Source organism: Heterocephalus glaber, unplaced genomic scaffold (assembly GCF_053883595.1).
Source record: "Heterocephalus glaber isolate CG9 unplaced genomic scaffold, H.glaber_assembly_v1.0 deba00001481, whole genome shotgun sequence".
Lineage (NCBI taxonomy): Eukaryota > Metazoa > Chordata > Mammalia > Rodentia > Bathyergidae > Heterocephalus > Heterocephalus glaber.
Window position 1 is genome coordinate 55,801,659 of NW_028258317.1, and position 144,179 is coordinate 55,945,837.

Below are 144,179 nucleotides of genomic sequence, written 5' to 3' on the forward strand. Positions count from 1 at the left end.
AGTCCTCATTTCTGGAGACCAAACTATTATTAGCAACCCACACATACTCTGCTGCTGGGATCTTCAATTAGTGTTCTCCTAGGAAGATCTTAACCTCTCACTTAAAAGTGCTGTTGATAAGGCAATATATAATCATTTCTAGGTCAGCAAAACATATCTGGATACTAAAGGATTTTTAGTTTGAATTTAGAGTCAAATAGGACTCTAAATCGAAGCATAAAACTACATATTGGAATAATAACAAACTGAGATGATTTTGTAATTTTTAACACTGAATTGGTTAAGATGTTTATACATAGGAAAAAATGTAAAAGGATAGGCATAAATCAGGAAAGATGCTTCAACACACATACATATATGTGTGTAAGTGGTAATTAGGCAAAGAAACTATAATGTAAGAGACTAAGAACATTTTCAGATATTGATTGGCACAAGAAAAACCTCAAAATATGCAGAAAATAAAAATAAATAAATAATAATTAGCTAGTTTTTTAATCAACCAACTTTTTAAAAAAATGACTGCTCTTTCTTTTCTGATTGAATGAATAACTTCCATTTCACTCAGGATAGCAGGCCACATTATGTGAGAATTCTACTAAAGCTCAACTGAACATGCAAGCTAAAAACATCATAAATAGTGTGAAATGCATACTTGGTTCAAAAAGAGAGGAAGAAAAATCAAAAGGCAAATGAACAGGAAGGAAAATAAAAGTTGGGACATAAACAACTGCTCTTGCCCTCCCCAGTGTTTACTCTTGATAGACAAAGGGTTTAATAGCTGAGAAGGAAGCACAGTTTAGATTATGTGATGAGCAGGTAGGAACTGAGACCTTATGTGATGGAATGATATCTTTATTAAGCTATGTAATAGGAATGTATTTTTTGAATGACTGGATGACAACATGGTCATTGGTCTTTACCGTAGACTATGGGTGTAAAAAAGTCATCCTTTTCTGAGATTTCATTAGCAAAGGTGAATACCTATTGTGAGTGTTAAATTCCACTTCAGTTTTAACATTTACTTTCTAGTCAAGCACAGATTCTCCCAACACAAAGTCAAGTTTTTCCAAAACATTAAAACCCCAGAATGGCATAAGAATGAATTTGATAAAATTATAGGCACCAAAAATTTAGAGATGTGTCCACTGCTGGGTTATGGAAGAGCAGATTGATCCAACCCTGCCTAGGGCAACACAGAGGAGTTGAGGGGTGGGGCATGCAGCACAACAAGAGAAAGTCAGCTTCACTGTCTGCATGGAGGATTTGGAAATGAGAAAATGTGAGAAATTAGCTACAAGAAACACTCAGACTACTGTCAGAAAAATACCAGAGACTGAAAGATCTTTAAACCACAGAAATTCCTTTCCCACAGTTCTCGAGACTTTAAGGTCAGGGTCTATGAGGGCCCTCATCAGGGTCAAAGTTGGCTGACTTTTTGTTTCTCCACATGGCAAAAATGGCCAAGAGACCTCTCCAGGGTTCACTTTTTAAGGAAACTAATCCTATTCCTGAAGGTTCTGCATTCATCTAATTATCTCCCAAAGGCCTCACTTCTCAAATCCATGGCTCTGAAGGTTAGAATATCTACATACTCATTGTGAGGGCATGGAGACATTGAGTTCATGGGTGACGCTATTTTTATTTCAGCATGAAATTAAACTTCAGTAGCAATTGTGAATTTAAAAAAAAATTTCAGTTACTCATGCTAGGAGGTTTGTGTCCTTTGATCTTGTCAGAGACTGAGGTTTGAAGTGTGTTCCGTAGAGCCCTTCTGTGAAAAGAGAGAGCAGTTTCAGTGATAGCAGAAGTATGTTTCTGTTTTATAAGGACAGCTTTCACAGGGACTTGGAAAAAGGCACATATTAGAGATAAATGTTGTATTTCTTATTTCTGATTTAATTTTTCCCTAAGAAGGGAATGGAGATTAAATAACCCTTGCTAAGGATCCCAAGTTAAAGGGCCAGCCCTTTCCCTTGCTGATTAAGCCTCTCATACAATAAAAATCCACAAACCTGGGCCCAGTCTTGAGGTTTGCCTCCATGGCCTCCCGGTTCTCACTTAAGCATTTTTTTCTCCGCAAGGAGAGGAAGAGAAGAAAAAGGCTTTCACCCATGTAACCATTCCCAGAAAAACAACAGTATTCTAGAAAATAATGCCTGAGCCATGCAATGCTTCACCCAGAAACATAGATCTCAAGCCTTGTGGTTTCTAGGCAGAAAATGAAATTAGGTGCCCAAGTGAAATTAAGTTTGAAGAATTACTGATGCATAAATGATGCTTACTCAATATTTGTTGAAGTTAAATGAGTAGGTGTGGTAACCTGTCTCCAAAGTTGCTGCTTTTACCTACACTCAGTAATGCCTGTTGTTGTTTCTGTTTGTTCCTTTCTTTGTTTTGTTTCCTTTGTCTTGTTTTGATTATTTTGTTCTTTGAGACAGGGTCTTTCTATGCAGTTCAAGCTGGCCTTGAACTCACTATGTAGCCCAAGCTGGCCTGGACCTCAGGGTGATCCTCCTGCTCCTCCTCCCTTTTGCTGGAATTACAGGTGTGCATCCCCATGCCCCACTCGGTAATGCCTATTATAGAGAGACTATTCTTATGAAATTGTCCAGCAGCAAAACAAACAAAAATGTGCTCATCCAAAGAATGAGATGACATGCCAAATGAGTTATGAAGCCTGGTATTTTCACTGCCTGGACCTCAGATAAACCAGTGTTTGAATCTACAAACAACTGTGAAGCCGAGGGCAGAAAAAAGCAGCAAAACACAGCTGCTTGGGCCTGGCTGCAGCACCCCCTGCATGTTACATAACAGACATTGCGTAATTGTGCATTTAACTCAAAACACATTTATGAAAGAGAAAACAGTTATACTTATCAGAAGAAAAGCCTTGAGAGAGAAAAGGAGAAATGTTGAAAGGACACAGAAAGGTCTATCTGTTCATCAAGTAGGAGGTTCAGGGTAGTCTAGGACTTTGGAATGGAATGGAATTGCCTTAGAATCTAGAGGACTGGCCTATGCCACAAAAATGTCTCCTGCCTTCCACCTTTTTGTAAACAAAATTTTATTGAAAAATGTCTGCACTCATTAATTTAGCTACTGTCTACATTTTCTTTTAAACAAAGTAGAGGAAGTTATAGCAGAAATCCTCTGGCCCAGGAACCTACAGGTATTTATGATCTGTCCCATAACACAAAAAGGTGTGCCAGTTCCCGCCTTAGATGAATAAAAAGTTAGGCTTAAGCGCCTGTGTGGGTGACTATGCACAGGGAGCAGCACAGCTGCTGATTCTTGAACCTATCTGGGAATCTTCTTATGGGTGACGTGAAGTGGGGTGGGGGTCAGGGCCAGACCCGGGCTTTGGGGAGAGACAGGCCTGAGATGACACTGAAATGTTGGCCTTGTGCTTATTAGATCTGTGATTATCAGTAAGCCACTCACTCTTTCTAGGTCTACAGAATGGGGATACCAAATGAAGATGGAAAGAAAACTGAGATTCCTATTTCTATTTTGAGAAAACTAATCAATAATAGCTTTCCCATCTCAATCCATATTCAGGGAAGTTAGCAGTTTCACTGGAAGGAAATTCTTTCTGTTAATTCATAATAATCAGAGCATCCAAAACATTTATCTTGTTCTTATTAGAATTTTTGCTGGGAGCTTCAATGCAATAAAACAGGGTACTTAACATGAGACTAGGTCACTTTTAAATGGTGCTTATTGCAAGTTTCCAGCTTGAACACCAAGAATTTGAATTACTTAGGAGTCTTGTTTCAAATTTTTGTATGCTTGTCTATAGCAGTGATTGACAAAGGCAAACACCTTTCAAAGCCAGAATTTCCTTTAGTTTTAAATGGATTTTCACAAATGACTTTGTCACTTTGCTGATTGTGGGGACTCTGTACTGTATGCCTGCTGACTTTTCTGTTTCTGCACAGAAAATATATATAATTTAGGTCTTCTGAAATCACAGTAGGTATACTCACCCAGCACTGAAAATATCCCTGAACAATTAGGTTTAAAAAGCTGGCTTAGGGTAGAGCCTAAAGGGCCTTTGTTCCCCTCCAACCCCTGGTTCTCTGGAAGATGGCTGCTTTGCTGCAGGCCTTGTCCTGAGACTCCTGGTGAAGGGTTTTCCTCCCATCTTCTACTGAGAGCAACTGACCTTTTGGACTCTTTCAGTTCCCAGATTCTCTGATTCCAAGTCTATCAGAGAGTGGAAAGTTACACAGTAGCATAAAAAATTATGAAAATCCAATAATAATAATAATAACTCTGTTTACTGGCACGAGCAGCTTTGCTGCATATCCTTATCACAAGTTTCCAGTTTGTAAATTAATTCATCTGCAAATAGTGCCCTGTCTCCTGGTGCTATTTCAGTGTTGCAGTGCTGATTTCTCAAGGATTTAGGTTCAAAGTCAAAAGTTTTTTGGCCTAGATGTTACAAATAAGTAGTGTACTTTCTCTTTTGCTCCCAGTCTGTTCATCCAATCATATCCCAACATGCAAATAAACTTTAGGCAGTACAGATAAAAAGGAACAAATAAAGCCGAGTGCTGTATCAGAATCAAATTGCTGAGCCTGTCACCTGTGTTCCAGGAGCTGAACCAGAAATGTCTTCAGCAAAACCAGCCATACCTGCCCCACTGACTGATTTGAAGATTCAGTATACTAAGGTTAGTACAGCTTGTATGTGCTGCTTTGCCTTGGGTTTCCATAAGGTATGTCGGTTTGAAGCATAAAAGTTCAATTTAACTAAATTTGTGTAACGAGCCCTTTACAAATACAAAATAAAGCCTTGTTTAAAATGAAAGTTTGGGTTTGGTGGTCTAATCATATAATAAAGTCTAAATTTCATAAGACAATGTTTCATTAATTTATTTCTTTTCTTTTTTTTTGGTACTGGGGATCAGACTCAGGACCTTGCACCTTTGAGGCAGGCAGCGGCGCCACTGAGCTAAATCCCCAGACCCTCATTAATTTATTTCTTAGAATATTTCCAAGTGAAAGGAATTCCCTTCTTTGTGAAAGATTCTTGTAGCAGAGATTAGTGGACTTTAGTAAGCAGCGCCTTGTATTTAAGCAGGCCCGTACCAGAGAGCCATGAAGCCCCTTTGGAGGAGAGGATTACAGCCACATTGAGAGGAGTAAAATCAGTAAGATCCTTTGTAAAGGTTGGTTCAGAGGCTGTCAGATCCAGAAGGAACACTGTTGTCACAGTTCCAAAACAGGCTGGCCAGCTCTTGGTGATTACGTCCAGTTTCCAGCTCAAATTTCCTATCAGCTACTGTGTAGGCCCTCGGTCTTGGGTGGTTTTATTTTTCTTAGAAACACATAAGTTAAAGTATTGTCCTATAGGGAGACTTAATGTAGGAGTGAGTAGATGTGCTTGTTTGAGTTTTTTAAAATCCTGTGAGAGCTTGGTTCCCATATTAAAATACAAGTATTATATTTTTAAGAATTTTTTGATAACTGATAAACGGGTTTTGCTATCTCACCAAAACCTGGAATCTAGAAATGCCAAAGGCCTGTGATGTCCCCAGATCCCCTGAATTGTTTTAAAGTTTTCAAAAAGGTAAAGGAGTAATGGGTTTAATACCCTCTTTTCGTGACCTTTAAATTTCCATGGAGAGAATTAGACCAAGGTGTTCTACAGAGGAGCTACAAAGTTGTGTGTTAGATCAAGAAACTTTGTATTCTCTCTTGGGTAAAAGGGTTAATAGGGTTGGGTGCCCTGGTCTGATGGTTTCTCAGAAGGGGCACATAAGAGGATGTCATCCACATGTGTAGGACTTTAGATAGAAGGGGATTTGTCCAAATAAGTGAGGGCTGTCTCTAAACCCTTGGGGCAACAAGATACTGAGATAAACTGAGTATCCTGATCAGAGGGGTCTTTAAATGTACAAAGAAATTGTGAGTCAGGGTAAAGGAGTATACAGAAAACATTTGTTTTAAATCTAAAATGGTAAACCATGCAGTATCTTCAGGACTCTGGGACAAAATGGTGTACAGGTTAGGAACCATAAGAAGTAAAGGAACTACTGCCGAATTTACTAGTCAAAGAACTTGAAATAGTCTCCACTCTCCACTGGGTTCTTGAATGTGCCAGGGCTATGACAAGGCTTAAGGAGGCCTTCCACTTTTGTTGATTATGGGCTGTAATCCCTTTTTAGCCCTCAAGTCGCAAAAGATTGTCTTTGGTGAGGAAAAGTAGTAGTATCCTTTAAATGAATAAGTACAGGTAATGCTCTATTGCACATTTCATTTTTTTAATTTTTTGACTAGCCCAGACTTTTGGAATAACCTCTGTCTCTACTAGGAGAAGGCAGAGCCCTAATCGTGGGTGCATATACACAGTGATATTTAGAAGAGATCAGATATCTATCTCATCCTAGCAGAGAGGATGGGCTTTTTGGCCTAATTAGAAAGGCATGAGAAAACAGAAAATCGTGCCAACTGTAGCTAAAGGGCAATGAAAAATATGTGGCTTTTCATTTCATGATTGTTCCTCTTGAAGCAGGAAACACTGAGGACCCTCAAGAGATAACTCTTTAATAAAAACATAGCAGCAAAATGTAGCTTTTAATGATGCCAGCGGCTCACCAAGTGACTCCTGTCAGTCTGAAGAGCCCTGAACAGAACTTTGTGCTTCCTTATATACCTCTTTTTACATCTATGGAGCTAAATTCCATTGGAATTTTCCTGGGAATATAGCAAGCAGGATTTACACAAAGCACAGCAGTGCAGAGGGGGAGAGGAAGGAGTTCTGGCAGGACTTTCTGAGTCGGTTTTCCTCCTTTGGTGACAGATCACAGAAGTTGGCATGGCTACTCAAGTACATTCCACAAAGAGCATAGTTACAAGTTAACCCATAGTTGCCTAACAACACAGTTAACCCATAGTTGCACAGTTCCATGTGGAGGGGTGATCTCTCTCACTTTGATGGTCATATTGACTGAGGAAGGCAGGCTGGAATTAGTGGGAAACAAAGAACAAGCCTCCAGTATCAAGAAGGAGTTTAATCTCCCTCCCTCTTGGAATTAGAATTACCTGGGCTCATGGAGAGAGACGACAGTGTGATGTATAGGAGCCTGTGATGGATGCTCTGGGACCACTCAGTCTTATTGCTGAACTAACTGAAAGGAAAATTTTTTTTTAAAACTTAATTTTATTGGTACATTTTAGGTATACAGTATAATGACATTCATCATCAGAAATTTGCACCTTTACATAGTCTCTCTTGGTTCTTATATTTCCCTCTTCCACTGCCTCCCTTCAACCCTTCCATCCCTCCCTATTTACAATGACTTTGATTCCATTTTTCCATTTTCTCATATTAATTCCATTCCCTTCTTGCCTTTTCCCTACCCCTCCCACTTCCCCTTCCCCTTTGCCCTTTTTCTTCCTATTTCACATTATCTATTATACCTTTTAGTCCTTATTTACACTTTCAGTTTTTCACAGTAGAGAAACTACTCAGTATTTACACATGTGTCCTATTTATTTCACTTAAGAGTGTTGCCTCAATGTGCATCCATTTAGCTGTAAACACCTCTAATTTCTCATTTTTTATGGCTGAGTAGTACTCCATTTCATTAAAAAAAAAACCCCACATTATCTTTATCCAGTCTCCAGTTGATGGGCATTTGAGCTGTTTCCAAGTTTTAGCTATTAGAAACTATGCTGCTATGAACATGGGTGCATACATATCACTGTGGTATGGTACTTTTAATTCTATGGGGAAGATACCCAGCAGGGGAATAGCTAGGTGAAATAGGACTTCCAGTCCCATTTGTTTTTTGAGGCATCTCCATACAGATTTCCACAGGGGTTGCACCAGTGTATTCTCCCATCAGTGAAGTAGTGTTCCTCTTTCCCCATGCCCCACTAGCATTTCCTATTGGTTGATTTCATGATAGCAGCCATTCTTTCTGGGATGAAGTGGAATCTCAGCATTGTTTTCATTTGCATCTCTCAAATAACCAGTGATGTTGAACATTTTTTTCATATGTTTATTTGCTATTTCTACTTCTTTCTCTGAGAAGGGTCTGTTCATTTCAAATGCCAATTTTTGGATTGGGTCTTTAAATTTGGGAGGTCTCATTTTTTTTTAAGTTCTTTCTAGATTCTAGGTAGTAGACCTTTGTCTGAGGAACATCAGGTGAAAATTTTTTTCCCTTGTGTGTTGTCTCTTCACACTGTTGGTGGTTTCTCTTGCTCTGCAGAAGCTTTTTAATAAAAAGAGATCCCATGGGCTGGGGATTTAGCTCAGTGGTTCTGCAACCTGCCTTGCAAGCGCAAGGACCTGAGTTCGATCCCTGGTACCAAAAAAAAAAAAAATTAATAAGAAGAGATCCCATTTGTTGATTGTGCTAGTTCATTGGCAACTGAAGTTTTGTTCATAAAATCTTTTCCTACACCAATGTCTTCAAGAGTTCTACCTAACCTATGTTCCAGTCAGTTCAGTGTTTCTGTTTTAATATTTAGATTTTTAATCCATTTCAATTTTAGTTTAGTGCATGGTGAGAGATATAGATCTAGTTTTACTCTTTGGCAAGTTGAAGCCTAGTTTTTCCAGCACCATTTATTAAAGAGGCTATTTTTCTTCTAGTGAGTATGTTTGGCTCCTTCGTCTAAGTGTGTCTGGAGTTGTTTCTGCATCTTCTAATCTGTTCCACTGGTCCTCAGGTCTGTTTCTTTGCCAGTACCATGTTGTTTTTATCACAGTAGCTTTGTAGTATAGTTTCAAGTTGGGGATTGTGATACTCCCACCATATCTCTGTTGCCTAGAAATGTTTTTGATATTCTAGTTCTCTTCTGGTTATAAATGAATTTTTGGATTGTTTTCTATACTTCTGTGAAATATATTGTTGGAATTACAATTGGCATTGCATTAAATCTATATAGCAGTTTTGGAAGTATGGCCATTTTCACTCTATTGGTTCTTCCTACCCAGGAGCAAGGGATGTCTTTCCATATTCTTACATCCTCTTCAATCTCTTTTTTCAGAGTGCTGTAGTTTTCAGTGTAGAGGTCTTTTGCTTCCTTTGTTAGATTGATTCCTAGATATTTCATTTTGGGGGATGCTATTGTAAAAGGAATCATTTCCCGAATTTCTCTCTCAGTGAGTCTGTTATTTGTGTACAAGAAAGCTATGATTTTTGAGTGTCGACCTTGTATCCAATGACACTACTGAATCTGTCAATTAAGTCTAGATGTCCTTGGGTGGAGTTTTTTGTGTCTTTTATGTAAAGTATCATATCATCAGCAAATAAGAGCAGTTTCACTTCTTCTTGTCCTATCTTTATTCCTTTCATTTCTTTCTCTTTTCTCATTGCTCTGGCTAATGTTTCCAGAACTAAATTGAACAGGAGTGGTGATAGTGGGCATCCTTGTCTTGTTCCTGATTTCAGCATAAGAGTTTTCAGTTTTTGACCATTTAGTATGATGTTGGCTGTTGGTTTTTCATAGAAGGCTCAATCAGGTTGATATAAAGACTTTCTATTCCAATTTTCTGTAGAGTTGTTATCATGAATAGGTGTTGGATTTTTTCAAATTCTTTTTCTGCGTCTATGGAGATGATCATATGGTTTTTGTCCTTGACTCTGTTAATATAGTGTATTGCATTTCTTGATTTACTTATGTTGAACCATCCTTGCATCCCTGGGACAAATCTGACTTGGTCAGGGTGAATGATCTTCTTTAATACCCTCTATATCCTGTTTTCTAGTATCTTTTTGAGGATTTTTGCATCTATGTTCATTGGGGAGATTGGCCTATAGCTCTCTTTTTTGGTTGGGTCTTTCCCTGGTTTTGGAATCAAAGTAACACTTGCTTCCAGGAATGAATGTGAAAGTATTGCTTCCCTTTCAATTTCATTGATGAGTTTAAAGAGTAGTGGCTATAGTCTTTAAATGTTTTGTAGAATTCATCAGTGAAGCCATCAGAACCTGGGCTTTTCTTTGTTGGTAAATTTTTTATTACATTTTCAATTTCACTCATTGTAATCGGGGTGTTTAGAATTTCTATATCTTCTTCATTTAGCTTTGGCAATTCGTATGTATCTAGGAATCTGTCCACTTCTTCTGTATTTTCCATTTTATTAGAGTACAGGTTCTTGAACTAGGTTTAGATGATCCTCTGGATTTCTGCTGGATCTGTTGTGACGTCACATTTTTCTTTCTTAATTGCATGGATTTGAGCCTTTTCTTTCCTTTTTCTGATAAGGTTGGCTAAAGATTTATCAATTTTATTCATTCTTTTGAAAAACCAACTGTGATTCATTGATTTTTTTGTGTCACTCTCTTAGTCTCCATTGCATTGATTTCTGCTCTGATCTTTAAAATTTCCTCTCTTGTATGAGCTTTGGGTTTGTCATGCTCTTATTTTTCTAGGAGCTTGAGGTTCCATATTAGGCTATTTATTTGAGTTCTCTCTGTGTTCCTAATATGGACATTCACTGCTACGTATTACCTTCCTAGAACTGCTTTCATTGTGTCCCATAGATTCCTGTATGTTGCAGTGTCATTTTCATTTACTTGTAGAAACTGTCTAATTTCTTCTTTAATTTCCTCTGTGACCCATTCATTGTTCAGGAGAGTGTTATTCAATTTCCATGTGTTTGTGGGGTATTTGTAGTTTCTTATGTATTGATCTGCAATTTTATTGCACTATGATCTGATAATATACAGGGGGTAACTTCAATTCTTTTGCATGACTTAGACATGTCCTATGAGCTAGCATGTGGTCTATTTTGGAGAATGACCCAGGTGAAGCTGAAAAGAATGTATATTCTGATTTTGTGGGGTGGAACACTCTGTAAACATCTATTAAGTCCATTTGTTCAATAGCTTGATTCAGTTCTAGAATTTCATTGTTGATTTTTTGTCTAGATGATCTGTCTATTTGTGATAGTGGGGTACTGAGATCCCCAACAACAATTGCATTAGTGCTTATTTGGTTTTCATATCCGTTAATATTTGTTTTGTATAGTTAGGGGTATTTGTATTTGGTGTATATATATTTAGGATTGTCATCTCTTCCTCTTGGATTGTTCCCTGCACAAGGATGTAGTGACCATCTTTGTCTCTTTTAATTAGTTTTGGTTTCAAATCTACTTTGTCTGCAAATAAGATTGCTACCCCTGCTTTTTTCCAGATTCCTGTTGCATGGAGAACTGTTTTCCATCCTTTTACTTTCAGTCTATGAATTTCTTTTTGACTTAGGTGTGTTTCTTGAATACATCATATTGCTAGATTTGGGTTATTAATCCATTCTGGCAGTCTATTTCTTTTGATGGATGAGTTGAGTCATTAACATTGATGGTTATAATTGATACTGACTCATCCTTATCATGATGTTTTACTGTTGTTGGCTCTTTTATTTTTTATTTTCCCCCCTTTCCCTTTAGTTTCTTGCCTTGCCTGGTGGCTTCCCTCTTTTGGGCCTCATGGAGTTGTGACTTTCATTGTCTTTTTCTAGAATATTGTTTAGAATTATCTGGAGTGCTGGTTTGATGTTCATGAAATTACTCAGGTAGTCTTTGTCATTGAAGTATCTAATTTCCTCTTTGATTTTGAAAGATAATTTTGTAGGATACAACAGTCTAGGTTAGAAGTTATTGTCTTTTAGGGCTTGAAACACTTCACTCCAGGCTCTTCTTGGCTTGAGGGTTTGTGCCGAGAAGTCAGATGGGATTCTAATGGGCTTTCACTTGTAGGTTATTTGTTTCTTTTCTCTAACTGCTTGTAGGATTTTGTTCTACTGTTGGATTTCTGGGAACTTGACTATTATATGTCTAGGTGTAGATTTTTTTGTGATCACGGCTAATTGGAGTTCTATATGCCTCACTTATCTGTGTGTTCAATTCTCTACCTTTGTCTGGAAAGTTTTGTACTACTACTTCTGTGTGTGAACAGTTTTTATGTCAATTGTACTTTCTCCTGCTTTTTCATGGACTCCTGTCAGGCTTATGTTATTCTTCTTTGCATCATCTAGCAGCTTCTGGATTGATTTCTCATGGTCCCTTACTATTTTGAAGAAATCTCTGTTTTCATGGTCAGTAACCACAATCCTGTCTTCTATATCTGATATTCTATCTTCACTTTCCCTTAATCTGCTGTGAATACTTTCAATGGAGTTTTTAATCTCCTGGATATCTGTTTGAATCTGTTTCATGCATTTCATTTCTTTCTTATTTTGGGAGATTGTGGTTTCCATTTCTTTCTTATGCTGGGCATTCATAGCTTCCAGCATGTTTCTGAGCTCATCTTTTTTTTTTTTTTATCTGTTTGTGTTCTAGAGCCTCTAATCATGTCTTTCACTCTGCTCCCCATCTCTGTAGTTATCTGGGAATTTATTTCTGTTTTGAATTTTTCTAGAGCCTCATTCATCTGTTTTGTTACTTCCTGTGCTATCAGTTCATGGGGTCCAGGTTGTTGATTATCATACTTTTCCACCTTGTTTCCCCCAGAATTTGCCTTTAGTGAGATGGAAGTCTGACTTTGTGCCTTGCTTAAATGTCTTCTCATTTTTGTTTTTGGTACTGTCCTTGGTTTAATTCCTGGGTTGATACTTCAAAATTGCTTATTGTAAGTATCTTTGTTGCTTGTATTTAGAATCTTTATGGAATGATTGCTTCTCAGAGGTGTCTTCCAAATATAGCTGGCCTTTAGGTTTTTAGTCTCTAATGACTCTGTGGCTCTCTCATTTTCATTAAACCAGGAAAGGCAACTGATTAGAGCAATCAAAACACCTTAGCCCAAGTGGTACAATCAACAAAACTGTAGCATGAAGCACAGCTTAGAAAATGACAATTTGTGGTAGTTATTAATCTATCACCTTTAGTTGTGTGGATTAAAGCAAAATCAAGGACCAGCCCAACATATGTTTACAGTGAATAAACTCTCCAATATAGCAACTTTACCTATCAGCATGGGGAGTTAGAAGGAGTTGGGGAGGGAGGGATAGATAGGTAGAGGAATAGGGAAAGGTTAACAGTGAGGCCAGAGGACACAGGAAGATTATGAAAACTCTAAGAAATTGTTGAAGACAAGAGGAAAAGACAGAATGAAAGAACAAAGAGGAGAACAGAACAACCTAACAGCAATAGGAAGGCTAGAAAGTGTATTTACTTTCCTTTAAAACTGATGACAATTGGGCCAGGGATTTAGCTCAATGGCACCATGACTGCTTTGCAAGTGCAAGGTCCTGGGTTCAATCCCCAGTACTGCAAAAAAGAAAAAAAAAGAAAAAAAGAAACTGATGACAATCAAGAGAAGGAAAAAGAGAAGAAAAGAAAAAGAAGAAATCTGAATTAGTTCCAGAAGAGGGACAAAAACGGAGATGGAGAACAACATGGGACAGCGAGAGAATGAGTGAAAGAGAGAGGGAAAGAAAAGTGAAAAGAAAGTAGAAAAGAAGAGAAAAATAAAAATTTGAAGAGTAGAAAAAATTAAAATTAAAATAAGGGCAAAAAATTTTTTTTGAAAATATCAAATAAAAAATAAAAATGAAGGGTCTCCTTCAGGGTATGTCAATGCTGTCACAATAGAAAAAGTGGGCAGCAGTGTGCAGATATAAGTCAATTAGTCTCAGAAAGATAGTAGCAGACCCATGAGATTCAGGAAGATTTCTGGCTGCAAGTAAGAAGTTGAACTCCCTGTCCTCCTGCAGGGTTGAACACTGCAAGTTTCTATTGTAGGTTCCAGCTGCCCTTCCACTGAAGATAGTCCAGTTTCTGATGGGAGGTGATGATCCCTCCAACTTACCCAGTATGGTGATCTGGTGTGCCCTTTTGGCAGAAATTCACTCTTCCAGTGTGCTTTAGTTTGCATCAAGCAGCTCGAGAGAGGCCCTCTTTCTGTTCACTTCTGCTCTATCTTCTGGAGCTCAGGACAATGGCCTTTATGATCCCCTGTGCCTCTGTAGTGTGGAACCAGGTAGCCACACAGCCAGGAGCCCAGAGGTGGGTGGGGCTGCAGGCTAAGCTGGTGGCTGGGTGACAGGGTATGAGGACGAGCAGGGCTCCACACAGCCCAGGTCCTCATCATCTGCCGGCTGACAAATACTGTTAATATTTGCAGGCACAGTGAGTATATGGCTCTAAGGAAAGGTAGCATCTTTTCTCTTTCCCTGGCTAGCCTGAAAAAGCTGAAGGATAATTTAAATACAGAGCAGAGAGTATACACTCATTTTACTGAACTCAGATTATAATACAAAGGAGAAATGAAGGGAAAATTGTGTTTCTCATATTTTGTTTTAGTCATGCTCTCATTTTTTATTTTATCCCTCTGAATACAGTTAAATATTTTTCTTCCCTCTGTTTTCTCCTCTTCAATTTCCTTTTACATTTTTCTTCTTTAAAAAGTAGAAATGTTTTCTGATCAACATTTTGCTTTGGTGCATCAGGGTTTGAACTTGAGGTTGATGCCAGAGATCTACCTTGGATGCTTTTACATGTTTAACAAACCTCCTATATTCCACATACCCTTATTGTTTATTCATCCTTTTCTTTCATCTGTTTCTTTCCCCTCTTGTCCTCCCCCTGCCCCAGCCTTTGGTACTCCTTTAGGTTCCTAAAGTTGAGAAAATATTTACAACACACATTACTACTCCCTGCATGTTTACATGAATATTCATCATCCTCTTTGCGTCGACATAGCTTTCAGGGTTGGAAATCTACACAGGAAAAGTTATACGGGGACTCTGATTATCTTCTCCCTCCTTTGGAATATCTTAATAGAATTCTTTTGTTCACTGAAAATGGGACCTGTTCAAAGCTCTCTGACACCGGGAAAGTATTAGTTTCCCTTATAAGACCACAGAGATGCTTGCCTACTGGGCTCTGTAGTAGTGCTGAAGTGGTAAGTTGAATTTACAGGACATTGTTAGAGGGAATCAGGCTCCAAACAGACTCCAAAATCTCTTATTAGCAGATAAGGGTAATAGGTCTTTCTTTCACCCCTTAGTAAAATACCACTTGATCTAAGGCAGAAATGTTTGGAGGACATTGTTTTTTTTAAAAAAATGTATAGGTTTATACCAAACGTAGTAAGACATAATAAATGTTACTCTGAAAAGACAAAGTTTTTTTAAAAAAATATGACCAAAACAATAAACTGCATCAAGGAAATGGGTAGTTGCTTAACAAAGATAGTATGATGCATCTCTTTAAGTCTAGCATATCCAAAATTAAGAGTAGAAATCAATTTATAAATTGTCTTGACATTCCCATTGATTGTTTCTCCAAAGAAAATAAAACACTTGAATTCCAAGAGTATGCATAGACACCCATAATTCTAATCAATACTGTGAAGTTACAGTTGATGTTCATTGTACATATATATTACTCCAACTATCCCAAGTCTAAAATTCATAATTACAATTCATAAAAAATTATAAAGGTTTAATAGGACCCATGAATATTTTGCTTTTATAGCATCATTCCTTTTCCACTAACCTTGCTGAAGGCAGACAGGAAATTAAAGAATCAGGTTGTTTCCAATATACATCATTGCACCAGACTTAAAACAGATTTTATAGCTATTATAATAAACATTCATTAGCCTAGACTACTCTATATAACCACTTGTTATACAGGATTGTGATTATGCAAACACATACGGTCACACAGGAAGCTAGAAGGCAAATACAAATGTAGAACCAAGGAAATTAAAATATTAAAAAGGTAATTAAGGTAGTTCCTAAATTCTCCATCATCCGGGGACTAAAAATAATGGTGAAATACCTGACCTTTACAGCTACTTCAGTAATCATATTATCTGTACTGTGTTCTCTCTTATTCCTAAAAGGTTTACTTGTGGGAGAATGTAAATAATTCCTAACTCAAAGGCTACTACTGTCTACTGCTCTAGAGTCTTCTGATCTCATATTTGGCTTACTAAAATAGACACTGGGCTAATTTCATAGACTGTGGTTTCTTTACTTCAAAGAATTTTTGGTACTTTAAAATTAGTATTTCAAAAGCATCCATTTGATTCAGAATATAGTTCAAGCCTCTTACTTGGGGAATCAAAATTCACCCCAAACCAATTTCAATTTCCTTGTCAGGCCTTACTATGACTTGATTCAACAGGAGCTCTCAGTGTGGGGCACTTTCTTTACTCTGTTGTAAAAATCATAAGATTGGTCCTTCTCTTTGCACATTATTTTTCTTTTTTCCCACCGATTCCACCTCATTCTATCCTTCAAAATGGGTTCATTCAGCCCATCTTCTCTCCCATGAGTCTCACTATATAATGTATTGATGAAAGCACTTCTTTAGCTATTTGTACAGTCTAACTTTACTGGCTGATTTCCAGATAATTACATGCTCCTCTTAGATCAGTGGTGGTGAACATATGGCATACATGTGTTTGTTTTTCTTTTAAGACAAAAGATGTTAGTGTATGAGTTGTTTTTTCTAAAATAAAACCTCAATATTCAGATAATTGGAGTGTTGGGACATTGAGATAAATTAGTGGGTTTGGGGTTATAGTTTGGGCACTCGTCTCTACAAGTTTTGCCATCACTGTCTTAGATTGTACACGCCTGGAGGCAGGGCCATGACTGAGTCATCTCACATTTTCCTCCTGTATCTTCCAAAGTACATCTCCAGTATTTGCTCATTATTTGATGAACACTTTCCTGATGAAACAGAGCGTCACCATTCAGGATTATGGTAATACAAGCACAAGTTCAAACACCCTTGGATTCACAATGTTCTCCTGTATTGGAGGTTAGAAATACATAATTCAGTGCTGTGGCTGGTGATTTGGAAATATCTGCAGATTACTGCCTCAGTCGCATGAAGGATGCTACATAAACTGTCTTTTTACTTTAAATTAATATTCATTTTCACAAACATTAACTGACTTTAATCTGAAGAAGGAAATTTATGTACAGTTTATGTTGTAACGATTTTTTCACCCAAAGTGATTAGATGAAGGGAGTAAAACAAAACTAAAAGGTATTCAGCTCATATTATTCAGAATTTGAAACCAAAATTTAGCACAGACCTAAAAATAAAAGGACTCAAACAAGAACTGGAAAGTCTCACCAAAAGGCTAACAAAACAAAATCAATTCTGTATGTTTTCTTTTTATTCTGTTTAGTAAAACTGAATTGTAAAGTGGTAGAATTCTGAGTATATTTCTTACAAAATGAGACTTACAAATTCCCTTAGTTTAGAGAGATAAAGTCTAAAGAGATACAGAATTATGTCTTTGAGGGCAAGGGGAAGGCATTATTAGCAAGTTTTTAAAAGTTGATTTAAAAATCTAAGGCAAGTATAATGAAGTCTTTTGTTTTACATTGGAAATTTCATGGGCTGATATGTGGATATTTAACAAAGAAGCAGAATAAATAAATAAGTAATTATTGTTAAATAGTAGCACATAGTTTTAGAAAGAAAGAGTAGATACAATTGGAGAAACTAGTGAAATCTTCATGAGAAGATGATGTATTAATCCAGACATTCAAATACAAGAAGAATATAGCAAACTCCCATCTGAAGAACCTAATTAATAAAGATGTGGAGTAAAGAAGGGCATGGCATTTGAAACAGTGACAGCAGGACTACAGGTTGGAAAAGGATATTGGGGCCAAATCGTAAACAACTTTAAGTGTCATGCTAAGGAGCTTAAGGAGGGAGCACTGATGTGCTCTGAGGAGGCATTTAGACAAAAGTGAACTTGGTTAGGTGAGGAAGATTCTAGTAATGAGGTAAAAATTAAATTTTAATGAGGCAGACATCGGGCAGGGAGAGGCTAAAAAAGTACTAAGGAAAAATGTGGTATGAAAAATGAGTAGGGATGTAGGGATTATGTGTGTTCTTGAAAGAGAGAGAGAGAGAGAGAGAGAGAGAGAGAGAGAGAGAGAGAGAGAGAGAGAGAGAGAGAGAGATCAGGGGCTTCAATAGAGGGATAAAGCAGCCAAAGCCTAAAGATGACAGTGGGCTGAGTTTGAGGCACACTGACTAAAGTGTTTCCCACCCATCCCTGGGGAAGAGAAACACTAAGTGATAAGGGCTAAGGGTGCATAAAAGAAAATACAATTTAAGAGTAATTATGGGATTCTACAAAGTGTTTCTGATAGCTTATGCACTGCTTCACTCTGATAGGTGCTGCACCAGTTGGGGCTTTAAATTTATATTCCTTCAAGTTGAAAACAGATGCCAACATTTATTGTTTTTGAAGGATAATAGGGCAAGTTTTGTGTGCTTCGTCTCTATTCAGTTACACTGTCTGTGAATTGAGAATTTGATGGTGCTCTTTCTTAGACCCTAATAAGTGTGTCTTTCTCCATCTGATCTCTTCATCAGAACTATTTGGGACTCCATCCTTTATTTATTCATGCATGCATCCTTTCCTGTCAGTTCTATCCTGGCACTACCATTCTTTTGAATTCTTCGACAAATATAGGATGATGTTGCTTTTTGTGTGAATAACTGAATTGGTGTGAACAGGCAAATAGAAAGGTTTGTCCTCCAGCCCATTGTGTAGCAAATCACTAATATAGTGTACTCATGTGCAGAATGTATAATTTTGATAGACATCACTGGGAAGTTTTTAGTTTTCAGTGACTTGCTGCTAGCATAAAACTAACTTAAAACTTGGGGAATGGTGTTTTGATACATTCAGGATTGAACTATGGATGCATATCTTTATTTTTATATTTATTTATTTATTTATTTATTTATTTATTTATTTATTTGGTACCTGGGATCGAACTCAGGTCCTTGTGTTTGAACAGCAGGTGGTGAAACCACTGAGCTAAATCCCCAGCCCCTGATATGTATCTTTAAATATCAAGTAAGGATGGATATCTGAAATAAGATATATTTTATAAGCCCAGTGCATAAGGCAACATTCTTTTAGAAATGCACTTATCAAATATCTGATTCAAAACTAAATGAATTAATTCTAGTGGTCAAAAAGCTGTACTATATATTACCCAATAGTTACTTATGACTGCTTCATGTATCAATAATGACAAAATAAATAAATTAGAAATAAAGGGGTGAAAAAAATGAAAAAACTCTAGCATTTGTCAGAAACAGAATATAGCCTTATTCATCACATAACAGTATTCTTTAGTTTGGTTTTATCAGTTATTTTTATCCAATAAAAGGTAAATGAACATCAAATTGGTTTTTCAATGAAATAAAATTCAGAGGTGCAAAAGTTGAAACCGAAACATTATAAATGACACACTGATGGTTTTTTAAACTTCTGTTGTGATATAGTGCACATAGAATAATATTCTAAATTTTCGGCATGCATGTCATTGGTATGACTAAGAAATCTAGTACCTGTTCTCCTTTGAAGACAAATAAATTAGGAAATGCTTTTATGAAAACAGCATTTATAAAATTGTTTTCTACAGTCTGTATTTTCAAGCATTGAGAAAACCGTATATATTCATGAAACAAAAAAATCAGTTTATTGTGCAAACATGCGTGTGTATACGTATGTGTGTTCCTATGAAAAATGCCAGTTACAATCAAAACATTAATTTAGTTGGGAAAAATTTTTAGGCCATGTGTGGTGCTTCAGCTTAAATTCATAAAATCTTCCAAAAATTGGTAACTGTTTAAATGCTTTTTAATTTACTTTGTCTGTATCCCTACAGATCTTCATAAACAATGAATGGAATAATTCAGTGAGTGGCAAGAAATTTTCTGTCATTAACCCAGCAACTGAAGAGATAATTTGTCAGGTAGAAGAAGGGGATAAGGTGAGTTACTGAATTCTAGCTCTGTTTTATATCAGGTTCCTTTGATTCTCATCATTCTGAGCTCCCAAACCCCACTGAAAATTCAATAAATGCCTTAAACACATGTTTCTGGGCCAGACTTAACTCATGAAGGGCACTTGGTCATCAGGTAATGATGATGACTGTTATGGCCAAGATATTGTAGTTATTCCTTTTCTTATAGTTTTCCTTGTTTTTCAATGGAATAATGTGTAATAGATTTGTTATATGAAAAGATTCTACAGTAAATGATAATCACAAGTTTGAAAGAGGAAAGAAATCTTTTATTAGTATAAAATCATTGTTTTTCACTTGCTATATGAATTTTAAAAATTAATGTATGATTTTTAGATACTCTATTTTAGGTAATACATTGTCAAGTTATTTTATTAAAAATCATGAAATTAATATTAATGAATACCTTTAAAATGACAGGTTGAATGACTAGCTAAAAGTATAGTTACATTCTAACCAAATTAAGAAGGCAATTCTTATTTCTAAGTGCAGTATTAATTTAATACTTACAGAAACCTTAAGAGGAAGATACTATTTTTAGCTGTATTTCAAAATGATGATAAAATAGCAGAACAGAAAGGTTGAATACTTTACTCAAGATTGTATTGCTGGGCCAGGGATGTAACTCAGTGGCACTGTACCTACCTGGCAAGTGGAAGGTCCTGAGTTTGACTCCTGTAGCAGGAAAAAAAAAAAGATCTTACTGCTAATAAGATCTTTAAAAGTGTCAGGACCTAAAGCCTCAGTCATTATGGGGCTTTATACTTCTTTGAAGCCTTCTCAAATCTTTCCAGAAAGAACTGTTTTTTTCTATGTGGTTACAGAACATTGTATTTGTCTATAGCCCTTGTGTTATAAGTATATGGGTACTGGATCTTGTAATTTACCCAGTTACAATAAACCTAATATTCTGGAACTGACTCTTTAAATAATGAGCCAAAAGCTTTAGGGATTTAATGTAAGTAGAATGGGACTAACAATGGGCTCTCAGTGGTATCAAAATGAAAAGGGAAAGGACAAGAACAAATGGAATTTATAGAACAAAGCACAAATGTAGGTGGGAACCATTTTCACTTCAGTGGTTCTTTCAGGCTGTGGTGACTAATCCTGAAAACTGCTTCTACAACATGACTTAACAATAATTGGTAGGGATAAAAACAAATGTACATTAAAATGAGTGTTTATGACAAGTGTAAAAGTAAAACCTCATCTCATAACTATTTTCTTCATCTCTGAATAAATTTAATATGTAAATGTATGATCTGGGAGTAGCTGAAGGGTTCAGTCTTTCCTTACCATTGCCTAGGAGGAATTTGAGAGCTTATTATCTTTCAAATTGTGTACATACTCAGCTTGTGGGTCTTTACTTAAAAAAATTGTAAATGTCGCAGGCAATCATGTTACCCACCATGGTGATGTTGTTGCTGGCATGAACTATGAATTAAGCCTACCCAAGAGGTGTCTGTACTAAATGTGTACAAATATTTTTTTCTCATCATTATACTTGAAACATTATAGCATGACAGCTCTTTGCACAGCATTTATGGTATAGTAGGTATAATAAGCAATATAGAGATAATTGAAAATATATGTAGGTTATATGAAAATACCAAGTCCATTTAAATAAGAGATTTTACCATCTGTGGATTTAGGTTGTTGGTAAGGTGGTCTATGGAATCAGTTCCTTAGACACTGAGGGTTAATTGTTATTCGTGGAATATATGATAGTGGAGTGATGATTTGGCTGTATGTGCCTCCCATTTGATTGACTATGTCAAAAGGTCAGTCTCTTTAGTGAAGTGTTCTATCATTAGCAGACCAATGAGAAGAATGCTACGGGTGGATTGTGTATGAAATCTTTACATGGATGGACGGATGGACGGATGGAGGGATCAATATGGATGGCTGGATGCCTCCAAAATGACCAAACCAATGGAATTTGAATATAAACCTGGATTATGTTGTTCCAAACATATAAATTAGCTACCATGACTCTACTTATGTTCCTATAAAATTAAATATCAGAAGTAAGAGAAAGATATAATTCACAAGACACAAGAACAAGAATATCTTTACTTTTAGCAGCATTCTCTAAGGATGTCGTTTTCAGATGGCAGAGTAATTTGTCTTGCAGCCAGTTCCTTCTTATCCCTTTGAGGGGCCAGGAAACCTCTGATAGCCTATACTTGGCTGAAACCAGTGACAGAACAATGAGTGGAAGGACTGAAATGAAAGCTGTGTCACACAGATCTGTTTAAACACAGAGCTGCGTATATTTTATAAGCTGTGGTGTTCACAGATCATGCTGGCAACTCAGTTCCTTATGGTTTGCTTCTCTGTCTCTTTTACTAAACAGTGCTTTCTGCATTTAATTGGAAAAGAGTAGAACTTATGACAAAAGTATTGTCCAACCATAAATAATATGATTAATTGAATGCTCAAAATATAAACTATGTATGTATTTCTCAGGATGCCAAGCAATAAAGCCAGATATTTTATTGTATATATTCATCATTCCCCTAAGTTTTATAGTGAGATAAACTACTCTAATGGATTACTGTGAAAAATATTTCCTTGTAGCTGATTATACTTTAAAAAATCTCTCTTATTCCAAATAATCCTAGTTTGGTTATAAATACAGATGATCCACAATTTACATAGTTTCAACTTCACATTTTTAGCTTAAGTAAGATGCAAGTGCAATACACACTCAGTAGAAACAATACTTGGAATTTTAAATTTTGATTATTTCCCCCAGGCTAGCAATACTAAGCAGAACAATATCCTCTTTCCACTCTGAGCAGCAACAGTAAACCAGAGCTCCCAGTCAGCTACACAATCTATTTCTACACTGCCATTACTGCACAGCATTAAATGAACTAAACAGGCATCCAACATTTTACTATAAAATAATCTTTAAGGACTCTGAGCACACTTAAGGCAAGCTAAGCTAAACCATGGCATGCATTAGATCAGGAGGATGAAATATATTTTTGACTTACTGTATTTGCAACTTACCATGTGTTTATGGGAATGCAACCTGATCAAAAATCAAGGAGCATATGTATTTAAAACTACTTTTATTTATCTGCGCTTTAATTTTCAGACTTGTAAGTTTTAAGCTTCTTAACTGAATGCAGGCTAATGTGGGGACATATTAATTAGAGGTCCGGAACTCTCCAAGAGGGACCCTTCATTGTTAAATAAGATTCAGCTTAATTGTGAGCAACTTAAAAAGAGAATCATTTCCTCCTGCTCATCCTAATTCTCAAACAGAATTACAGCTTCTGAAAAAAGTTGCAACCTAATGGCCTGTGGTGTGGTCCTAATTTGTGAATTTCCACACAGTAGTCAGTCCCATGCAAAAAAAAAGGGAAGATGAGAAGAATGTTGGAATTTAATGTATTGGCAATTTATTTGGGGGAAAACAAACATATGAAGTAGTAATGTAAGGATGGTGATATGGATTGTAGGTATATTTTGTGGGACATGAGAAAGGGTCTGCACAAGGACCCATAAGGGAATGGAATAACCAGGGATGATTAGGAAAGAACTAGAGGGGTACAGCTGGTTTAGAAAAACACAACAGAGAAAATCACGAGGGAAGGCAACTTGAGTGCAGGCAATGAGGCAAATTACAAAAGGAGTAGAAAGTATGGTAAAGAGCAAGGGATCCATTGCTAGACCACCTTCATTCAAACTCAGTTCATCCAATTTTAGTTCCTGACCTTGAACAAATATTTCTTCTCTGTTTCTTCATCTGTAAAATGGAGAACATATTTGTCCCATGAGATTCTTGAAAATCAAATTAGTTAACACATGTAAAGTTCTTAAAACATTAACTAAAATATGGTCAACACTCAGATATTAGTAAACTACTAAAATATCGTTAACTTTTATAATGTAAGAAATCAAGCATGTGTGAGGTGTGAGGAGCTCATCATTCGAAAGAATATCAGCAGGTGGCAGTCCTACGTACTGTAGTTGAATACATAGAATGTGCTAGACTTGCAGATAATGGAGAACCACCGTCTGTTTATGAGTAGGTCCAGTCTGTTTGAAAGGGTTATTCCCATTGGATTTGCTCTGCCAATATGCTGAGTGTATTGAATTGAATTCTGTCTGACTTACAGGCAGATGTTGACAAAGCAGTGAAGGCTGCAAGGCAGGCCTTTCAGATTGGCTCTCCATGGCGTACTATGGATGCTTCAGAGAGGGGACGCCTCCTCTACAAGCTGGCTGACTTAATTGAAAGAGATCAACTGCTGCTGGCAGTGAGTATAACCAAACAGGATGCATAGGGAGAGCTCTCCAAAGCATTCACTGTTTGAATTGACAACTTGAGTGGTTGTAGTGAGCACTACTTGCACTCTACGAAAAAAGGAAAAGACTTCTTATCCAGCTAACCTACAGGTCTGTTGGCCCTGGGGGTTTTTCTCAAGTAGTCCTCTGGGTGATGTGAACTTCTGCTCCCATAACTGACTGTACAGGATAGGTTTTGGCGAGTTCTCAATTAGGCCAAATAAAAGAAATTTCTTTCTTTTATGCTAGAATTTTAACAAGCCTTTAACATGGTAGCACACAGAGCCTCCAACAAGGTAACATGCTGTGTGAATCTTCCAGAATATTGTACTAGGTTTCCCAAACTTTCTTGATCCAGAACTCTTACTGGAATTCTTACCTGACTTTGATGAAGGTACCCGACATGTCACTAAAATAAATTTTATTTCTTTTCAGTTCCATAATTGAAAGTTCTGCTGAAGAAAATTCATAGGTGAAAGAACCAGATGTTTTGCTTATGTAAATAGATTGGTTATATTCATATGGAATCCAAAAATTAAAAGTCATTTTTTGAAGACAGACTCTTGTTGTCTTGAATTCACTATGTGGTCCTCGAACTTGTAGTGATCCTCCTGCCTCAGCCTCTAGAGTGTCAAAAATGATTATTAAAACATCATTAAAAATCACTAACAGTAAATTGTCTCCATGGAGAAATCTTGTTTCAATTTAGATCTGATCAAGGAGACTCCACACTTCTCTCACTGGGGACATGTATTCAATTGTGACCAACTTCAAATGTTGGTTAGCACAGAACACTCAGGATGAGACAGAAAGGGAACTCAGGTTTAGCAGCTGGAATCTCCTACCCATTTTACCTAGCTCATGCAATATGACCACATATACATGTTATTTTAACTCTTTTTGAGTCTGTCTTTTTTAAAGAGAAACTTAATCAAGGTCATTTAAAATTTCTTCTGTGTCCAAAATTCTCTGGTGCATATTCAACATCTTGGCCACATATATTTTGATCTAAAATTTTTGTGGAATTTTAAATTTGGAAATCAATCTTTTTCAGACAATGGAGGCGATAAATTCTGGAAAAGTATTTTCTAATACATATCTGATGGAAGTAGAACAGTCTATAAATACATTACGCTACTGTGCAGGCTGGGCTGACAAGATCCAGGGCCGTACCATTCCTGTCGGTAAGGAGCATTGGGAAAACTCCAGGGTGGGGTCAGGTATGCAGCAATTACTACAGAGCTGAATAATTTCAAACTCTCCCTCTTGAAGAGGCCAGCCAAACACAGCAAAATTATTCTCCCCTGACATTCAGCCAACCCAGTTCTAAACTTGCAAATTCTATGAAGATTCAACAAATGGTTTTTAACGTTGTTTTAGCATAATCAGGCAGAAGATTCAAATCATGAATATTTTAGAAACTGTTAAAATAGAAACATTCTTAAGGCTACAATTGCTGATTGGAGGCAGGTATCTAAGGGCCCACACTTTGTAAGGCTTTCCTCTGACATTAATTATTTTGGGTTTCATTTTCATAGTGACATTTATACCTTTTCCAAAATGTAATTATTTAAGCCTTATTGCATGTTCCATTATAAGCCAGCTCTGGTTATCTGTGCCTGTTCAAACTCAGTACAGTTAGACCAGAATAATTAAACTAACTAATTCATATGATTTGTTTCAAATAGCTTCAAAATGACCCGTGGCTATGCTTATAGCCTGACATAAGAATTTGTGTATATAAATGTGCATGTGTGTGTTATTTCTGTGATGTATGCACATAAAAAATAGAAATATGAAAAATATTGTATATGAAGAAGCATCAATAGGGGAAACAGTAAGGGGTGAAATTTAACTCATAGACATGTGTTAACTTTAGCAATAAACCGCACTCCCAGGACTGCCCCTGATGTGCATTTCTAATCTCATTGGAACATCTGAGAGGTTGGGAGGAAGTTAAAAGAGGAGAATGAGACCACAGTGGTTCCAAGAAATGTGGCTAGTTTTGTGACCATCTTTGCCTTCAGCCCACATGGGAAAAGACATTTAAAGTACAGGTGGAACTTCAGAAAGCCAGGCCTTGCTTGTTGTCGAAATACAATAAGCAATGATACTCTCACGACGACCACATCAAACTCTGAATCATGTTAATCAGTCAACTCTCTACAGAAAAAGAGTTGTATTTTATACTGGCCATTTTTTACATAGATTAAAAGAGCTTGCTTTTGGTTTAGTAAGGAAAGGAAAAGAACATTTCAGAGCAAGTTGATAGAAAGGCTTATTCCTTCTAGAAAGACAGTTTTAATTTTACTGTTTTTTAAATTATATGACTTTTCAAAAGGATTAAATGATTGGTAAATCTTTGAGCTGCTGAAAATACATTTGAATATGGTTCTTCTTTCAGCTAGATATGATCCTACCTCCTTTCTCTTACTTTTCCTATAAAACTTTGAGAATAACAATAACATGGAGAACATCTCTCTTTGATAATGAAGAGCAGAATTAATTATCTTCCAGATACTTCCTAATTTTGCATTTTTGCTTTTTATTTAACTCAGTTTTATGGCTTCTATCATTCCAAATTCCTATTTGAGTGCTCAAATTTCTTTTTTTGTAAGTTGTTTAAGAAATGGATTCTTTTTCATTTTTTAATTACTATTTTACTCTTCCTCAGCCATCAGTTTCAATCCTCTATTCTGCAAATGTCAAGTACCTCAGTTCTCTATAGGGCTGGGTGTGTGCTTTATTTTCCAGATGGAGACTTTTTCACTTACACAAGACGCGAACCTATTGGAGTATGTGGCCAAATCATTCCTGTAAGTTACTCTCCTGCACGATTAAAAAAGAAAACCTAACTCTCTTTAATTTGGTGACAAAGATTTCTCCATCACAAATGGATGCTTGCTTACTGGCCAAATGTGATATGAATTTCAACAAGCAGGACCTATTGAAAAGAGTCTTCCTGTGACTGAATTTCTGGGATATAATTTAGGAAATACTGAAATCTTGCTATACCCTGACATACCTCTTCAGTGTGCTTCAGTATTCCTGCATCAAAGCCCCAGCCTTTTCCTCTAAGAGTTATTTTCAAAAACTTGCATTATGCACTCTTGTTAGAAGCCATGCTTTGTGAGATGTGTCAGAGGGAGGACTGGGCTCCTCTGCTGTGGGACAGCCCTTCCGGGGACTGTGCTCCACTGACCACTCCACCACTCTGTCCCCTCTGACGTCTCTTCACAGACTCAGAAGCAATAAAAGTGTTCAGTTCCTGACAGACATTTTCTTTCCTATTGGTACGCGTTGGCAGAACACAATGATTACATTCCCTGTGGTAGGTGGCTACATATGCATAACACACTTAATTCTTTGATCCCCTACTCCTCCTCTCCTGCCCCCACTGCCTCCATCACTTGGTCTCCATCCTTTTGTAAAAGATATATTTGTTTCCTGTAATCTATCTTTTATTTCACTTTAATTTATTTATATCTTGAGTTTCTCATATAAGAGAAGCCATGAGATGTTCAAACGCGTGTGTCTGATTTATTACACTTAACATTATGGTCTCAGGTGGATCCATTTTCCTACAAATTACTCAAATTTACCCTTGCTTATGACAGAATAGTATTCTATTCTATATAAATACCACATTGTCTTTGTTCATGTATCTTTTGATGTACAGATAGACCACTTCTAAGTCTTAGATAATACGAGCTGTGCTGTTATACACATGTGAATGCATGCATCATTTTAACATGATGTCCTTCACTCTCAGAAAAGAACTTTGAAGGGGAATAGTTGAGTCAAATGAAATTTCTATTTTTAGTTTTTTGAAGAATCTCTATACTGATTTCCATAGTGGTTATTCTAACTTACTTTCCCACCAACAGTGTAGAGGGACTCATTTTTCCCTACAGCCTCACCAGTACTTATTATTATTTAATTTCTTGATGACAGCCATACTTTCTGGAGTAAGATGGAATCTCAGTGTTGTTCTAACCCATTTGAATTTCTCTAATGGCCAGAGATTTTGAACATTTTTTCATGTATTTATTGGTCATTTGTATTTCTGAGAAGTGTCTATTCATTTTAGTTGCCCATTTTTGAGTGGGTCTTTTATTTTGGGGGCTCTAATTTTTTTTAGTTCTTTATATATTGTAGATATTAGACTTCTGAGGAGTAGATGGCAAAACATTTTTCCCATTCTCTAGGTTGTCTCTTCACTCTGCTAGTTGTTTCCTGTGCTGGGAAGAAGTTTTTAATTTGATATAATCCCATTTTTTGATGCCTCATCTTATTTCTTGTGCAATTGGCATTTATGTTCAGAAAGTTCTTGTCAATGCCTATGCCTTCAAGATTTTTACCCATTTTATCTTTCATCACATTAAGTGTTTCTGTCTTAACATTTAGTTCTGTGATCCATTTTTATTTTAGTTTAGTATATGATGAGAGCTATGGGTCTAGCTTTAATCTTCTGCCTGTGTATATTGAATTTTCCCAAGATCACTTGTTAAGCAGCTGTCTTTTCTCCTGCATATGTTTTCAACTCCTTTGTGAAAGATCAATACCTGAATGTGCCTCGGGTTGTTTCTGTATCTTCTATTCAGTTTCACTGATTCACATTTCTGTTTTCATGCCAATTCCATGCTGATTTTATCACTGTAGCTTTGTAGTATAATTTCAAGCATCACAGGTCTGTGAGGACTTCTGGTTTGCACTTGTTACCCAGGATTGTTTTTGCTATTTTGAATCTCTTCTTGTTCCATATGACTTTTATACTTTTTCATTACTTTTGTGAGGAATGCTGTTAATATTTTCATTGAGAGACTTTTTAAAAATTTAAGTGAAATAAAGGAATTTGGAACACTGAAGTTCTTAAATGAGAAAGTGTTATTGATTTATTTTTTATTTCAATAACTTTATAGCATTTTTAAGGAAATTACTCATTCATTCAAAAAGCCACAAAATTCGTTAAAGCCATAAAACCCTAATATTAATGATACCTAATGTGTCTGAGCATTTTGCTCACTATCTTAATCCTCAGGATGCCCTTCTAGTAAAGGATATTATTTGTGCTTATGGAGAACAAATAACTTGTGTGAGCTCACATGGCTGTTCAATGATCACCCTGGGATTTTAGCCCAAGCATTCCCCCTGGACCCTCACATCTTTTTCTTTAACAAGACATTTGTCCTGGACTGGAGGGGTAGCTCAGTGAGAGAGTACATGCCACCTGTATGAAGCCCTAGGTTGGAACGCTAGCATCACAAAAAACGGTATTTATCCTATAAATAAATAATATAATTGAGTAAATAAAATAAATCACCTATAAAGAAAAGAGAATAACCACTTTTTTTTTTTTTGGTACTGGGGATCGAACTCAGGACCTTGCGCTTGTAAGGCAGGCGCCGGAACCACTGAGCTAAATCCCCGGCCCCAGAATAACCACTTTTTAAAGTATAGAATGCTTACAATATGTTTGCTTGTATCCAAAACCATGCAGTGATTTTTTTCCTGGTGGAATAACAATGCAAAAAAATGACATGGTTCAATATGGGTGCTCTTTCCTTTTTCCTTCTTCTATTTCCTTTAGGTACAGTGTTATAATTTACTAGTTGCTTCTGTCCATGGCCTTAAATAAAATACACTGGATGCCTGTACAAAACTGCTACACATAATTTAACAACTACAGGGTGGGGAGAAGGTTTATAATGTCTAAGTTACATTAGTAACTCTGCCTTTGAGCAAAACAAAGACTCCATTGTGGAATGTTGCTTTCTAGTGGAACTTCCCGTTGCTTATGCTGGTGTGGAAGATAGGGCCTGCCCTGAGCTGTGGAAACACAGTGGTTGTCAAACCAGCAGAGCAGACTCCGCTCACTGCTCTTCACGTGGCATCATTAATTAAAGAGGTAAGCTTCCTGGGTCAAAGCATGATGCACAAGAATGCAAGAGCCCCAGTTGATAAACCATCATTTAGTACTACTGTCTGCCACAGATATTCTAGCCCAGTGCTAGCTAGCAATGAGTGGCACATGCTTCTTGCCTTCCCTAATTTGGCTATATTGTTTTATATCAGGAGTCAGACCAAACCCTTATGTGACTCAAATGGACATGTCTGGGGTCGGGGTTTTAGCTCAGTGGTTTCACCGCCTGCTGTGCAAGCACGAAGACAGGAGTTCAATCCCTGGCACAAAGAAGAAGAAGAAGAAGAAAAAGGGCATGACTGGTAGCAGAGTTAGGCTAGTATTTCTCCATTGCTAATGACTGTCATCTAGGCCTAGGCCCTTGTCTGCGAAGTGGCAGGACTCTGCTGAGTTATGTGCAGCTGAGGTCAGCATGATTCCAATTAAAATCCTTTCCCCTGAATATGGCTTCTCACTGACCCGATGGCTTGCTTGCTAATTTTACCTGGTCCTAGTACCTGTGTGTTCTATCCAAGCAAGCTAAGCTGTGCTTACTCCTTAATAGCCCTGCGGGCACCATCATGCCAGGTGTTGGTAGTATTTTACTAGATGCCTTCAAACAAATCCAAGTCCCTATTCCTTCCCATAATTGTATTCAATAAATAATAGAGTGCTTGGGAACCTTAGTCTTTCCTGCCATCAACAGCAATGATCATCCCCCAAGACTCAGCTTCACGCTAAGTCTGGTTTTCTGCCTATGCTTTAATTCACCTTGTGCTGTAGTGGCTCACAGGAGGCTAGGACCCAGGGTAGAGGTTCTGGCAAAGTCCTCTTCCCCATTCCCTATAACGGTCGGCTGCATTGTCCTCAAAGGCTCCGTCCAGTGGGTAGGGTGCCCGGAGCAGGGCTGCTAGCTGGAATTTTGTCAGTCAGAGCACATGAATCTCCCCCATTTGCAGCCCAGAAGCCAGATGGGAGGCTTGGAGTCAGTCACCTGGTGACCACTGTTTCCTTGCTTTTATCTGACTCTCATGAACACAAATTCCAGGTGAAACTAATACAGCACCTTTTCAATGCTGGGATATTATGCTAGTTTCAACTGCCACTATGGCCCAGTAGTTTCTGCAAGTTTGTTTAAATTTAAACAAATTTTTATTTTTAATCTATTAAGGCTGCAGTTCACTGTGCCAATATATTTGTCTGTAACACTAGGCCATATTTCTAAAGCCTATTTCCATGAATGGATATTTTCATATTCATTTTTCTATTTTGCTTTCTTCTATATGCTTCAAAAGTAGTAAAGAGTATGTGAAACTTATTTTCATCAACTATCCTAATTGTGTGATCACTCGTTACTCTTTGTCCTTCATATCTTACCAAAACTTAAACAATTGTTAATCACTAGAAAGTTAAAATTTAGGAAAAGGACGGCCATACCTTAATAAATATTCTTCATTTCAAATTAAAAAGAGACAAAAAATGAGAAAATTTAGCAATTTGATGAAAATAATATGAAATTTTAACATGGTCAACTCAGTTGTAATCTTGTCTCCTACATGAATTCTTCACCAGGGGTTGACATCAGTTTGTGAAGCTTCACCCTGAACAGGATGACCTTGCTTCCCTAACATTTTACTGATTAAAGAATGTCACTGGGTTTGCAACTCAGTTCCTAAGCCTTAAGCCATCAACAGCCAGAGAACTAAAAATGTGAGGTCCTATCGGTTTGTATTTTTGCTGATGGAGACAATAAACACATTACTTTTCTTCTGTGTAAACATTTTACCAAACACGTTTAAATATACTATCTTCTTGAGTTACTGTAAGGAAATTTGAGATGGCCCTCATTGGAGTAATGATCCATAAACTAGGGACATACCCTGGGAAGAAAGTGTAGCATAATATTACCCCCACTGGGTTATTTTTATATGGGGTAAGAAATGAAACAATAATAATAAGGAATAAAGAATTAAGTTGCTTAGGTAAAATTTTCTTGGTAGAACAACTCACCAGATTACCTTGAAGAAGTAACCTCTATCCCATACTCCCCTTTCTTGCATCATTCTGAGTTCTGTTGTGTCTGTTTTGTTTTTTATCCTTTCAGGTAGGTTTTCCTCCTGGAGTGGTGAATATTGTCCCTGGCTATGGGCCCACTGCAGGGGCAGCCATCTCTGCACACATGGACATTGACAAAGTGGCCTTCACAGGATCAACAGAGGTAATGCTACTTATTCAGACTGGCCATTAAAAATGGCCACATCTCTAACTACTTGAAGGATGTTCATGTAACTATTTTGAAGCCAACAATGAACAGAAGTTCATTTTAATAATTTGTTGCTTATTCTACCTTCCAATTTGTTTCTATAACATAAACATTTGTAGTTTAGATGAAATGAAATACTGATTACAATCCTCAAAGGACTGAACTATTGAGCATGTTCTTTACCTTCTCTTATGAGAAACAGAGCACAGGTGCTGAGTCACATGATTTGTAAAGTTTATGATAGGAAGTATAAATTAGGCCACAGTGATTTGTGTGAATGAATGCAGTTGTACCCTTTAGATTATGAAAATTAAGTAGCAGCGCCTCACCCTGAGTACCTTATTTGAAACTCTCTTCCCTGTTCCTTCTGAAAGGGAGTTAAAAGCTCAGTTTCCCTTGATTTTACTGTTGGTTGCACTCAATTCTTGCTTGCTGGCTCTGGCCTGGTTGTCCAAAAATGTTTACAAACAATAGGATTTATTCTATGAGCACCTCAAGGAGAAGGGATGTGGGGAGTGCTGCCTGGAGGGTAGTCTTTGGGACAGTGAATAGTTCTTCTATCCTAAGCAAAAGAAAGGGAAGAAATCGTACCATATCAAGCAAAAAAAAGTCTCTTGAGTTCTTCTGCTAGGGTATGACTTTGTTAGATGTTTAACATAAAAAATTAACATATGCCTCTCACTGGTACATGGCCTAAAGGATTAGGACTGAGCAAGATTCTGTTTTATAAGGCTGCCAACACAAGCACAAAACAAGGCAGGGAGTAATAGGTGGTAAAATATGTGTAAAGTGCCATAAAGAGAAATTCTTGAGGAAGAGTACTAATCTCCAGATGGCTGCTAAACTTTCCTCTGGGTTTTGAGGAATGGTTACATGTTGAGCCCTGATGATTGAGAAATAAATGAACATTCCATTCCACTGTCTGATCTGCAGCCTGCACACCAATTGCCCTTTATATGTCATAAAACAACATATAGAAAAAGAAAGTTTTGTTACTCATATACACTAACTATACTAAATAGTTTAAATGTGTCCCCAGACAATTCCTCTTCCTTCAGGGGGAGTCAGGCAAGCAAAATGGTTGGACACCCATGTATCTAGGTAGTGAAATGAAGGTAATTTGATACTTTCATAATCCTAGTGAGCCACTCTAATATATTTTAAAAACTTATTTACATGAAAACTGAAATAAGATATCAGTCTTATTGTTTTTGATTTTCTAAAACTAGGTAAATAGAAATTTTTTTTCTTTGTTTTTCATAGATGTAAGAGTAGAAAAAGCTTGCCTTCTACCAGTGCCTAACTGAGATGAGGAAAGGCCGACCTACCTTTATGACTTTCTGTGGACAGTTGAGAATGTTCAGGGCATGCCAGCAACTATTGAAATGACTGAAATCTTAGCACAGAAGGTAGAGGAGGGAAGCACACAATCCCCAGGCTGGAGCTCTAAACTTTCCCTATAGAGACACTAGGGACATTTCCAGGTCCCTCACTCCTCCAGTGTGTCTGCTGCTCCCTGACCCCACTGCCAGCATCACTTCCTCTTCATCTTGGCTCATCCTGAAGCTCCTCACACATTCTGGGCTCATTTTACCTCCAAAAAGAAACCCTGATATTAGAAGAGTAGGCAACTTCTGGGCTCACATTCTGTTGCTGCTCCTCCTAGCAGTGTGTCTCAGATATGTTAAGTATCCCTGTTAAATTTGAAATTGAGGAGCTTAACAGGACAAGGAAAAAACTTCTTAATCACCTTAAATGAAAATTCACTTTTTGAAAAAGTTCTCATGAAATATGTTGCAAAGGAAAATGGACTATAAGAGACATTTCTGACAGGGTTTCTCTAATTCAGGTCTACACTTAGTTTAGCTTTATTAATCTACTTGTAGGAGATTGACTGAGTCCCATGAAACCTTTTCAGCAGATTCACTAATACTCTGTTCTGTAAGGCACAGCACCAGTTACTTCAGCAACTGCATGCAAAGTAAATGCACAATTTATCTTTTTTTAAATAGAAATAGGATCTTTTAATTAAAATGTAACACAGAGAGTAGGAAAAGAAATTCGAATAATAAAAAAAGCCAAATAAAATTATTATATAAAAGAGAAAGGTAAAGATCCTTTTAGTGGATCAAGGTGTCAATAAAAATAAATAGACCAGGTTTTATACTGTACAAAACAAAATGACGATAGCAAATAACTTAATGGGACATGATCCACAAAGAAGGAAAAACAAAAGGAAACAGTTATCTTTGTCTGAGTAGAGGCAAGTAGCATTCAAGAAAAAACCAGAAGAGTAGGAGTCCAGCTAACTGAAGTAATACCACAGAGCACCAGTGCACCAATTTAATATCTTTCTTCTAACCTCACTCTCAAAAACCATGTGTGGCGGAGAAGTGAGGGAGGAGGTGGAAGGAAAGGGAGGGAGAGAGAACAGTTGCATGAAACCACCGTGATAAACACTACTGAGGACAGGTATCCAGTGATAGGACTTTGTCATGGCTACCAAGGAGTGGACAGCCTCCTTAGCAAATTTATGCAAATGTATACATATACAACTAATACAGTTTGAAGCCAACTCTGAAGGAGTCTTCATGTGGTTCACTGGGAGACCAGAAGAACAAAAGCTTGTGTCTATCCAGACTCTTCAAAAAAGGATTCTAGGAGGAGTTGAAATATCAGCTGAACCCCACTAAGGGCAGGACTTGGATGTGATCTAGGTGGTGATGGATATATAATGAGAAGAAAGACGAGGTTCAAGATGCGGAGAATAAGGCAGTTGACTGGATAGAGTTCTATGAATGTCAGTAGAGGGATGGATGAAAAGCCAAATAAGTAACTTCAGGCTGGGCCATGATGCATCTGATAAATCTCAAGATGAAGTTCGAATCAAAGTGAAAAGTAACATCCTGTCTAATTACACACGTCAAGACCATTGTCATAGTCTATATCTCTGCTGTGTTGCCCATGAATGTTTTTCTGATTTATCTTTGTGTCTACATACTTGCTTGGGGGACCTTTTAAAATCCCAGATGCCAGTTGCAGAAAAATGCCTGTGTTTCTTCCAAATGAAATTTAATGATGCCACAAACATCATATAAATATAAAATGTTAAACTTGTCTTTGTGAGCACATAGAAAGTCTCCTCCTTTGTAATGCTCCATTTCAGGTTGGCAAAATAATCAAAGAAGCTTCTGGGAAGAGCAATCTGAAGAGGGTCACCCTGGAGCTGGGAGGGAAGAGCCCTTGCATTGTGTTTGCTGATGCTGACTGTAAGTACAAGCCGCCTTTGCTAGCCCTGCATCTTCATCCTTTGTGGTGTCTGATAACTCCATACAGTGAACTTGAATTTCACAAACAGGTTTGCTTCAAAATATAAGGAATTCATCTGAGTCCAGAATTATTCTTGAAAACTTTTAAATGGTCCTAAAGTTAGAACACATAGATAAGTTAATCACAGACACCATTTCTTCATGGTTTGGAATAGATTGCTGTTTCCTCTTCTGAACCTTGAATAATATAAATGTATTGCATTTAGGAGTGAGGTAAGATATATTTTTAATAATTTGAATGTTCAATTATTGGCACCATGTCAAGCGTAATGAGATAACTCAGATATGTTGGGCCTGAAACACTGAGGAGACAGCAATTTTACATTTGTCACCTCCCTTCACTCTGAGTCACATTCATTAATTGAGATTGTCGGAAGAAAATTAAACCTGCTTACACAGTTCCTATTTTCTTCTATCAAGGATAGTTCAGTTCACATACATACTTAACTCTGCAATTATGATGTGACCCCACAATATGATGTTTTGGTTCATTCTGATTACCAAATAGAACCCCCAATTTACTCATAAATAAAAATTAGCAGAGGTAGGTGTTCAGACATTCTTCTAATTCTTTCTTAAACTCTTGCATTATTGGTATGAACAAATAGTTCATGAACTGACTTTTATGAACTTAACTGAAGTCTTTAGAATGCACTGTCTTATTACACGTTCTAAAATATGACATTATTCCCAATATTCGAAGCCTATCAGTCAACTGCTTCTGATAAAACTTAAACTTGTATGCTTAATTCACAAATTCACATCCAATTGCTTTAATGTTGAATTGAATCTTCAGCATCTAAAAAATTAAAATGCAAAAAAAATTAGTTTCTTCTTGTTAAAGATCCACTAATGAAAAATCCTAGGCAGAATCTGCCACCTAAATAGATAAGAGATTATAGGCATATGTGAAATAAGGTGGTGTACTTTTAGGTAGGCTTTGAAAATATTTTTCCCAGAATAAGAACATAAGGCAGGGTAAGTGATTTTATGAGTGGATTTGGGGGTGGGGGGTGTTGTACTTATTTTTTCAGAAAGATCAGTTTTTTAATTGACTTTTAAGAATGATTCAAAATTACTTTCAGACAAAGCATATTTCAGATTTTCTCTCTTATCTAGTTACAACCTGATATCTTAAAGACATATTCACAGGAATCAATTTAGAAATGGAGATATTTACACAAATTATTGTAATGGTATTTAATCTTAGGATAAAATCCACATTCTTAGTTACATCCATATTAAAGTTAGGATAATAACCCCCACTTTTGCAAATTCTATTTATTGCCACTTTCATAGTAAATGAAGAATCACAAAGATTAATTTGTCATCTGGATTTTAAGAGATGGAATGTATAGAGCCCATATTTGACTACTCAACTCATCATTTTTCTGTTATCATTGTATTGGCTCTGAGAACTATACATAGATTATATACTCTTTAGATAATATTTACTCTTTAATGTGCTTTTTTTTTCAGTGGACAGTGCTGTAGAATCTGCCCATGTAGGCGTATTCTTCCACCAGGGCCAATGCTGTGTAGCTGCATCCAGGCTTTTTGTGGAAGAATCGATTTATGATGAGTTTGTTCGAAGGAGTGTTGAGCGGGCTAAGAAATATGTTCTTGGAAATCCTATCACCCCAGGTGTAAATCATGGCCCTCAGGTGAGTGTACAAGAGAAAGAACAGCATTTCAGGGGACAGGAACTAAGTGTCCTTTTTTGACTGAATAAACTTTCCTCTCCTTTTTTGCAACTTCCTATGTCACAATACTATACCAAGTTGGTGATTTAAAAATCTATCAATGGTGAAAGAAATCATTTTGTTTTTGTGTTGCTGATTTTTCCTGTCTAGAAACAGTTTAAGAGCCACACTGGGTATTAAAAATGGAGAATATTGACAAACAGTATTGATTTTTTTGCTTTCTTCAACCACATCTTTTCATTGTGGGCAATTCTTTGTTCACTTGGAAGTTTCTATACATTCTTACCATTTCTTCCTCAAAATTGACCCTTCCTCTCAGCTGACATTCCACAGATACAGACAGCGAGAATACTCTTGAATTCTCTTTACATTTCTCAGTTACACTCATCTTCTAATGGTACTGCAGGTGTCCTGGAGATCCTGATTTTCAGAAATCCCAATCATTCCCCTGAATTCCCTGGTTTTCTTGTGTACTTAGAAGCATAATCAAGAAGAGTAGCTGACTGTCTTATAAAAGATCACCTTTCCCTCTTCCTTGCAAGATTCCTTGTCATCTGTTATTAAGATCTTGGAGCTTTGATTCTGAGTTTCCTCTATCCCTTTGGTGCCCTATCCTAGAGTAGTAATGCTCAAATAGGGGCAATTGTGTCTCCCTACCTAGGCAATCTTTGGCCATGTCTAGAGATATTTTAACTTGTGATAGTTGGTAGGAAGGTGTGGTTCTACTTGCATCTAGTGAGTAGAGATCAGCAATGCTGCTAAACACCTTACAAGGTATGGAAGGGCCCCGAGACAAAGAATTAACTGGCCCACGGTGCCAAGAGGGCCACTATTGATTGATTGTGCTCTAAAGACTGCACAGTAAGATTGGAGACTTCATTCTTTCACACCAGATATTATAGACTGTTCCATGCTATTGATTTGAAGCCAAACTATTCTTGACCAGTTGGCTAAGCAAAAATAACCAATTATCCAACATTTTGTGAACACTACTATCGACAAAACCCTGAGGAGCACTGAAATAGGAACAAAGCAGTGCCAAAAAGAACAAGGAAGACAGGTTCTCTGACCTCATGGTTTACCTCCTAGGTAACTCAGAAAACTGTCTTGGATTTTCCTGTTCCTCCTAGGTATCCAAGTAGTAAAGCCTCAGTAGTTATATAATGTCAAGTATTGACAGCTCAACATCCTAAAATAACTGGCAAACAAAGTTATAATTTTAATTGAAATATATTTTGTATTTCCTTGTGAGTTTAATGACTACACATGAGTATGCCCAATTCTATGATGTTTATCAAATCCTCAAATGGATTAAAAATATATTCATTTTGAAATTTATCTCACGAGACAAAAAAGAATTGGATTCCAAGTGTTCTGTTGTCGTTTTCTCTCAATCTGTCTATCTACCTATAAAAAGATAAAGAACTGCTTTATTAATTGATAGAAAAAGAAGAGAGAAAAGTTTCTAAAATAATTAATATTGAAGTGGTTGGGTAATATTTTGCTCTGCTAAATGAGTCTGCACAATTAAACCATCATCCAAAAAAGGTAGAGAAATACCTCACTATTTTTAAGAAGAAGAAATTAAAGATAAGATTCTAAAATAGGTAATCCAGTGACTAATATAAGACTTTAATCTCAGTCCATGAATAGGGTTTTGTAACAAGTGGCACTGCATAAGTACAATCAGTAGGTATATTGGAACTTTAAGAAACAAAGGACTGAGAAGCCCCTGGGACCACTACCCTTAAATTTTTTCATCTGTTTCAAGAAAGTGCTTGTGAAAGAGAAGCTCTCACTCACTAATCTTTAGCTTAGGGCCTCATCTTCTGGGGGTTGAGGGAGCTGAGGGTGTTTTTAATATAGTTATAGAATCTTCTTCATTCATTATCACAACAAAACAATTATACAGAAATAATTGCCAAATATTTCTTTAAGACAAATAACGTTTTAAAGAAAATTGATATTTTCTCTCATTGAAAGCTCTGGCAGCTTTGGAGGCTTTCATGTGATTTCTTCACCAGTAGAACCAGGCTTACACTCAAGCAACCATGTCAAAGGGACCTGCAGTTGGCATTGATCTTGGCACCACCTACTGCTCTGCGGGTGTCTTCCAGCAAAGGAAGGTGGAGATAATCACCAATGATCATGGCCACCAAACCAGCCCAAGTTTTGTTGCTTTCACTGACACTGAACGACTGATTGGAGATGCTGCAAAAAATCAAGTTGCAATGAACCCCACCAACACAGTGTTTGATGCCAAGCATCTGACTGGACAAAGATTTGATGATGCAGTAGTCCAGTCTGATACGAGGCACTGGCCCTTCATGGTGGTGAATGATGCAGGTGGACCCAAAGTTCAAGTCGAATACAAAAGAGAAACAAAGAGCTTCTATCCAGAAGAAGTATCTTCTATGGTGCTGACAAAGATGAAGGAAATTGCTGAAGCTTATCTTGGGAAGACTGTTACCAATTCTATGGTTACTGTGCCAGCTTACTAAAGATGCTGGAACTATTTCTGGTCTTAATGTACTTAGAATTGTCAATGAGCCAACAGCTGCTGCTACTGCTTATGGGTTAGACAAAAAGTTTGGAGCTGAAAGAAATGTGCTGATTTTTTATTGAGGAGGTGTCACTTTTGATGTTCAATACTCACTATTGAAGATGGACTCTTTGAGGTGAAATCTATAGCTGGAGAACCCACTTAGGTGGAGAAGACTTTGACAACTGGATGGTCAACCATTTTATTGCTGAGGTCAAGTGGAAGCATAAGAAAGACATCAGTGAGAACAAGAGAGCTGTCTGCTGTCTCCTTACTGCATGTGAACTAGCTAAGAGAACCATCTCTTCTAGCACCCAAGCCAGTATTGAGATTGCTTCCTTCTATGAAGGAATCAACTTCTATACCTCCATTACTCATGCTCGATTTGAAGAGTTGAACACTGACCTGTTCTGTGGCACTCTGAACCCTGTAGAGAAGGCTCTTCTAGATTCCAAAATGGATAAGTCCCAAATCCATGACATTGTCCTGGTGGGTGGTTCTACCCATATCCCTAAGATCCAGAACCTTCTACAAGATTTCTTCAGTGGAAAAGAATTGAATAAGAGCATCAACCCTGATGAGGCTATTGCTTATAGTGCAGCTGTTCAGGCAGACTGAAGACAAGTCTGAAAATATTCCAGATTTGCTGCTCTTGGATGTCACTCCTCTTTCCCTTGGTATTGAAACTGCTGGTGGAGTCATGACAGTCCTCATCAAACACAATACTACCATTCCTACCAAGCAGACTCAGACCTTCACTACCTACTATGACAGCCAGCCTGGTGTGTTTATTCAGGTATATGAAGGTGAGTGTTCACTGATTAAGGATAACAACCTGCTTGGCAAGTTTGAACTCACGGCATGCCTCCTGCACTCCATGGTGTTCCTCAAATTGAGGTCATCTTAGATTCTGATGCCGATGGCACCCTCAATGTCTCTGCTGTTGACAAGAGTACAGGAAAAGAGAACAAGATTACCATCACTAATGCCAAGGGCCATTTGAGCAAGGAGGATGTAGAGTGTATGGTCCAGGAAGCAGAGAAGTACAAAGCTGAAGATGCAAAGCACAGGGATAAGGTGTCCTCAAAGAATTCACTGGAGTCCTATGCTTTCAATATGAAAGCAACTGTTGAAGATGAGAAACTTCAGGGCAAGATCAACTATGAAGATAAACAGAAGATTCTTTATAAGTGTAATGAAATCATCACCTAGCTGGATAAGAATCAGACTGCAGAGAAGGAAGGATTTGAACATCAGCAGCAGGAGCTGGAGAAAGTCTGCAATCCCATCATTACCAAGCTGTACCAGAGTGCAGGTTGCATGCCTGGAGGAATGCCTGGGGGCTTCCCTGGTGGGGGAGCTCCTCCTTCAGATGGTGCTTCCTCAGGGCCTACCATTGAAGAGGGTGATTAAGCCAACCCTAAGTATAGATTTAGCATTGTTCCACACAATAAAATATTGAAGGACCTAAATTTGTAGCAAACTCTGTGGCAGTTGTTAAAGTTTACCTGCTACAGTAAAGTAGTGGGCATTCTCAATACTTGAACATGGAACATGTGAACAGGGAAAAGATAGCCTTGCACTTTATAAGCAGTATATTATAAGTGGAAATGCAATGCGTTCAATAAAAGTATTTAAAATTGGCACCATAAAAAAAGAAAATTGATATTTTCTCATTTTGAAGATTACAATCTTAAAGTATCTGACTGTTGGAGCCCATATATATATATATATATATATTATTACATATTATATATAATTATATAATTATTATAATTATATATATATTGAAGTTTACTCAGATTCTATTTCCCCATCTACAAATGGAAGAGATCACTGCACTAAAAAGAGATCATCTATGTAATGCATTTATCAGAGTGCTTGCTGCAGAGTACTGTGTATGATCAAATGTCTATTAAGGAAATGAACATTACATGCCTATATTTATACCTTGGTGATGATTATGTACATATATATGTGTGTGTAAGTGTGTCATGTATACGTATGTTATTGACTTTATATATCTACTCCCATTGCTCTTGTTCATGTGTAGTTTCCAAATAATTTGAGGGATATGTGTATGATTTTTTTCAATTTATTTTTTTCAATCCATCAAACTTAAGGAATCAGAAAATTTACACATTCAAACTGACTAAACGATAAACTCTGAGATGATTATAACTGTCACGACCTGTTACATTTTGTAGACCAGCCAGTGAGCCAATGACTCATCTCAAAGTAAAGAGCCCCTGGTTCATGGAAGCATTACTGAACAGTGACTGCAGTCCAAAATGAAAGCCAAATTTATCCCTGGTTAATCTGAGACTTTTTGAAGAAAGTTTGTATTTGTGGTGAGATAAAACTAATCAGGCAACATTGAATGTGTCCCTAAATTCGTTATCACTAGCCCAACTCTCTTGCATGGTGTTCCTGGATCTCTTGCTTTTCCTTTAATGCTTAGCTCCACCGCACTTGGGATAGGCAGTCTTTACCAGTGATGTGAGCCCAAGAGCCACTCAATCATTCAACCTGTAAATACGCAAAATGAGATAACAGCCATGCATGGGGGAGAGGTATGTGCTCTTGATATTCCCAATCTGAACTCTTTCCCCCTTTTAGATGTATTATTATTTTTTTAAATATTCACTTCTATAATACTTGCCATATACTAACTTGTGACCCATTTAACACAACAGGAAAATAACAACTGGGGCTGACCAGAAATTGAATCCAACCTACAGAGCTGGGGAGGAGCCCAGACTGTGGCCAGAATGTGGTCTGCAAGGGCAGGCACCAGGCCAGACAGGACCAATCAGGAATTGGAAGATCCAAACAGATGCAGTATAGGAGTCTTCCCAGAAAGAAAAAGCATCAGCTTCCCAACTGCCATGTGCAATGAAGTCAAAGTCAAGCTCTCTTTTCTGCCTTCACTCCCTTTATTTCAGTTAGGACTACAGTATCCCAGTAAATGTGTAATATCCTAAACTAACTTTTCATCTGGAGTGAATAAATGACATTTGTGTGAAAGGTTCATATATGCTCACAGTACCAATACGCTTTACTTACAAAACTGTAGGTAGTAAGTATAAATATCAAAAGTACTTTCCTGAAAATGTATTAGAAATAAATGTATCCTGAAAATGATTCTGAACCTCTGCCAGCTGTTTTGGTTCAGTTTTAAATTCAATAGCAATGTCCTAGACTATTTAGACCTCATTAACGGACCCAGGAATGCATTAACTTTGTAAGTGGCTAATTGGTATTTATTCCTTTTCACATGATATTTTAAACAGATTGACAAGGAGCAGTATGATAAAATACTCGACCTCATTGAGAGTGGGAAGAAACAAGGGGCCAAACTGGAATTGGGCGGAGGCCCCTGGGGGAACAAAGGCTACTTCATCCAGCCCACAGTTTTCTCCAATGTGACAGATGAGATGCGCATTGCCAAAGAGGAGGTAAAGGCTCATTCCTCTCTGCTGTCTTTGTTTCCCTGTGTTTTCTCTCTACCTATGAGTCCTATCTGCCCCCTTACTATTATCAGCTCTTGAACATCTTTCTCAGCAAACGTTACCCTTTGTTTCTGCTACTGATGAAGGTTTAAATTATATAGGACTAAGAGTAAAAAATAGCAAGGGATCCACTGGTCCTGCCAAGAATTTCCAGCCGAACACAGGCTTGGGTGCTCAACAATCTTTGGGGATTTGCTTCACAGCTGTGAAGTCATGGAAAAAAACCCTGTCATTTGTGGTAACACGAATCAGCCTGGAGGACATGTTCAGTGATGGGCGTCAGGCACAGAAAGACAAATAGTGAATAATTCTCAACTGTTGGTAGAATCTGAAAGACTCAAACTCATAGAAGGCAGAGAGTGAAATGGAGGTTAGCAGTGGCTTTGTGGGGAGGTGGGGATAAGGATCAGAGAGATGCTGGTCAAAGGACACAAAGTGTCTCTCATACAGGAGGAGATCATTTGAGAGATCTATTATACAATAGGATGACTATAGTACCATACGTTCCCCTCACCAAAATAGATAAATGCTTAAATCCTGCCTATTGGTGCCATATTTGCTTTTTGGCTTTTTTGTGCATAAAAGCCATCCACACATTTGAAAATAACTTTCCTATACCACTTCATTCCCCTTATATGACTATGGCCCATAATTTTCCATGGTGAGGATTCGTAACTTTGTACACAAGTATAAAAATAGGGTATTCTTTACATATGTTTTATATATATATATATATATATAATTTGTGTGAAAGATTCATATGTGCTCACAGTAACAATATGCTTTACTTTCAAAACTATAAGTATATAGATAGATAGATTAATAGATAGACACACATTTAACTACTACACACAAAATTAAGAAGTCTAACACCTGAAAAAATCTGGAGTCAAGAGCACATGAAAATTGGGAAATATGTAACAGATGAGTACTTATAGTATTACATACAACATATATACTTATATGGTTAATATACATAGCTATACTGTACAACATGTTGCATACTATAGTTAAATATTTGATGAGCATGAACTAATAACGTCAACAAAATGTTATCCAGGCATATGACATAAAAACAAGGAAGAGCTAGTTTGCATTTAGAAATGGTAAATAATCTCCTTCATACACAGTGAGGGTTTTTAGTAGTGCAGAGATAGGTGCACCGCCTGTGACAATGAAATTGCTGGGTCACACACGGCAATAAAAAGACGTTGATAGCTCAAAGGTACTGAAGCATAATCCCTTCAGTCATTTCTCCTTCATGTCCATGCTATGACAGAGAATCTGAGGTTATTTTCTATACCACACAAAGTATCTTGAAACAAAGTAGAAAAGCCTTTAGTCAGACTTGCAAACAAATGAAATAAATTGGAAAAACAGAAAATAAAAGCCAGTGTGTACGGATGATCAAACATACTTAGTTTTTCCACTTCAAATCCACTGAATTATAATTTTTGTATTTATTGATAAAATCTTGTCTGATCACAGCTGTCATTCTTGCATGTCTTGATTAATATCAGATAGAAATGTCTACTGGAATATTCTTCTATCAAGGAGAAGATATGCTGTGTTCCTATGATAAATGTAGTAGAATAGCTAGCTCACTTCTTCAAAGTGGCAGCCTGAAGCTATATACTATGTTAGGTTAAAATTATGTAAAATATGAGCACATATATTGCAATGGCTGCCTTATTCCGAGGTCACAATGTGGTGATTAGATTTAAAACTTTGGTCTCACATTCAGACTCTCCTGAACCATAGCCCCTGACCCTCTGCTTTGTAAATCAGTGGTAAACACCAAAAAGCCATTTGACATTTGAGAGTTTTGCCTATTCTGAGTCACATATCCCAGGAAATTCTGGTAGCACTCAGAGGAGCCCTCCTTCATTTCATTTCAGTTAATGTATGTTTGAAATTTTGATGTTTATTTTTAAGAGAAAATCAATTGTTTCCTTACTGAGACTGAAACACAAAATGAGTTGAGTTTGGGCTATGCTGAGTCTAGTAAAAGTGATGAGTGAGTTAGACTGGAAAAAACAAATTGTGATTTTGATGTCCAGTCCTGTGATTATAACCATTGCCATGAACTCATCTTTTGGTTAGTACAAGGTGTTCAGGACTTATGTTCCTGGAGAAATCAGCCACTCTGTTTAGCATATGTAAGTTACAGAGTAGAATCTGATGACAAAATACAATCCTGAATAAAAATCTATATTGTTTTACCTAACTGGGCTAATTATGAAAAGATCCAAGTACAGTAGAATACTTGATATTTCAGTCAATGACACAGTGATATTTAAAAGAAGAATATTATTATGAACTATTATCTATTCATTTATCCAATAGAGCAAGCATTGCTTTTTGGACTCACTCTTATATGTAGTAACTTGGAAGATGAAAAAAACTAGAGAGAAAATTTAAAATGTTTCTAAAGAAATTCTCAAATTAGTGATTTGATGTTCAATTGTAAGTGCTCAGAAGCTTAATGCCATCTAGAAAATAAACACTGTTTTATTTATTTGTACCCTACTCCGATCCAAAGAGAAAATTTTATTAATTTTCTTGGGACATTTTAGGTATGCAATATAATGACATTCTCCACTGGAAATTTGGACCTTTATATAATATATCTTGTTTCTTATTTTTTTTTCCCATTCCCCAGCCCTCCCTTCAACCCCTCCATCCCTCCCTATTTATATAGACTTTGTTTCCATTTTTTCCTTTTCTCATATTAATTCCATTCCCTTCTCTCTTTTCCCTAACTCCTCCCAATTCCCCTTCCCCTTTGGACATTTTCTTCCTATTTCACATTATTATGCCTTTTGATCCTTATTTACACTTTGAGTTTCTCACACCAGAGAAACTATTCAGTATTTACATATCCCTGCCCTATTTATTTCACTTGAGTATCACCTAATGTGCATTCATTTAGCTATAAATGTCTCTAATTTATCAATCTTTATGGCTCAGTAGTACTCCATTTTGTAAAAACAAAAGCACGCATTTTCTTTATCTAGTCTCCATTTGATGGGCAATTGGGCTGTTTCCAAGTTTTAGCTATTACCAACTGTGCTGCTATGAACATGGGTGCACATATATCGCTGTGGTATGATTCTTTGAATTCTTTTGCGAAGATAGCCAGTAGGTGAATAGCTGGATCAAATAGGACATCTAATCATAGTTTTTGAAGTATCGCCATACAAATTTCCACAGTGGTTGCACCACTCTACACTCCAAACACAGTAGAATAGGATTGCTTTTCACCACAGTTATGCCAGCGTTTGTTATTGGTTGATTTCGTGATAATGGCCATTCTTACTGTGGTGAGGTAGAATCTCAGTGTTGTTTTCATTAGCATCTCTTGAATGACCAGTGATGTTGGACATTTTTTCATAGGTTTATTTGCTATTGCTATTTCTTGGTCTGAGGAATGTCTTTTCATATCAGATGCCCATTTTTGGACTGGATCTTTAGATTTGGGAGGTCTGATTTTTTTTAACTGTTTTATATATTCTAGAAAGTAGACCTTTGAGAAACATCTGGTAAAATTCTTTTCACACATTGTGGGCTGTCCCTTCATGCTGTTGGTGATTTCTCTCGCAGTGCAGATGCAACTGAGGTTTTTTTCATGAAATTGTTTCCTACACCAATATTTTCAAGAGTTCTATGTGATCTCTCTTCCAGCCGGTTCAGCATTTTTGTTTTAATATTTAGATCTTTAATCCATTTTTATTTTAGTTTAGTGCATGGTGAGAGATATAGGTCTAGTTTTAATCTTTGGCAAGTTGAAACCCAATATCTCCAACACCATTTATTAAACAGGCTATCTTTCTTCCAGTGAGGGTGTTTGGCTCCTTTGTCAAAGATGAAGTGGCTGGCTGACTGTGTCTGGAGTTGGTTCTGCATCTTCTAATCTGTTTCTTGGTCCTTGGGTCTGTTTCTTTGACAGTACCATGCTGTTTTTATCACAGTAGCTTTGTAGCATAGTTTCAAGTTGGGGATTGTGATACCTCCCCTACCTTGTCTTTGTTGCTTAGAATTGCTTTTGCTATTCTATTTCTCTTCTGGTTCCAAATGAATTTTTGGATTGCCTTATCAAGGTCTGTGAAGTATGCTGTTGGAATTTGAATTGGGATTGCATTGAATCTATATAGCAGTTTTGGAAGTATGGCCATTTTCACTATATTGCTTCTTCCTACCCAGGAGCAAGGGATGTCTTTCCATTTTCTGATATCCTCTTCAATCTCTTTTTTCTGAGTATATAGTTCTCAGAGTAGAGGTCTTTGATTACTTTCATTAGGATGATTCTTAAATATTTCTTTTTTTTTTTTCGAATGGTATTGTGAAGGGATTTGTGTCTCCAGTTCCCCATTCAGTGAGTCTGTTGTTTGTGTACGGGACAGTTACTGATTTTTGTATGTTAACCTTGTATCCTGCTACATTACTGAATTTGGTTATTAAGCCTAGAAGACTTTTGATGGAGTTCTTGGGGTCTTCTATATAGAGTATCATGTCATCTGCAAATAATGACAATTTAATTTTTTCATTTCCTGTCTTTATTCTTTTTATTTCTTTCTCTTTGCTAATTGCTGTGGCTAATGTTTCCAAAACTATATTGAATAGGAGTGGTGATAGTGGACATCCTTGTCTTATTCCTGATTTTAGTGTGAAGGATTTCAGTTTTTGACCATTTAGCATGATATTGGCTGTTGGCTTTTCATAGATGGCTTTTATCAGGTTGAGATAGAGATGATCTATTACAATTTTCTGTAGAGTTTTTATCATGAATGCATGTTGTATTTTGTGGAATGCTTTTTCTGCATCTATTGAGATGATCATATGGTTTTTGTCCTTGGCTCTGTTGATATAGTGCTTTACATTTATTGGTTTACATATGTTGAATCATCCTTACATCCCTAGAATGAATTTCACTTGGTCAGGGTTTATGCTCTCCTTGATGATTTTCTATATTCTGTTTGCCAGTATCTTATTGAGGATTTTTGAATCTATGTTCATTAGGGTGATTGGCCTGTAGTTTTCTTTTTTGTTTGGGTCTTTAACTGCTTGTGGAATCAAAGTAATGCTTGCCTCTGGAAATGAATTTGGGAGTATTGCTTTCCTTTCAATTTCTTTAAAGAATTTGAGAAGTAGTGGCATTAGCTCTTCCCTGAATTTGTTGTAGAATTCAACAGTGAAGCCATCAGGACTTGGGATTTTCTTTGTTGGTAAATTTTTAATTATCTTTTCAATTTCACTGATTGAAATTGGGGTGTTTAGGATTTTTATATCTTCTTTGCTCAACTTTGGTAATTCATATGTATCTAGGAATCTGTCAATTTCTACTGTGTTTTCCATTTTATTTGTGTTAAGTTCTTTTGGTTTGTACACACAGAACCAAGATAAGAAACAAAATATTACCTATTTCAGAGTAGTGTGTAAACAAAAAATTAAACTACATTATCTTTAAAATATTTGATTTTAACCTATTTTTTTATTTCACTCATCCTTGGGGTATAGATATTTGGACCAGTGCAACAAATCATGAAGTTTAAAACTTTAGATGAAGTGATCAAGAGAGCAAACAATACGACCTATGGCTTAGCAGCAGGAATCTTTACCAAAGACCTTGACAAAGCAGTGACAGTCTCCTCTGCTCTGCAGGCGGGGACAGTGTGGTAAGTCAAATGATTGGCTGTAATCCATGCCTTTTCAGTGTTAGCTATATCAACAAATTAACTCAAACTTTAAAATTTAGAATTGCATGGCCTGCTAGAGAAGTAGAAAAAGACAAAAACAAAAACAACCCCTTCCCACACAAACAAAACCCCCAATTGCTATATTGGAAAAACTTTAGAGGAATAATTTATTTAACTCTTTCCAGCACTTTGAGACTATTAGCCAAAGTATTATATGGATGTTTGACTTACACAATATAAGTATTACTACATAGTTTCTAGCACTATACAGTGTACAAAGAAAAGAAAAGAAAAATTTGTGTTTTAAGTAGTTTTAAATTAGTTGAGACAGTGCTTATTTGGTACCCATGCAAACATTTAATTCTTATTTCAGATTCTTACTCTAGAATCATTAGAGATGTCTAAAGATCATAATTTAGGAGAATGCACTGGATTTTTTGGAACACTTCCTTTATCTTTGAACTTTTTTCTTTCTTCCATAGTTGAATGTAGAAGATGTAAATTCTAAGGCTCTGCCTCTCAAACTGTTGCCTCCTCTGCCCAGTACCCAGTCCCTGGTCTGCTTTCTCATTACTTTTTGTTATGGAAAACCTCCCTTTGTTCCCTCAGTCCTGGCGACAGCACAAAATTATTTTCTTTCTCACATATATTCCAGTTCAAAAAGAAATATAGACCACAAAAAGTATCTCTGTTAATAGCTCTAAATGTTTTTTCCTAGACCAAGAGGCATCATCATTGAGTTAACATTTACTCTAAGCCCACTATATTGTTTATTTGTTTAAGATAGGGTCTTAATATCTAGTCCAAGCTGGTCTCAAACTGCAAGCTGGGACCCTCCTTCCTCAGCCTCCTGAGTGCTAGTATTACAAGCATGTGGCACTCTACGTGGCATGCATTGTATTTTTTTGCATTCATCATCTTATTTTACCTTACAATGATTTGTTATCTTGGAATTATCAATAAAAAGATCAGAGTTTAATGAGGTTGAGTAATTTTATCAGCACCACACAGTAAATAGCAGAACAGATAGTCAAACATACTTCGTTTTTTTTTTTGAGTAGGAAAAATTTATTGAGAGAAAGAAAGCTTCTGTCTAAGAGACACAGAAGGGGGACCAGAAATTGGGTTGCCCACCCACCCCATGTTTCAAAGGTGTTTTATACAGCAAAGCCATGTGGTGAGGCAGAGGCAGGTACAAAGTTGGACAAAATTCTAAGACTCAATGGAAATTTACAAGGTGGGCATGAGGTGGGACAAAACCATGACCAACTAATAAGATTATAAGTACAGTCACCCAGGTAATATTGAATAAATGGGGTCAAATTGGGGAGCAAGCCACATAGCAAGCATACAAGGATTTTCAGTAAGGGTGAGGGTCAGGGATATTTCCTGGAGAGGCTGGATTAAGACCTTGCCCCCCCCCCCCATCCAGGTAATTGATACCTACTTGGAATATCAATAACTGCTATTTATCCCCAGGGGAAGTACAAGGGTGTGCTTTTACAATTCTGGGTTTCAGTGAATGTCTCTTGATTGTCCTCCCTGTTGGCTCCTTGACTGTCCTCCATGTTGGCTCCTCCTGGGTTGGCCCTGTCTAACTGCCTACAAGATATCTAATTAAATTACCTATGTGTAATATTCCCCACAATGAGGAAGTACCCCTAACTGCTGTGAAGGGGCAAAGGGTGAAGACTGTTATGGCTACATCCAGCTGAAAAGGGTCATAGTGGTGATCAGCAGTTAGAATTCCTCTCCAGAGAGTCTAACTAAAGGCCCTTGATAGGTACCAGACATTGTCATCTTGGTAGCCATTTAGCTTTGAGTCTGGAGGAGACAAAGCCAAAGAATCAGTTAATACATGGACCAAATTATAAGATCAGCAGGGTTGCTATGAATATAGGCAACAAGTGTTTCCATTGGGATGAACTAGAAATAGCCTCCCACAAAGAAGATAATAAGCTCCAGGGGACTTCAGAATCCAACATAGAAGTCCTATTGTATAGTTTAGTAGTTATGAGTCCTTTACAAGGTCGATCTGGTGGATCCCAGTAGAAGAATTCTAGCACGTTTATCATTGGTTCCATTTGTATGACTGCTTGGAGTTTGGCAGCCTCTAGGCAAGAATAAACAAAACTTTTAAGAAATTAGAGCATGTATAATCTAAGTACACTAGAACGGAAGGGCAGTTTGGGAAGAAAGTGACACTTAGAAATTGAAATAGTCATTGTAACCAGCTGGCTCTTATAGATTTTACCATAGATTTTGCTAATGATCCGTAACTGTGGTCATCCACTGGTGTAGCTAGAAACTGCCAGAAGAGGCCAGTGACTGAAGCCCCTTTTTATATCTAGCTTTATTACTATGGCATTGTTTTATATCCCTTTTGGTTATTCTTTTCTGCTGAGTATTTAAGACCAAGTTTAAATGAGACCTGTGTCAATCAGTATGAACCTCTTGATTTCTATCAAGGTCAGTTAAGTCTCCTCAGGCATTGTTTTGGAACCATGCATAGATCCTTTCAGCTCCTCTGTCAGTGTCAGCCCTCAGGATGGGTCATGGCCTTGCTTGACCATGTTACTTTCAGTAAAAGCATGGGAGATTTTTCCCTCTTGGTGACCCTCCTTTGGCACACAGTACATTTGTCCTCCGGTGCCCAGCAATCTCCCTGCTCAGGAGATTGAGTGACTTACCAAAGATGTAGGACCCTGTAGAAAAGGTTCCCTCATGTCCCGGATGCTTTGTTGACCTTGAGGGGCCAGGGACAAAATATTGGCTGTCCTCATAACCCAGTTACCTTTCTAGTTTTGGTCACCAAACTTTAGTTGTTGAACAACCAGAAGAGAAGATCAGTGAGATAAATATTTCAGTAGGAGCAGTGAGCTTAACTATTATAATAGTTAAGACATCAAACACATTTGAAGTATAAAGCACAGTTAGAGGGCTGTTATTTTTTACCAGCCATGGTTGTTTTAGTAGTTGAATCCCTGTAGAATGTTAACAGACAACAGTTATGTATTATACAGAAACTTAAGATCAAGAGCCACACATAGTATTTTAGCATGACAATCGTGATGATGTTGTCTTTGTAACACTTACATGTCTATCTTAGTACGGAACAGTCTTTCAGTCAAACACCTTCATCTGATCTCAAGACATTAACACTCTTATTAACACTCTCAAGACAATAACACTGTTATTTGTTATCCTTTAGTAGGATGCCAACTAAAGAGAACATACATAGTGGCCTATAAATGTATTTTAGGAGTTCACAATGTCTAGACTCTAATTTTAGTGTGACATTGTTTCAACTGTTTGGTGACTGAGCATTCCTAAGCATGGTGACACATATAGCATACATCACATAAGTTTTTAAGATAACTACTGTTTGACTGGTTTTCTCATGCTGGCTTAACATATACCTCTGATCACAAGTAGCTGGAGTGTAAGAGAGAGGCAAATACCTGAATCAAAAAAGATCTTTACCATAAACAATATCTTAGAAGACCTGTACACCCAAAAGACATTAATGATATTTAGTACAACATGAAATAACAATGAATATCAGTTATATGAAAGCCCTTGTCATTTAATTTTGTTTTGTACCCAGAACATTTTAAATAAAACCTCATTGTTTTTCCACAGAAAACTTAGCCCATGACAATGCATACCTATCACAATTATATGTTTAATGATGTATTTCCCACAAGGCTATGGAAATTATTGGGGTCCCCTTTGTGAACAAAGCCTGGAATAAACTTTTTCCAGACACCCACTCCTTTATTTACCAAGGGGAGTCTTGTCCCATAGTTTTCCTAAACCCAAGAGTCTTTAATTATCGTAACAAATTTTAGATGACCTGTGAAAGCCAGATCATAACAATTAACACATTATTTTGACCAATGAAAGATTCCCAAGTTATACATAGACAACAATATGTACTGTATTTCTAAAACTGGTTGACATTATTTGGATTATCTGGTATCCTGATGGAACCATGTCTTTAATTACATTTATCCATGAGCCAAATTAAGTTACAGGCAAACATCTTAAAAATCCAAAATGCCAAAAGAAAAAAGCTCAAACATAACAGCTGTAGATGTTGTAATAAATTGAACAGACAGACACACACATAAGACAACTTGTTTGTAAACCAGAGTGCACTCAGATGTATTTGGCCAAGTTGAATTATACTAACTTTTATAATTTTTAGGTTTATAACTATAAATAAGACTAGTCAGAACTTTGTAGATCAATTAACAGAGATCTCTTGTAATAAGAATCAAAAGGATTAAAAATCTTCTACACCTTTGAAAGCAAAAACAGTTTTAAGAGGGTCCCAAAGCTGACAAGTTTATCTGACTGGAATACCCAGCTGTACAGTCTTCTCATTGTTGCTTTGATAACTACAGTTGTTGGATAGCCACATGAAATTGTTCCCTCTAAAGGGACAGACTATTAATGGTAATTGTAACTATCTCCAGTGGGGTCTGCTCAGGCCAGGTTTGCATGTAGAAGAGAGTAGCTGACCCTCTTTGGAGCTGAGTATGAATTTCAAGCAGTGAGGGAAGAAGGCCTGCCAAGGCTCCAACCTGCTGTGCTGCACATGTCTACCTAGGACAGTTTTTCCCATTTTGAAAAGAAACAACAGGAAAGAAGGTATCTCTGTCCAGCTCTCTTGTTCTGTGCCCAATCTAAGGTGTCCCTTAGACTTTATCTTGTCCAGTGCTGGTGACAGCTGACTAGAGGTGCAAGGAAGTGGCCAGAGCCAGGTTAGCTGTTCTTACCATTCTCTAATTTTACCTAGGGCTAAAAGACAGATAAAGCAGAACTAAATCTTTTACATTTACCTTTTGAGAGTTTCAGGATTAAACCTACACCAGTTTTCTATATGGCCCAGTGATAAATGAAGGTAATTCACTAAGTATTTAAACTCACAGGTCCTCCTAGCAGCCACATTCTACATAGTAAAGGCGCTCTTACTGGCTTCCTATGCATGCATGAACGGAGAGAAAGGCTGGCTAAGATAGTCCCATATTCTAGTTAGCATGTAAAAACACAAATGGAAGTTACTGATTGTTATTTTCCCTAGTGTAAGACAAAACAGTTGTTGTGAGTTTGTCTTAGTCTGACTTTCTGGAAGGAGGAGCGCTCTGACTACTAGGGATTCTGAAATGAACTCCCAACAAGTTGGAGCAAATTTTCAGGGGAGTTTTTAACTCACTAGCACAGAGAAAAAGTCCAAATAAAGCTCAAGCTGGTTAAACATCCAAAATTCATCATATAGCATTTTATAAGTCCACAGTCAACATTCCAAAGTCCATAACCTATTGGAAAAGGTATTTTTCTCCTACGCACCTAAATGATGAAGACCATGACCAGAAGGGGAGAGAAAGTTCAGGTAGTTTTTCTTCTAGCAGATTTTTTTTTTTTACATTTGTCTACAGGTCTGTCTTACTAGTAGCAGAGAAAGCAGTCCAAACCTGTAGCTCAACTCTTAATGGAGGTTTAAAAAGGGCTCTGATGGCATCATTTCAGATCACTCTGAGACAGAGGACAACTGATGATCACTGACAGAGTTCCCCTTTCACCTCACTGAGGAGTCCAGATAGGGACAAGATGTGGACATTTTCTGCTGATTACCCAGATGGGCTCTCGGGAGCTAGTTGCTTGCGAGGGACCTCTGGGTATCTGTCAGAGGGTAGCCCTGGCCATGGCCCCTCAGTTGTCACCTCAGTTTCTGCTAGTTCCATGCAATCAGAGATCTGTCTCCAAAAGGAACCCAATTGCCTATCTGGTCAATATTCCACCCACCATTGGTGTCAGTGGGGTGGGGATTCACCAGAGGGCAACTAGAGAAACCTGTCCTCTGCTTTGACAGTGGCAGCTGCCCTAGAGGCAATTACTAGCTGGCAGAATAACCACTATTTGACATTCTGTAAGGGACAGATAAAAGTCTGAACTGTTTTTGTCTGAGACAATTTTATAAGAGATCAATTTTACAACATTTTGAAGCAACTAAGTCCAAATGCAACACATACAAAACAAGAATAAAATGTAATTTTAACAAAAGACAATGCATAAGCAAAAATAGAAATTTGCAAACATTTAAAATACGCAACTTAAAATTAAGACACTTTTGAAACAAAAGTCAAATCAAAGGCCAGAATTTATGAAACAAAAACCAAAAACTATGAAACAAAATTTACAATCTATGAAGGAAAAAGACCAAAGTTATAACCTATTGAACAAAAGCAAACTCTTACCTCCGACCAGTAATCTGGGTGGAAAATCTCCAAAATGATACAGGAGAAGAGATGTAACTCCCAAACCTACTAGATATCCGAAATGTGAGTTTGTGTTCTCTAAAATCAAAGAATGAATTCTAGGAACAACAGAGATTAAGAGTAGGAAAAATTTATTGAGAGAAAGAAAGCTTCTGTCTAAGAGACACAAAAGGGGAACCAGAAAATGGGTTGCCCCAAGAGTCAAACATATGTCAAAGTGTAAACAGCTCTAAACCATGGCTCTATATTAATACGGGTTGAGTATTCCTCATCTCAAATCCAAAATCCAAAATCCAAAATGCTCTTCCAATGAAGCAATGTAATACTCCAAAGCTTTTGGAGTTTGGGAGAATTTTGAAGTATGAATTTTTGAAGTAGGTATACTCTACCTGTAAATTTTATGCAAATATTCCAAAATCTAAAATACTCCAAAGTCTGAAACACTTCTGGTCTCAAATATTTGGGATAAAAAATAACCAACATGTACTAATTGAGAGTTTAAATATGAATAAACTGATTGGGAGCAGGGGAGGATGTAAGCAAACACACCAAGTATGATCTGTCCCTATGTTTGAGTCTGGACATGTATATTTTATATAGAGTACTCTTTTAAACTTCATATGATGCTAATAATGTTCAGCTAACACTAAGGATCACTGATTCTTTTTATCATGGAATGTTTTATTTTGGAAACTCAAATAAAATCTATCAAATTTTTCATACCCTTAATATGACCAGTAATTAATGTAAAATTTTCCTATTATTAAATTATTCTTAATATTTCATATTACCATTGCTTACATGCATATTAGTTTCATTTACTAATATTTAGCTGTGTGCCAAATACTTCAAGAAACACGTCTTACATAGGCCTAGGAACAACCCTATTGAGTATTATCATCTCTACTTTACAGTTGAGGAAACTCATGCTAGAGAGGCTAAATAGAATGTTGAATTCAAAATTTTCTCTAAGTGACTCTTTCTCGATTTTCTGCTAACTTATACTAAAATAGTTTCACATTCAGTGTGGAGTCAAAATAGCAAACTTATTTTCTGCACACTTTAACAATGGTAAGCTTTGGGTCTTTTATTTTGGAGTTAAAGATTATTACATGAATGCTTCATTAAAACAAACAAACAGGGCCAGGGATTTAGCTCAGTGGTTCCGGCGCCTGCCTTGCAAGCGCAAGGTCCTGAGTTCAATACCCGGTACCAGAAAGAAAAAATAGCCTACAAAAACAAACAAGCAAAAAAAGCTTGTTCTGATAACATCCAACTGAGTGGCTTGGTATCCTGTCAGGAATTTCTGTAGTATTACAACAAAGGGGACATATTCTTAATACTTTTATCCTAGAGCATAATTATATTCTGGCATTGTCTCAGACCTAATAGCTGCTTAGTATTTAGCAGACAACTGTTGAATTCCAAAGTTGCTGGAATTTTCCCAATAATTTCAAAGTAGAGACCTGATTTTTCAGTTTAAAGAGCAATTAAACAAAGCAGAGAAACACACATTCTCTTAAGAGTAGAAATTTCATAAGAAACTATCCCTTCAGTATGAGACGTAGAAAAGAACCCTGTGGCCCAGTGCACATACGGAAACCCTGGGAATTCGGATAGTGTTTTAACTGAGAAAACATCTGAATGTTATTTCAAAACCAAAGCAAATCATTCAAATACAATACAATTAGTTTATTTGGAGGTCACTTTTTTGTCTACCTATTATAACAGCATAGAAGGAAAAGTTTTAAATCAGAATTTTTTCTCTTTTAATTTTTTTTTTTTTGGCCATTTGTATGTAATGATAATCATGTAGGTAATTAGCTTTAGCTGTTAACTTTGGCCAGCAGGAAATTCAAAGATAAACAAATTGTTCACTGCCTATAAAACTATGTTCTAACTACTTCCCTTTGTCTTGGTCTTCTAACATACTTTTTTCTTAACTCTGCATACATTTTTGTAATAATATTTCTTGAAACCGGCATCTTTAATGAATTGAGTTCTTAAACTCATCATTAAATCCAAATTTTGGAAAATCCTGTCTTTAAGCAAATCATTTAACCAAGGAATGAAAAGAAATGAACTGGTTATTTTGATACACAATGCAATTGTAAAAGAAAATTGATTTTAGTATAAGAATATAAACTTCAAAATTATATGAAAGCTTATTAAATATAGGCAAAAAGAACACCCATACAACAAATTCCAGTTTCTAGCAAAACATATTCCTCTTTTTCTTCCCTATTGGCTATTTTATCCTTTATAAAAATCTACCACTTCTCAGGGTCATGATGAACTACCCAAATGTCTATGCACATATATATTTTATTTGTTTCTAGGTACTGTGTATTTAAACATATATATTTATGTCTGCATCTTATTTTACAATGTGTTTTAAAAATTTCAATGAATGTATTATATTAAAATGAATGAAGTTCTTAAAAAACAGTTTTCTTGATTTCTAAATTATCCAATTAGAAGTTGCTTCATAGGATATATACTTCATTTCTTTTTTTCCACCCACCCTCAGGGTAAATTTCTATTTTGGAGGAGGTGCGCAATGCCCCTTTGGAGGATACAAAATGTCTGGAAATGGACGAGAAATGTAAGAAAAACTTTCTACTATGACAAATATTTACTTTCATAAAAAGCGTTGTCATTCCCCAACAATTAATCCATGTTCATTATAATAGGAAAAACTTGCCCTTGTATTTTCTTGCAAATACATAAAAAGCTCATTAAATATTGGTTCAATCTATAAGTGCTGAAAGACAATAGAAGAAAGGGAATATAACTTTTTAGGCTTCTACTACTCATAAGGGAACATGTTAAGCACTTGACATTGGCCATTGAATTTTTGTATATTTTAGAATTGCTGGTTTTATGTATATGAGTATAATCTGTTCAAAAGACATTTACAGAAAAAAGATAGGAACTACACTGGTGATTGTAAGAAGTATGCAAATATAAGTACTCTCTGTTTGAATACATGTCTGAAATAAGTTAGACGCCACATCCAAAAATAATTTCACTATTAACATGAATGGTTCTCATTTAGTAAAATAGTATTGATAGAGACTGTACAATTTAAAATTATCTCAATGAGTTAGTTTTGGAACTAATATATAAACCTACAAGTAAATTTGACTGAAGAAAACATGTTTTATACTTGTGGCTAGATTAAGAATATTTACACATAACTGTATTTATGAGCTTTTAGTTCCTTTTGAAAGCAAGGTATGTAGAATTTTTAATCTGCACATGCATCTGTATACATAAGAAGTATGGCACTTTATTTGGTTAATTATGCTCAAGTATGTCAATAATTTTATTTATTAGAATATTTTATATTTCATAATAAACAAAAATTAATCAAGAAACAAGATGCATCATATGCAAACTACAGAATCAAACAAAATAAAGCTTCACATTTTGTTAACAGCAAGTATAATGAGTCTCAGTTTTGAAAGACCATGACTGTATTAATATAGCTATATACATTGTAATTTACTTAATGAGTAAAATCACAATGAAATAAAAACTTGTGGGGAAGCAGAGAAATGGAGGAATGTTACAATGACCTGTCCACTTTCTCAGTATACATTCATTACCTACTTGCTATGATAAGGGTCTATGAGTCCTAGACATACGACACTGCTTTTCATCTATACAACTATAGTGGCAGGAGGAGTATGTGAAAAGATATAGTTCAAAACGTCCAAATGCGATGTGAATTAATTAACAGACTGCAAGTTCATACTTTATGAAGTTAGGGACACAGGGCTTTAAAGTGAAATATGATCCAGATTAAGATGTCCTGAATCCAAGAAAATTGGCTTGGATCTTATTAATGGAGTGGTGAAAACCCACGGCCATCCTTAGAATGGTGCTGCGTCCATAGACAGTCGTGAATGATAAGACGTGCCGAGACAGTGGAGCAAACATACTGGAAGGCTGGCTGGCCTGCATCTGAGTCCTGACTCCATCACTAGCCTACAATGTGGCCCGGTTCTAGTTGTCCAAATTCTTAGCCTCTGTATCCTCATGTTTAAAATAAAGATGTTAGTATTCCTCCTAAGATGATATGAGAATTAAATTACATATGCAATATTCAATCACTAGCCTTATAACTGACTTAAAGTGAGGACTTAAAATGATAATTTTCCTTCTCTAGTTTTTTTCTATATAATATTCATTACTGGAGAATTCTTTGACAAAATGAATTGCTTTGTATAAATAGATATGAGTATGATTAGATTACTTTCCAGGGTTGGTAATTCAATGCTGTCCTGCCTCTTGATAACACATTTCCCTGGGAATGTTGATAAAATAATCAAGAGAGATAAAATAACCAAAGTAGACAAAATATCACTTTTGTTGAATACATTTTGTCCTCCAAAAATTACAGCTCAGAATGTTATTGTGAGCATTTGCTGAATAAATTTGATGAACTTAAGAAGTTATTAGTTGAAAGAGATTTAAAGACAATCACTGATGCAATACCCTCAAACAACCCCCTATAACTGAATTACAATTTACCCTCAAAGGTGGAAATCAGAATTCATCAGTGGGGAAGAGTCCACAAAAAGACGCCAATAGTGGTGTGCACTCCAAACATGTCCAGTGGTAACACTGAGTAACCAAAGCTTAACTTTTGAAACTGATCATAGTGTAGGCACTGGAATGGGTTAATTACTACAAATCCCTCCTTTGGGTAACTGCACTGATTTTCACAAATGTGAACATCCGATCACATGAGACTTGCCTGGTAAGACATTCACATTTAATTGCATCTCAGTATCTCACAAGGTTATTTTGTTTTGTTTTCCCTTTCAAAAGAAGAGAAAGGAAATATAAACAACTGTGCTTACACAAGAGTTCAGATGTCCTCTGTGTCTGCTTAATTAGTAAAAAATTCCTTCCTAGGCACAGAGGGAAAACCAGACAGAACTCGTTACGAGGACCTCTTTACTTATAATGTGTGCCTTGGATGAACAGCATGAGCATTATGTGGGCCTGTAGTAGAAATGCAGTATCAGACTTCATTCCAGTGGAGTGAATCATAATCAGCTTTAGAATAAGGTTCCAAATGATTCGTAAACTGAGGATTTCAGAAGCACAGACCTAGTAACTCATAGACTTAATAAGATAAAGATAAAAGCAAACATATGTTCTTTGTTCTATCGTGGATATAATACATATATGCATAGAGATCCTGAGGAGAAGGATCTGTTTCAGCCTGAGTGTGACAATAATCACACTCATTATTCTCCTGAGAGTTTCAAGTGCCCTTGTAAGCCAAAATCTGATGGAAAGCCTATTGGTGAAAATCATGAGTTACTTTATCTAATTCTGGAAGATTAAAATGTTTTTACTGAATACTCTCTGCATCTAAACCCTTTAATTACATTGAAGAATATGCTTACTAAAGCTTTTAGGATGTATCTTCAAAAGCTTAATTGCTCAAGGAAATATCAGTGAGAGAATTAGGTTTCTCAGGAGAAAAAGGTGTCTTCTTCATACTTACTTACATGACAAGAAAGGAGGAGAAGAAAAATACCGAGATCATATTCCTCTGTAAACCTAAATGTGTGTAGGTGTTATGATTTTAAACACAGTCTTGTGCATAATTTGATCTTCTCATCAAAACGATATAGAAAATAACTAAGCTCAGACCTTGCTGTGTCCTCAGTAAAGGGAAATCATAGTTTCCAAAACTGGTAGGAGGTATAAATCTGATAACAGGGAACAGAATGCAAGCATATTGACTCACATTAATTGAGGATCATTTGAGGTGGACTTAAGAGTTATAGAAGCAAACAGCACAGGATAGAGGAGGCTGTATAATGGCAATGTATCAACATTTGTAAAAAAGACCAAAAGCCTGAAGTTAGGCCCATCTCTTAACTTCTTTCCTTTCTACAAAGAAAACATATAAGCCATCCAAAAAGAAACAAAATTTCAAAAATAATGTTCAAGCTTTTGTTTTACCAAGAATCAAAAATATTGGTAAAACTACAGCTGCAAAGATTCAGAACACCTTAGAATGAAGATGACAGCATGGTCCTTTTCTACCCTCACCTGTTCTCTGCCAGGAGCACATGGTACATGCAGGCTTGACCTCGGTTTACAATTTTATGGAATTGCCCTTGAGTGATAATTATTGCAACTTCTCTTGTACTAAAGCAATCTTCTTTCTCTAAATCTAAATGAAGAATGATAAAATTCTTGTTGGGTTGAATTATCTTTTGAGTAGCTGGAGCTTTTATAGTTAAGTAGAATAATGTAAAAAATGAAAACTTTCTATGAAAATCAACTAGAGGTATGTAATTATTTTAAAAGAAAGATATTTTAAAGAATTTTTTTCCACAGGAGATTTATGTATAACCATCTTATATTTGGCTAGCTTCAATGTTAATAGAAAATATTTTCCATGGTCCTTAGATAAATGAGAACATACTTATATTAAATCAGGGACTATTACATAATTGTATTGCCATGTTTATGGGTAACTTTTTCTGTCCCTCTAGGGGTGAAGAAGGTGTCTATGAATACACAGAGATCAAGACTGTCACAATGAAAATCTCTCAGAAGAACTCATAATCCCCAGGACTGAGGACTCTTCAATGAACTGGCATCTCCTCCAGTCCCTAGTGTAGTAGAATTTAAATACAAAATTTATATTTCTGAACTTTTAAACGTTTTAGTAATCACATGACTATTAATAATATACATTAAAAAGCAGACATGGAATTTATTGAGAAAGAATCATTTACGTTTGAATGCAAACGGTGGATTTGGAGGCAAGATCTCTAGCTTTGTGGTACTGATGTATTCTTCTTTGTAGGTATTGTCAGGAATAATCATTTTATACGAGAAGATGAAGTTATTCAGGCCTTTCCGCTCAGCGACTGCTCGAAGGCCTTAACATTCTTATTAATGACCCCAAGGTGCTCTGTTCCCAGTAATCATGGTGTCTGTGGAGGGTCTTGAAGGGTTTCCTAGAATGGCACATCTGCTTGTCAAATGAGATATTTTACTGCAATTTTAATATAAAAGTTAATTCAAACAACCTTACATGACTCTTGTTCTTTTTGAATTCTTTTTAGTTACAAATTTGGGCTCTAGTGAATTACTTACTCTTGTCCCTCAAGAACAGTATTTAATTAATCATAAAGATTAACTTAAACATAAAAAATCAAGAAATGGAAGGAGGGGGAGGAAGAGGAGAGAAGGGGCCTTCAGAGGATTAAGATGTGCCATGTAGAAGTAACCAATTCCCCACAATGAAGGGAATTCAGTACTGCAAACATGTACCTATACAAATGAAAATTTAAAAATCTATTTACTCATTCTCAAATGGGTAGAGACACATCTATTATTTTCCAGGGGAATCCTTGAAATCATCAATCCTTGAGATAGTGGAATTTGTCCTTCATAAGAATTTACTGAGTTCCTACAAAGTTCTAAGCGGGAGTGCTGTATAAATCAGGTGAAAAGTGATTGCTCCATTGTCTTAAGATACATTAGCTTAGTGGAGAACAAAACCACAATCTGTGTCCCACCCCAAAAATGAGGATTCTAAAGGCCCTAAGAGCACAGTAATATGCTACAGGACTAGTGATGACTTCTAGCTGAGTGTGTTGGGGACGGCTTCATGAAAGAAATTTGAGAAGACATGAAATTTAGTAATGATCAAATTTGCAGTGAATAAAAGGAAAAGAGGTTTTACAGCATAATCTCTCAAGACATGTTTCATTGAAAAATTACATACATTCCATACAATGTATTCTCCTCACATTGTACATTTCTAGCATACTGTATGTTCTCAGGTATCCTATAACCTCTTTGGTTCTGTTTTAGTATAATTTTTTCCCAATTTATTTTACCAGAGAGCTTTCCTCCCTCCTTCCCCATGTCTCATTTTATACCAATTAACATTAAGAAATCCATATTAGGAGGTGCTATTCTTTGCAATAGGCAGCACTTCCTGTTCTAGTGAGAGATCCAAAGATTCAAAAGGAACATCTGGAAAAATGCCCTCTGTGTAAACGTTGACTGCACCATGCTTCCATTATACCCTCCTAACAAAGGCCTTCTTACTCTTCTGTTGAGCTACCTTGGAGGAAATGACTTAGGCCCAAGTAAAATCCAAAGAATATTTGTATACTACTGTATATATTTTAAAGTGTTCTTAATTCAACAACTGAAATTTAAGCTTAGTGATCTCTAGGATAACTTTATTTTCCAGATTGAGATTTTATATAAGTAGTTTAGTTTATCATTTGAGACTGATAGATTACCTAGTGACACTGACACTGTGACATAATGATAGCTACTGTTGTCACGTATAACAACATAAAATGAATGAAAGTCATTAGCTTTTTAGGCCTGAAAAAATAGCAACTGCAATTCAAAAGTTCCCCAAACTTGGATAGGCCAATAAATTTGCAAGTGAACCATTTTGTGAGAATTGTGGCATAATTACCATTTTGGAAACTGGAGAAACCTAAGTCTTAGGGAGAGATAAAAGGCCTTTGGATGTTGACAAGGAAACATATCCAAATACAGAGGAAGATTTATTTTCTTTAAATCAGACAATGCTTACATTTTTAAAAGATATGTTTAAAACCATGTGCAAATCAATTATTTATTTTAACAAGTTAATATTTCAGTGGCATCCTATCATACCATCTCAATGTGTAAACAAAGAGGGCTAAACACAGAATGAAACAAAAGCCATAAACAAGATTAAATACCTAAAAATTAAATCTTCATTGTACAAATACATTACAGAATTTAACAGAAAATATCAGTTGTATATTAGCTTGTTCTGAGCCTCTGGATATTCTTGATATTGCATTATTTCTATGAAAGTCATACTGGCAATAATTCTGAAAACCTTGAAAAGTTAAAGGGTATCTTATTAGTCCATGTATAATTTGCAGTCAGAAATATGATCTCACTGTCCTCAGCTCCACATTACATGGTGGGAAACATTTTCATCTCCAGGAACAGCAAACCAAGCAACAGAAATTGGAAAGGGCAGGGACACGCCAGCTCTCAGACAGATGCTCTAGTGTCCAATCTAGTGAGCTTTTTTTTTCCCTTTTGTTTCTCTTTTTCTTTTTAGCTATTTTTTTTCAGAATTCATACTTCTGGATTTATTTTGAAATAGCCAAGGAGAAAGAGGGGCAAATATTTTTCTGAAATTCTTGACATCAACTTAAAATACACCCAACACAAGGTAGAGAATTTTAGTCATTTCTTCAAGTAATTGAAGAGAAAATAATGTACCTCAGAATTTCTCCCCTGGTAAATATACATTTACAATTGTACATGGGAAACATCAATAAACAGTTGCCTCCTGGTGGTTTTCTTAGAATATTCTAAATAACTAGGTCACATTTTCATGAAAGATCTAAATTCTCCTTTAGAACTGTATATGCTAACTTATTCTGGGATTTTTTTTTTCTCTGGAGAAGCACTTGAACTTTTCAATTTTGGTGCTAGAAGATGTATAGAAAGGAGATTTAGAAACAATAGCTAAATTTCCTAGAAACCAAAATTCAGTGTCTGCTTGGATAGCATGGAAGCTTTGTGTTTTAGCACACCAGGAATGTGACATTCCGCAAAATAGTATCCTGAGTCAAGACACAAATGAGGGAGAATCAGCTCCATTATTATTTTAACATTCCATGAAAGAGCCAAGAAGGCATCTCTCAGAAAACCACAGAACTCTCTGTGAGGGACTCAGGGTCCTAGCACAAGACATTTAAATGGCCTTTGGATCCTGAGTAGTGAGTTTATCCATAAGAAAATTATTCTCACCCACGAACATCGAGGATAATTCCGAAATCAATAAAAAATCAATTTTAGCACTTAATAAAATAGAGACTAAAGAAATAGTGATGCCTTTTGAACATTTACTTTGACAACATGTGCTGAATAATTTCACAAGAATTTAGGTTATTTCTTTGTAACGCACGTCTGATTTATAGAAATGTTCATAGAAGATGGACACTTGGAAGTGATTTCACCCAAATTTTAGGATATTTGCTTGTCTACTTTTGCTCAAGTCTTTTAAAGATTCATTGGCCCTAGAAAAAAAGAGCTAAATATTAAAACAAAACTTATTTAAGATGGAAACTAATTTCTACAATAATTTTAAGCTGTTAAAGAAGATGTGATAGTGGTGCAATGAACTGTACATTTTTATTTTCTAATTTTTAATATTTTCCTCCCTTGATTTTTATCACTCCCATTTTCTTTTCACTTTTATTTATTAAGTTCATTGGTACATTTTAGGTATACAGTATGATGACATTCATCATTGGGAATTTGTACCTGTACATGACATATCTTGGTTCTTATTTTCTATACTGATATGTTTTTTCCTTGAGACATCCTTGTAAATATCATGCCTGTTTGCCAAAATACTTCAATATGATTTCCTACAAATAATGTCATGATTTCACAAAATCACAGTGGAATTATCTAATCCAGAAAATTCAACATTGGCAAGACTACTAGCACCTAATGCACAATGTATATGTGATCTTCTCTCCTTGTCTCAGTAAATGCTCTCACTGCCAGACTGTGACTGTGAGTGATCCTCTCCCAACAGCAGGAGGTTATGGAGGAGATCTCATCTGCAGGACAAAAAAGCAGAGGAATCTCACTTTAAATGAGATTAGGAAATGTGTAAAATACAGCAAATAGTGCAAAATTTTGTAGAAAGCCACCACTCAAGGGTGTAGAAGTGCAAGGAATGAATCTGTTTAACAATGCAATGCCACATTCCTGCAAAATCCTCAAAAGGAGTTAAAACCAAGTGCCACTGGATGGCTTCCTTGTTAAAGCTGCACAAAAAGAAAAAGATTCCCTGGAGCCAATAGATTGCAGTGATTCCACCACTGATAGTGAAAGCGGTCCTGCACAATAACTCTGCTCTCTCTTGTCTCACTCACACCTGACACAAAGGTTTTCAAAGGTAAGTGCAAGTTGATGTGCTTATTTTTCTTTATATTATTTATTTTCTTTAATATTTTGTATTACACTACTGTAATCATTTTATATAAATATTTTTGGGTTGTGGAATAAATCATGTAAGTTTCCATTATTTCTTATTCAGAAATTTGCTTTGATATACAAGTGCTTTGGATTGCAGTCATGTTTCTAGAACAAATTATGCTTGCAAATCGAGATTTTACTGTGTTTCTGAAACCTGAAAAACATGTGCCTTCTCTTTTAGACAACTGTGAAAAAGAAATGTTCCCTTAAGAATATTAGTGTCTGCGCCTTGTGTGTAGTGTTATACTACTGTCCTTTCTCATTTTAACCTGAATTGTATTACTACTTTTCCATAACAAGTTGACTACATTGTTGTGAGATCTGCAGAGGCATCTGAAAATCAGTTACAAATCTCTTAGCCACTTGAAATTCTACTTTTATTCAAAGTATGGTTATGTTAGAAGGATCCTGAACTTTGGAGTTAAATACATGCCAAATTCTGGTTCTACCACTCACTATTGATATGAAGAAGTCAATCATTAAACCTTTCTCACATGGAAATAATTTGCCAAATCATGATGGCTCCTCATATTTGAGAAGCAAGAAGGGTTTGAACTAATGCCAGGTGTTCTTGGATCCCAGCCTTATGAGTTCAAATTTCTATTCAGTACTCACTGGCCTTGGGATTTGGGACAAATTAGTCCATCCTTCTAAATTCCAACATTTATCTGTAGAAAGAAATCAATAAGGACACCTACCTAACTGAGTTATTCCATTAAATGAAATAACATCTGTAAAATATTTAGCAAACTTCCTAGGATAGAACAAGTGCCTAATACATGTTATTTATCTATTTAATAAATGTCTTGGGACTAATACATACTTCCATAAAAGTAATTACTTTTTTATAGATACCAACCTTGTCCTCTTGATTCTGACTCAGCATCTTTTCTACAGACTGTATCTCTGTCTTCTTCTAACTTGATAAGGTAATCTCGATTAGGACTCCATCATAAATGTGATTATCTGCTAGCCCTCGCATCCTATTTTTAAAAATCATTCTCTTCAGATAAAAGTTAAAATTCACTATCAAAGAAAGGACAGAATGGAGCACAGTGTGAGCTAAAATATTGGCTGAGATTTGAGGTTAGAAACTCAAATACATGAACCTCCCTCCAAAGTAAGTTCAAGGCCAGCCTGACTTTACAGCAAAATTCTGTCTTAAAAAAAGAGAGCAAAAAACAAACTGAAAAATATTTCAAATACATGTAATGTCACACTATAGCTTGCTCAATTAAATGAACTCAGCTGCATTTCACTAGAGTTACCAGTCACCACAATTAATCTTTAAGCTAATAGTCAGAGACACAGGACTAAATGAAAAACAGAAGAGGCTGGTTTCAAACAAAGCTCAGGAGCCCACAGTGATGCTGATCACTCATTGACTGAGGCAGAGACTCAGCCCACACGAACTGAATGGGAAGGATTAGTGGACTGCAAGGCACAGAGCTTAGCATTTGTGCCCAGTGTGCAGTGTCCCACATTAGTGCAACCAGAAAATATCAGGGCGAGCCAGGGACCAGTGTTCTTCTAGCCCAACAACTTCATTTCACAGAGGCGGGGAGAAACCCAATGGCATCTGAAATATTATTAAATTACCGGTGGCAGAGTCTAGTTAACATCTTCTTCTGCATTGTAACTCCTGGTTTTGTGCTACTGCTTTTTGTCCCATGTGACACTGAGGACATTTAACTAATATTTGATTAAATATGCAACTTACATTGTTCCATTATGTATTTTATTTATCATATTTTTTCATTTTTGTCTTTTTAAAAAGAGAAGATATTCAATCCCCAATTTTACAGTTTTCTTTCTGTATTTTATTTATTGGGATTTATTTCTCTTACATTAAAAAACAAAAGTTTACATGATAGTTTATGTACATCACCCCAAAATGAAAATTAGTTTCAAACATTAGCAAAGACAAGTGTCCTAATAATTTAGTAACAAAATTTAAATTAGCCATTTTATATATATGTAGCAGTCAGTGAAAAGTCAGAATACTGAAGACGGCAAAAGAAAGAATGAGTATTAAGTCCTCATTCTGTGTTAGCACAACTGTAGGTGACATACTTTTTCCCTTTACATAAAAAGGCAAAATCCTGCTCTCACAGCACTTGATTCTTCTAGAATAGATGAAAAAGACATACAGAATCATAAAAATAAAAGGCAGAACTTACAGAGTATCATAAGACTGATAGCAGCAAAAAGCCTGTAATGGTTTGGAAGGAAGAAAGTGGCTTTTCACTGGAGTATTTATGATCTAGTAGCATTTAGATTCGCCTTTGACATCAACTAGGATCCAACATGCACAGATGAAACGGAAAGAATGCTCTAGCCTACAAATGAGGAGCGAAAGTGAGGAAGCCCTAAGTGTGCATGATGAAGATCCTATTTGGTTGAAACAATCCTGGACAGGCAGCTTGGGGACAGATCTTGGAAATTTTGAATTCAGTGTCAAGCCATAAAATCTAAACAGATCAAAGATAAATCTTAAAATTTATTATCGAATTTATTGAAGTTGAAGTTCTTATTTAATTTTTATTTTTAGATAATTATAGATCTGCATGTAGTAATTAGAAATAATAGAAAATTATCCCATGCATCCTCTACCAAGTTTCCTGCAGTCCCTCCCTGTAGAGTGAAAGTCACAGCCACCATGGCAACCCAGCCGGTACCACGTCTGGTCCACCAAGCCATGCCAGGCACTAATCTAAATACACAGGATCTGTTATCACATTTCCTCCCCGCAAGAACCATGGGAGACGGGTACTACATTCTTCCTTTTGTAGGAGAGGAAACAGGCTCAGATAACTTAACTAACTTGACAAAGTCACACAGCCAATATATAGCATCTTAGAGACTTAAAGCTAAGCAGTCTAACAACATAATCTCTCTCACATTTTCAGACAGTAAGCCATACTATCTAGAGTCAACTTAAATTATAGCAGATTCTCCAAAGATAGTGAGTTTATTCAGAAGTAAACAAAAAGAGTATTATCCAGATATGCATGTTTAAGTAGAGCAAAGGTACATCAGGGAGAAGGCCAACACAAGAAACTTTTCAAGGCAAAAGAGGGAAACACACATACTTTGTTTTGCAGCAAAGTGAACCTTGGTCACAGAGGTTTATCATAACAGTTGATGTCAGTTCATTAGTGGAGACAGTGTACCAGGAAGGTGTGATACATCTGGCTGACTTCCTTGTGATAAAGGTAGCAAGCTACAGTTCAGAAGTCAGTAGAAAAAAATTTTGGACAACTTGGACAAATCAGTCAATCTCTTAGAAGTTAGAGGCACACACGGGTAAGTGTCCCTCAGGGAGTCTTTCTAGCAGTTCCTATAGGGTGTAAGAACATGCCTTACTACATAACCTCCTGGATTTATGTGTCTTGTTAGGGTTTGGCATAAGTAACTTCATTTTTTTTTTTACTTTGACAACTTTCACAATGATCCTCAGACCCAATCAAACAATTACAAACTAGAGAAAGTAATATCAAAATGTAATTTTATTCTTTTACATTACTGTTTAATAAAGTCATTGAAGATTTCTTTCCATTTCAAATATATTTCAATTTTCTCCTCTTTTTTATTTATTTACATTTGTTGTGCATAATGACTATTTCCATTGTGGATATTTGGTACATGTACGTGATATATCTTAATTGTTTTGTGTCTTCTCTTCTCCCACAGCCGATCTCTCGATCCCCTTCCCATTTGCAGATCTATCTCCTATTTCTTTTTACCTTTTATTTTGCTCTTTATTTATACCTAGTGCTTCTCTTATGAGAGAAACTATACAGTATTTAAGTTTGTGTGTCTGATTTATTTCACTTAACATTATAGTTTCAAGGCATATCCCCTTTCCTACAAATGGATCTTTCTTTATAATGGAATAGAACTCCATTGTGTAGCAATAGAAAATTTTCTTCCTTCATCTCTTGACAGACATATAGGCTGCTGCTATTTATGACTTGGGCTGCTCTAAGCATGGCATGAATGCAACATTGTAATATAATGTCTTTAAATCTTTCAGAAAAATGCACAGTATAGGAATGGTTGAGTCAAATGGAATTTCTGCTTTTAGTTTTTTGAGGAATCTCAATGCTGACTTCCACAGATATTAGACTAGTTTACATTCCCACCAACAATATAGAGGGATGCCTTTTTCACCACAACCATGCCTGCATTCGTTGCTATTTGATTTCTCAGCTACCCTCTTCTGTTTCCTGGCCTGCCTCTCATGCTGGACTAAGAAATAACATCCTAAGCCTTTAGGCCATACTTTTCTTTTGGATTCCTAGGTTCAATAGGGATAATAGCCCTTGTTTGTGATAAAACTTATCGAGTAAATATTCTGAGATTCTGAGTATTTGCAATTACTTGTTTATGCTTCCAAAAAATACTGTAATGTAAAATATGTGTTGGATTTTCCATGACTCTTATTTTGCCACTGTGCATTCCAGCCTTGTAAATATGGAGATAAGGGAAAGTATGGATGCCAGTGATCAGGGAGTAGGGGCTAAGGGCCAGGTCCACTGGACTTCTTGGCCTCATTGTTCTCATCTCTGCACAGGCTGCTTGTGGACAAGAATAATCTAAGCAGATCAGAAATAATTGTGCTTCTTTGAGTAAAAGTACAACTGACTGCTTTTCTTTCTTCATAGTCTGTAGAAAATGAAGATACCATAAAGATAATTTCTGAGTGTGGTAAGAATCAATTGTTATAGGTATTCAAGTGATGTAATGAAGGTATAACTAACTCAGAAAAGTTGGCTACTCAGTCATTCACTGTACAATGTTATTGCTGCATTTTATATGTCACTTTCAAACACATTATTGCACTTGATTCTTGTAACATCTCATTCTGAGCTGTGACAGTCTTGTTATCCCACTGGATATATGAGAACTCAACTTTTTAGAGACTTCCAAGATCACACAGGACTGGAGAGACAGTATAAAGATTATGTTGAAATCTTCTCATTGTATTATTCCAGCCTGCTAGACAATGTGCTCACAACTCTCGCTGTTCTTTTATAGACAGGGTTTACCAGAGAAGCATCTATGGCAAAGAACACTAGTTAAATGTCAAGGAAGGTGTGGAAGGATGGCTGCAGGAGAGGAATATGGAAGGTGATGGATGCTTAGGGACTAAGAAAGGGAAGCGCTACAGGGAAAGGAATGCAGGGGAATAATACACACACTGCCTTTGGAATGAAGACCACATCAAGTCACTCCCAAAGGAATGCTCTATTTTTATCTAATCTGCTTTCCATTTAAAAGACCTTGAGTTTCTAATGGTGATTTTTTTTTCTCTTATCATTTATAGCACTAAGCAGAACCTGGGGCATGGTGGGTAGGGGTGGTTAGGCATGGAGGGAGTAGGTTGGCTAGTTTGTTGAGTACAGCTTGCACATTGCTCAGTGTGAATCTCTATTTCAGTCCTGAAAACCAATCCCAAATCTCTCTCCATCTAACAGATGGATAGAAGCCTCAAGAGAACATTCCTGTGATGATGGAAGTGGAAAACTACAGAAATTTCTGGATGTTTCATTCAAACAAATATTGGAAGAAAAATAACCATGAAAAAGAGCCCTAAAGCCTCCCTGAACATGACTCATGACATGATTCATAACAATGAGGGTCATACCAGCAAACATTCCAAACTATACCTATTTGGAGACCTTTGCAAAGAACTGACACTGAGAGGTTGGTCATATCCCCTATCCTATCCCCAGACAGAAAGGGCTGGGGACAGATGAAAAGTTTAGCTACAGTTAGTAATAATTGCATGTTCCAAACCTCATCCAACAAAAAGTGAGTCCTAACTTTACTGGCACAGAGGGTTCTTAGTTTGTCAAGAATCCTGTGATCTCAAACTGCAAGAAGAGACAGAAAGTGTGTGAGGATATTAAAGGATGACAAGTTATTCTCTTTCATATAATCACCTTTTATTTCGCCCATCATTTTGAGATATATTCTGGAAGGAAAAAAAACTAGGAATGATTTTCCTATAGCTAGCTATATGGTGCAATTTAAAGAAACAAGTTTTATTGTGTTCATGAAAGTCCTATCTAATCTTCTATAACCTTTTTTTGAAGCAAAGTAACATAGAAAGAATGACATTATTATACCCATTAGGTAAAAGGGAAGCATTGAAGTTATGTTTCTATAAATAAACTTAATTTCTATTAACCTTCCAAGGCTTTTTGTTCTGGCAGGTTGCTTGCCATAGATTTAGGGAAGAAGTTAACATAAAATAACCATGAAGTCAAACTTCTCATTCTACCAACACACCAAGCCTTTCTATGCCAACCCTAGGGTTAAAATAGGAAAGGATTTATTGTAGATTTTAGCCCAGACCTGTCATTATAGAGACACTGAGGCCCTGAGATCTTAGGTGGAATGGATGGTGTCACACCGATAGTGGCAGTGTCATGACCAGGATTCAGCACTGCTGACATTTGCACTGAGACTTTTCCTGGTAACACTGCCCAGCACTCTTCTAAGCCGAAAATCTGTGCAGCTTCAGGTGGGAAGGGACCTGGACAATTCTGGTGCACATGATGTTGGTAGTTGTTCTGTGTTGTCAGCTGAGCACATGTTTAAAGAGCCAGCTTTACTCTAGTCTCCCTCTGTATGGTTTGGGAAAAGCAGAACCCACCTCCAACTTTAAAGAAAGGTGTGTTATCCAGCTCTGGCAAATCGGAGTTCTTAGCTCCCATATCTGTGCATTCAACCAACTGTGGATCAAAAACTTTCAGAAAAATAAATTGCGTTTATTCTGAGTATGTGTGGACATTCTCCATGTCATTGCTGCCTAAACAATATAGTATGACATTATTTAAATGTCAGTTACATTGTGTTCAATTTCCTAAGTCATCTAGAGATGCTCTGAGGACTGGGGCAGGTTCAACAAAACACTGCACCACTTTACAGAAGGGACTTGAGGACATGCAGCGATGAGCCTGCCCCTCACCACTTTGCTTTCCATACCCCACACATGATTTTACAACCTAAGGAGCATGCATAAAAATGGGAATGTACTTAATGCCACTGAACTGTCCACTTAAAAATGGCTCAAATGGAAAACTTTGGGTTATATTACCGCAGTTGTTTTCAAAAAGGTAAGGGAGATGGTCTTGACTTCTCCCCTCTCCCTCCCGCTGGCAGCAGTCAGCGAGGTGCCATCTGGCCTCACTTCCCATTTGCCTCCCTGTGCTCTTTGCTGCAGCAGCAAACCTGCCAACACCCCTGCCTGGAGCTGGAGCGTGTCTCTGCCTGCACCACCTGCTCCTTGGGAGAACTCACTGCTCCGGACTCCTCATGCTTGAGCTCTCACCCAAAAGCCCTCTCAGGAGCTGCCTTCATCCTCCCAGCTTGTAGAGCAGGCTACGCTGTGATTCTTTTCTACTGCTTAACAAATATTAGCCATTCCTGACCCCTCAACATTTTCATTTTCTATTTTCCAAAGGTCAGGTCAGTTTACCAATAGCCAAGTGCAATAATGTGTCCTTCTTCTGCCCTGCCCCCACTCCTGATTTATAGATACAAAGCTTTCTCACAAAAGACTGTAAATTGCCTTTTGACTCCTGGCTTCTCACCCTCTGCCAGTCTTCTCCCTGAAGAGCATCCTATCCTCCTGCCTCACAGTGGCCAAGCTGAAGGACCTTGTTTTGGTCCCAGTGAGGACAACACTATGCCACTTTATTTAAAAAAAAACCTTTGAGAATTGGCAGATTGTATTAATGGAAGGTTTTCTTCTGACTCTGCATAGAAACTTTCATAGATCTAATAATTTCACCCTAAGGGAATAAAACTTGCTTTACACCTTTTAAAAGATACTTCAGTATTTAGAATGTCAAGTTCCAGTTTTAGGCAAAGGCCCACCTTTCCTCAAAAGTATACAAGTCCTCCTCTAACTGGAGCATAAACCAAATGAAAACTTATAGACTGGAAGAATGAAAAACTGGCCCTTTCTATGTATTTCTCTCTGCTCCTGCTTATACTTTACTATTTTCCCTAAATGGCTAAACATTTTAGAGTCAAAGCTGAGGTGGAAGTAAGGTTGGGTGGAAGGCATGGAAGAAGAGTGGTGGCCTGAATGTTCTTTGACTGTCCTGATGTGATCTGCTCTTGTGCAAGTTTCCTTTCTCTTGTGAACACTTCCATTGGTTCTTGACAGATTTTCAAAGTTGGGAGATCTGGGTACTACCTGTTGGAGCACTACCTGTTTACTACCTGTGCCCTCAACCAAATGAATATTCTTTATTGTGCCTAGACAGTTATTCCTTCCACAACCGTAAAATATTTTTGACTCAATCTATTCGGCAGAATGCAGGGTGACGACCCTGACAGCCCTCTTTCCCTTGCACAGCCCATCATGGGCTGAATTGTGTTCTGTCAATATTCATATTTAAAGGAGAAAAGGCCTTGACAGAAGTGACTGAGATAAAATTTGGTCATAGAGGTGTACCTTCATCCACTGTAACTGCTTCACTTGTAAGAAGAGAGACAAGAAATCCTGTGCACACAGAAGAAAGACCATGTGAGACCACGGCAAGGAGGTGGCCATCTGCAGGCCAAGGAGAGGGGCCTGTGAGGAATCCAAACCTGCCAGCTCCTGATCATGGACTTCCAGCCTCCAGAACCGTGAGAAAACAAGCTTCTGCTGTTTCTGCTACCCAGGCCTTAGTGTTTGTGGCATGATAGACCTGGAAAACAGAGCAATGGCCCAAAGGGTGCACGCGTGCCCCAGTTTCACTGTCATGCCTCCTTAGTCACCCTCACACAGCAGCCATCCTCCTCCATTTTTCTCGGGGACACTGGTCAACTTTTCTCTCAGCTCTGGAGAGAGACAGGCGCTGGTCACCCGCCGGGGCCCATATCAAGCTCTCAGAGGGACGCTCTTCAGTCTTTCCTCCCACCCACCCCTTCTCAAGAATAATTTTCTCCCTAGAAATCCTCCTAATTCCTCCTTAGCATCACCCAAGATATGCTTTCCGATAAAGGTGACTGATTTCTATCATTATATAATTTGCTTTTAGTTAACTTTCTCAAGTTCCATATATGACTTAACATCTCCATTGTAAGAGGCTAAACACTGAACCTCGGGATTTCAGGTGAAACTCTAACTTACCTCCCGTACTTAAGAGATCCTGCTTACCTTCCAAGTAACTAACGTCAGCGCCAGCATTCTCTTTGGTTACTTCCTTATTTCAACTGGAATGAATCAAGTCTTTTGGTACAGGCTCCTTTAAAATTGCTTTATTAATTTAGAGTCTTTGTCCTGGTCACAGGAACTGAGGAGCTGATGGTGGTGGGCTGGGCAGTAGTGGAGGTGTCATTGCATAGCAGGTCAGACAGAAATATTCTCCAGGGCCCAGGATTCTCCATACTCATAGAGGTTTGTTTAGGGGTCTGAGTGGAGACTGAGTAGTCGGATGTAGCACAAATGATCTCAGCCAAATGGCTTTAAGCTTTGATTGGTGCAGATGGCACACATCGGTGCATTATTAGAATCCTTGTTGCTTCCAAAAAATCTAGTCAGACCTCATTTCCAAACAACATTTACATTGCAATGTCTTTTATATCTAAATTTGATTTTGAATTTCTATGGTCTATTTTCCTGAGTGCCTCTTAATTCTCAGCTGAGATTCGTGGTATTTAGATGAGTGCACTGTTTAAACATGCAAGTTTGCAATACAATTTCATGATGTTACTCAACTCTCAATTCATCTATGAGCCTTATAATTTAAGTTCTCTTTTATAGACTTCCCTGCATGGCATTATCTAATATCCTGAGCAAAGCAAGGTGAGTGTTTGTGTTATCTCATATTTTTGCATTGAACATGCTGTCAAACATTTTATTAAGTGTTTACCATGTGGCAAGAATTTTTTAAAAATCACTATTTTGCATTACTTATGTCATTGATTCCCACCACACTCTGAAGTAAAGATTATTTTCATTCCCACTTTACAGATGAGGAAAAGGCTTAGAGGTTTAGTGCCATTATATAAAGTCACAGTCTATGGCTGAGCAGATTAACCAAACTCCAGTCAGTCTGCTAAGGAAGGCACCACACTCCCTTTCTTTTTGGACCCTCTTCTTCTCCTGGGGTTTTGGCCTCATGAATATTTCCCCAATCTCTCTAAACTAGTCAGTTTCAGCTGTATCACAGCACAATCACAGATGAACCAATAAATTCCAGTGGCTAAGCACAATGAAAGTTTATTGCTCTGCCACAACATCTCATGTGGGTATGTCACCCTTCCTGTGTCTTATAGTCATGCCACCTGGAATGGGTGGCCTGCAAGGTAAGCACTTCAAAGGTACAGATGGGGTGGCCAGCAGACAGTGATAGATACAATAGCTTTTATCATCCTAGAAGAAATGAGTGATGTATACAGTCTGGCTTTCAGAAATCTTATCAGCTTTATAACTCTTGCCACCATCACAGGATAATTTCAAAGCAAATTGAAGGAGTACATTTTGCTAAAAACATAAGCCTGGCCATTTGTTGAATAATACTTTTTGTTGGGTTTTTTTTTTGGTACCGGGGATCAAACTCGGGTCCTTGTGCCTGTGCAGCAGGCGGCAAAACTAAATCCCCGGCTCTGAATAATACTTTTTAATCTTTGCATCGCTATAGCAACAACAGCCCACAAAATACAGATAAGATTATCAAAAGGGTTAGAAGAGAAATCTTTTGGTGATGCTACATTAGGGTTCTTTGGGTGTTCATTTCTCATTGTGAGTACTTCAATTCTTGTGATGCATAATATCTAAAATCAATGCAAGCTACTTGTTTCTGTGACTTCAATGCCAAATATGACACAGAAATCTGAGAATAAACATGTCCAGTATCTACACAAAAGGATTTAGAAACCTATGTCAACCTAACTGGGCTATAATCACAAAAACCCTCTAAGAAGTTCAAGGATATATAAATATATATTAAAAAAACCTTATCTTTCTGTGAGAAAGTAATACAGGATACTGGAAAATTACCTAACCAGAGAATAAGTATAAGGAGAAGAGAAGATACTACTCCGAAAATTATTTGCCCATATTAATTATGACATTTCTATTGGGATGTATAACTCTTTTCCTTTTAAAATGTTTTCTTAAAGTAAATGATAGCTATATTTATAGACCAATAGACCTGTCACTAGGTAGTACCTGTGTGCTTGTGTGTGTGTCTAGATAGTTGTGCATTCTGTGATATTTCTAATTCTGCTAACAACATAAGGAAGTGGAATATTATATAATGAAAATAACTAAAGCATGAAGAGGGTAGGTTATTTCTTGAAGTTCATACACCTAGTATGTTGTGAAATGGCATTCTAAGCCTGGTTTAAATGACTTCAAAGGGCCCACTGGTCAGGAGATTTCAGAGTGTGCTTAAGACCTCCTATAGCACCTCTTACAACACACACAATGCACCTGGCTGTGCTGTATCAGGATGAATTAGCAAAGCACTAAGAGAACAAGAATAACTACTGGGTAACAGGAATTTGGAGTTTTTCTCTCCTTTCATCAGAGCCCTGGAGGAGATCAGGCCAACTTACTAAGGATGACACAATGTATTCCCCTGCCCTGGGTGTTTTCACTCCATCAACTAATTTATCCCTTTATTCACTCATGCATTTGCTTATTCATTCATTTATTAACTCCATTTTGTTCTCATTGATTCCCCTCCTCCTGATTGTTCTTCTTGTTGTCTCCATTTTTGGGAAACCTTCAGACCCAGGCATATTAAAAGAGTATTCTTCCCCAGCCCTAGAGTAATGAGGACTTCAGACCCACACTACCATACCCTTTTGTTAACAGGCAATGGGAAAAAACTGAGAATAAAATACTTGGAAATGCTTCCTCATCAAGAGCCCAGATTTATTTCAATTGAAACCTTAAAGATGGGAAACTAGGCTTGAGTTCAAATCCTGAATCCACCCAGTTCTCGTTGTGTGACCCTGCTCAAGTTTAGTCCAAGGTTGTCACCGAAATGTGAGGGTAAAGATGGTACCCAGACCCATAACTGAGAAGGTCCTATGGAATCCTGTAAAAACAATTAGATGAAGTGAGAAAGCACATGTCAGTTGCCACTGAGAGTGCTGGGGACATAGCAAAGGAGAAAACAGCCATACCATGGTCTTACTGAGCATAGGCACAAATGGGGGGAGGAGAGAAAATACAGATATAAGGAAACATATAATATTTTCATTAGGGAAGAGGGCTAGAAGGAAACAGATAAATAGCTAAGAGTAGCTGTAGAGTGATTGGGGTACTCTTGAAATGCAAGGAAGAAAATGATCTTTTCTTTCTTTCCAGATTAGGTTCATTAAATGAGGCTTTTGTAACCACAAACAGATTAACAAGAGAAAACCTTCCAAATGTATTTAAGTATTTCATGACATAGGAGCCTTCCTTGGGAAATGACCAAGAAACACAATGAAACCTGAGTGATTTTATGCCAGGTTTAATAAAGCATGAAGAGTTGTGGAAAAATATGATTAGGGGGTAGGAGCTGAGGGTAATAAGTGAGGGGTGGGGTTGGCTAGACCTGTACTTTCACATTCCTCTTGCTGCCCCTCATGCTAGAGATAAGGTTGTTCCTTTCCTCCAGGGACAAGAAAAGTTTATCTCAGATGAGGGAGTCATGACCTAAATCAAGGGCAGCAACACTCAGAGACACCTTCCTGAAGAGGTTGTTTCTCACATTCCTTCAGCTTAAAACATCTGACCAACCAAGGTGCCAAATTTGGTAAGAATGTGTTGTGAAACAGAGTGATTGCTAATACATCTCCGTCCTGTGGGTTCCATTTGAAATTTGTTGGAAAGCCAGCTCTCCCCGTGTACCCCCAAAACCAACAGTGTCCTAGAGAGAAATTTAAAATCTCTGCCATAAAAAAATAGACATTTGGATCAGTCTTGCCCACTCTCTTTTTTCATGTGTAAATACTACTTTCCAACATCCTTAAATATATCTGACTGGGTAATTTTGGTTCATGAACTAGTCCTAGGATTATGATACATGTTATTCAGGTGTTTAGTAATTATTTGTTGAATACACACATAATACAAGTTTCTAGGAATACAAGGCTGGCAAGCTACAGTTCCATAATAGCTACAAGGAAGATTCAGACTGGTGGACACCCTAGTGGGATGAGTTCCATGACCAGAAGTCATTAGTTGTTGCAAGAGCCTGAAGGAATCATGCTCACCCCAGATTTAAGGCTTTGGGGAGGTTTCTTGGAATACAGTCATATCGAGGCCTAGGCCTGAAGTAGTAATTGACCACATGGTCAGAGACGAGGATGATGGGTGAAAAGTGAAAGGAAAGCCATGAAGACCATCACAGATAGAGGAACGCAGCATATTTGAATTCAAATGAGCAAGGCAAGGAGCTCTGCTCAAGGCAGCTGAGCATTCATGGGCAGAGATGCAGATGCGAGGCTGAAAGTAAGCAGGGCCTAGGACAGAAACCCACTCTCTGCAGCGTGCTGAGGAGCTCGGACTTCATCATCCAGAGAGCAATGGGAGCTCATTTGTTTCAGAACGGTTTGTCTGACTTTGTGGAGAAATGATGAGGACAGCCAAACTGCCAGGTATTTAGTGATCGAATAATTCTGAACACAGTGCTTGGAACATTGTAGATACTCAATAAACATAGGATAAATTTTTACTTAAAATAATTTTCTCTCTTACCAGTTAGTCTAGTGTGAGGGTAGGAAAACAACAGAAACTTTTTACCAAATTTCTGTATGTCTTTAGCTTTCAATTCACGCTGAATATCTTTCCATAGGAAATTCAGTCATATCATTACTATCCTATCACCAAGCATTCACAAGGGGTGGGGAAGTGAGCATAATGTTTAACTATGAACTTTAGCATCCAACTAAGTCCACTGCAATCTTTACATAGAGGCTAATCACTTTGGATACGACCTTTCTCAATGTGGCATAGGAGAAAGGTTTTCACTGCTGAGCACTTGTTTCTTGTTAGCATATATTGCGACATTTATGTAATCAGTCCTCCTCCCTACCTCTAGCAAAATGCAAAGTCATTGTTGTAGTGTCTAACGCCAAAATATTTATCTGCAAATTTACAGTGTTAATAGGTAAAAGTGAAGAGGCTAAGTCCTGAATTTGAATCAGAATTTACTTCAGGGATAACTGAAAGCTGCTTAAGCCCAGTTGCTTTCAATAAAGCAAGCAGATGATCAGGGGTCTTATCTGTTAAGTGGTGGGCAGACAAGGCTTAGCTTTTCAGTTCCTATTATGTTAAATAATGAAAACTTAGTTAAGCATTCCTTGAACATTTCCAATCAAATAAATTTCACTTTTTGAGATGGAAAAATTCATGTCAATTTGCTCTCTCTGGATGTGTAACTTGAGTCAGGTTATTATATTTTATACCGATATGTTCCTAAAAAGCATTTAAAGTGTACATAGAACCATGCTTATTTTCAGCAAAACTTATTTAGCTAATGTATGAAGGTATATATTTATCAAGTTATATTTAATATCTGACTGGGTGTTTTTTGCTTCATGAACTTCTCACTACACTTTTTCCTTCATTTAAATTGAGAAGTTTGTAAAAGACATTTTCATTATAGAAGGGGCCTTAGAGCTTTAAGACTTCATATCCATCATTTCTAGACACTAGAAGCTATGTGTGGTAACAAATCTGAGGTAGGACATTCTTGACACCATCCTTTCCAGCCACTGGAGAAAATGGCTCCCAGGTTTGCCACCACTGAGTCATGATAGTCAGCCTGAGCTCTTGCCCTAAATGGATCCACTCTTGCTGGAAAAATCCCATAAACCCATAACAACAGCAGTCTCCAGAGTAAAAAGAGATATTTGGCAGTGGTTCCCATGGGCTGCTTATGCCCTTCCAACCATGATTGGTAGCTACTTGGGAAGCTTCCTACAATAAAAATAAAATGCCCTTTAATCTCGTCCTCATTTCTTCTTCTATCAAGGTACTGTGACAAAAGTTTTCAGCCTTTGAGGGAGGCTCAGTGAGTCCTGAGGTCTCAGAACCCTGTTCCCTGCACTGTTTTCCTGGGCTCACATTCCTCTCTTATTTTTATTGGGCAACATATACCGATAACACTACCCACTGCCTGTGCTTGGCCTCCCATTGCCATTACACCAAGAATGGACTTAATCTGAGTCCCACTCAAAAGACAACTCAGCCCACGGAGACCCAAATGATACTAAGGTTATTTTCCCATTTTGTGTGATTATTCTTTCAGCTGAAGTTTCATATGTTGGTTTCTAAAAGATTATTATTCTTAGACTTAACAGAATAGAAGCCTACATGGACAAAGTAATGTTTCCCTTCTTAATGCCCTGGTTCTGGTTTGCAGCAACTGCCCCACAAGGCTTTGGACAGAGCAGGGCAGGAGGTGATTGTGAGGCAAAGCAAGGCATAAATGGACCCGCCAAGGACAGCCCCCTTTCCTTCCAGCCCCAAGGAAAGCAGCATTACCTTTACCTGTTTACATATTGTGCTTAAACACCAGGGTTGTAGCTGAAAAAAGATTACAAAAATGTTTCACTACTTATGACCTGGCCTTTCAATAGATCTCAGAGTTTCATAGTGATACATCTCAGCATGATCTGGATCTTTTTCATACCAGCTTCACATCTCAAATCAAGGCTCATGAGTTTGACTTCACCCCACTTTTCTTCATTCAACAGATACTTGAAAAACATTCTCTGTACAAGTGAATCTAAGCACCACAGGGCACCTTCAAATCTTCTCCTCACAGAAAAGAAAAATGCAGACCTTCCTTCTTTTCTTTGAATGTTTTAATCCTGCTTTTTCCAGGGACCAGATGTAGCTCCCAAGATCCCTAATAAGTAACCCCCAGGAGACTTCAAAGGTCTCATGTCTGCGGTCCCTGAGCTCTGCTCTGCACATGAAACTGAAAAGCCCGCAGGGTCACTAACCTCAAGTTGGTAACATCATCCAGTTCATGTCAGGTAAGAAGACATTTCTCACATGCACTGACAGATTCCAATGTGTTTAAATTTCCCATTTTTTCCAGAGAAGGATGGGTGCCCTGGATGGGGTATTAAGCTCAGTCTCCTATCCCACCATAATGAGATGGGACGGGGTGGGGGTCAGAGCAGCAGCGGAACAGAGCTAAAGGCACCAAGAAGCACATGACCTCCTCTGGGTAGCTGCACATTCTCTCTGCACAGGTGTGTGAAATATTGATGAGGCCCTCGTCGTAACCCTGGAGTCCTCTCTGCCTGAAGTCACCATTGCTAAAGTTAGGATCCTCAATTATCTTGGGAAGGCCAGTGTCTGAAGACATTTTTCATAGCTATAACTGCATGTAGAATGCTGGTGCAAGCTAATGGACCAGGTCAATGAAGTTGGAAATTGCCCTCAAATGCACAGGTCAGCCTCCAACAACAAAGAATTATCTGCCCAAAGCTTTCGTAAGTGTCAAGATTGAGAAAACTAGCTTTAAAGGGAAGAGGTTGGGAAAGAGGTTTGGGGGAAGAGGTTTTCATAGCCATGTGCTTTCTTTTTTTTGTTTTTTAAGACATGTTCTTTCTTTATAAAAGTTTTAATTAGATTTGTGCTGGAAATTTCTTCTTACTGCTTTGCAAAATGTTCTTTACATCTAAATTTGTCTTCCCTTCAGGACCCAGTGTCCCTCACTGTGGAGCTCTGGCCAGGGCAACACATCATGGTGGGCAATGTGGTGACAGGAAGGAGGTGACACTGGGGCACAGTGGCCTCAGGGATCTGAAGATCTCCCACTAGGCCCCGGTTCTAAAGGCTACAGCACCTCCCAGTGGCCCCATGTTGGGAACCAAGCCTTTAGGACATGCAACTGTGGGGAGCACTTGTTTAACCACAGCATAGGCAAAGGCTCTTCCTGAGCTCCAGTGGGCTAAAGGTGGATCCTCCAAAAGGAATTCAGTGTTCATGAATCCCCTGCCAAGGAAGTTTATCAACTAAGGGAGATCAACTCAGATCAAAAGAGAGGATTTCTGACTGTGAGACCATGCACAGATTTTCACCTATCCTGAGGCCTGCTTCCCACAACTTCCACAGGCCCTTTATTACTTTAGACACCTTCCATCTGCAAGACATCATTTATTCACTATACATTTGCTCTGTGTGCCTTCTCATAATTATGTCACTGCCAATATCTAGAACCCCTAAACCCCAGTCCTCTCCGTTCCTCAGGATGCTTACAATATCTTCAATCATCTGAGCCTGTATTTGTTTGCTGAGGATGCAGTAACAAAGTACCACAAACTGGGAGGCTCAAACAGAAACATATTGTCTCACAATTCTAGAGGCTGGAAACCCAACATCACAGAGTTGGGCAGGTTGATTCCCTTAGGGCTGTGCATCTGTCCCAGCCCCTTCTCCTAGCTTCTGGAAATTTACTGGCGTATTTTGTACTCTTTGACTTGCAGATGCAGTGCCCTGATCTCTGCTTTCAAGTAAGGACTCACTCATATCAAATCAGAGCCAAACCGAATGGTCTCATGTTCACCAATTCCATTTGCAATGAGCTGGTTTACCAGAGAGGTCCCATTCTGAAGTACTGGGGATTAGCATTTCAGCATATGAATTGGAGAGCAAACACAATTCATCTCACAACAGATGGGTAGGCTGATCACTACAGTTGTGTAATGATAACAGAGAGCAGGAAGTCCTGAGAGCAGAGGAGGGCTTCTTACCTCAGACTCGACACAGTGGAAAGAGGCATGAGGGGAGACACCACAGCAAAGGTGACCCTCAAGCTGAGCCTGAAGATGCCGTCCATCAGGACACCTGGTCCACACCACTGCCCTATACTCTAGGCTGCTTTTTATTTTAGTTTCTCTGTAAACCTAATCAATATCTCTAACAACTGAAATGTAATATATCCATTCCCATCTATACCTCTAAATGTACTTGGACTGAAATATTCCTCATGTCTCCCTTTTTCCTTCTGTCTCAGATTTCCAATACAATGTCTGATTTTTATTTTCCTCTAAATTATTTTCAGTACCTAACTACTTTTTACAACCTCTGCTGACACTACTCAATGTCCCCTGCTAATGATGGTTCATTTTTAAATGGTTTGGCTTAACAATGAAACAAAACAGTATGCATAAGTAGAAACTGTACTTGGAGTTTTAGATTTTGATCCTTATCAGGGTGAGCTGCTGTGGCAGGAAGCTCTCTTCAGTGGTTGGTATCAGCAGTGATCAGCAGCTCCCCATGAGCCTCACAATCAGGAGGGGAAGCTGCCCTTACTCTACAGTGTCCTGAGTGGCTAAGATGTGATGCCTGGCAGGTTAAGGGTCTTGAATGCATTTTCCATTTATGATGGGCTTATCAGGGCGTACCCTCAGTGTAAGTAGAAGAGCATCTGTGTTCCACTCTGTGTTGATTTCATCACTGAAGGGGATATTGAAATAGCTTCTGACTGTAACGTCTGCTCCACTTTTCCTCCCCACTCCAAGCTGTCCTCAAATCAACAACCAAAGTGATCTCATTAAAATGTAAATTTAATTATGTTTGTCTTCCCTCTGCACTGTATAAAGATTTCTCATCTGCAGTAAAAACCAGTGTTCTCTCTGAATTGCTTTTCCTGCCGTATTCCCATGATAATTCTACTCCAGGTGCCAGGGTTTCTTTGCTTTTCCTCAACAAAGCCAGATACAAATCAACACCAGGGCCTTTCCCCTGGCTCTTCTCTTTTCCTGGATCACTGTTTCCTGAATGTTCATGGTTGCCCTTTTTCATTTCCTTCAAATTTTGTCAAAAGTCATCATAACAACACAACCTGTACTGACAGCCCAAATAGTTATGTGACATTACCAGCAGGTCTTTTTGCTATTTCTTTCCTTGCTCATGTTTTTTGCATGAAGCTTATCACCTTTTCCATCCTTGATACCACCAAAGACCAGGTATTGAAGGCAAGCTTGCCAGAATGTGGAACTATTAGGAGATGATGGAATCCCTAGAATATAGGGCCTAGTGGGAGGAAGTTAGTCATTGGGGTGTGGTCTTGAAGGGGTTACTTAAACCTCAGCCCCTCCCTCTCTCTTCCTTTTGCTTCCTGGTGGCCATCATTTGAAAAGTCTTCCTGCACCACACATTCTTGTGGTGATGTACTGTACCCCACCACAATGACTTTGCCTTCCCCGGCCCCCAGTAGTGACCACTGACTGACATCTCTTAAACTGTAAGCTAAAATAAGTCTTTCTTCAGATGGAAATTACCTCCTGGACCTCTTCCAGTATGGCCTGTAATCATTATTTTTTCACCTTCTGGGCACAATAACAAAATCAGTGTTCCTGGTGAAAGAAAAAATATTCTCATTCCTTTCCCTCACAGTTTCCCCCAGATTTGGACATAGATTTCAATCTAGGCAAGGTTGAGATAGCTAAGAAAGTTTTCTTTTTGTGTCTCTGATCTTTACAGTGGAAAAATAAATCATTCTCTCTCTCTCTCTCTCTCTCTCTCTCTCTCTCTCTCTCTCACACACACACACACACAAATAAATATTCCTGTGTTATGTATGTGGAACTATATGTAGCTTCCACTCTATTTTCTCTCTCCTGAATTCTTCTGTGTGACAAATATTATTTCTCAGTCTCTGGGCAGTTTCATCTGTGTATGTAAGAAAATGGAAGACAAGGGCAAGAGGTTATCTTAATTATCACAATTTATTTGTCCTTCATTTAGCCAATGCTTACTACAGTCAGATATAGAAAAATGGAACATGTCTGTCTGCCTGCTGAAGACATGAAGAATCCAGCCCAGGGCTTATAGCCCACTGCAGTGTCACATGCAAATTCACATCAGGAGGCCAAAGGATTTGAAAAGAGTGACAAAGGGATCTGCCTCAGAAAGGCCCCAGTGCCAGAAGCTGAAGTGTCTGAGCCAGAAAGCTGAGGGGTCTTCACTGGAAACCAGGAAACATCCTTCAAGATGAAGATGAGGACTGAAGCTCCCCCTAAGACAGAAAGCAAAGCTCTTATTAAAAAACCACCAAAATTGTGCTAGAGAAAAGCAGTCATGGGGCTGGGGATTTAGCTCAGTGGTTTCGCTGCCTGCTATGAAAGCACAAGGACCCGAGTTAGATCCCAGGTACCAAAAAAAAAAAAAAAGTCACAATGAAGCTCTTCCAAGGAAGATCACCTGAAATCCTTCGCTTCCGTTCACTTTTTATACCATTCGAACAACAAGCCACCTTAAGTGGGCCTTCCTCACCCAGAACCAGGCTGAATCAATTCACGTGGACTGGGGGTTTCCACTCAAGTTGACAATTAATTATTCAACTATCAGAGTCCTCATCACATGGAAAGGAAGGAGAATTTTCTGGAGAAAGTCAGTGTTTTGAAGCCTGGTCTGGAAACACAAGTAAAGTCTGTCACTGCCTTTTGCAGCCAGGGGGGCTTCAAGAACAAGGGTGTCCAAGGTCTCCTTTGAAGAAAGCTGTAAATTCACCATTTTGCAATTTGAGAAAACTACTGAAAATGCTTCTCAGTGGCTCCCTTCTTTTGTTTTCTTTTGTCTCTTCCTGCTGCTCCCAGGGAGCATGAATGAGGCAGATGGAATAAGTAAAAAGAACAAGAGAGAACTATTTCTTCTTCTTTTTTAGTTTTTCTTTTTGCCATTGAAATAAAAAGATTATCATAATAATCAATATTTATTAAAATCTGCTAAACACGTTGTGGCTTCATTTAATTCTTTTATCATCCTACAAGGAAGTTGTTGTCTGCACTTCCCAGGGAAGCCTGCAGCTGGGCAGTGAGGGATGGGAAGCTGCCCTCAAGGAAAGCTCATCCCTGCTGCTGGGAGCCTGTGTTCAAGCTGCACACTTCACACCATCTTGTGAAGCCTCGCAGTGTTCCTGGAATAGACGCCCCGTTAATAATGTTTTTATAATTTGTGAAAGGCAACGGCTAAGTGGTAAATTTGGGCAAAATTCAAACTTAGCTCTTTCTAATTCCAAAAATTGGGCTCTGATTTTGTGCCACATTCTCATTCTTTGTCAAGATTTGTGTTCTAAGCTTGGCTCAGAGTAAGGATCATGGTAGGTAGTGTTCTTTACAGATCTGAATGACAGTTTGAAACATCCTTCAGCAAAAATTTATAGGGTCTTCTCCAGGCCAGGCTGTGGGGTGTACACCACAGGCATGACTGTGCTAGACAGGACCCATGACTTGCTGAGACCCCCAAAAGCTCACAGTCCAAGATACAGGGGAGGGTCCGAGTGTAAATTAGAGAACATAACACAAAGGCACGTGCTGTTACAACACACACTCAGTGACGAAGAGTCTCACTGACCCCAGAGCAGGGTTGCTCAACCCTGGCACTGTTGACATTCGTGTTGTCCAAGTCTTTGTTGTAAGGGCCTCCTTGGGCACTGTGGGATGATTACAGCCTCCCTGAATTCTACTCACTGAATGCTAGTAGCACCACAGACATGGCTCCTCAGGTGTGGAGCAAGGTCACCCATGCTGAGTCATTGCCCCAGAGCCATGCCAGGGCAGATCTAAGGAATGGAACCAACTCACGGGCTGTTCATAATGCTATATGAGTTTATGATAAGAGATTATTTAAACACTAATTACTTTAGAAACCTGACCTTGCTCCATTCTCATGATAATCTTGAGATATGTACGAACTGGAGTGATGCCCATTTTATTGACTAGGGCAGTGAGGCACAAAGTGGAATTCACAAAGAGTTGCACAATAGGGACTGGCAGAGCTGGCTGTTGAATTCTGAATGTCATCTTAATCCATGCACTGAAATGTGAAAAGCATTTGTAAAGTCCTTCTGGGCTCCCTCGTTTCCTTTGGGTGTACACAGACTGAATCTTAACCTCTCAATAGGAGAGAACACAAATTCAAATTTTTATATACAGTGTTACCCTTTTGTGAGTATTCTATTTTATCCATCCAAACCTAGTGAGCCTTACCCATAAATCCAGATAAAATATTTATTAACTGTGAAGAATCAGATGCCCTTTTTAGCTTGGTTTATCCTTCAGGACTCCAACCATTCAAAGTGTGGGGGCCAAAATAAATCCATAGAGGTAATTTCATGCTACTGCCTAGGACCAAATACAGTCAGTTACTTCAACTAGAATATCTTAATAAGAGTCAAAACATCAAATCTGGATGCTTCCTTCCCTTTAATAAAAAGTTACAATGGATCCTAAGGGTTAACAGAAAGTTTTCATTTCAATTATAATTCTATCACTTATTCAGAAAATTCCAAATGTTCCTTTATAGAAAATTTACAAAATTTTTCAATAGTCAGTTGGATGGACTTAGATATTTATGATAAAATAGTCCTTATTTTATATTTACCCCTTTTCTTCAGTAGAGTATTATGTTCTGCTCCTTGTGACTCAGTCTCTTGTGTCTGCTGTTATGTACTACTAGCACATTACTGAAAATCTAGCAAGTGCATGGACATCATCATAGGAGCCAGAATAGTCACTGAAGCCTCATTAAATGGATGGGTTTCACTGTGGATTTTACCTGTGAATTTGGGACAGGGGTGGGAGGGAGACTCCTGCCACCTTCTCAGAGTGACTGTCACATTACTTTATAATTAGCCTGGTACATATGAGGGGTCAGAGAGACCATAGCCTCAGTGTCTGAGCTCTGATTGTCAAATATATATCAGTGCACACACTTATAAACTAGACGCAAGGCATTGGCGTGCTGCAATGACTTGCTTTAAAAGAAAAGCCATTTGTAGGTAGGACATTGTGTATATGCTTGGTTCACGCCTGCTACTGTGGCATTTAAGTGGAGAGAAAGAGAGCCACATCTGCTCTTTGATATAACATACTTTTCACAAGAAGCAGGGAGATTGCCCAATTTAAAATGCAAGGCAAGTTATTTTTACAAAATTGTAAATTATACTAGGAATAAGTATTGGAAAGCATTGTTGATAATTTATCAACAAAAGTGATAATTTTGACCTTAACTTACCACGCAAAGTGAATACAAAATGAAAAACTAATCTTACTGCACTTGAACTATGTTTGTTTCACAGATTTCTACAACAAAGAGGTCTTCACTGACGGGATTTCCTGTTTTGTCACAAATATGTTTACCCCATGATAAAACAATAATCTATTTAAATATGAAGCCTAGTGTTCATATATGCACAGATCTATTTTTTTTTTGGTTTAAACTCTTGATAGCTATTAAAACTTTCTGCCCCCTTCTCAATTTGTCTAATCCTTCCTCATCTTTAGGTCTGAACTTAAATATTATTTTTTAAAAAGTCTGTTTCATAACTTCTTACTTAAATTTTATATTATAGTCTCTCTTAAAAGATGCACATTATATTCATAGCATTTAAAGCACTTTATAATATTATATGTGTGAGCTTATTTGTTGACTGTCTTTTCCATCTAAATGCCTTATCCTCCCTTGTTTGTATATATAACCACAGCACTGCAGTGCTAGCTTCATGGGTATTCGGTGAATGAGTAATGAAAACATGAGAAACAGACATAACAGTGACCATGGCTTCCTTCAGAGAGTCAAAGAGCAGCCCTGCTCCTAGTAAGGCCTGGCTGTATTTTATTTCTATTCCAACAATGTCAGTGATATTCCTGTTGTATATTTGTAATGAAAATCTTTTATTTCTTGAGCCAGCTGGAGTGTGTGTTCTTGGCAAGAGAAGTCCTAAGTCATAACCAGAGAAGGGGGAGCACATTGACATAGCAGTCAGAATTCATATGATAATAACAAGCCAATATTCCAGCAGAACATCTAAAGAAAGAAGTTTGTCAGTATTATCTGTTCTTTCTTTTTTTTTAATCCTCCAATCTGAAACTGAAATCTTTAAGTAAATTTTATGTCTAAAATTTAACCCTTTAATAAACTGGCCTCTGAGTCCACCTGGTGGAGATCTATTAAGCTTTGTCAAATCAATCCAGATAAAGAGCAAAAAGTGTCCTCTTTCATGTTTTATAAAAGAAAGACACCTCAAAATTCAAACAGATGATTTTCTGGGATGCATTTTATTTTATTTATTTTCTTTTAATTTTACTTTATTGGTACATTTTAGGTATACAATATAATGAGATTTATCATTGGAAATTTGCACCTTTACATAATCTCTCTTGGTTCTTATTTTTTCCCCATTCTCTTGCCCTCCTTTCAACCCCTCCACCCCTCCCTATTTACATAGACTTTGTTTCCATTTTTTCATTTTCTCATATTGATTCCATTCCCTTCTTTCCTTTCCCCTACCCCTCCCACTTCCCCTTCAACTTTGCCCCTTTTCTTCCTATTTCACATTATCTATTATACTTTTAGAACTTGTTTACACTTTCTGATGCATTTTAATCACTCAGAAGCATTTCAGAGAGGAGCTTAGGGCAACTACTTGACTGATACTTTCATCCCTATTTCTCTGTTCTATGTTCTACCATGTTTTCGGGGTCCAAGGACCCTGCACATTCTATTTGCCTACAGATTGGCTCATGATTAATTTCTAGCAAAAGGAAATGCTGGCAGGAGTTTGGAAGGTAAAAGTGAAGAGAAGGGACTTGCTTCCTTTTTCAGATTCTGTTGGCATTTTCCAGAAGCAAGGGAGACCTGCAATCCCATCCATCCTGGAGCACTCCCCACACCCACGGCAGGGAGTCCCATCCCCTGATGCCTGGCAGCCCCATAGTAGCCCCAGCACCTGAGTTAAGTCCTAATTCATTTGTAGGTTCATGGCTGGCCCAGGCCCCCTTCTGCATAATCCTGAGCTTCAGTGAGGATTAACTCAAAATGGACCAAAGAGCTAAATGTAAGAGCTAAAACTATAAAACTTTTAGAAGAAAATATACAGGGAAATCTCCAGAAAAGTTCATGTGAAAATTTTCATTTCATATATTCAGATGATAATTGACTATAGGTACTGATATCTCAGAAACTAAAACCACAGGTAAGGAGAACTATTGTAAATAGATATGTACAATTAATATTATGGAGGTTTAAAATGAAGGGCATTCTGAAGCTTGATGATGTTATGCTAAGTGAAATAAGGTAGTCACAAAAAGCCAAAAATTATGTGATTCTTCTGTGAAGTACCTACAGTAATCAAGTTCATAGAAATTCAAAGTATCAGGATAGTTACCAAGGGACTCTGGGAAAGGCAAATAAGAAACTAATATTTAATGGGTATGGGTTTTCAGTTTTCTAAATTTAAAAAATTCTGGAGATGGATGATAAGATAAAATGGATGATAGAAGCATAACAGTATAAATGTATTTAATTTCACTGAACTGTCACTTAAAATTAGTTAAATTGGTAAATTTCCTGTCATGTATATTTTTACTGCACTAAAATTCCCTTGAAATGATCAGTGAAATAATCAATTAACATCATTTAACATTTTATGATATTGCTTTCAAATAAATTTCAATGTAAAATTTACTTCTAGAGGTGAAATATGAGATAACCATTCCCAATGAAGTAAATTTGTAGTATGTCTATGTTATGAGTGAACGTTTACTTATTTTACAATTTAAAAAGCATTTGTACTATTTCTTTAAAAATAAAATCTCAGCTCAGGAAAAACAACAATACGCTACCATAGAGTTCTTCACGAATAAGAAAAGCACAGAGAACAAGGTGACAACATGCATCCCTATTCAGAGTGAGAAGTATAAACACTGTGCAATATTTCCATGAAATACACTGACAGTCACTGTGCCAACTGGAGTAAGAAATGTCCCACTAAATTGGCTCAGCATGGTTCTGGGTGTGGCTGTGAGGATTTACAGAGCAGAAGGCCCACCTTGGCTGGGGTTGCTGCCCTAGTGGTTAAAAGAGAAACAGAGAAGGAAGGCTCGCTTCTGTTGCTTCAGAGCAGCTTCCGTCTTCACCGCCACCGATCTTCAGCCTCCAGCAGAGACCCTTCAGCCTTTCATCACAGACTCTTCAGCCTCCCGATACAGACTCCCGGGGGCGCTACACTGAGCTCCAGGCCTTGGACCTTCAGCTGGACCCTTCAGATCTCCAGCACGGAGACAGCCCTTTTGCACTCTTCCGCCCCGACTCTGTGAGCCACCAGGGAAAGCCAGCTTTGTAAACCCGTACACATCTTATACTTACATTACATCTGTTTCTCTTGTGAGCACTGACGGATGCAGATATTTCAGCCGTTTTAAAAAAGCAAACTGCAATTAAGTTGAATCAATCTATTTCACTCTCCTACCTCCTCCGTCTTCTTTCTCCATTGGCAGCCATCATCTTAGATTCTTTATGAATCTTTCCCATTTGCATTCTGTTCTTTTGCAGGTAGATATAAATCTATAAATGTGTAACATTGATTCTTTAAACTTGTCATTATTTATATGTTACTTTTGTGTCTTTCAAAAACTTGCATTTTTATCATAGCATTTTGTCAGGTTTATCTATGTTCATGCACGAACCTTAAGTTCATGCTTTTCAGTTCCACGTTATTTGGATTATAAGAATACTCCCAATTAATTTATCCAATCCCTATGAGGGGATTTTAGAATCTCTCAGCTGTTTTTCTACTACAATCAGTCTTGTTGCAAATAGATGTTTCCTGACCTAAGTATGAGAGTGTTTCCTTAGGAAATATCTTTAAAACAGATTTTGCTATCACCAGACTTCAATTTTACCTTGCTGTAACAAAATTTATCTCCAATACAATTGTAAACATGAGAATTCCAGTTAGGGGTGCATGAAAAATCACATTGTGCCATATCATTGCCAAGGCACGTTAGAGAGAGTGGGGTATGTTTAAAATTTCAAACTTTGGTACCAGATTTCCTGAATCTTAAACTCCAGTTTGCAGCTATCAATTAGTGAACAGTTTTGCCATCTAGACAAGGAAAATAATACTTAACACTCAGGTTTTTGTTTTATGATGACCAAATACTTTGCAGTCAGGTGTATTTCATGGAATATACACACCCTGCTGCTGATACTCTTGTTCTGATCACATGATGCCAGTGGACAGAGGTGTGATGTTGATACCTACAACCTTTACTCAGCAGACAGCTCTTGTCAGTTTTAAGATACTTCTTGATCCAAAGATAATAAAAAATGGCACATGGTAGTGCACACCTATAATTTTAACACCCGGGAGGCTGAGGCAGGAAGATACTGGTTCAAATCCAGCTGAGCTACATAGTGAGACCCTGTCTCAAAACAGACCAAAACCCAAACCAAGAAAACAAAAAATTGTCCCTGCTGGTTTATCTTGATTTTTTCAATCGGGATTTTCACAAAGTACTATTCAGTAGCATAAAATTGTATAGAAAATAATCACTTAACTTCATTCTTGTCCTAACTACATAATCTTATATTTTGGTCATTTTCTATCAAATTGTTTTAACAACTTGTTAGTACAATTTGTTTTTCCTTCTTATTAATTTATAGAAATGCTTTATCCAGTCCGTAAAGTAATATTATATTGAGTATTGAGTTTGGCTATTTTAATTTAATCAATGGAAAAGGTTTCTAAGAGTAAATAATGTCTGTATTAAGTGCAACTGAATTTTTTCAATCCTTTATTTGTTTCTGTCAAACTCTTTAATTTCTTGGGCTACTAAAATATCATCTGTTAATTCCCTCTCTGGCCAAGACAGTATGTCAAATGCTACATATGCAGCAATGGATCAGTTGGGAAAAATCCCTGGTTCATAGAGATAACTCCTACCTACTGAGGAAAGGCAAAGTTCACATCGATTCATCCTTAAACTCTGAAATCTTCAGGACACAAATGGTATCAAATAATTATCCGTGTGTTTCAATCATTTCCTCAGTGAACTCGGAAGTGTGAGGACTGGTTCTTTTACTGTTGCCCAGCACTGCGTTTGGCCTATTCCTTTGTCAATTTGTGGCTGCATTTCTAGTTTCTACTAATGTCTCAAGTGAGTCAGAAATTCCAATTGGAAGAAAGACTGTGAAAATCAGATAATGTGATATGAAAAATAGGCAAGTCAGTGGTGTTTGTGACATAGATGTCAGTGAGATCCATGCCTACAGGAAAAACTTACTGCTATTTTTATGACAAATGTTTTTCTAATCACCCAAAACATAAGCAATCTCTATCATTAAATTCATCATTTTCTTTGTTTACAAAGAATTATGGAGTGCAATTTGCAAAGTTTCTTCGGGTTTGGAAAGAGTAGGAAAGATTGTCAAAGGAAAGATCATTAAAACAAAAATGCTTCTGTACAGACTAGAGGCTTGTGTTAAGGTTACCTTCTGTTCAAGCTCAGTTTTCAAGCTACTCAGATTAGAGTCATGAAGCCCAAAGCTAACCTTTCCAAGACTGACTAACAAATCAAGAACTATCCACAGAACACTGTTTTGTTACTATTTAGTTTGTGGCAGTTGTTTATTACCATTGGGCTGAAAAGTGACCAAACACCAGGGATCAAGGATTTGGGAGGCATGGGATGCCATTACCAGCTGCTTTGAGCACGGATAACACTGCAAAATGTGTATGCTTTACAGTTGCAATCTCTTTCTGCAATGAGGGGCTTGTTGAGGTTTCATACTATGGAATGTGCCAAGGTAGAAAGGAGCAATGCTGGAAAATTAACACTTTCCTTTTAATACTTGTATTACTGCTAGTTTATTCATATATTTGTTCCTCTATTCTTTCTGCTCTTTACATTCTCAGTGGTGGAAGGGAAACGATTCAAAACAATTTGCAGCGACTTTTTTTAAAGTGAGGCAACATAGCAATTAGTAAATGCTGGTCTTTCTGTTTTCAACATCCTCATCTCAGTGCTAATGAACAATATTTAATATAAATGTCATGCAGTCATTCTCACTTTTTGTTTGCAGAAAACTTGTTTTAAGCACATATTTATATTTCCACAAAGAGTCTGAAGCTGGAAGTTATAGATAATTTTTAGGATTTTTGTCTTTGCAAGAGTCAAAACTGATATTTGGGCCCCTGGGAGAAGAGAAAAAAGCTTACATAGCCAAGACTCACTTTAGGAACTTGACATCTGAGCCAGCCCTGTACTCTAAGACATAGGACAACCCTAGAACAGCAAGAAGAGAGGATGGGAAGCTAGGTCTGGGGGAAATCAGCTTTGCTAGTTCTCAATCGTGTCCCTTCTAACAGACGTATGAGAACCTATACTGCATTATTATGATCTTAATTGAAAACACTTTTTGTATACTTATAAAATTAACAATGAGCTTGACTGAAGAGCAATGTTATTTTTCTGTAGAGTTGTTTCCAGACTATAACAAATTATCACATCCTGTGGCTTCAACAACACAGTGTTGTACTTTAGGGTTCTTCAGGTGTCAAGTCCTCAAACACCCAGGTGTCAGGAGGGTGTCATTCTGTTCTGGAGGCTCTGAGGGAGATTTTCTTTTTTTTACATTTTCAAGCCTATCAAGCTGCCCTTATGGTCTGTGCCCTCTTCCTTCACCTTTGACATAGCACATCTCAGACACTGTTTCCATCATCAAGTCTCCTCTAATTCTTTTCTTCAGCTTCTGGCTTTCACTTTTAAAGACTCTAATAATTATAACAGGCTCATCCACATCATATGATCCAATCTCCCTAATTTAAGTCAGCTGACTAGTAACATTTTTCCTAATACAACTCCAGTTCTCCTTTTCCATGGAACTTAACATATTTAGAGGTTCTGGGCACGAGGGTACCCAATGGAAGTACCTTTGGGTACCAGTATTCTGCCTACCACAAGACTATAGATGACAAGTGGTTAAGTCAATAGGGCCTGCCTACAGATCTACACCGGAAAAGTGAAATTAAAACATCGAAACCATATTTTAGATTATGGTGTCATTCAATGACTCATTTTGGCCACCAGTCAATTTGATAAAATGCTACAACTCTTGGTCATCTTTATGTTAACAGTCACTCAATGTATATTCTAGTATGATTGTTAATATTTCATATACTTATTATTAAAATTTTGAAACCACAATGATTCCAAAATATCTTTTTATATCTTAAGAAGAAGTAAATATAATGATAAGATTTATGTCTCAATAACAAAAAACTCAATTTTCTGCCTTGAAATTTTTTCCAGTATTTGTAGGCTTTGATGAATAAAATTTTGAGCTTATGAAAGAAAAGAGAAATAACCTTGACCAAGCAATCCAAAAAAGGGAGAAAAGGGAGATGGAGGTTAAAAATATGTGCCTTACTCTTCACAGTTCGGGCCTGGTGTAGCTCTAGCAGAGGATATTTTGTACTTTTGGTAGGGCACGGCTCAGCCTTTCATTCCTAGTTTCTGTGAGTAATAGCTGCTCATTTCTCAACCATAATTTATAATGCAAATGATGCTAGGGTTGTTGCAGTAGGCTAAAGACATAAAAATGTAATTCCAGTGCAATAAGTACAGTATATTAATTAAGGTATTTATGGATTAAGAAAGTGCTAAGAAAAGATATCTAACACATCCTAGAGAAGGAAATATAAAACAAAAATCATGATAGACTTATGAATAACTTCCTAGCAGATAGAGGCCTGAACTGAGCATGCAAATGGAAGAAAGTGTGTCAAGATGTAGGCAGAATGGAACGGCCATGCACAGCTCAGAGAAAACCAAGTGAAAGATCAGAAATGTGAGGAAGCCACTTGTGTACCAGGGACTCCATGCTGTGCCCACTGGAAAGCTTGAAGGGACGGCACACACAGGTGATGGAAGGACTTGTTGGCCACGCTGATAGTTTCTTTTTCATTCTAAGTGGGAATGTCTCCTGGGGTGGATGCTGTGAGGAGAAAAAAAGGACCTGCTTGATCATCTAGTTCATGAAATCATCTTGAAAGGTATATGAAATGTAACACTGTCGTGATATTCTTGTCTTACAATGAGGGTGCAAGACAGTCTGGCACAGGGTTGCTAGGAAATGACAGATACTGTGCTCTGAGAGGTGAACCTGGTGGACAGTGCACAGCCAGGACAGCTTAGCTGTTTGGTTGGTTTTTAAACATAAACTTGGAACTGCACTAAAATGTTCTAAGAATCATCAAGTGCTGGCTTCTAATATGTTTTCAGAGCTTAGAAATCGCTGTGAAGACATCTTCATTTCCCTTCTTAATCAATAAATGTAGTATATTTCTTATAGTTAAAATTGTAATTTTACTGAAATCTCCTGAATTACAGTAAATATTACATATCTGAATCCAGGACTTTCGCAATGAGATATATCGTTAACACTAGCTTTTCTTTTCTTTCCTTCTTTTCCTTTTCTTTCTTTCTTTCTTTCTCTTTCTTTCTTTCTTTCTTTCTTTCTTTCTTTCTTTCTTTCTTTCTTTCTTTCTTCCTTCCTTCCTTCCTTCCTTTCTCTCTCTTTCTCTTTCTCTGTTTCTTTCTTTCTTTTTTTGTTTTTAAATAAAAGCTGCAAAGTGGCTCAAGCTAGACTCAAACTTCTGATCTTCCTGCCTCAATTTCCCAAAGCACTTTTTGTGAATTCAAATAAATTTCATAAAATTTAGAAAACAGAGGGAATATGATGATCCAGTACTCAAATTAAAGGAGTGGGAAAGAGAAAGGACATGTTCTTTTGTAGCACATGAAAGGCACTGGTTTTGCTGGCAAAGGATTTCCTCGTCTTGGAGGTGTCAGTAGATAGTGAGGGTAATGTCCATCTTGTCCCATGCTGGAAAATGAAAGAAAGAATCAAACAAAGCTTCTAGAAATGATAAATATTGTCTCTCACAATAAATATTGATCAGATATGTTAAACAGCAGGTTAGACACTGTTGAACAGTCAGTAGTTGAACATACAGCCAAAGGAACTATCCAGATGATGGAGAGATAAAGGTACACAAACAATAAAGGCAAAGATAAAGGTCATGGGGAAAAGGATTGGAATGGAATGAGAGTCCCAAGAAATGTCCAAGGAAAAAAAGCAGAGTAAGTGAACGGCTTTATCAGAAGCTACAATGGCTGAGGAATTCCCACAATTTATGTAAAACATAAATCTTTCGATCCAGACATCAGAAAAAAACCCAAATCATGTATGTATTGAAAGATGCAATAAATAGCTATATAAATATCTGTATTATGCATATGTATAAATTCATGTATGTATATTACTACATGCATGCCACACATTGTGTATTACATATTTTATTTCATACGTACAAAAGAGCAGAATAAAACCACAAAACTTCAAAAGTATAGTTTCTCTGAAGGGGAGAGATCAGCAACAAAACAACAATGATGCAGTACCACAAATGAAGACTCCACAAAGATATCTCAAGAAAATGAAAACTGAAAGTGTTTACACTGAAAACTTTAGTAGCACAAGTTCCGAAGGATATATCTAAGGAAAAGGAAATTTGAACCCAGAAAGAAAACTGAGATTCAAGAGAGAATGTCAGTGAAATTGATAAACCTACACAAGCTTTGAATACATAAAAATAATAAAAAGTCATTGGATATTAAGAACTATAATGAAATTAAAATAGTGGATGACATTGCTCTATAAAGCAAGAGGAAATTGATTGGAGTTTATATGCTTGTTTTTTTGTATTGTTTTGCAGGATAGTAATGATGTTAATTACTTTATGCATTTTAAGTTATGTATTCTCTTAAATTTAGAATGTAGATAACAAAAATATCAAGAATATTTTTCCAAAACAATAATGAAAATCATAGAATTAAAACACTAGTAAAAAAACATTAGTTTAAAAGAAAAATAGGAGGAAGCATGAACAAATATACAGAAAGTGAAACAAGTACAAAATAAGAATAAAATAAATTCAAGTATTTTAATAATGAAAATAAATACTTAAGCATGTCTACTCCCCTTACATTTGAGAGAATTGCAAATTCTTCTTATTTCATATTATTAATGACATTGGTAAGTGCTGTACATTTGGTGGAAAACAATTTGGCAATTTGACAGGCATTCTGATGTAATTTCATAGAATGAACCTAAAATGTAGAGAAAGTGATAAACACATTGCATAATTTTAAATTCTTTTATGAAAAGAAGGGCATTTTATTGTAATTACTAGTGCACATTAAGTTTGCAAAATAATGAGTTTAATTGTGACATTTCCATACATGCATGCAACATGCTCTATTCTCTTTTTGTTGTTGTTGTGGCTTTGTTTCTTGGTTGGTACCAGGGATCGAACTCAGGCCAAGCAGGCACTGTGCCACTGTGCTACATCCCTGGCCCAACGTGTTCTATTTGCAACAATATATAGTAACATAAATTATGATATGACCATTTTCTAGAAAAAAACTGCAAGAATTGGATGACTATAGAGGTGATGTAACAATATGACAAAATTGTAATCAAATAACATGACAGCATTATGTATATTATAATTACAGCAATAATATAAATACTTATAGGAAAAGCATAAAATAGGTTGAAATATGAAAATTGCTTGCTCAGAATCATGCAATTATGGGTGACTTTATTACATTCTTTCCAAAGTTTTTACAATGTAATTTAAATTTAATCTGTTTCTTTTTTTCTTGTTACTGGGAATTGAACACAAGACCTTTGCTTGCCAGGCAGGTGCAGTGTGGCTGAGCTAAATCTCCAGTCCTGTAATTTAAATTTAAAAAGGGAAAAAGAGATTCCTTGTTTGGAAAGTCAGCTCGGTTTGGTATGTCTCAGAATGTTTCTGAAGATATATGTTATAAAGCTTGATATAGCTTTTGGATGGCCTTTTTAGATCTGCTCATGTCCACAGGTCACAAATGTTATGGCTTATATCTGAACATGCCCCCGACCCCCAGAGCCTTATACACACATACGTGGGGCTTTCAGGAGGTGACTGGATCATGGGTGTGTGATAATGATTAGTCCACTGATGATGGACTTATAGCTGGGTGTGATGTTGGGAGGTAAAGTTTGGGAGGTAGGTCACTGTGAGTGTGGCCTGAAAGGATATATATATATCCTTTTATATATCCCTTTATGTATCTCTTTATATATCCCTTTGTATATCCCTTGATGTTCCCACAATGGTTCCCTGCTTCCTGTCTGCCCTGCCAGGGACTGTTTCTCCTCTGCAATGCCCCTCTGCCATGCCACATGCCCTGCAGCCAGTTGACTATGGACTAAAACCTTAACAAACTGTGAGCCAAAATAAAACTCTCCTCCTTTAAATTGTGGGTGTTGGGTACTTTGACCCAGCAATGAGGAAGTAACTAAGAAAACAAGTAACAATCTAATACATAACCACAAGTAAAATACACATACTTACCTTTCTCCTCACTGCATTCTCCATTGATTCTATCCTTGAGAAGCTAAATTAGAGCTGCCTTATCTTCCAAATCTTCTGAACTAAACACTAAATTCATATTATCACAATAACTTGGGACAGAATACGTCCCCTTTCTCTTTACTTGATTACTCAACTGTGTGTGAAGGTTGACTGGATAACCTCTGATAACTCCTTTTTCTAACTATCAGTATTTCTAACACTTGTTCCTTTCATTTTATAATGAAGAGATACAGAATGACAGTCAATATAGATACTGAATTTCAAACCTAAGTTATAAGGCTGGTACAGCTATGGTAAAGTTGATAGAGCTGAAAGAAATTTGAAAGATGCCCATATGCATTCTCCTCTGAGGAAAACCAAGCTTCAGGAAGCACTGATCAATTTTTACCTACAAATTTAGAAATAAAATTGAGAGTGAATAATCAAGATTCTGGACCCTAGGACGAGTAAATAAAATAATATCCTCAATATGATCAGCAGAGTGGCTGGCTCACAGTCATGCTTTATCTAGTATACTACACCAACATAATTCATTTTCTGGAGTTCATACAATTTCTACTGTGCTTTAAGGCTATAGAGAAAAATAAAAACAAACATTTTCTGCAGAAGAATAATAATAATAGAAAACATTGTACATTTACTGCATGAAATGTGCTCTGTCAAAGACTTTAACACATTATACACATCATTCAGTTCTCACTGCATTCTTATGAGTTGTGTATGATTAGCTTTGCTTTTTCTTCAAGTAATAAATACAGATTGAGGAATATTAAAACAACAAATATCTAAACAACACATCTATAGTGAAAGAATAATTATTTAGTGGGTTCTGAACATGGGGATATTAAATACTACTAACTATTAAAGTTAAATATAAAAAATGTAATTTGTAATTAAGTTATCCACCAGGCACCATTTTAAACTGGATGTCTCACTTAACATCGACCTTGTTTTTCTCATCTCCTGTTTATCCTCATGTCACAAATGTATTGTTTTAGAGAGCTGTGTATGAGAATTATATTGAAAGAGCTCGAATATTGCTACTCTAAAAACTGAAATAAAATGAATAGAGAAGAAACATGAAATAAAAGGATGGAGGAAGAAGAAAAAATAGCAAAATTAAAAGTTTTAGAGAAAGAAGATACTGAGTTTGAGTTTACTCTAATTTCAGGCACTATAGGCTACTTCCCAGTAGGTGGCGGTAGAGTGTTCATAGCTATATTACATTCCAGTGTCTACGAAGGCTGACTTGATCCCCTTCCTCCCTCCATGCACCTCACAGACAAATCCTGGGAATTTAGCAATGGTTGATTAGTTTTCAGTGATGCTTGCTTTAAAATAAATTATACTTTTAGGCATATAACAAGGAGAAGAGCTGCTGAAATGCTGTCTTTGTGAAGAAATGTAGGAATGGCAGCTTGAGCTGAAATGCTTTATTCCACAAATTTCTTATCAATTTTTAATTTTAAAATTAAATTAAATTAAAATTTAATTTAATTTAAATTAATTTAAGTGGTGATTACCCTTAATTAATTTAAATCAATTATTTTTAGTTCTCAATACTACTTTCTCTTTGTTATGTGTATTACAAGTAGCTTTTGTCCCCTGACTTGTTTTTGCATTTGTTTTTTATACTTTTTGTTGTGAAGAAATTAAAAATTTCAATATAGAAGTGAATTTATTATTTTCCTATGTATTGCTTTTTCTGGATCTTGTTTAAGAAATTTTTCTTTACCCCTCTAAACATACAGTAGTCTAAGCAGTGGGAAGTTTGGCTTTTCTCATTCAGGTCTTTTATCTAGCCGACATCAATTTCTGAATGTTGTAATTTGGGCACACAGTATCATCACTTTCTGTATGTAGTCAGTTGGTCTAGATCTAACTTGCTTATGTATTTCTCTGCTAGATTACTGGTGCCCAGAGGGTTGGGATGAGGAACAACGAATCAGTGTTCTACCCTCTTTAGCCTTGTTTCAGCTAAAAACACCACCTTTTCATTAATACATATTTCAGTAAACAGTGTTTACATTCCTTCTAGGGAATGGTACATGTATGTAATTCATCTTAATTCCATTTTAAGCCCCTCCTCACCCATCTCTTGAGTCCCTTCCTTTCATTTACTTTGTACCTGTCTGCAACACATAATGTTGACATTCCTTGCGTGGACTTGGTACGTGTACCTAATACCGTTTTTATCCCCTTTTCTTCCCTTCCTCCTTCCCGTCCATCTTTGATCCTCTTCCCCTTTGAGAAAGATCTATCTGCCTATTTCATTCTACTTTTATTTTGCTCTTTATTTATACTTTGGGATTCTTATATAAAAAAATTATGTGATATGTGTGATATTTAAGCTTTTATTTCTCATTTATTTCACTTAACATTATGGCCTCAAGGTGCATCAGTTTTCTTACAAATGACTCAAGTTTATGATTCTTTATGGCAGAGTAGTACTCCATTGTATATAAATAGCACATTTTCTTTTTTACATTCTTCTGTTAATGAACATGTAGATAGCTTCCAAGATTTGGCTGTTATGAATTGTGCTGTTACAAACATGAGTATACATGTGTACTGTGTTATGATATCTTTAACTTTTTCTGAAGATATCTAAGAGGATAATAGCTGGGCCAAATAAAATTTCTAGTTTTAGTTTTCTGAGGAATCTCCCTATTGATTCCAACTGTGTTTGTTCTATCTTAAATCCCTCCTAACAGTGCAGAATGGTTTCTTTGTCTCCACAGCCTCCTCAGCATTTGTTATTATTTGATTTCTTCATGATGACCATTCTTTCTGGGGTGAGATGGAATCTCAGCGTTTTAATTTGCATTCCTCAAACAAGCAGTGGTAATGTGCCTTTCTTCATTTATTTATTAGCCATTTTTACTCCTTCTATGAAATATGAATTTATTTCACTTGCCCATTTTTTGATTGAGTCTTTTATTTGGGAATCTAATTTTTTGAGTTCCTTATATATTCTGGGCATTAGTCCTCTGTTGGAGGTATAGCTGGAATAAGTTTTTCCCATTCTGGAGGTTGCCTTTTCACTTTGTTGACTGATTTTTTTTGCCGTGCTTTAGCACTTTAATTTGATATGATCTCATTTGTTGATTATGGTACCATTTCCTTTGTTCCTGGGTTCTGCTCAAAAAGGGCCTGCCTGTGCCTATGACTTCAAGAGTTTCGACTTTGAGCAAGATGTTTCTTTTTTAACAATTATTTCTTTGGTCCAAGTAAATGATGCGAGGTATGGGTCTAGATTCAATCTTCTTTGTGTGGAGAGCCAGTTTTGTCAACACTATTTATTGAAGTGGGTATCTTGCCAGTAGTATATGTTTTTGGCATCTTTGTCAAAGTTCAAATAGTTCAAAGGGCTTGGAATTATTTCTGCATCCACTCTTCTGTTCCATTGATCCTCATGCTGTTTTAGTGTCAGTACCATGCTGCTTGTTTCACAGCAGCTTTGTAATATAACTTCAAGTACAAGATTCTGAAGGCTCCTGCTTTGCTCATTTTTACTCAGGATTTCTTTTGCTATTCTAGATCACCTCTCATTCCATATGAATTTTAGCATCAATTTCTCTAGTTCTGTGAAGAGGCTGTTGGAAACTTTTTGGAATTGCGGTAAATCCATATATCAGTTTTGGAAATATGGCCATTTTGACTATATTGGTTCTGCCTATCCCACAACAGGGATTTTACCATTTTCTGATGTACTATTCAATTCCCTTTTTCAGAGTGCAGTATTTTTTTCTGTAGAGGTCTTTCATTTTCTTAGGTTAATCTCAAAGTATTTAATTTCTCTTGGTGTTATTGCAAATTTTTTCCTAATTTATCACCAATTTTATATACTGAGGCACTAAAATTTCCTTTGAAGTAAGGTAGGTACTATTGAAACCACTGCCAGGAAGATAACTATACAAGCTCTGATTTAAATTTGATATAGATTCTAATATTCCATTAAACTCTTAGCAGTAGAGTCATCTGAAATGAATTAATCTTTCTAAGCCTCTTTTCCTGTGAAAAATTACTAAAATTACCTATTCCACAGTCTTCAAATGAATAATTTAAAAACATCTATTCTAATATCTAATATGCAGATGTTCCAATACATTCAGAAATTTCCCTTGGTCTGTGAGAGGAAATACCAATAGCTTGAGTGAACTAGAGCAAATCAATGTGAATATCTGTTTGTCTAGTTTCAACATAACAAGATGAGGATAAATGAGAATAAGAATCCCAAGTTTTCAAAGTGAAAAATATGAATATATGTTGAGATTATAGGACCAACTTTCTCTTCTTAGGGTCCTTTGGGGACCTTTAGGTTAAGAAATGAAGGTTCAGGAGGTCTGCCTGGGACAAAGCCTAGAGGATTCACCTCTCCAGGGTTTAGGGAAGGCTGGCTTGCTTCAGGTCTGCCAACCCCAGGCTGCTCACAGGCTAGAATGGACAGTTCTAATGGGAATTGTGGGGAGTGGAGGAATTGTGCCTATTCATGGGGATCAAAGAGAACAGAAAGCTGGCCCAGAATCAGGATTTGGGAGCAATCTAGATTTAGTAGGTGATAGGATGAAATTTATTGCTTTCTTTTCTTTTTGTTTTAGTGTCATCTCTTCCATCAGCCTTAAATCTTCAAGTAAGTTTTCAAAATTACAGCTAAATCTCAGTTATGCCATTGAAAAATAGATAAATCCCACCACTTATCCTTGGGTATAAATGGTACAGAGAGACATCAGTGACATCTTCTGTCCCTTGGAGTGGACAGAAGTGACAGATGCCATCAAACAACAGGTGTTTCTGATAACATCAACAGCACAGTCAGCAGCCAAAGAATTTGTGTTGTCAAAATGCAAAAGTCAGAGTGGGAGAAATAATGATGTGTTGAAAAACTCTTGAGATGTTAACTTTAGAGTGCTTCCTGAATACCTAGGACACACTCTGACTGGTCCTCAAGAAGAACATTAAGGAATAATTTCAATAAAAATGTGGACTTGGTTTCATAAAAATGAGTTTTGAAAAAAAAAGAATTAAAGGCTTATTTGATAAAAAACATGAATTTTACAGATTAAATGAGTGTGAGAAGCCTGAACACATGTTTAGGCTGAGGTGTACACTAGAAAGGTAGAATTTAAAGTAAAGTGGCATTACTGGAAATACTATCCACACCAGCGATTTCAATCACTTTCACTTGTTAAAGCTTTTCCTGTTCCTCTAGTGAATCCATTCATTTAATCATTAAATCCTTCTATTCCTCATTCAATCAAGCATTATTGAGCATGTCATCATCTATATAATAATTAGGCTATAAAGTCTAAAGATGAATGACTTGAATTCCTATTATTGAATGTCTACTACATGCTTAAAACAGCACTAGAGATATTAAACATGTCCTTCACTATGGACACGATCTCTTTTGTTATCTGAGAAATTATTTCTGATTTAACTTTTTCCAGATCCTCTTTCATGCCAGTTCAGGGAGATTAGCTGGTTGGGTTTCATGTGGTTTCATCTTGTTGCCCTTTGGGTTTGCCTTTGGTGATCTGGAAGTCTGGTTTTGAGACTTGTTTAAGTGTCTTCCCATTTCAAACAATGCAGTATGCTGCGCCTTGTCTGAGGTGACTCTTTGTTCTCCCAGTGGTCTCCAAATCTCAACAAGCCTCAGAGAGGCCTTCTGTATGCTGCTCAACACTGCAAGAATTCCTGGGTTCAGAATGATGGCTGCCTGGATCCAACTGTGCCATTGTCCAGGTGGGATGCTGGCTGGGGCCTGTGTGCCTGCACAGCTGTTTTCCAGATGGGCCTTTGGTTGGAACCTGCAAGCCCAAGCCACTATTGTCCTGGTGGGCTTCCGGGTGGGGTCTGTGTGCCCTTACTGATGGTATCTGTGTGGTCTCTGGCATTTTTTCATGTACACTCATATTTGCTTTTTGGGAAATGTCTGAGGAATGAAATATATGGAAAGACATCACATGCTCACAGATTGGAAGAATTGACCTTATTAAAATATCTACCCAAAGTGATGTGCACATTGAATGGTGCTCCCTTTGTCCAGTTTCTAGTATCAATCTTTAGAAATGGAGAAAATATTCTAAAATTCCAATAGGACCCTAAAAACCTTATATAGATGAAGCGATCTTGGGTAAAAAGAATAAAACTGGAGTATCAAAACTTCCCAACTTAAAATATACTGCAAATTCAAAACAGCATTATATGTATAAACAGAAAAACAGATTCACAGAATAATGTAAAAGAATAGAGACCCTATGACTAAACCTACACTTTTATAGCCAACTGATTTTTTACTAACTAGTAAGGACATAATAGAGAAAGAAGAGTGTCTTTAATATTTGATTCTGGAGAAGCTCTATGTCTCAGTGAGGAAAAATGAAACTAGATCCCCGTCTCTCCCTACACAAAATAAACTTTATGTGGTTTAAAGACTTACATGTAAGAGTTGATATTATAAACTTCTGAAAGAAAGCATAGAGAAATGCTACATGACCTTGATATGGGCAATAACTTTGTAATAAAATCTCAAAATACAAGCAACATAAGTAAATATAGACAAATGAGTTATATTAAACTTAAAACCTTCTGTTCATCCAAGAAAATAATCAACATAGTAAAGTGACAATGTATAGTTTTGGAAAAAAATATTTCAAAGTATTCCCTGGACAAGGAAGGGTTTAATATCCACAATTTAAAAGGAATTCAAGTGACTCAACAGCAAGAAAGAACCTGATTTTAATGTGGAAAAGAACATTTGAAGAATTTTTGAAAGCCTCCTGTCCAGACAGCTTAAAAACCAAGAGGCTCAGTTCTCTCTCCTCTTCCTCACTGCATCTAGAGTTAATCCTGCAGAGATTTTGTCTAAAACAAAATCCCCAACATGCAGTTTGGGCTCATTGTGTCAGAACTCAGTCTGTCATCTACACGAAACACACTTTCCAACTGAATGCTGATTGTTTTTAAACACTACCTTCGTAGTCCCATGCACATACTCTTGAAGTATTACCAATTTTACCTTTTTCTTTTTCTTCACACATATATTCAGTGAGTTATCAAATCTAGTCTGTCCGTTTTTCAAAATATCAAATATTTCTTTTTTCTCTCTTCTTGTTCTATCCAAAGTCAAGATGTGTCATCTTGGTAAAATGAAATAATTCTCCTTGCCACAAGCCTCTTGTCTTTGAAAATAGATTTATATTAACAAACATTTATCAAATGTGCACCATCGATTTGTCAAATGTCTTGTCTTTAGATTTGGATATATAGTAGTACAAAACAGCCACAGAATAGCTACCTTCATGGAATTTGTAGCCAGTGAGTGACACAAGCACAGAAACAAACATACATAATAATATAATGTGAGGCAACAATAACTTGTATAAAAAATAGACCAAGATAATAGGGAGTAGTGTGCTACTGAGGTTCACATTTTTAATATAATTGCACTTTTTTGAACATTTAAATTTATATGCACTTTAGGGAAATTCACTGCATACAGTTTTCCAGAATAAACTCCCTAAATAATTTAGAATATGCTGTTTCTCTATTCAAACATATTTAACATTGCTATTTCTCTATTCAAATACATCCATCGATTATTCATCTATAAAATAAATTGAATAAACTCCAAAGGATTCAACTCAGGGTTGTCTAATCTCCTCCCATTCTTTTTTTAAAAATATAAACACAAAACTTTAGATAGGTTGGTTAACTTCCTGTTTTTTATTGTTTCCTACTTGATTAATTTCATATCTACCTGAAGCACCCCATAAACATACTTCAGGTCCCAATGCAAAAGCTCCTCTTCTTTGAGAATTCTTTCTAATCAAAATAATTTTCCCATCTTGGTCATCCATTGTGACACAGAATATATAACCTTGCAATGAACTGTCCTCTGTGCTCATGTTTTATCTTTCCATTTGAATGACACACTCATAAAGGAAGACTATCATGTTACTTTGCCCTATTATCTGTACCTTGAATTTTTCTCAGTCTTAGAAAATGGTTGACAAACAAGCATGTGTTTGTTAAGTGTTTACTGACCAATTAAATGAATTGACCAAAGGCAGCCTTTCTACATACTACTATCATCTGTCTTTTTTCTTGGTGACATTAAGCCCATTCTTACATAGAATCTTCACCACTTGATTTATCCATTGATGTCTTTTGCCCCCCCCCCTGAAAGCAGTGTGTTATCATAATCCAAATTGATCCTTTATCCTTCTGTCTAAGATGAAATGGTTTCTTTATCAGGATGTGTGCTTTCCACATGTGCCAGAAGGGGGAGGAGCTGTTCTTTGTCAGGAACTAGCATAACTGACAGTTTGATTCTTCTACAATGGCTACGCCAGATTTTGTACTGACCCTCTACTTGTTTTCATGGAAGTTTCTATCTTTATCGCTTTAGTGTCTTCCTCCTGCAAGTATTTTCCACTACTAATACCTACTCAGATTTTTTTTTTTTTTTTTGGTTCCAGGACCTTATGCTTGCGAGGCAGGAGGCAGAACCACTGAGCTAAATCCCCAACGCCTTACCAAGATTCTTAATTTCCTATATTTAGAGATGTGAATGTCTAAAATGGCACTATTTTTGGAAAATATTTGTTGTTGAAAGTCATGCTTCAGAGGAAAACCAGAAGTGAGCTTACAAAGGAATTCCGACATGCACAGAAATAGCATATATTTTCTCTCAATCTGTCCATACAGTTATGTGAAGAAGGGTATTTCATGCTTACCAAGCAATGTACAGCCTGAATCAAAACTAAGAGTTCCAATACTGTCTGGGCATAGAATTTTAGATTTAATAAGAATATTAGAAATCATATGGACCAAAATATTCCAGTTTACAAAATCCTTGCCTTATTCTGTTCCAATCTTCTTTCTATAAAGCTCCATTTTCTTTGCAGATTTTAATATAAAATCTTAAATACCTAGACAAAATAGTATTGCACACATAAGCCAATACTGTGCTAAGAATTATTAACACCTTATTTTGAGTTCTGATTACTACAAACAACTTAAGTATGTACAGTGATAAGTGTAATGATGCAGGGATTAATCAAATGAATTTGTGCCAATTCTGAGGCCCCACTTTGAGTGAAGAAAAATTAAATAACAATAATAGAAATAATGACTGATATAATATTGTAAGTATGACTTCTATTTATGTAAATAAACACCATAATATATAGGCAGGGATAAAATCCTGTAAAATAATACAGTGGAAATAGTTACCGGTGATATACTGGAAAGAGAGGGAGAAAGAAGCAGATAAAATGTCTTCAGAGGAGCTTTCCCTTTATGTTACTTCCTTAACATTTGAATATCAAACCTGCATAGGTTTTGAGCTTACAAACAATCAAAGGCAAAGGTTAACATTATAAAAGGAAACTGCATTAACGTTACTATAGCAGGGCCCAGGATTTAGCTCAGTGGTACCTCTGCCTTCCTTGCAAGCACAAGGTCCTGAGTTCAATCCTTGGTACCAAACAACAACAACAAAAACATTACTATAGGACTAAAATGTTCTTTTTATGAAAGGCCATTAACTTTATGATGACAATCAAGTCCATTATTTTTCCACTAAAAATATAATCAGAGAATAACCAGAATAATATGAAATGCACAACATTATTCCTATTGTGCTTTGTATTGTGCAATTGCTAACAAAGAATAAACTCATTTTGCAGAAATGAAAAAAGTAGTCTCATGAAATTTTCTATATATAATTATCACAAAATGTCCACTGTTCCCCATAGTGAATGTCTTAAACAGGTAAAAACACACAAAACTTTATGACTCATCATAAATCTCAGGCTCAAAAACTTTTCTCTTTCCACCAACTTGGACCATGAGAATGATAAAGCTTTTGGAAGATTCTTCTAGAAGACTTCTTATAGGTTCATCCTTCTATTCACAAATTCCAGATTAGAATTGCTTATTAAAATGTGACTACAAAAATGTTTCATGTAAGTTTTGCTCCATAATTACTCCTTTCTAAAATTAGAACATAATAAAATAATTTTGAGCCAAAATATACTTATGGTTTTATTTTCTTTTATTAAAAGGCAACATTTATTCACCCTACAACACCTCACAACTTACGCTGTCATGAGTGAAATGGTACTTCAGCCTCCATTCCCCAATATGGATGACATTAGAACAAGCACTTGCAGTGCCTGTCTCTACCTGAAATTACTCCATTAGATGAAGAAGCAGCTTAGCTGATTGGGGAATATGGTGAGAATCTAGAGGTCATCTGTGCCTCTCTACTGGATAAGGTGATTGCTGTTAAAATTCTTGTCCATTCCTGCCTCTTGACCACTTCTTTCCCTCAAGAAGTGTCTGTCCTGAAGCAGAACATATTTTTCTCCTTCTGCTGTTCTGTTTCCATTGCAGCTTCTAAAGGATCCATTCTCTAGTCATTCTCTTGTTTCTCTACCTTAGGTTGGGGAGATCAAATATGAGTACGAAAAAGAGCTGCAAAATGTGAACCTGCAGTAATTTCAGTATAATGCTGACTTTGGACTTTGATCTTTATATATCTACTTGAATTGGTCACAAATTTTTATAACACATATGAGGAGATGTATACATAATTAAATTTTTTTTTCAGCCCCCAAACCATATAACTAAGTATCTAATATTTCTATTTCCATGGGGTCCTCAAAGTGGCCTCAAAATTAACACACTCAAAGTTAAGTCATAGTCTTCCTTCTTAGAAGAAGGCACTTTCCTTCTTAGAGTGCATCTTCCCATTGAAGAGTGGGTGCATATTAAAGAATTTCCACAGAAAGGATCTCTGGCCCTAATTAGTTCTGTATCTCATAGTCTGTTTCTGGCAGAAGATTTTGACCAGCAGGCGATAACATTTAAAGATGGAATGCTTTTGGTTATCACTTTTCATTGTGTCCTATTTGCAAAGACACATTAGGTTATGAAGTTAGATAAATGAAAAACCCTAATATTGAAAAATGTAGAGCATTTTTGGCCTGTGTTTAGTGTCATAATCACAAAATATAATCTGAAATCACAAGAGCCCTCAAAAATCTCCCTCAAATATATAATATTTAAAAAAAAATCTTTTGTATAATTTTTCCAAGATTGGCTACATATTAACCAGTAAGAAATCAAACAATTGGATTTTGGAAAATAGCCAATAACCCATATCAATCCTATCTGTAGTTATTGCTGCTAGTTTGAATGTGTAAAAGGATTTATGAGAAGGAGCCATGTATACGTTGCAGTCTGAGGACTTTGACAAGGATAGATATGTATCTCCTTTGCAGCCTGAGGTTTCATATAAATGTGAGATGCTTCAGTGATAACATGAATTGCATAAGTTTTCATTGCCAAATAAGACAGAAGGCACCATGATTCATCCAAGTGAAAGCAAGAGTCAGTGAAGTGCAAGTTGTGGAGGTTTCCAGAAGAGTCTGCTCAATATGCATTTCTGGAAGAAGGGTTTTGATCTTATCTGAAGGTATGCAAAGGCAGTGATTGATCACCTGATCAAGGCTAAACAGAAATAAAACATTGTCACTGATTGCACATACAGGTTCTCAGCTGGCATTAATGTTTTAGCTTAATCAAATTAAATAAGCCACAGTTATGTAAATATTGGCATACATTTGATTACTTGGAAAAGAAAACATCAAAAATGTAAGTTGTAAGGAAAGCATTCAGAAATAAAGGGTTTTTAAATGATACCTCAAAAACATAAAGCTCCCTTCCTTCAGCACTATTTTTAATCCTTTTATCTGCCCCAAACACATTACTAATTGCTTCTCACCCAATTATTTATCACTTTTCTAGAGTTCTGGAACTTTGTTTTCTCATCAAATTTGCTTATTGTGGATTTACAGAGAACTTGGAGTTATCATGGATGACTTCCTAGCTCATTTTACTAATGAAATTGTGACTAGAAAGCTTATCAGTGTAGTCCTTGTATGGCAGAAATCCCAACTTGGCTACCTTCTCAGGGGACCTTTTACCTAAATACTCTCTCTCTTTCTGTCTCTGTCTCCTTCTCTCCCCTTCTCTCTCCCCCTCTCTGTCAGGATGTCCTCCATTCCATCAGCTTGTAGTTCAACATAAAAATGATCCATTTTCTTCTAGTGCACAAGAAATGTGTCCTGAGATCTATGTTCCTCACTAGCCATTTTTTCTTTAAGAAATGAGGGTAGAGATATATTTCCTCTCCAACAAATAAATTATTGGAAGAATTACCTAAGCTCATTGCTTGTCCTGTCTGAACTCGCGCTTGCTTATCAGGGCAGCTTATCTCCATTCCAGCCCCTGGGCTTTCAGCAAGACTATTTGAAGACTGGATTTTGAATCTTCTGAGTTCTTCTTCACTCAGGTCTGGAAGGACATGATGAGTGTGAGCTGAGATGTAAGCTAGGAATCTCAAATGGGCACTGAGCTCTCACCTCACTAAGGTCTGGGCTCCTTCACCATATGGGAACTGTTTTCCAGAGGCATGAATCCCGAGAAAGAGTTAGGTGGAAGCTTTTCAGGACATAGCCTTGGAAGTCACAGAGTGTCATGTCTGCCCTATCTAACCACCATCAGTCACAGGTCCCCTGTCAAATTCATTGATATCACTTGGAAAATGTTGAAAATCCTATAATATCAAATGTTTGGAAAGCCCAGTATATTTATTTTCACAGAATTTGTCTTAGGTCTCTGGTATAACAAAATTTCTGAGACTGGGCCATTTAACAACAGAAATGTTTCTCACAGTCTGGAGGCTGAGAAGTCAAACATGAAGGCATTGGCAGAGCCAGAGTCTAGTGTGGTCTTGCTTTGCTCTTGCTGCATTTTCAGATGGGACAGAGCATGAATGCTGAATATCCACATCACAGAAGGAACAAATCAGTCCTCTCCTACCCTTTTATAAGGACAAAGTCAAATCCCCAAGCCCTTGTCTTTTAATACTATTACTTTGAGCATCAAGTTTCAACATATGAATTTCAGAGGAACATAAACATTCAGGCCACAGTAAATATCATGAAAGACACATTTCATAGATTCAGAATTGATTTTAACTGGATGGTTTTAACCAGTTCGTATTTATCATAATGAAGGCTCAGCCTATTCATGCATTCTTTCTAGTAAATGTCTCTGAATAACAAATTATATATTCTTCCATAGAGATAGGAACTCTTCTTTCACTCAGCTCTTCAAAGAACATTTCATAGTTCCCTAATCCAAAATGTATGAACACATTTATGTTGACCCCTCTATAACCTTAATGAAAATAACTCTCCATTACATACCTTTTCAAGCTAATTACCATTGTATATTCAGTGTGAAAATCTTAAATATTTTGAAAATTTTTAGTAGTTCTCCTCTGGATCTTTCCATTTACTTTTGGTGCAAAATCCTTAGAGCTGTATCAAATAGTTTAATGATTTTATTTATTAGCAAAATGGAATTTGACTGTATATATCTTTGTTTAAAGTTTATGTTATCTGACACTTTTTTCCTCAAAGAATTACAATAAATCAGAATAATTCTATTTTTTATTTTTATTAATACATCTTTTCAGTAAGTAATGATTACATTTATTGTGGGTAGTAGTACACATACATAACACATCTTAATTCTTGTTACATTCTCTTTAAGAGCAGAAAGCAAAAAATCTCCACTTAAGGATTTTACCTCACATCATTACTGATGGATTAAAAAGTTAAAAGAGAATGGCAACTTAATGAATGGGGCTGGGGATTTTACACAGTGGTGCCGCCACCTGCCTCATAAGCACAAGGTCCTGAGTTTGATTCCCCAATACCAAAAAAAGAAAAATAATGAATGACAAAGAATACCTTAATAACAATGAGCAAGGTAATATTTCCTAAAAAGGAAACACAAACAAATAAATATTAATGAAATTGATTACATTAAAAATTTCTTTCATTGAAAAAAGGGAGGAGGGGCCCAGGATTTAGCTCAGTGGTTCCACTGCCTGCCTCTCAAGTGCAAGGTCACAAGTTCAATGCCGGGTACCAAAAAAAAAAAGGGAGGGGAGGAGAATGGAAAAAAAAGAATCATGATATATCATATACAGGTACAAATTCGCTATGATGAATGTGATCCTTGTGTATATCTAAAATGTATCAATATGCTTAATCAGTTAGAAAAAAGAACATGTTGATTTTTCTCACTTTTCTTCTTTTTATATTTGATCTTATTATATTTATCCAAATGTAATTTTATATTGTTAAATATAAAATATAGTTTTATAATTATATATAATAATAAATTAATGTGACAATAAATAAAGGAAAAAAGACAACTTAAAGTTTTAAGATAAGCTCTATAATGGGGACAAATACCAAATATAATCAACAATGTATTACTTTAAATTTCTATAAATTCTTTACATTTTTATAAATTAGTAAGAAAACTAAGCAACTTGTAAAACAAAATTGTAAAATAATTTGATAGAAAATCATCAAAAATATGATGATGGAGGAAGACAAGAAGAATCTTAAGTGGCCAATAAACTTATAAAAATGTATGCTACTTTCCTGGTCATTTGGAAAAAATTCAGATAAAAATATCAAGATACTGTTTTTCATATGACAGACTAGCTGTAAACTAGCCAGTCTGGCCATGATGATGGTATACTTTGCACTCAGATAAAGACATATTTTTATCATCTGCTGGTTTTGTCTTATTTTATTTTGAGACAGGGTCTCGCTATGTACCTCAGGCTGGATTTGAACTCAAGCTCTTCCTGCCTCAGCCTCCCCAGTGCTAGGATTACAGGTGTGGTCTGCCATGTGAGGCTTTTTATCATCTTTGAATCAAGAGGTATCTTGGAATGGACAAGATCTTAGTATTGCTGTCTCCTGAGTATGGAATGTAGGTATAAACATCATACCTCTATCCATTGACATCATGTAATTAAAACAAGAGTGTTGACATGAGGTTTCTTATATTCAGTAAAATACACTATTGAAAATATTTAGTGCTCATCATTGAATTAAAACAACTCAAAGGTTAGGTATTATCCCTGTATAGATGAGAAAACTGTTCATTAATAGCTAATTGCAAAATTGAGTTTAAAATTCCAAAGTCTATAACTAAAGTCTGAAATTTTAAATATACTCCACTCTCTCTATCCTGTATTGGCGATGATACAGGACAATGTGATTTCTCATGAGCACCTAATTGGAGTCATGTTTATAATTGTATTGGAGGTAAATTTGGTACTAGCAAGTTCAAACCGAAGTTTGGCAATAGCAAAATCTCTTTTAGAAATATTTCCTAAGGAAAGATTCTCATACCTATGCAAAGAAACATCTATTTGTGACAAGACTGTTTGTACCAGGAAAATAATCGAAACATGCTAAAATTCCCCATAGGGGATGGATAAATTAATTATGGAGTATTCTTACAGTTCAACTAACATGGAACTGAAAATTATGAGCTAAAACTATATGCATAAATGTAGAAAAGTATTATAAAATACTAAGATACATATAATATTTAAATTATGGTGAGTTTAAAGAAATAATATTACATATTTATTGATTTATATGTACTTGTAAAATAGAGGGCAGATGGGAGGGATTCATTATGTCTCTAAGATGATGGCCACCAATGGAGAAAGAAGACAAAGATAGGAGAATAAAATAAATTGATTCAATGTATTTACAATGATTTTAAAATATACTAACAAAATATCTGAAATACATGCTGCAAAGTGTTTATATTTATTTGCTCTGGGTAGGGATGCATGTTATTTTGTTATATGCACTTTTTTGTACATATAGTATTTCACAATGTTGTATTCTTGTTTTTTCTAATCACGTATTTTATTTTTAAATAAGTACCACAAATATTTGTAGAATTATAAGATTTCATAAATAACACAGACACACTAAAAGTTTTCTTTACTGGAAATCATTTCTGGAAAAGCTTTACATTGAAATGTTTGAAAGCAATCTCATAAAGTGATAAATTCGTTACCTAACTGATTATTTCAAATTTTTATTGCACTAAAATATGCATAATGTAAAATTTATCATTTTATTTTAAGTGTACAATTCCACAGCATTAAATGCATTTACATTATTATGCTACTATCACCACCACCCATCTTTAGAACTTTTAAATTTCAAAAACTGAGAATTTAAATACATTGAACATTAACTTATTATTTTTTAAAAACTAATTTTATTGGCACATTTTAAGTATACAATATAGTGACATTCATCATTGGAAATTTGCACCTTTACATAATCTCTCTTGGTTCTTATTTTTTCCCCATTTCCCTGCCATCCCTTCAACCCCTTTATCCCTCCCTATTTACAAAGATTTTGTTTATATTTTTCCATTTTCTCATATTATTTCCATTCCCTTCTTTCTTTTCCCCTACCCCTCCCATCCCTCCCTCCCCTTTGCCCCTTTTCTTCCTATTTCACATTATCTGATATACCTTTTAGTCCTTATTTACACTTTCAGTTTCTCACACTAGAGAAACTATTCAGTATATACACGTTTGTCCTATTTATTTTACTTAAGAGTATTGCATCAATGTGAATCTATTTAGGAATAAATGTCTCTAGTTTCTCCCATTTTATGGCAGAGTAGTAATCCATTTTATTAAAAAGAACACTTTTTCTTTATCTGGTCTCCACTTGATGGCCAGTTGGGCTGCTTCCAAGCTTTGGCTCATAAAAGTGTGCTACTATGAATAGGGGTGCACATATTTCACTGTGGTATGATTCTTTTAAATTTGGGGGGAAGATCTGCAGCAGGGGAATAGCTGGGTCAAATGAGACTTCCAGTTCAAGTTCTTTTTTTTTTTTTGAACCAGGGATCGAACATGGGAACTCCTGCTTGCAAGGCAGGCCACAGAACCACTGAGCTAAATCCCCAGCCCTGAGTCCTAGTTCTTTGAGGTAACTCCATAATGATTTCCACAGTGGTTGCACCAGTCTACACTCCCACCAACAGTGGAGAAGGGTTCCTTTTCAACCTCAACCCCACCAGCATTTGTTATTGGTTGATCTCATGATAGCAGCCATTCTTTCTAGGGTGAGGTGGAATCTCAGAGTTGTTTTCATTTGCATCATTCGAATAACCAGTGATGCTGAACATTTTTTCACATGTTTATTTGCTATTTCTACTTCTTTGTCTGAGAAATGTCTGTTAACACTTGAGATGCCCATTTTTGGATTGGGCCTTTAAATTAAGGATATCTGATGTTTTTAAAATTCTTTATAGATTCTGGATGGTAGACCTTTGTCTGAAGAACAGCAGGTGAAAATTTTTCCCACATTGTGGGTTGTGTCTTCACACTGTTGGTGGTTTCTCTTGCAGTGCAGAAGTTTTTTAATAAGAAGAGATCACACTTGTTGATTGTTTGTGCTAGTTCATGGGTAACTGAGGATTTGTTCATAAAATCTTTTCCTACACCAATGTCTTCAAGAGTTCTAGCTAACCTCTTTTCCAGCCAGTTCAGTATTTCTGTTTTAATATTTAGATCTTTAATCCATTTTGATTTTAGTATAGTGGGTGGTGAGAGATATAGGTCTAGTTTTAATCTTTGGCAAGTTGGAAGCCAATTTTTCCAGCACCATTTATTAAAGAGTCTGTCTTTCCTCCAGTGAGGGTGCTTGGCTCCTTCATCTAAGATGAGGTGGTTGAGTGTGTCTAGAGTTGTTTCTGCATCTTCTAATCTGTTCCACTGGTCCTCAGGTCTGTTTCTTTGCCAGTGCCATGCTGTTTTTATTATAGTAGCTTTGTGGTATAGTTTCAAATTGGGGGTTGTCATACCCCCTGGCATGACTCTGTTGCCTAGAATTGCTTTTGCTATTCTAGGTCTTTTCTTGTTCCCAATGAATTTTTGGATTGTTTTCTCAAGTTCTGTGAAATATGCTGTTGGAATTTCAATTGGGATTGGATGAAATCTATATAGCAGTTTTGGAAGTATGGCCATTTTCACTATGTTGATTCTTCCTACCCAGGAGCAAGGGATGTCTTTCCATTTTCTGATATCATCTTCAATCTCTCTTTTCAGAGTGCCATAGTCTTCAGAGAAGAGGTCTTTGATTTCTTTCGTTAGGTTGATTGCTAGGTATTTCAGTTTTTTGGATGCTATTGTGAAAGGAATTGTTTGCCCTATTTCTCTCTCAGTGAGTCTGTTGTTTGTGTAGAGGAAAGCTACTGATTTTTGTGTCTCCAGCTACTTGACTGAATTTGATTACTAAGTCTAGAAGACTTTGGTGGAGTTCTTGGGATCTTCTATCTAGAGTATCATGTCATCTGCAAATAATGACATTTTGAATTCTTCATTTACTATCTTCATTCCTTTTATTTCTTTCTCTTGTCTAATTGCTGTGGCTATTGTTTACAAAACGATATTGAACAGGAGTGGTGATTAGTGGACATCCTTGTCTTGTTCCTGATTTTAGTGTGAAGGATTTCAGTTTTTGACCATTTAGTATGATACTGGCTGTTGGTTTTTCATAGATGACTTTTATTAGATTGAGGTAAAGACTGTCTATTCCAATTTTTTGTAGGGTGTTTATCATAAATGCATGTTGGATTTTGTTGAATGCTTTTTGTGCATCTATTGAGATGATCATATGTATTTTGTCCCTGGCTCTATTGATATAGTGTATTACATTGATTGATTTGCGTATGTTGAACCATCCCTGCATCCCTGGGATGAATCCCACTTGCTCAGGGTGTATGATGTTCTTTATGACCTTCTGCATTCTATTTGCCAGTATCTTATTAAGGATTATTACACCTATGTTCATTAGAGAGATTGGCCTATAGTTCTTTTTTTTGGTTCAGTCTTTCTCTGCTTTGGGAATCAAGGTGATGCTTGCTTCCAGGAATGAATTTGGGAGTATTGTTTCCCTTTAAATTTCATTGAAGAGTTTAAACAGTAGCTGCAGTAGTTCCTTATAAATGTCTCGTTGGATTCAGCAGTGAAGCCATCAGGTCCCAGGCTTTTATTAGTTGGTAAGTTTTTAATTATGTTTTCAATTTCATTCTTTGATATTGGGTTGTTTAGAATTTTTAAATCTTCTTTGTTCAACTTTGGTAATTCATACGTATCTAGGAATCTGCCCACTCCTACTGTGTTTTTTATCTTATTGGCATATAGGTCCTCAAAGTAAATATTGATGATCCTCTGGATTTCTGCTGGATCTATTGTAATTTCCTACATTCCTAATTGCATGGATTTGGGCCTTTCCTTCCCTTCTACTGATAAGGTTGGCTAAGGGTTTGTCAATTTTCTTTATTCTTTCAAACAATGAATTCTTTGCTTCATTGATTTTTTTGTGTCATTCTCTTAGTCTTCATTGCATTGATTTCTGCTCTGAACTTTATAATTTTCTCCCTTGTATGAGCTTTGGGTTTGCCCTGCTCTTCTTTTTCTAGCAGCTTAAGGTTTAGCATCAGGTTGTATAATTGGGCTCACTCTGTTTTCCTAAGATGAGTATTCACTGGTATGAATTTCCCTCATAAGACTGCTTTCACTGTGTCCCATGTATTCCAGTGTGTTGTATTGTCATTGTAATTTAAGTGTAGGGACTCTGATTTCTTCTTTAATTTCATGTGACCCATTGGTTATTCAGAAGTGTGTTGTTCAATTTCCATGCATTTATGTAACTTTTGTGGTTTCTTTTGCTATTGATCTCCAATTTCATCACACTATGGTCTGATAATATACAGGAGATAACTTCATTTGTTCTTACTTAAACATGTTCTATGAGCAAGTATGTGGTCTATTTTGAAGAATGACCCATGTGCAGCTAAAAAGTATGTGTATTCTGATATTGTGGGGTGGAACACTGTTTAAATATCTTTTAAGTGCATTTGGTCAAGGGTTTGGCTTCTAGTATTTTGTTGCTTATTTTTTATCTAGTTGATCTATGTATTTGTGACTGTGGGGTATTGAGGTCCCCCACTACTACGGTATTAGTACTTATTTGATTTTTCATGTCTGTTACTCTTTGTTTTATATAGTTGGGCACACTAGTGTTTCGTGTGTATATGTTTATGATTGTCATTACTTCCTCTGGGAGTGTTCCCTTTACAAGGATGGAGTGTCCTTCTTTGTCTCTCTTAATCAGTGTTGGTTTGAAACCCACTTGATCTGCAAAGAGGATAGCTACTCCTGGATTTTTTTTCAGGTTCTTGTCACATGGAGTATTGTTTCCCACCCTTCAGCTTTCAGTCTATGAGTTTCTTTTTGAATTAAGTGTGTTTCTTGTATGCAGCATATTGTTGGATCTTGCTTCTTGACTGATTCTGCCAGTCTATTTCTTTCGATTGGTGAGTTGAGACCATTAACATTGATGCTTATAACTGATAGGTATTGACTTATCATTGTCATGACTTTTTCTTTTTGTTGGATTCACCCCATTGCATTTAATTTCTTTTCATCCCAATGGATTCATTCTGCTGGACTTCCTGGGGTTGTGATCCTCATTCTCTTCCTAGGATACTGTCTAAAATTTTTTGGAGTGCTGATTTGGTATTCATGGAGTTCCTAAGGTGTTCTTTGTCATGAAAGTATCCATCAATTATCAAAGATAGTTTTGCAGGGTTCATCAATCTGGGTTGGATGCTGTTTCCCTTTAGGGCTTGAAATAGGTCACTCCAAGCTCTTTTTGCCTTTAAGGTTTGTGTTGAGAAGTCTGCTGTGATTCTGATGGGCTTTCCTTTGTATATGATTTGTTTCTTTTCTCTAACTGCTTGTAGAAGTTTTCCTTCTGCTTGCTTTCTGGAATATTAACTATTTATATGCCTATGTGTAGATGTTTTTTGATCAAGGCTATTTGGAGTCCTATATGCCTCACTTATCTCTATGTCAAGTTTTTTTCCCCTGCTTGGGAAGTTTTCTGCCATCACTTCTGTGAACAGTTTTTTTATGTCATCTGTATATTCTCCTGTTTCTTCATTGACTCTGATCTGTCTGATTTTATTTTGCTTGAATCATCTAGCAGCTGCTGGATTGATTTCTCATGGTCCCTTACTATTTTATAGAAATTTTTCTTTTCATTTTCACTAATTGCAATCTTATCTTCTATATCTGAAATTCTGTCTTCACATTGATTCATTCTGCAGCATAAACTTTCAATAGAGTTTTTAATCTCCTGGAAATCTGTTTGCATCTGTTTTATGAATTCTATTTGTTTCCTATGTTAGGATTATATCATGTTCCTCAGCTCCACTATTTTTTTTTATCTGTGTCCCCTTTAGATTTGTTAATCATGTCTTCCACTATGGGCACAATCTCTGCTGTTATCTGAGAAATTATTTCTGATTTTATTTTTTCCTGACCCTTTTTTGTTGCCAGTTCAGGGATTCCAGGTGGTTGAGTATCAGAGTATTCCATCTTGTTTGCCTTTGGGATTGCTTTAGGTGATCTGTAAGTCTGGTTTTGAGACTTGTTTATGGGTCTTCTCATGCCAATGGGGTGGGTGGGTGCCTTTGTTCATGTCCTCAGCACCAAGGGTAGCTGTGCTCCTTGGCATGGGAGGCAGTGGTACAGTGGGCTGGAATGGTATCTTCTTATTTTTTAACCTCCAATTCTTTGGTAATCACTATTCTACTTTCAATTTTTTTTAATTTGACTTCTGCAAGTACATTATAGAAGTAGACTTATAAAATATTTACCATTTTGTGACTACCTTATTTCACTACCTTATTTCACCTGCAAGGTTCAGAATGTCTTTTTGTTTAATTCTTGATAATATTAATTGTATATATTTATATACAGTATTTCCCCCCTTATTTGAGTTTCATTTTCTGAAATAACAGTGCCCTTAGTCAATCGTGTCTGAACACTTGAAATGGAAATTGCAAAATCCAATCTTAGTGAGATTTCCTCCTATATTTTCTTGTAATAGTTTTAAAGTTGTAGCTCTTATATTAGTTCCTTGGTTCATTTTGAATTAATATTTGTATATTGCTTTAATTACTTTTGTCATTGCTGGGACAAAATACCAATACCCACAACTTAAAGGAGAAAATGTTTGTTTCAGCTCACAACTTGTACAGGTTTTAGTTCATAGCTATCTCCAAAGCATAGCAGAGGGACAAAGCAGAAGAGAAACAGTCAATGGCAGGGTAGGCAAAAGGAATCAAGCAGCAAGCAGTGAAGTAAGTCTCCCTTTTCTTCTAATCCCACCAAAGCTACAAGTCTTTTGGGTGCTGCCACTTGCATCCAGGTTTGCCCTTCCCATTATTCATGCCCATAACTATGCTAAACCAATCAGTGGACTAATCCACAGTATCAGACTCTTAATTCAGTATCTCACAATCATCCTCCAGCCACCTCCCAGAAAACTCCACCAAGAAGTGCATGAGGATTTGAGGGGATATCTAGATACAAGCCATAACATATGTGGTACAGGGTAACATCATTTGCCGAAAAGACCTTGCGTTTTCCCTTTTATGATCTTGAAACCCATGTTGAAATTCACCATGTTGAGAAACATATGTGAGGATTGATTTCTGGGGTTCCCATTTTTGTTGCACTGGTCTGTATGTCTGTCTTTATGTCATTTTGATTACTGTAGTTTTCTAGTAAATTTTAATATCAAGAAATATGAAACTTCCTATTGGGAAAGGGAAAGGGGACATTATCAGTGACCCCTGCAGTGATCCTGGTCTTCTGAAAACTAGTACAATGCCCATGAGATGCAAAAGTGGGAAAGTGAAAAAAACACACAAAAACTTGAGATAAACTGAGTCTTGAGCTGATCTGAGCTGCTCTGGACAGCAAAGACAAAGGACTCCCAGGGCATCCAGTGTTTATTCATTACAGTGTGGGAATGGAGGAAATTGGGCAGGCCTTGGGACACCTGCTGATAACAAGTATCAAGCAGGCAGGACTGTAGAATGAAGGCACAAGCATATCTTTGCTGAAGAGAACAAATGTTTAATTCAGAAGGGGAGAATTTATTTGGAGTCAGTTGATCTTGACAGGGAGTGAACTGAGGCAATCTCTATTAATTCCAATGTAACAGCCAAATTATGGAGGGGCAAGAAGGTTGTGCCACTATAGCCTGCTAATACTGGGCAGAGATGTCTGCAACAACTTCCAGCTTTGTTCTCTTTTTTATGCTTGTTTTGACTCTTTCCAGTCCCCAAGGTCTACACCAAATTCTAGGATCAATTTTTCTATTTCTGCAAAAATAATCATTGGACTTTTCAAAAGGAATGCATTAAATGTATAGATTTACATGATTATATATCCTCTGTAGGCTGACATATCACCCTCATCAGTGTTTATGTTATTTCTAAAGGTTAAAACATACCACATTTCCTGTTGTTTCTGTTTTCACTTATGCTTTTCTAAAACAAATATTCAAATTTTATTGACGAGGTTATTTTCTTTCATTTTCTGAAATTAATCTAATATGAAAGCATCAAGTAGGTCAGAAATCAGTCTCTGTTTTTCAAAAAAAGTAATCTAATATAAGAACTTGGTTTTGCCCAGGTAACTTTATGTTAAATAAGCTGCTATGATCAGCAACAACCTCTCTAGTTATAGGAGTACAGGAAAGTGATGGGGTCACCAGAGATCAGAATTATAGAGAAGGGGATGACCTGGTCCAGTCCCAAATGAATCAGTATCTAACTCAGGTGCTTGGGCTACTATGGAGCAGCCAGGTACCAGGGGATGGGATTCCTCACCATGGGTCTGAAGAGTGCTCCATGATGGTTGGGATGCCAAGTGTCCCGTGTTACTGGAAAATGCCAACAGAATCTGAAAAGGAAGCAAAGTCCTTCTTCTCCACTCCTACCTTCCAAACTCCTGCCAGTACTTACCATTGGTAGAAACTATCTAGAACCCAATCTGTACAGAAATGGAAAAAGCAGGGTCTTTGGACTCTAAAAACATGATTGGACATAATGGCAGAAATGGGGGTTAAGAGCATCAGATAAGTGATTATGCCAAATGTACATTCTGCGGTACTTCAGGGTGGCCATAACACACCCACAAGGTCATTTGTTTTAATTTTCAAGGGTCTTTCTTTTATGAAACTGGAAAGAGACCTGATGCCTTTTACTCTTCATTTGGATTGATTTATTGCCAAAGGTTATGGATCTCCACCAGGTGGAGTCAGAGGACAGTTTATTAAAGGGTTAAAATTTACATGTAAACTTGCTTAAAGTTTCAGACTGGAGGATAAAAAAAAAAGATAATACTGAGAGACTTCTTTCCATAGATGCTGTGCTGGAATATAACTTTGTTATTACCTTGTAAGTTTGGATGGCTCTGCCAATGTTCTCCCCATTCTCTGATAATGACTTAACACTTTTGCTACAAAGGTCAGACCCATTCTACCTGGCTCAAGAAAAAAAGATTTTTGTTATAAATATACAACAGGAATGTCGCTGACATTGCTGGAATAGAAATAAAATACAGTCAGGGCTTACCATGGGAAGGGGCTGTTCTTTGTTTCTCTGAAGGAAGCCACAGTCACTATTATGTCTGTTTCTCACGTATTCATTACTCATTCATTTAATGTCCATGAAGCCGCCCCCATGGCGCTGGGGTTACATATACAAAGGAGGACAGGGCATTCACATGGGAAAGTCCGGTATTAAACAAATAAGCCCACAAACAAGATTATAAATGGCTATTAATTGTATAAATATTATGTAGACCTTTTAGGAGACAGTGTACCATGTAAACTTACTTATAATTAAGAAGATAGGTAATGGACTTTCAAAAATATAACACTTAAATACAGAGATAAAGGTGACAAAAAGTTCACCAGATTGAGAATGGGAAAGAAAGATCAATCATCAAGGGTTTGAACCAGAAAAAAAATCGATCAAGAATACTAGACTTAGTATGTAAATAGCTTACTGCTTTAACATGTGATAAACATATTTGTGACAAAGAGGGAAATTTTATCAGTGAAGAACAACTTGTTGTGAAAATTCGTAAAATTACATAGTCCAATTACATTCAGATTGGTTCTTCACTTTATATTTGCTTTATGTAGTAACTGAAGTTAGAAATTATCGATTTGTTTATGGCCCAATATTTTCCATTGTAATTTACAAGTGGATGAAAATAACTTGCCTTGCTTTTTAAGTTGGCCAGTCTCCTGCTTCTTGTGGGAACCTTATTACATCAAATAGCAGATCTGGCTCTCTTTCGCTACACTTTAATGATATAAAAGCAAACTTGAGCCAGGCATATAAACAATGTCTTACCCTCAAATGGTTTTACTTTTAACCCAAGTCACTGAGACTTCTACATACCACTGACAGAAATCTAGAGTCTAACTGTACACTGAGAAACACTTCACTATCAGAGTTCAAATGCACAGATCTGAGTCTCTCTGACCCCTCATATGCCCCAGGCTAAGTGAGAACTAGTGTGTCAGTCACTGGGATTCAGGATACAGCTCATGACTCCCCTCACCTCAGTTCTCACTTCACAGATACAATCTATAGTCGATGCCATTGATTTAATAGGGACTTCAATGACGATTCTTTCTCCTGTGCTGATACTCATGAACATGCTAGGTGGGGAAATGTACCAATGGAGAATAAATAGTAGAGACTGAGGCATAAGGAGATGAACACAATAGCCTAGTGGAAGAAAAAATCAGTATAAAATAGGGACTATTTTGATCATAAATATCTATATCCATCCAATGGACTAATTAAAAATCTAGTTTGTAAATTCCTTTAGAATTTCCTGGTAGAATTGTAATTGAAATGAAAACTTTCTACTAAATCTTAGGATCCCTTGTAATTTTTCATTAAAGGGGGAGAAAGCTTACAGATTTGCTTTTTTGCCATGTATCACAACATTCCAATAGAAATAACTGATCTCATTCAGTTTGAAAAAACAGTCCTCTATTATGGTTAGGAATTGTGGTTTGGGTCTAGATGTTCCCCAAAAGCTTCATGGGATCCTAGGTGGCTTTTTCAGATGGCTGAAATCTACAGTGGGTAAGGCTGGGGTTAAGGGCTTGAGGTTACTAAATCAGTACACTGACTGCATGGGCCCCGCCCTGATCCCTGCAGTCTGGATAAGATAAAAGGGGTAGAAAGATGCTGTTAGGATTCCCTTGCTGCTTTGCTACCTTCAGTTTGCCATGAACTGTAGCCCCTCTGCCATCCACCCTCCCTTAGAGCCATCCGATTATGGACTGCAGCTTACACACTGTGAGCTAAGTAAACCATTTCCTCATTAACTTTGGGTGTTGGGTACTTTGCCTCAACAAAGAGAAAAGTTACTGAGACAGATATTCTTCTTGGGCCTGACACAATGAGTTGTCGGACTGTCAAAAGATAAATCAAGATACAGAACTGATTTGATTCTTCAGAGTTAATAAATATTTTCGCTGGACCTAATGGCAAGATTCACAAAGACAAATTATTCAAAATAAATTAGATTAACTAGTTCCAGGATTGATAAGATAGACCACTCACAAAAGGATAACACTGCATACGAAATTAGAAATTTGCATTCTTCTCTGCTGCTGCTTGTGGAGCAGTCTGTGTACATGTAAAGGAAATGAGTGAGGGCAGCAGCTCTTTACAAATGCTTTTCACACTTCAGTGCACAGATTAAGATGAGATTCAGAATTCAACTGCCAGCTCTGCCTGTCCCTATTGGGCACTCTCTGTCAATTCAGTTCTATGTGCCTCAGTGTCCCGGACCGTAAAATGGGCATCGTTCCAGTTTGTATATTATATAATATTATATGAATGAAAAACTATCAGGTTTCTATAATAATTGGCATCATGAAGCATTATGAACAACCTATGAGTTTGTTCCATTGCTTAGGTCTGCCCTGGCATGACTCTGGGGCAAAGACTCAGCAGGGGTAACCTTGCCCCATACCCGAGGGGACATTTGGCCATGTCTGTGGTGCTACTAGCATTCAGTGAGTAGAATTCAGGGAGGCTGTAATCATCCCACAGTGCCCAAGGAGGCCCTTACAACAAAGACTTGCACAACACGAATGTCAACAGTGCCAGGGTTGAGCAACCCTGCTCTGGGGTCACTGAGACTCTCGGTCACTGAGTGTGTCTTGCATCAGCATGTGCCTTTGTGTTATGTTCTCTAATTGACTCTCTGTCTCTCCCCCACAATCTGCAATGTGAGCCCTTAGGGGTCTCGGCAAGTCATGGGTCCCATCTAGCACAGTCCTACATGTGGTGTACAGCCCATAGCCTGGCCTGGAGAAGACCCCGTGAATTTTTGCTGAAGGACGTTTCAAGCTGTCATTGAAATCTATAAGGAACAGTCACTACCATGATGGGCTAGGCATCATGAATCCTTACTCTGAGCCAAAGCTTTGAACAATAATCTTGACAAAAAACAAGAATAAGGCACAAAAATCAGAGCACCAATTTTGGTGTTAGAAAGTCCTCACTTTGAATTTTATCCAAATTTACCACTTAGCCTTTGCCTTTCACAAATTATAAAAATATTGATAACAGGGCATCTATTCCAGGAACACTGAGAGGCTTCACAAGATGGTGTGAAGTGTGCAGCTTAAACACAGGCTCCCAGCAGCTGGTATGAGCTTTCCTTGAGGGCAGCTTCCCATCCCTCGCTGCCCAGCTGCAGGCTTGCCTGACAAGTGCAGATGACAACTTCTTTGTAGGATGCCAAAATGATTGAATGAAACCATGTGATGTTTAGTAGAATTTAATAAATAATGATTTTTATTAAAATCTTTTCATTCAATGGCAAAAAATTTAAAAAAAGAAATAGTTCTGTGTCTTGTTCTTTTCACTTATTCCATCTGCCTCATTCATGCTTCCTGAGAGCAGCAGGAAGAGACAAAAGAAAACAAAACAAAGAAGCCACTGAGAAGCACTGTCAGTAGTTTTCTCAAATTCCAAAATGGTGAATTTATAGCTTTCTTCAAAGGAGACCTTGGACACCCTTCTTTTTGGAGCCCCACTAGCTGCAAGAGGCAGTAACAGACTTTACTTTTGTTTCCAGGCCAGGCATCAAAACACTAGTCCTTCTTTTCGATGTGATGAGGACTGTGATGGTTAAATAATTAATTGTGAAAGTGAGTGGGAACGCCCAACCCAAGTGAATTGAGTCAGCATGGTTCTGGGAGAGGAAGACTCAGGTGAGGAGGCTGGTTGTTCCAACACTATAAAAGGTAAAGGAGAGGGAAGGAATTCAGGTGAATCTTCCTTGGAAGAGCTTCATTGTGACTGCTTCTGTTCAGATGAATTTCAGTGGTTTTTCTTCAAAAGAGCTTTGCCTGCTTTCTCTCTTTGGGGGAGCTTCAACCCTGGTCTTTGTCTTGGACATTGTTGCCTGGTTTCCAGTGCAGACCCCTCAGCCTCTGGCTCAGGCCCTTCAGCTTCTGGCACTGGCCCTCAGGCCTTTCCTGCTCAGATCCTTCTGTCTCTCTTCCCAGATCCTTTGGCCTCCTGACAGAAACTTGCACAGAGCATCACTGTGAGCTCCAAGCCCTGGGCTGGGTCCTTCTGGTCTCGAGCATGCAAACAGTTGTTCTGCACTCTTCTACACTGATTGTAGTAAACATTGACTAATGCAAGGACAAATATATTGTGGTGATTACTATCACCTCTTGCATTTGTCCTCTCTCCATTTACATGCACAGATGAAACTGCAAAGACTGAGAAGTAATATTTGTCACACAGAACAGTGCAGGAGAGGGGAAATAGAAGTAAACTCTCTCTCTATTTCCACATATATAACAGGAATGTTTCTGATCTGTGTGTGTGTACGTGTGTGTATGCGTGTGTGTGTGTGTGTGAGAGAGAGAGAGACAGAGAGAGAAAGATTTATTTATTTTTCAATTATAAAGATCAGAGACACAAAAAGAAAATGTTCCTAGCTGTCTTAGCCTTGCCTTAGGATCGGTTCTAGGCTGAATTGAATTGTGTCCAAATCTGGGACAAACAGTGTGGAAAAAGAGTGAGAGATATTTTGTCCTCTCAGGAAGCACATGGATTTTGCTATTGTGCTTAGAGGGTAGACAATAATGATTACAGGCCTTGCTAGAAGAGGTCCCTGAGGTAATTTCCTTCTTAACTTTTTCTTCCCTTTCTTCTTTTCTTTTCCCCTTTTCTCCCTCTCTGAATTCCTCCTTACCTACTTTACCTTCATCTCTTCCTTCCTTCCTTCCTTCCTTCTGTCTCTTCTTCTTTCCCTCACTCCTGCCCCCCCACTTATGCTTTATACTTTTCATACTTTCTCTATTTTTTGCTTAAATTTTTTATTGGTACATTTAAGGTATACAATACATTTACATTTATCATTAGGTACTTGTACCTGTACATGACATATCTTGGTTTTCAATTTTTCCCCATTCCCTGTGCTCCCTTAAGCCCATCCACCCTTCCTATTTACAAAGACTTTGATTCCATTTTTTCATTGTCTCATAATTTTTCCTTTCCCATCTTTCCTTTCCCCTTCCCCTCCCACTTCACCTAGCCATTTGGACCTTTTCTTCCTATTTAAACTTATCAGTTATTCATTTTAATAATTGTAAACCTTATTTACACTTTCAGATTCTCACATTAGAGAAACTATTCGGTATTTACACGTATGTCTTATTTATTTCACTTAAGAGCACGACCTCGATATGCAACCATTTAGCTATAAAAGTCTCTATTTTCTTATTCTTCGTGGCTGAATAGTACTCCATTTTATACAAAAACCACATCTTGGGTTTTTGATGGGCTCTTGGGCTGTTTTAAAGCTTTAGCTATTACAAAGTGTGCCGCTAAAAACATGGGTGCACACATATCGCTGTGGTATGATTCTTTTAATTCTTTTGGGAAGATACCCAGCAGGAGAATAGCTGGGTCAAATGGGACCTCTAGTCCTAGTTCTGTGAGGTAGCTCCATACTTTTTTCCTCAGTGGTAGCACCAGTCTGCACTCCTACCAACAATGCAGAAGGGTTCCCTTCTCTCCACACCCCTGCCAGCATTTGTTATTGGTTGATTTCTTGATAGTAGCCATTCTTTGTGGGGTGAGGTGGAATCTCAGTGTTGTTTTCACCTGCATCTCTGAAGTGACTAGTGATGATGAACATTTTTTCATATGTTTATCTGCTGCTTTTACTTCTTTGCCTGAAAAATGTCTGTTCATTTCAGATGCCAATTTTTGAATTGGATCTTTGAATTTGGGGGGGGTCTGATTTTTTTCAGTTCTTTATATATTCTATATAATAGTCCTCTGTCTGAGGTACAGCTGTTCAAACATTTTCTCACTTTGTAAGTTGTCTCTTATCTCTGTTGGAGGTTTCTCCTGCAGTGCAGAAGCTTTTTAATAAGATGAAATCTCAGTTGTTGATTCTTTCTGCTAGTTCTCGTGCTACTGAAGTTTTGTTCATAAAATCTTTTCCTATGGCAGTATCTTCAAGAGTTCTACCTAACTTACCTTCCAGCAAGTTTAGTGTTTCTGTTTTAATATTTATATCTTTAATTCACTTCGATCTTAGTTTAGTGCATGGTGATAAATGTGGGTCTAGTTTTAATCTTTGGCAGGCTGAAATTCAGTTTTTCCAACACCATTTATTAAGTAGGCTATCCCTCGAATGATGGTGGCTCCTTTGTCAAAGACGAGGTGGCTGAGTATGTCTGGAGTTGTTTCTGCATCTTCTAATCTATTCCCCTGACCCTCAGGTCTGTTCCTTTGCCAGTACCATGCTGATTTTATCACAGTAGCTTTGTAGCATAGTTTCATGTTAGGGATTGTGATACCCCCAGCCATGTCTCTGTTGCTTAGAATTGCTTTAGCTGTTCTAGGTCTCTTCTGGTTCCAAGTGAATTTTTGGAATTTTTTTTTAGTTCTGTGAAATATATTGTTGGAATTTCATTTGGCATTGCATTAAATCTATATAGCAGTTTTGCATGTACAGCCATTTTCACTATATTGGTTCTTCCTACCCAGGAACAAGGAGTATCTTCCATTTTCTTATTTCCTCTTCAATCTCTTTTTTTCAGAGTGCTATAGCTTTTAGGGTAGAGGTCTTTTGCTTCCTTTCTTAGGTTGATTCCTAGATATTTCACTTTTTTGGATGCTATAGTAAAAGGAATTGTTTCCCTACTTTCTCTTTCAGTGAGTCTGTTATTTGTGTATAAGAAGGCTATTGTTTTTTGTGTGTTGACCTTGTATCCAGCTATTCTACTGATTCTGTCAATTAAGTCTAGAAGTCTTTTGGCTGAACTTTTTGGTTCTTCTATGTAAAGTATCATATCATCAGCAAATAATGACAGTTTAAATTCTTCCTTTCCTATCTTTATTCCTTTTATTTTTTTCTCTTTTCTAATTGCTGTGGCTAATGTTTCTAGAACTATGTTGAACAGGAGTGGTGATAGTGGGCATCCTTGTCTTGTTCCTGATTTTAGCGTGAAAATTTTCAGTTTTTGATCATTTACTTTGATGTTGGCTGTTGATTTTTCATAGATAACCTTAATCAGGTTGAGATAAAGACCTTCTATTCTAATTTTCTATAGCATTTTTATCATGAATTGGTGTTGGATTTTGTTGAATGCTTTTTCTGCATCTATTGACATGATCATGTGGTTTTTGTCCTTGGCTCTGTTAATATAGTGTATTACATTTATTGATTTATGTATGTTGAAACATTCTTGCATCCCTGTGATAAATCCGACTTGGTCATGATGTATGATCTTCTTGATAATCTGTATTCTGTTTGCCAGTATCTTGTTGAGGATTTTTGCATCTATGTTCTTTAGGGAGATCAGCTTGTAGTTCTCTTTTTTGGTTAGGTCTTTCCCTTATTTTGGAATCAAAGTAAGACTTACTTCCAGGAATGAATTTGGAAGTATTGCCTCCCTTTCAATTTCATTGATGAGTTCAAAGAGTAATGATGATAATTCTTCTTTAAATGTCTTGTAGAATACAGCAGTGAAGCCATCAGTGCCTGGGCTTTTCTTTGTTGGTAAATTTTTTATTACATTTTCAATTTCACTCATTGTAATTGGGGTGTTTAGAATTTTTGTATCTTCTTTATTTAAGTTTGGCAATTCATATGTATCTAGGAATCTGTCCATTTCTTCTGTATTTTCCATTTTATTAGAGTAAAGACTCTTGAACTAGGTTTTGATAATCCTCTGGATTTCTGCTGGATCTGTTGTGACTTCATGTTTTTCTTTCTCAATTGCATGGACTTGAGCCTTTTCTTTCCTTTTTCTGATAAGGTTGGCTAAAGGTTTATCGATTTTATTTATTCTTTCAAAAAACCAACTCTGATTCATTGATTTTTTTGTATCATTCCCTTAGTCTTCATTGCATTGATTTCTGCTCTGATCATTATAATTTCCTGTCTTGTGTGAGCTTTGGGTTTGTTATGCTCTTCTTTTTCTAGGAGCTTAAGGTTCTGCCTTATGTTGTTTATTTGAGTTCTCTCTGTTTTCCTAATATGAACATTCATTGCTATGGAATTCCCTTGTAGAACTGCTTTCATTGTGTCCCATAGATTCCTGTATGTTCTACTGGCATTATCATTTACTTGTAGAAACTTCCTAATTTCTTCTTTAATTTCCTCTGTGACCCATTGGTTGTTCAGGAAGGTGTTTTTCAATTTCCATGTGTTTGTGGGTGTTTTGTGGTTTCTTATGTTATTGATATCCAATTTTATTGGACTATGGTTTGATAACATACAGGGGGTAATTTCAATTCTTTTACATTTACTTAGACATGTCCTATGAGCTAGCATGTGGTCTATTTTGGAGAATGACCCATGTGCAACCAAAAAGAATGTGTATTCTGATTTTGAGGGGTGGTACACTCTGTAAGCATCTATTAAGTACATTTGTTCAATAGCTTGGTTCAGTTCTAGAATTGTGTGGTTAATTTTTTGTCTAGATGATCTGTCTATTTGTGATAGTTGGGTATTGAGGTCCCCCACTACAATTGTATTAGTGCTTATTTGCTTTTTCATGTCCATTAATATTTGTTTTGTAAAGTTGGGGGCATTTGTGTTTGGTGGATACATATTTATGATTGTCATCTCTTTCTCTTGGATTGTTCCCTTTAAATGGATGTAGTGACCATCTTTGTCCCTCTTAATTAATTTTGATTTGAAATCTACTTTGTCTGCAAATAAGATTGCTACCTCTGCTTTTTTCCAGGTTCCCTTGACATGGAAAATTGTTTTCCATCCTTTTACTTTCAGTCTATGAATTTTTTTTGAGTTAAATGTTTTTCTTGTGTACAGCATATTGTTGGATTTTGCTTCTTAATTCATTCTGCCAGTCTATTTCTTTTGATTGGTGAATTGAGGCCATTAATATTGATAGTTATAATTGATAGATACTGATGCATCCTTGTCATGATGTTTTACTATTGTTGGCTCTTTTATTTATTTATTTATTTATTTTATTTTTTTTGTGCCAGGGATCAAACTCGGGCCCTTGCCCTTGCTCAGCAGACGGTGAAAGCACTGAGCTAAATCCTCAGCCCAGACTCTTTTACTTTTCCCCCTTTCCCTTTAGTTTCTTGCCTTGCCAGGTGGCTTCCCTCTGTTGGGCCTTGTGAAGTTCTGGCCTTCATTGGCTTTTTCTAAGGTATTGTTTAGAATTGTTTGGAGTGCTGGTTTGGTATTTATGAAATTTCTCTGGTGTTCTTTGTCGTGGAAGTGTCTAATTTCCCCCATCGATTTTGAATCATTTTGCAGGATACAACAGTCTAGGTTGCAAATTATTTTATTGTAGGGATTGAAACCCTTCACTCCAGGCTCTCCTTGACTTGAGGTTTTATGTTGAGAAGTCTGCTGTGATTCTGATGGGCTTTCCTTTGTAGGTGATTTATTTCTTTTTTCTGCTTGTAGGATTTTGTTCTTCTGTTGGGTTTCTGGAATCTTGACTATTATATGTCTAGGTGTAGATATTTTGTGATTGTGGTTAGTTGGAGTTCTATTTGCCTCACTTATCTGTATGTCCAATTCTCCAACTCTGTCTGGGAAGTTTTCTACTATTACTTCTGTGAACAGTTTTTATGTCAATTTTACTTTGTCCTGCTTTTTTGTGGACTGCTATCAGTCTTATGTTGTTCTTCTTTTCATCATCTAGCAGCTGCTGAATTGATTTCTCATGGTCCTATACTATTTTTAAGAAATCTCTGTTTTCATGGTCTTTCACTGAAATCCTGTCTTCTATATCTGATATTCTATCTTCACATTCACTTAATCTGCTGTGCATACTTTCAATGGAGTTTTTAATCTCCTTAATATCTCTTTGAATCTGTTTCATGGATTCCATTTCTTTCTTATGCTGGGTATTCATGGCTTCTAGGATGTTTCTGAGCTCATCTATTTTTTTATCTGTTTCTGTTCTAGAGCCTCTAATCATGACTTTCACTCTGCCTACCATCTCTGTAGTTACCTGGAAAATTATTTCTGTTTTGAATTTTTCTAGGGCCTCATCCATCTTGTGCTACTCTTTTGTTACTTCCATGCTATTAGTTCAGGGTGTCCAGGTTGTTGATTATCAGACTTTTCTACCTCTTTTCCCTCAGAATTTGCCTTTGATGGGGTGGAAGTCTGAGTTTGTGACTTGCTTGAATGTCTTCTCATTTTTGTTTTTGGTACTGTCCTTGGTTTAAATCCTGGGTTGATACTTCGAAGTTGCTTATTGTAAGTATCTTTGTTGCTTGTATTTAGAACCCTTATGGAATGATTGCTTCTCAGAGGTGTCTTCCAGATATAGCTGGTCTTTAGGTTTTGAGTCTCTAATGACTTTGAGGCTGTCTCATTTTCATTATACCAGGAAGGACAACTGATTAGATCAATCATGACACCTTAGCCCAAGTGATGCATTCAGCAACACCATAGCATCAAGTCCATCTTAGAAAATGACAATTTGTGGTAGTTATTAATCTATCACCTTTAACTTTGTGAATTAAGTCAAAATTGAGGACCAGCCCAACATATGTTTATAATGAATGACCTCTCCAATATAGCAACTTTACCCTTTGGGATGGGGAGTTATAAGGAGTTGGGCAGGGAGGGATAGGTAGGTAAAAGGTTAGGGGAAGGTTAGCAGTGACGCCAGAGGATATAGGTAAGAGAAGGAAAAAGAGAAGAAAAGAAAAATAAAGAAGAAATATGAACTAGGGCCAGAACAGGAACAAAAATGGAGATCAAGAAAAATGTGTGACAAGAGAGCAAGTTTGAGAGATAGAGAAAACAGAAAGAAAAAAGGGAGAGAAAAATAAAAATTTGAAAAGAGTAGAAAGTGAGAAAAATTAAAAATAAGAGCAAATAATAATAATAATTTTCAAAATAACAAAAAATAAAAATGAAGGGCCTCCTTCAGTTTATGTCTCTGATGTCACAATAGACAACATGGGCAGGAGTGTGCAGATAAAAGTCAATGAGTCTCAGCAAGCCAGTCGCAGACCCATGAGATTCAGGCAGATTTCTGGCTACAAGTCCCAAGTTGAGCTCCCTGTCCTCCTGCAGGGTTGAACTCTGCAAAGTTGTACCGCAAGTTCCAGCTGCCCTTCCCCTGAAGATCGTCCAGTTCCCGATGGGAGGTAATGTTCTCTCCAACTTACCAAGTATGGTTGTCTGGTGTGCCTTTATTGCAGAGGTTCTCTTTAGTTTTCCAGTGGGCTTCAGTTTTCATCAAGGAGCCTAAGAGAGCCCCTCTATCTGTTGTTCACTTCTGTTCTACATTCTGGAGCTCAGGACAAAGGCCTCTGTGCCCCCCTGTGCCTTTGTAGTGTGGAACCAGTTAGTGGCACATCCAAGAGGCCAGAGGCAGAGGAGGGGGGCTGCAGGCTAAGCTGGCCACTGGGAGTGTGGCAAGTGGTGAGGGGTCCTCACCATCCAGCTGGTCATGGGTGGGTATGGCAGAGGTTGGATGGAGTGGGACTCCATGCGGCCAGGAACCTCTCTCTCCACCCACATGTCTAAGCTGGTCACTGTGAGTGTGTCAAGTCTCATACTTTCTTTATCAAATATTATTAAGCATCTCCAGGTACTTTTGGAGATGCTGAAACACAGTATTGAACAGAACTGATGAAAGTCCTGTTCCTTCTGGAGATTACACAGAAAAATAAGCTTTAAAAGGAAATAACATTAAAAAAAAGTAAAGTATCATGCTAGTCAACTTTCTGATACTGTGACAAAACAACTGAGAAAAGCAACTAAAAGGAAGAAAGACTTCTTTTATTTTGGGTCACAGTTTCAGAGGTCTCAGTTCATAGTCACTACTCAGGGCCAAGGAAAGCACAGTCATCATGGTGGGCCACAGTACCTCATGGCAGGAGTGTGTGGTGCAGGAAGACAGTTCACCTCATGGCCACCAGAAAACAAAAAGAAGAGAGAGAGGAAGGGGCTGAGGTCCAAGTAACCACTTCAAGACCACACCCCAGTGACTAACTTCCTCCCACTAGGCCCATCTGTTAGGGAGTCCATCCCTTCCTAATAGCTCCACATGCTGGCAACCTTGTCTTCAACACCTGGCCTTTGGTGGATGTTTAAGGTCAAAACCAAATCAAGCATGGTAAAAGGAGATAAATCTCATGCAAAAAACATGAGCAAGGTAAGGAACAGCTAAAAGGCCTGATGGCAATGTCACATATTTATCTGTGTTGCCAGTACAGGTTGTATTGTGATGATGACATTTGAGCAAAGACTTGAAGGAAATGAACAAGGGCAACCATGAACATTGAGGAAAGAATGATCAAGGAAAAGAAAAGATCCAGAGGAAAGGCTCTGGGGTTGATTTGTATCTGGCTTTGTTGAGGAAAAGCAGGGACCCTGGCAGCTGGAGTAGGATTAGCATAGGAATATAGCAAGAAAAGCAATGCAGATTCAACATTGGTTTTTACTGTGAATGAGAAATCATTAGACAATGTAGAGGAAAGAAGAATATGATTAAATTTGCATTTTAATGAGATCACTTTGGTTGCTGATTTGAGGACAGCTTGGAGTGGGGAAGAAGGGTGGAGCAGGAATTACAGTCAGGATCTATTGCGATCATCCCCTCCAGTGATGAAAGGAACACAGAGTGAAACACGAGTGCTCTTCTCCTTACACTGGGGGTACATTCTGATGAACACATCATAAATAGAAAATGCATTTAATACCCTTAACCTACCAGGCATCGCACCTTAGACACTCAGGGCACTGTGGAGTATGGGCGGCTTCCCCTTGGGTGTTTGTGGCTGATGGGAGCTGCTGATCACTACTGATACCAACCATTGAAGAGAGCTTCCTGCCACAGCACCTCACCCTGGAAAAGATCAAAATTTAAAACCCTAAGTGTAATTCCTACTTATGCATGTTGTTTTTTACCAATGTTAAGCCAAACCATTTAAAAATGAACCATCACTTGTAGGGGACATTGAGTAGTGTCAGCAGAGGTTGTAAAAAGTGGCTAGATTCTGAAAATAATTTAGAGGTAGATAAAAATCAGACATTGTGTTGGAAATCTGAGATATAAGGAAAAATAGAGACATAAATATTGTAGGCCAAGCATGTTTAGAGGTGTAGCTAGGAATTAGATATATTACATTTCAGTTGTTGGAGATGCTGATTAGGTTTACAGAGAAACTAAAATAAAAAGCAGCCTAGAGTATAGGGCAGTGGTGTGGACCAGGTGTCCTGATGGACAGCATCTTCAGGCTAAGCTTGAGGGTCACCTTTGCTGTGGTGTCTCCCCTCATGCCTCTTTCCACTGTGTCAAGTCTGAGGTAAGAAGCCCTCCTCTGCTCTCAGGACTTCCTGCTCTCTTTTATCATTACACAACTGTAGTGATCAGCTTACCCATCTGTTGTGAGATGAATTGTGTTTGCTCTCCAATTCATATGCTGAAATGCTAATCTCCAGTACTTCAGAATGGAACCTCACTGGTAAATCAGCTCATTGCAAATGGAATTCGTGATCATGAGACCATTCGGTTTGGCTCTGATTTGATATGAGTGAGTCCTTACTTGAAAGCAGGATACTGTGTCTACAAGTCAAAGAGTACAAAATACGCCGGTAAACTTCAAGAAGCTAGGAGAAGGGGCTGAGACAGATTCACAGCGCTAAGGGAACTAACCTAGCCAACTCTGTGATGTTGGGTTTCTAGCCTCTAGAATTGTGAAACAATAAATTTCTGTTTGAGCCTCCCAGTTTGTGGTACTTTGTTACTGCATCCATAGCAAACAAATACAGGTTCAGATGATTGAAGATATTGTAAGCATCCTGAAGAACAGAGAGGATTGGAGGCTGAAGGCTTCTAGAGATTGGAGGTGACAAAAGTTATGGGAAGGCAAGCAGATGAAATGCGTGGTGAGTAAATGATGTCTTGTGTTGCAAATGAAAGGTGTCTTATGTAGTAAAGGACCTGTGGAAGTTGCCTGGACAGGTGAAAATCTGTGCGTGGTCTCACAGTCAGAAATCCTCTCTTTCGATCTGAGTTGGTCTCCCTTAGTTGATAAACTTCCTGGGCAGGGGATTCATGAACACTGAATTCCTTTTGGAGGATCTACCTTTAGTCCACTGGAGCTCAGGAAGAGCCTTTGCCTATGCTGTGGTTAAACAAGTGCTCCCCACAGTTGCATGTGCTAAAGGCTCAGTTTCCAACATGGGTTCACCGGGAGGTGCTGTAGCCTTTAGAACCGGGGCCTAGTGGGAGATCTTCAGATCCGTGAGGCCACTGTGCCCCAGTGTCACCTCCTTCCTGTCACCACAGCACTCACCATGATGTGCTGCCCTGGCCAGAGATCCATAGCGAAGGACACTGGGTCTTGAAGGGAAGACAAATTTAGATGTACAGAACATTTTGCAAACCAGCAAGAAGAAATTTCCAGCACAAATCTAATTAAAATGTTTATAAAGAGAGAACGTGGCTATGAAAACCTCTTCCTACAAATGTCTTTCCAAACATCTCTTTAAAGCTAGTTTTCTCAATCTTGACACATGTGAAAGTTTTGGGCAGATAATTCTTTGTTTTTGGAGACTGTCCTGTGCATTTGAGGGTATTTTCCAATTTACCAGCTTGCCATAGCGTTCTGCATCAAGTTATAGCGACCAAAAATGTCTTCAGACACTGGCCTGCACAGGACAACTGAGAAGCATAGCTTTAGCAATGGTGACTTGAGGTAGAGAGGATTCCAGGTGGACAATGAGGGCTCATCAGTATCATTGGCACACACCTGTGCAGAGAGACTGTGCAGATACCCAGACGAGGTCATGTGCTTCTTGGTGCCTTTAGCTCTGTTCCGCTGCTGCTCTGACCCCTACCTCATCCTATCTTGTTATGGTGGGATAGGAGACTGAGCTTAATACCCGCTCCAGGAGACCTATCCTCTGCAAAAAATGGGAAATTTAAACACATTGGAATCTGTCAGTGCATGTGAGAAATGTCTTCTCACCTGACATAAACTAAATGATTTTACCAACTTGAGGTTAGTGACCCTGTGGGTTTTTCAGACTTTGATGTGCAGAGCAGAGCTCAGGGACCCAGTGATGCCCAGGCAGACATGAGACCTCTGAAGTCTCCTGGGGGGCACTTCTTTGGGGACCTATATCTGGTCCCTGGAAAAAGTAGCATTAAAACATTCAAATAAAAGATGGAAGATCTGCATTTTTCTTTCCTGTTTGTGGATGATTTGAAGTGCTCTGTCATGCTTAGATTGACTTGTACAAAGACTGTTTTTTAAATATTATCTGCTGAATGAAGAAATGTAGGGTGAAGTCAAACTCTTGAGCCTTGATTTGAGATGTAAATCTGGTATGAAGAAGATCCAGATCATGCTGAGATGTATCACTAGGAAATTTTGAGATCTATTGAAAGCCTAGGTCACAAGTAGTGAAACATTTTTTAACCCTTTTTCAACTACAACCCTGATGTTTAAGCACAATATGTACACAGGTAAATGTAATGCTGCCCTGGTTGGAGCTGGAGGGAAAGGGGGCTGTCCTTGGCGGGTCCATTTATGCCTTGCTTTGCCTCATAATTAGCTCCTGCCCTGCTCTGTCCAGAGAGCCTTGTGGGGCAGTTGCTGCAAACCAGTACCAGGGCATTAAGAAGGGAAATATTACTTTGTCCATGTAGGTTTCTATCCTGGTAAGTCTAAGAATAATATTTTAATTTTTTTTGGTACCAGGGATCGAACTCGGGGCCTTACGCTTGCGAGGCAGGCGCTAGAACCACTGAGCTCAATCCCCAGCCCAGAATAATATTTTAGAAAGCAGTATTTTAAATTTGAGCTGAAAAAACAATCACACAAAATGGAAAATGACCTTAGTATCATTTGGGTCTACACAGGCTGAGTTGTCTTTGGAGTGGGACTCAAATTAAATACATTTTTGGTGTAGTGGCAATAGGAGGCCAAGCATGGTTAGTGGGTAGTGGTATTGGTATGTGTTGCCCAATAAAGGTCAGTGAGGAATGTGAGCCGAGGCAAACAGTGCAGGGAACTGGTTTCTGAGTCCCCAGGACTCACTGAGCCTCCCTCACAGGCTGAAAACTGTTGTCACAGTACCTTGATAGAAGAAGAAATGAGGAAGAGATTAAGGGGCATTTTATTTTTAGTATAGGAGGCTTCACAAGTAGCTACCAATCAGGGTGGGAACGGAATAAGCAGCCCATGGGAACCAGTGCCAAATATCTCTTTTTACTCTGGAGACTGCTGTTGTCATGGGGTTATGGGATTTTTCCAGCAAGAGTGAAACCCTTAGGGCAAGAGCTCAGGTTGACTATCATGACTCAGTGGCAGCAAATCTGGGAGTCATTTTCCCCAGTGGGTGGAAAGAATGGTGCGAAGAACATCCCAGCTCAGATCTGTTACCACGCGTACCTTCTAGTGTCTAGAAAATATGGATATGAAGCCTTCAAACTCTAAGGCCTCTTCTGTAATGAAAGTATCCTTTACAACTTCCCAATTTAAATGAAGGAGGAAGTGTAGGGAGAAATTCATGAAACAAAAAACACTCAGTCAGATATATTCAAGGATGTCGGTAAGTCTTATTCATATGTGATAAAAGAGGGTGGGCAGCACTGATCCAAATGTCTACTTTTTTAAGGCAGAATTTTTAAATTTCTCATTTGTAGACTGCTGCTTTTGGAGATAAATGGGGAGATCTGGCTTTCTAATAAATCTGAAGGGGAACCCACAGGATGGAGATGTATTAGCAATCACATTGTTTCAAAACACATTCTTACTAAATTTGGCACCTTGGTAGATCAAATGTTTAAGCCAAAGGAATGTGAGAAACAACCTCTTCAGGAAGGTGTCTCTGAGTGTTGCTGCCCTTGATTTAGGTCATGACTCCCTCATCTGAGAAGCTCTTCTTATCCCTGGAGGAAAGGAACAACCTTATCTCTAGCATGAGGGGCAGCAAGAGGAATGTGAAAGTACAGGTCTAGATGACCCTACCCCTCACTTATTACCCCCAGCTCCTACCCCCTAATCATATTTTTCCTCAACTCTTCATTCTTTATCAAACCTTACATAAAAGCACTCAGGTTTCACTGTGTTTCCTTGTCATTTCCTAAGGAAGGGTCCTATATCATGAAATACTTAAATACATTTAGATGGTTTTCTCTTGTTAATCTGTCTCTGGCTACAAAGGCCTCATTTAATGAACCTAATCTGGTTAGAAAGAAAAGATGATTTTCTTCCTTGCATTTCAAGAGCATTCCAAACATTCTACAGCTACTCTTAACTATTCTCCTTTCTGTGTCTTTCTAGCCTTTATACCTAGTGAAAATATTATGTATTTCTTTACATCTGTATTTTCTCACCTCCCCCCATTTGTGCCTATGCTCAGGAAGACCATGGAATGCCAGTTTTCTTTTTTGCTATGCCCCTGGCACTCTTGGTGGCAACTGACATGTGCTTTTCCATGTCATCTAATTCTTTTTGCAGGATCCCATAGGACCTCCTCAGCTGTGGATCTGGGTAGCATCTTTACCCTCACATTACAGTGACAGCCTTGGACTAAATTTGAACAGGGTCACAGGATGAGAATTGGTAGAACCAGGATTTGAACTCAAGCCTAGTTTCCCATCTTTAAGATTTCAATTGAAATAAAACCAGGCTCTTGATGAGGAAATGATTCCAAGTGTTTTATTCTCAGCTAGTGTTGTCCCATTGTCCTGTTAAGGAAAGGTTATGGTAGTGTGGGTCTGGACTTCCCATTACTCACAGGGCTGGGAAAAAATACTCTTTTAATGCATCTGGATGTGGAGGTTTGACTAAGGGAAAGACAACAAAAAGAACAATCAGGCAGAGGGCAAAAGTGAGAGGAGAGACCGTGGAGTTAACAAATGAATAGGCAAATGCATGAATGAGTAAAGGGATGAATTAGTTAGTGGAGTGAAAACATACAAGTGCAGATTAATACACCCTGTCACCCTTAGTAAACTGGCCTGATCTTGTTCAGGCCTCTGATGAAAGGAGAGAAAAACTCCAAACTCCTGTTACCCAGTAGTTATTCTTGTCCTCTTAATGCTGCGCTGATTCATCCTGATAGAGCATGGCCAGGGGTGTTGTGTGTGTTTGAAGAGATGCTGCAGGAGGTCTTAAGCTCACTCTGAAATCTGATGAGGAGAGCTCCCTTTGAAGTCATTTCAACCGGGGTTGTTAGGCCATTTCACAACCTACTGGGCTTGTGACCTTGAAGGACTAACCTACCCTCCTCCCACTTTAGTTACTCTCATTATATAATTCTCTTCACTTCCTCGTGTTGTTAGCAGAATTAAAAATTGTACAGAATGCACACATACCCACACACACACACACACACACACACACACACTACCTAGTGACACACCTATTGGTCCATAGACATAGCTGTCATTTAGTTTAAGAAAACACTTTAAAAAGTAAGGGGTTAGACATCCCAATAGAACTGTCATAATTAATATGGGCAAACAATTTTCAGAGTAATATCTTCTCTTCTCCTCTTACTTATACTCATACTTATACTTAGGTAATTTTCTGGTATCCTGTATTACTCTTACTAAAGGATAGGATTTTTATATATATATTTATATATCCTGGAACTTGTTACAGGGCTTTTGTGACTATATACCAGTTAGGTTGATACAGGTTTCTAAATCCTTTCCAAATTACTTTTGAGGATTTATGGAATCTTGTTATTTTGACGTGTAGATACTGGACATTATTATTCTCAGGTTTCTGTGTCATATTTTGCATTGAAGGCACAGAAACAAATAGATTGAGTTGATTTTAGATATTATACTTCACAAGAATTGAAGTACTCACAATGAGAAATGAACACCCAAAGAACCCTAATATAGCATCACCCAAAGATTTCTCTTTCTAACTCTTTTGATAATTTTATCTGTATTTTGTGGGCTGTTGTTGCCATAGTGATGGAATGATCAAAAATATTAATCAACAAGTGCCTAAGCTTATGTAATATTTAGCAAAATATATTTCTTCTATTTGCTTTGAAATATGTAGCATTGTCCTGCGATGGTGGCAAGAGTTATAAAGCTGATAAGATTTCTGTAAGCCAGATTGTATACATCACTCATTTCTTCTAGGATGATAAAAGCTATTGTATCTATCACTGTCTGCCGGCCACCCCA

At 37.2% G+C, this 144,179-nt stretch overlaps 1 protein-coding gene and 1 long non-coding RNA gene across 2 annotated transcripts; both read left to right on the forward strand.

The window, feature by feature from the left end:
- Positions 1-4,470: 4,470 nt before the first annotated feature.
- LOC101696832 (aldehyde dehydrogenase 1A1-like) lies at positions 4,471-62,380 on the forward strand. Its single transcript, XM_087184107.1, has 13 exons — positions 4,471-4,676; positions 19,633-19,737; positions 23,904-24,044; positions 25,127-25,256; positions 26,827-26,888; positions 29,852-29,980; positions 32,079-32,192; positions 35,404-35,506; positions 37,046-37,230; positions 43,105-43,269; positions 48,841-48,998; positions 57,834-57,908; positions 61,834-62,380. The coding sequence occupies exons 1-13, from the start codon at positions 4,614-4,616 to the stop codon at positions 61,904-61,906; spliced, it is 1,503 nt and encodes a 500-aa protein (XP_087040233.1). The 5' UTR covers positions 4,471-4,613; the 3' UTR covers positions 61,907-62,380.
- Positions 62,381-66,307: 3,927 nt separating this feature from the next.
- LOC147825972 (uncharacterized) lies at positions 66,308-101,984 on the forward strand. Its single transcript, XR_015440124.1, has 7 exons — positions 66,308-72,085; positions 74,799-75,028; positions 76,149-76,190; positions 82,218-82,372; positions 82,595-82,837; positions 83,834-84,027; positions 86,100-101,984. It is a non-coding gene; the product is annotated as an uncharacterized LOC147825972 (long non-coding RNA).
- The last annotated feature ends 42,195 nt before the right edge of the window (positions 101,985-144,179 follow it).

What these genes read in the sequence shown, in the direction of transcription:
- LOC101696832 (XM_087184107.1), top strand. Translation starts at nt 4,614, where the DNA reads ATGTCTTCAGCAAAACCAGCCATACCTGCCCCACTGACTGATTTGAAG. An exon ending in TGGCATCATTAATTAAAGAG is followed by an intron (nt 29,981 to 32,078) that starts GTAAGCTTCCTG and finishes TTATCCTTTCAG; the next exon opens with GTAGGTTTTCCTCCTGGAGT. An exon ending in CCTTCACAGGATCAACAGAG is followed by an intron (nt 32,193 to 35,403) that starts GTAATGCTACTT and finishes GCTCCATTTCAG; the next exon opens with GTTGGCAAAATAATCAAAGA.